Below are 144,179 nucleotides of genomic sequence, written 5' to 3'. Positions count from 1 at the left end.
AGATGCCCTTCAACTGAAGAATGGATAAACAAAATGTGGTACATATACACAATGGAATACTACTCAGCAGAGAAAAACAATGACATCATGAGGTTTGCAGACAAATGGATGGATCTAGAAAAAATCATCCTGAGTGAGGTAACCCAGACTCAGAAAGACAAACATGGTATGTATTCACTCATAGGAGGATACTAGAAGTGGAACAAGGATGACTGGACTTCTACTCACATCACCAGGGAGGCTACCTGGAAAACAGGACCCCAAGAAAGACACGGGGATCACCCAATGACAGAGAAATGGAAGAGATCTACATAAACAGCCTGGACATGAGTGGGGGTAATGAAGGGCGAGGGTCGAGGGAAAGAGAGCTTGGGGGGAGCGGGAGATCCCAGCTGGATCAACACCAGAGAGGGAGAACAAGGAATAGGAGACCAGGCTCCTTCTATAAGCATAATTCTCCATTTCAGACTTCTCTTTCTCGTCCCAGCTAAAACATGATTCGCATTCCAGGAACTGAATGGGGGTGGGGAGGAAATGCTGTAGAGGAGGAAAGTACCTTTGAAATCCTAGGAGTAACTCCAAGAAGATGCTTAAGCCCTCCCTGTGAATCAGGATCCTCTATCCCATCAGCCTGGCTAACAGAAAACTTAGCAAGAATCATCTAAGACTTCATTCCATTGCATCCCCTCGATGAATGCTTTTCTATCCACTTGCCCCTTGCCCCGCCTCCCGCCAGTGAGAACAGCCCCTGCTTTCACATTGTGCTCCCACAAAATGTATGCAGCCAACATTTTAGCCCATTTATTTCTTGATATTTCCTTCTTCTTCAACTAGACTTAAAGCTTTGAAGAGCAAGACATTTGTGGTACTTATCTTAAGAAGACTCAGATCAAGATTACTGATGTTTGTCCTACTATGGTTTCAAAGAAATTTCTATTAAAGTACTGATTTGTTAATTGAGTAGTTGATTGATTGATTGAACAAGTCCTGCAAATGAAAGTACCTTGTAAACCTCAGAACACTAGACAAATGTAAGGTATTATTAGATGTAATTCCATGAATTAGCTTGGAACATAAGATAATTAGGCAATTACTCAAAGTCAAAAGGTAATGGACCTTGTAAATGGTCTTATTTCATAGCATCCTTAGCTTTTGTTTATTTGTTTAAGCCAGACAGCTGCCACAATTCAAACACCCTAAAACAACCACAGTCAAACATAGACTATACAATAAATATAATGATAATATTTTGTTAGTTAATTTAGTGTTGCCTCTTAGAGGCACAATGATGGAATGATAGCCATACTTTAATTTCTTCCTCTGATACAAGGTAGTTGATGAGAACATCAATACTAAAGCCAAGAAAGAAAAAAAAAAAAAACGAACTGAAGTGATTCTTTTGTCCTTAGCAATTGCCATGTATATGAGGATACTTAAAAGTAGTAGATTGGGATTTTTTTTCCTATTAGTTAATGTAATAGCATAATATTAGAAACTACCTGCATGCTGGCTAAGTCTAACATGGGTGTAGGCTTATGAAATAGTCTTGACAAGACCACAAGGCAGAAAACAGATGTCATAAGACAAATACACACTTTCCCAGGGTCACAGGTCTAGAGAGAGAGAGAAATATCTGCAGCTGGAGAAGTTCAAAGCAGAGCTCTTAGAGGAGATGGACTCCATAATGAAGGGTAAGGTTTGGCAATACGTCAACCCAACAGTAAAAGCAGAAGAGAGTGAAGGCTTCCGAGAGGCAAGATATATACAAATTACCTAACAGGGAAGACAAGCTACCATGGCTAATACTGTTCTTCATTTGCATAGCTTAGACATCATTGTTCCTCATCTGACACCAGCCAAACCATTTTGAGATTGCCTGCATTTAACATAAAATTGCACTGATATTATCATTGTAAATATATCTCCTCCTTAATATCTATAACAAATGCCTTCAGGTAATGTGTCAAATGCTACATCTGAGTAATATCCTTGATAATTTATTTAAACATTGAAATATATTTTGAATGAACCATAACTATGTTCTCTTCAGCTTTCATTCGAACAAATTCCCAGTCGATTTTGAAAGTATTCTGTGCCTAACAAGGTGAAGGACTGTGGAGTACATACCCCAAAGTATGCCACTTTGGTATCAGGATTATTTGAGCCAAAAGGAACTCAAAAACAGAAGAGTTCTATGCCCCCCGCCCTAAACATTTTGCTAAAAGGACACAAATTTGCAAAATTTCATCACTGACATAGTTGCAGATCATTGCCAACCTGGAGATACTCCAAAAAAATGCTCACATTTACCAACTGCTCTACCCTACCACTAATTTCCCACATAATAATGTTCTCAAATTTTGCTGTCCCTAGAGACTAAACTCCTTCTTCTTTAGCTTGTGACATCCCTAAAAATATTGAGTAGTATGCTGGTATTTTATTTGTGCTGAAATGTGATTTTATTTGTATGTTAATAAATAAAGTTGCCTTTATTTATTAGGCAACTTAAAGGGTCAGAGCTAAGAGCAAGGCATTTAGCAGAAGTCTGGCAGGGGTAGCACATGCCCTTAATCCAATCACATGGCAGGCAGGGTCTGTGTGTTCAAGGACATAGCCAGCTTGGAGACACACACCTTTAATCTCAATACCAACCATAGAGACCTGGAGGTCTGTATTAACAGACAGTGACGAGGAGGTCATGTGGTTGGGTTTACAACTAATGAGAAGGCAGAACAGAAAGTCAATAAAAATACAGACATACAGGAAGTAGGTCTCTTTCTGAGGGGAAGGACAACAAAGACGGTCTTGGTCTTAGCTCTTAGCTCTTGGCTGCTGCTCTGACCTCTTGGCTTTTAACTCTGCATTTGGCTCTGTGTTTCTTATTTAATAACACCATTCAAAATTACATCTACAGAATAGGCTAGATGAACTTGTGAGTGTTTTTCAATTCCCATGTTTCTCCACATATATTTGAAACATACATGTTCAACTTCATTGTTTTTACTTATGAATATGTTTTTGTTTTGAAGGTTCCAGTCAATAACTTAGGAGAATAGAAGGAAATTTGTTTATCCTCCCCTTTTAAAGAAAAAAATAAACTTAAACTTTTATAGCATCACATCTTACTGACAGCTATATCATTCCATCCTTGCTAAACTCTGCTACCTATAATTAGCTCCTTTATGGTATTTTTAAGACCTGGAAAAAATGGACACATATAAGTGTGTAGTATTTCTAATTTGTAAGCCCTTCTAATTATAGAGTTATTCTTTGATCTGTAGTCGAAATAAAGAATTGTCTTGCTAGAATACCTCCAAAATTGGCATTCTACAAGATGTTTATAGCTATTTCTTTTAAAAATATCAAAAGATAAAATACCAAAGTAAATAAACAAGTTTTTGTTTTGTTTTATCAACAGAGATTTTGGTCTTGAGTATGTTCTTGCAAGTGGTAAAAATCCAAAGAAAAATATGTACATTTCTATAATTATTTTACAATGAAATATTTTATCCACACCTATAAATTCTAAGAATTTGTTTCAAGATCGATCTTTCTACAAAGAAGTATCTAAATACCTGTGAAAATAAAGGGTCATACTTTGGTGGGGAGATGGCTCCAGAGTAAAGTCCACACTGTGTGAGTATAAGGACCTGAGTTTGAACTTCCAGAACCTATGTAAAAGTGAGTGTGCATGGCGCACATGTAATCCCAGTGCTCCCACACAGGATGGGCGGGGAGAATTCTCAGAAACTCATGTGTCCTGCTGTAGAGTTGGTGGGGTCTGGGAGAATGGAGCCAATAAATGAGGGTAAACTAAAGTCTCATAAAGGAGCCAACTTTATTCAGAGAAATATACAATTTCTACTCTGAGAGTTAAGAGTCACATGAGTAAAGTGCACTGTCACAAGGGCACACACATGGCTGACAAGCTGCATGTGGCAAAAACATGGTTTTCCATAGAGGCATATAAACAAATAGCCATAGACAATTGTAGTGAATAATCTGACGCAAACTCACTCCTGTCTGCTACACCTGGGTGGAGTATGAAAGCATAATCCAAGAACAATTCCCTGTTTTTGAAGAAACTGAGGTCACAAGACTCTAGTCTTGGTTTCTAGGAGTTTTCTCACAAGCGCTCAGGAGTCTCATATGACTCCATTCTTGGACTGTATTCCAACACTCCCAGGCCAGATAGCCAGATGAATGCATTGATGAACACTGTCTCCAACAGGGAGGTAAGGATGGACATATGAGCTTATATCTTGACCTCTACCTGTGTACCGTGGGCACTTGTGCACTTGCATTTAGACACACACACACACACACACACACACACACACACACACACATACACACACACACATACACATACACACACACACACACACACATACACACACACACACACACATACACACACACACACATACACACACATACACACACACACATACACACACACATACACACACACACACTGTACACACACACATATATATAAGTAAAATTAAATATAATTAACAAAAACATGCTTAAATTTCCAACAGGGTATATGTGAGGGAAGTTGGGTCTGTGGCATTGTTCCAACAATCCTGATAATAAAATATACCAACCTAGAGACAGTAAACTAGCTCGAAGTAAGTTGAGTAGAAAAACTTCCAAAGTATGTTAATTAACAGCATCTTTAGAAAAGATCTATCTTCATCTGAAATGACTGTAAAAAAAAAAGTGTAAAACTTTTGTTATGCAGATTTAGATATGACAGTCAAAACTGTTCACGGGGGAGGGGCACGGGATTTGCCTGTGGTTTAGGGCCTAGAGATTGGGGTGGTTTAGCTGGAAGACCAGTCACTCACTTGTTCTTCCAATTGGTGTGGGTGGCACTTGTGCCTATAGGGTCTGCTGATATCGCCAGAGAGCACTGTCCTTGGGGAGGATACTGGGGTAAGTGGGTTTGGGCGGCAGAGTGGGTCTTGTGGGAACAGAGTCCAGTGGGTGGGCAGCATTGGTTGTACAGCCTGCCTGCAGGTCTCTCACCTGCTGGCCAGCTGCTGGGGTCTGCTGAAAATAGATTTTTTTTTCATACAATATATTCTGATTGCCTTTTCCCCTCCCCTAACCCCTCCCATTTCCTCCTTCTCTCCCTTCCCCTCCCATTCTGGATCTACACCTTTTCTGTCTTTCCTTAGGGGGGAAAAAAAAAAACAGGCATCTAAGGAATAATAATTTTTAATAGATAAAACAAAAAACAAGTTGGAATAGGACAAAACAGAGAAAAAGAATAAAAGAAAAATCATGAGAAACACACACAGTACAGACACACACAGATTTACACACACACACATTCATACACAGGAATCCCATAAAAACACAAAAACTGGAAGCCATTATATATATATATATATATATAATATATATATATATATATATATATATATATAAAGGACATGTAAAGTTAAACAAAAATACTTAAGACACAACATTATGAGACAAAGAACCCCCAAAAAATGCCAAATATGCAAAGACGACATTTAGTTCGTTTTGTGTTGGCCATCTCCTGCTGGGCATGGGGCCCACCCTTAAGAGGTGGTTGTTTCCCTAGTGACACTCACGTGGAGAAAACTGATTTTTCATTTGCAAGTGGTTACCAATTGGAGACAGCTTCTGGGTTAGGTATGGGAGCATGTATCTACCTCTCATCTCCAGGACCCCACCTGATGCAGACCCATGCATGTCCTGTGCATGCTGCCACATACTCTGTGAGTTCATATGTGCGTCGGTCAGGCAGTGTTCTCCATCCCCTCTGGCCTCCTCTTTCACAGGGTTCCCTGAGCCTTGAGGGGAATGATTTAATGGAGACATCCTGTTAAGGGCTAAGTGTCCCAATGTCTCTCACTCTTGACATGATGTTTGGCTGTGGATCTTTATATTTGTTCCCATCTACTGCAGGAGGAAGCTTTTCTGGTTATGACTGAGCAAAACACTGATCTATGAGTATAGAAGAATGTCCTTTAGGAGTCAGTTTATTGCTATGTTCCTTTAGCAAGATGGTCGTCGTATTTGGTTTTCCTCTAGGTCCCTGACCTATCTAGTCTCAGGTTCTTGGCTACCTGAACAGTGTTAAGCATGGATTCCATCTCATGGAGTGGGCATTAAATCCAGTCAGATATTGGTTGGTTGTTCCCACAGGGTCTGTGCCACTACTGCATCAGTGTATCTTGCAGGCAGAATATCACTGAAGATCACAGGGTTTGTGGCTGGGTTGGTAACACACAGAGCACCTTCCTGTACCAAAGATACTAACACATAGAGGTGAAGGCTCTACCTGGGCACCAGTTCAACTTCTTCATGTTCAATGAGTTGTGTGGATGTTGTCTTTAGCAATAGGGCCTTACCATCAGTTTGTGGAGTGTAACTAATAGCCTTGGTAATACCCTGGGTTGTTTGGGGATTCCCATGGGACCCTTTTGACCAACAGCTCAACGAGATGTAACACATTTCTGGTACTGGAAGCTTTGTTTGGTGATGAGAGATGCCCACCTGGGGCTCTGACCTCTCTGTTATTTGGCAATTTCATTTAAATTGACATCATATGTGTATCATTTAGGAAGCTTCTGCTGTATTAGGTTTCCACACAAGCCCTCAAATGGCCCTTAGTTTTGGATATTTAGCTGCCCCTCCCTGTAGTCCCCCCTCACTGTCCTCCTCTCTACCCCTCCCCATTTGATCCTCCTGTTCCAGCCCCTCCCCCAGCCATCCATAACTATCTATGCTATTTCCCCTTTCCATCACTGTGACAAAACACAATGACCGAGGAAACTCATAGAAGAAAATGTTTAATTTGGGCCTCATAATTCCAGAGGGTTAGAGTCCATGGCCATCATGGCGGGGAGCATGGCAGCAGTCAAGCAGGCATGGTGCTGGAGCAGTAGCCGGGAGCTTACATCAAAATGCATGAGCACAAGGTAGAGAGAGCTAACTGGGAATGGTGTGGGCTTTTGAAAGCTCAAAGGCTGAGTGATACGCCTCCTTCAACAAACCATACCTCTGATACTTTCCCAAACAGTTCCATCAGCTGGAAACTATTCAAACATGTGAGCTTTGGGGCCACTGTCATTCAGACCACCACAATGCCTGGGAAAGAAAAAATGCAAAAAGGCAACATTTGACAGGAGGTGTGTTAAGCTGAAATGTGGCCAATCTACCATATTTCACCAAACCCAGAGAAAACTTCCTGAGCAAAGATTGCCTGTTAGCCTACATTGAACAGATATGGCCTAGCCAAGTGTCTCCTGCCATATTCCGCTACTACCTGGAATATTCCTAAAGAAATTGTAGCCTTTGTTCCAAAGTTGAGGAATATGCAAAAGACAATGAATTTGGTGGTTCTCAGGATGACAAATTCTTCATTGAAAGGAGACTGGAGCCCTGTACCTCCATGATCATGGCTTCTACTGCAGTGAAGGTGTCAGCTCTGATATCTTAGCGCTAGAATTACTGCCAGCAACTATTGGTGGAAGTATTAAGGCAACTCCACATAGTTAAAGGGGAGGTTTATTTTGTGGGGTAACTTACAGGAAAGGATAGGTTACAGGGTCCGGGAGAGGTGAAGTGCAGTCCAGTGGTGTTCTCTGGAGAACTCTGCTCGGTCTACCTCCAGCGTCCAAGATCCAGGAACCAAGAGAGCATGCTCATCTGGATCTCAGGTCTTAAGGGCTCCTGTCTTGGCTCCGCCTCATAGGCGTGACAGTTACTGGAAGCCTCAGTGTGGGTAGTACTTCCAGGTCAAAGCTGGAGCAGCTACCCACTACAAGCAGCCTTCCAAGCCCTGCTTCAAACACACCACCTCTAGATTCTCATTGCATGAGAAAAATTAAACCCCTAATGTATTTAGTTCTCTGTATTGAGGTTTCAGTTCACTGTGCTTCTGTGAATTGTTGACCCAGATTCCTTCCACTTGCTGATTCCCTAGTTAATAGTAAATTGGATGTCTGGAGAGATGAATTCATTGTTCTGGGCTGAGAGAGTTCTGTTGAATGAAATAACACCAGAGGAGTAATGTGGTCACCAGTCAAATTCAAGCATCAGTTTCTTTGGATAACTTAATAGTGAAAGCAACTTGAATAATTGCCTAACAAAACAGAAATAGCAGACTGAACCATGGTCTGTTCAAAAGGGCTGGTACGTGGGTACTGGTACAAAGCCCTTTTCTACAGCTACTTATGTTAACAACATAGTTTTAGTGTCAATTCAAACTGCATTGTCAGTGATTGAAATGTAAGAAACATGTCTTCTAGATAACCTTAGGGAGCATACAGACTTCAAATTCCTGCCATATAAAATGAGCAGGGTAAGTATGTACCACTGCAAATATTTGTAACAGAAGGAACCTAGTGTACAGAATGATTTACACAGGTCATAGAGAAGTTGACAGCCAGGGTGATGTGATGTAGTAACTCAGATATTAGCAACAACAGGAAGCCAATACCACATTAGACAGAAGCACTGGTACTCCAGAACATAGGCAGGTCAATAATCTTACAGAGGCTGAAGCAGTGATGGGCTGACCCTGTGAGAACTGGAGCATGGAATAAATTCAGCTGCTGTGCAAGAATCACTCAAGGCAGAACAGAAGAAGGGGAGAATACCCCAGCTTCTCTCTTTCTCCTCACTCCACCCCTCTCCCATCATTAATGTCTTCCACTAGTTGAACTCATCCCACTGGTTCATTTCATCTCCCAGTTCTCAGGTCACAGTCTATCCCGGAGGGAATTCTGGGCAGGAACACAAGGCAGGAATCTGTAGGAAGGAACTGAAGCAGGGGCCAAGGGGGAATGCTGCTTACTGACTTGATCTTCAGGAATTGCTTTCTTAAACAATCCAGGACCACCTGCCCAGGGGCTGCACTGCTCACAGTGATCCAGGCCCTCTTACATCAATCATTAATCAAGAAAATGTCCAACAAACTCACCTCCGATAGGCCAATCTTATGGAAGCATTTTCTCAATTGAGATTCCCTCTTCCCTGATATGCCTAGGTTTGCGTCAAATTGACAAAAAAAAAAAAAAAAAAAAAAGTACACAGAGGGGACCTCTCACAGAAATGTGGTGCATAACAACCCTCATAAGTCAGTTCTACAATGAAAGAATACCACAGGCAAAAGCAAAAAAAAAAAAATTAGAAGCCAGGCAGTTCTAAATCAGGGGCATCCATGTTTTGGTTTCCATAGCAGGTTGTATGGAAGTAAAAACATATAAGAAAAGTGCTTGAACTTACAATGACTATGGCTACAGAAGGCCCATGATTGGTATATAGAAATGAAATTTTATTCAACTGTAAGACAAATACATACCAACATGTACTGTGTTCATAATCTATTTGTCAAGTGGGGTATGATATGATTTGGGCTGAACTATACAGTTCAAAAGTATATAGTTAATAAAACTCATTCCCTTCACGTCTACTCTGTGATTCCCGAGGGCACTGACATATACAATAGGAGCTGACTTACATATATGTTTTGTTTAATGGTTGTTAATCAAAAGTTTCAAGCAAACTCAAAATCTAAGAGTTAGGGAACTATATTGAAGTTACTGACCACCAGCCAATACACAAAGAAGTCTTTTTGGTTGCAGTAGTTTTCTTTCTGTGGCTATGGTGCCTGGGCCTATGTAGAAAGGCTCCCAGAAGGCTCAAGGAAGGTTGTAAATCTGCCACACTGGTCATGCCAACGTTGTCAGCCTTCACCAGGCTACAGGGTACTGGTCCTTGGTTAAGAAGTTGCTACAGACTGGATGCCAAAAGTCATCCAAAGGTCCAGATGTTAAAACTTTGGTCCATAGCTTGTGGCACTATTTGGAAGTTGTAGACCTTTAAAAAGTGCGGCCTACAGGGAAATATTTAGGTTTGGGGTGGGCTTTCAAAAGAAATTGCAGAACCCTGGTCTCTTTCTCTCTTTCATTTCTGGCCATACAGAAAAAGCACTTCTTCTGTGGCACACTCCCACATGATATACTCCATTCCTACAGGCCCCAAGCAACAGTCCAATGCACAGTGGACTGAAACTGTCAGAGAGACAAAATAAACCTTTCCTCTCTTTAAGTTCATTGTCTTAAGTATTTATAACCATACCGGGACACTGTGTAACACAGAAATTCTTTAGGTCATGATCCCCATGTCATACAGATGATCCCCAAAAGCACTTAGAACTGATGAAGTTAACTAACTCCCAGAATTAAAAGGATATATTTCCCTTCAGTTATAGGAGGAACTGGGTTTTCTGAATTGAAGTACCTGGTTGTCATTAAGAGCAAGGCCAAAGGGAAAACTTTCCAATCCTGCCACTTGGTGAGTTTCTTGAGGAGCCATGTTGATGCTGCACAACAAACAGGTCACTGGGAAAGGAACACGCTGGTTGTGTCTTGTATGAGTATCGGCCTCTTCATCCACACTTTCTGTCAGGAGCTGGCATGGTCACTGCAACTGCAGGAAACCATGAGCATTCAAAAGTAAGGAAAAAAAGTAAGGCAGCCAGAACACAGAACTTCCTTCATGCCTTAAAAAAAAAATTCTCCCATGCCCACAGTATGAAAATTCAGGAAGGAGTCAACATGGACAACCACTGGATTGCCAGAAGTTATGAAACTCGCTGGAAAATTCTATCTGAGAGAGAACTTTCACTCAAAAGAAGGCATTTATCTGAGGCAACCTATGGGTCTAACTTGTTTACACTTAACATTTTAATACCTAGAAGGTTAAGGTTTGGGAGCAAGAATTGCTGTTATTCATCTAGAAGCAACTGATTATGTTTTTGTGATCTTTCTTCTCCCGTGAGTATTTAAAGGGGGTCTGTTATAATGTCAAGCCCTGATCTTTTTCTTCAAAGGAGGCAGGAGACATAAGAATTAACTCAATAAAATGGCACTGTAGCACAGGGAAGCCAGCCTACCCATCTGCCCTTGGGGGAGATAAGTACAGACAAGGCTGAAAAGGACACAAGGCATTTGGGGACTCGGATTTGATGAAAAGTTCATTCTGCAGAAAAATAAAGGCAGATTCTGAAGGGCCTTCAGGTGGTGACTTCTCACTGCAGGCAGAAGCGCGGCAACAGCTTTCTCTCAGCCATTATTCACCACCCATCCTCGCCCCCTTCTCTGCAGGATGCAGATAATTAACCAGCACGTGTGGCCAAGGCTCTTGAAATTGTCCTTTAGTGTTTCTTCCAACTGACAAGTTAACAAGATTCTGGGGTTTTCTAAACCAACTCAACATAAGGACCAGAAAACCCATACACTGTGGATAATCTTTTCGTAGTTAAATGTGCTGTCTTCAATCTTGTGCTCCCATTTAAATAGCCAATTCTATACACATTATGGCTTTGGAGAAAGTGCTGTGATTTCCAATTTGAGGGGTAACAGGGTACTTTAAGGCAATTGATCTCAGAGGGAGCAAAATAACTCAGGGCCCAGGAGTTTTTAAAAGCAATTGCAACTGCTGAGGCCACTTTGCGCATTCAGCTCCAGTGTGAACACAGGATGAATGCCTCCATAGCAGAAAACATGGGGAGAAAAATGGAGGTAAAGCATCCAAAAGTACCTAAATGCCCATCCTTATTCAGAACTTGAAATTAAAATAACAGAATTTCAGAAATCAAAGGGGGAAAGTGGGGCCATCAGATCCAACTTTTCCAGCCTAGGCTTTATAGTTTTTCTTACAATTAGATGTTCTTAGCTCTGTGGGCCACATTGGATTCACCCTGGGAGCTTCTAAAAGAGAAACTGGATGTATGTTCCCATGCCACATCAATTAAATAAAAAAATACCTTAGGGGAGGGGACAAGCTCTGAGCAGTTTAAAAACCTTTGTTCCAGCATGGTAGGAACTGAGAGCCACGGGACTGTGGCAGCCCAGCTTGATCAGGGGCCACATTTGGAATCTCCAGTGACAAGCATCTTTGTGGAAAACCATTTTCAGAACAGTCTGTGTTTTGTTTGTTTGTTTGTTTGTTTTTGTTTTTATTAAGCTTTCCTTTGTTTTGGAGTATAGTCAAGTCTTTTCATTTGGGTTAGTTGTAGCAGAAGCCAAATTCTTCTCTCCACAGTTCCAGTCCTACACCTACACAGGGGCTTAAGCTGGTGTCTAGACAAAACTCAGAGGCATCATTCCCACCTAGCACAACGGGCTCCCCAGCTTTTCAGATGTTTCCTTTGGGCAAGGCGGACTTGAGAAAGGGTTTTGCTGTATCCTCGACAGACCTTGAACTCATTTTATAGCCCAACTTTAAATTCCCATCAGTCCTCCTTCTGACTCAGTCTCCCACGTGTTGGGGATTACAGGCTTGCTCAACCCAATCAGCTGTTTCCTTTAAAGGGCTCCTTGAGGCAGTTGTTATGAACTTAAGCTGATCCGGCCCCTTTTCCTTTATATATCATTAGTGGGCACACATACTCCGCCCATTCTCCCTGCCTTGGGTAACTCAGCAATGGAGGGCTGTCATCTTTGCCTGCCATCTACTCTAATTCCATGGGACATTTTCCTTAGGAAAGGCTCAGAAAGCGAAGGCTGTAGCAGCGTGAGTGCCAGGACAGATTTCTGGCTGAATGATGGCAAATGGTGGGCAGTCACTATACCGTCATCTGGTGGTGTGGCTACAGAAATTACCTGTGTTTCCTAGACTGCATTCAACCCCCGCCATCTCCATAAGGAGGTAGGCAGGGGAGTTACCTGGAGGAGGCCGGAGTGACTGCTCTTCAACATAGAAAAACAGAGGAAAATGAACTCAACAGGTAAGGATTGCTTTTAAGTTTTCAGAGAGTTGTGGGAAACAAAGTAATGATAGACACCTGTAATCTCCAGTCTCAGGAATGGGGAGAGCAGAGAGATCTCAAATTTGAGGCCAGTCTGGTCTACAGGGAAAGACCATGTCTCAAAACAAAAACATCCTTCCAAAAACTCAATTTGTTAAATTTAAAAATCAAGGACTAATAGGGAGGAAGCAACTGAAATGGAAAAACATTGAAAAAAGAGACTCTAGCATTTGAGTACACGTCTGGGCCAGGTGTCCTGTATATACGAGTTTTAGGCAGTCATCAGCAAGGCCCGTGGGTTACCTAATTAAAAGGGAAGATGGTCACATGGCTTCAAAGCTTGGAAAGGGGGAGGAGTTGCCTTCAAGCTTAAAAAAGAATAATATCATTTTTATTTTCTCTTTGGGTGTCTGTTGGCAAAGGTAAAGTACTCAGGTTATTGGTCTACACCGGCCCCATCTCTTACTTATTCCTTAATCCTTTTGCTTTTCCCCATGTGTATGTTTTATTGTGTTTATTTATTTGTGGGGGGGCCCATGGGCCCATGGGTACCACCACACACATGTGGAGCCCAGAGGACAATTTGCAAGGAGTCTGTTCCCTCTTTGTACCATGTGAGACCTAGAATCAAACTCGGGTCATCAAGCTAGGCAGCAAGCACCTTCATCTGCTGGGCCATCTCACTGGGCCCCACGTATGTTTTAAATCCCCACATCATACTAGAATTTCCCTCCATCTTCATAGATAAATATAAAAGTTCTATTATTTGTATATATTCTTACAAATTTTGTGCATATTTTATGCATTTTGGTTTCCTAGAGTTTGCTCTTTCCACTGAGATTAGTTTCTTTTTCTTATTAATTTAGTTCTCCTAGGTGTCCTGGATACTAGTCCCTTGCTGGCATTAGAAACTTGATTTATAGTCTATTAACATTCAAATCTTTCTAACAATGTTGCTTAGCTGTAATCGAAATCAACTTCTTCCTATAGATGTCACATTTGAATTTTTATTTAATAAATCCTTCCTACCTAAAGGTCAGAAAGCTAATTCTTCACTTTATTTCCAATTCACTTCCTGGTTTTGACATTCATATTTGTAACTTTAAGCCATCTGAGCCCTACCTTTATACAAGGTGTAAAGCTCGATCTTCTGCCTGTAATGATCCTGTTCGTCTAACCACATCTACTGCTGCTGTCCTCCTTCCCCGTGGACCAGGGTCCCACCTCACTATATTTTCTTCCAATCTGTTTTGTTTTGTTTTTTCTTGAGACAAGGTTTTTCTGTGTAGCTTTGGCTATCCTGGCACTCACTCTGTAGACAAGGCTGACCTCGAACTCATGGAGATCTGCCTATCTCTGCCTCCCGAGTGCTGGGATGAAAGGTGTGCACCACTACCACCTGGCTTTGTTTTCTTCCAGTCTGCTTATGAGGTTTTTGTTGACTCTTCTGTGCCTTGCTGATCTGTTTGGCTTCTTTGTACCAGGGTAACACTATGTTTTTCACCAGTTTTATGGGCTGTCTTAACATTTGCCGGGACATGATACCCTGTTTCTCTTTTCCAAAATTGATTTGCTGCATTATAGGCAAAAAAAAAAAAAAAAAAAAAAAAAAAAGACTTGATGGGGCTGGATCACACCTCCACCAGGAGATTGATCTCATATGTTTATCACTTGAAATAGCTGGCTTGCTGCACACAAAAGAGCACACTTGTAAGTAGAACACACTTGGAGACTGAGGCTGAAGGATCACTTGAGTTCAAGTTCAAGACCAGCCTAAACTTTTAATAAGACCTTTCCCCATAGATTAATGAAAGTTAGATTGATGGATGGATGGATGGATGGATGGATGGATGGATGGATGGATAGATAGGTGTTTTTAAATTACTTTTAAAATAGCTAACTTAGTATTTGTGAACTTCCATTTTCCTAAGTAAATTTTAAAGCAAAGAAATCAAGTTCACCAAAAACAACTTTAACTACAAAATATTTAAAGTTATTATAATAACTTAGAAACACACACACACACCTACCTACCCTGTTATCTTGTCTTGCCCAAGGAGCATCTCTCCATTTATTATTTATTCCTTCTGTCAGTTACAGATTGAGCTTGTATTTTATAGGGTTCCTATGCATTCTTGAATGAATTAAATTCGGTCTGTGTTCAAGTGTTTCCTGGATAGGGACACAGAAATAATGCCAGTTTCACAAAAGGCTCTGATTAGCATGACTTTCCTCAGCACATTAACACCCTAACACCATGTACCACCCAACAACATCAGCTAGAAACAAAACAGCTACTCCAACTGCCCACTCACCTGTCTCCTCAGGGCTCTATTCTACCCATATCTGGCCTCCATCTGCCTTAAGTCCTAGCTCTGTGGCAACTTGACCCTTCCCAGAATGTGGTCACCCAGTACTGGAGCACCTAAGATCCAACGAGTCCTTTTTTTTTTTTTTCCTGGCCAGTTGATGCTCAGTTTCCACATCTGGCAGTCTTGGCTTATCCTTTCCCAGGTGGTACCTGCCTGCAAGCAGCAGATTTCAGGGGAATGTAAGGAGAGAAGTTTGAGGCCGATGTTAGGAGGGCATGGCTACCAAATAACCTGTGACCTCACTCCAGTGAAGAGAGCATTCACTCAGCCTGATCAGAGAGAAATGATGCCCTTGCTGTCTGGAAACCAATACGAAGATCTCTGTAGGCACTTCAAATCTGTCATTTGGTGATTGCCAGTTTCTTGAGTGCCTGCTTAATCACACAGTCTCACCCTCGAAACCACACCTGTGCATGACCCAGATTCCTGTCAAGGGAAGTGCTAGGATGATATTCAGTGCCCTGGGCCTGATATATATCTATCTATATATATATATATATATATAGATATAGATATAGATAGATAGATAGATAGATAGATAGATAGATAGATATAGAGAGAGATAGAGATAGAGACAGAGACAGAGACAGAGACAGAGACAGAGCAGTATAGGTCCTTGGGCAGGAACACACTGCATGTTCATCCTCTGGGCCACATGGGGTGAAGCAAGGAGCCTGGGACCCTGTGGCACACTTTTATGCACAGTGAGCGTTGTCCAGGTTTCCAAGAGCAGCCAGTACTAAAGACACCTCACACCCTAGTAGAGGACGTCCCCTGCCTGTGCTCTGAGGATCATGCTCATCACTCTAGACCCATAAATGATTTTCATTATTTTCTGTTTCCCAGCTTATCTGAGTGAGAAATCAACTGTTTCTTAAAAGATCAGCAGAACTTTCCAGTGAAACCATTTGAGTCTGGAGTTCAAAGGAGGGGCGGGGGGGGGGGGGAGTTATTAAACATCATTTCAATTTATTTAACATTTATGGTTCTGGTCAATGTTTGCTTATTTGTTGCTAGAAAAATATTGAACCTATAAATGAGGGAATGTTTGATTATGAAATTGATGAAATGCCCAGAAGTTTCAGGAGTTACTTAGCACAGATTTAGACTGCAGAGCTGCAGTGTGTTGCCCTGTGCTGCCACCTAGTGGTAGCTTTTCTCTCTGGTTTGGATATTGACGGGACAGCTAACTCAGATCCGCCACAATTCCCAGAGTTCAGTGTGGTGAGCACACACTCAATTGTCTGCTGCTGCAGGGTTAGGCCAAAGGAATGCCTACTGCCTTTAAGACTTCCACGGAAGTGACTTCATGTTGTTTCCCAAAAAGATCAACATGAGCCCACCACCATTTGAGGACAGGGAGACGATAAGGGCACCAATCCCAGGCCATTAAATTCACGTTGTCAGTGTCGTTCCTCTTAATTATTCTTACTGTATTGGTATGTATTTGGCCATCATCTTTCTGTGTTGTATCTAATTTTATTCACTTTCCTCTCTGTTGCCATAAGTTAGTCAATCTTATCAAACTGCTTTCAGTTTTGTCAATCAGCTTTTTATTTCCTTTTTTTTTTTTTTAACTATGTGGAATTTGTATACCATAAAGCCATTTGAACCAGTGGTTTGTGTATTAGTTTTATTAGGTAAGTCTTAGCACTATCTAATTTCAGAACATTTTTACCCCCAAAGAACCTCTGTCCATCAGCCCTCACTTGCTGTTTCCTTCTTTCTCACAGCCTCTGTCTACCACTAAGCTTCCTCCTGTCTGCAGAGATACTTCTACCACAGCCTAGATAGTTCATAGAAATGAGATATCGCACAGTATGTGGCCTTTCAAGCTGAACACCTTCCATTTCTACGAGGATGGTGGCCAACGTTTCAGTAGATAGTCCAGGGACTGTGTATGTCATTTGGGAGAAGAGTTCCACCTTAACATATCTTCCATCTACAAACAAGAAATGTCTTTTCACCACCATGGTGGCATGGGGCTTTTAATCCCAGCACTTGGGAGGAAGAAGCAGGCAGATCTCTGTGAGTTCGAGGTCTGTCTGGTCTACATAGTGGGTTTCAGGACAGCCAAGACTATCTAGAGAGACCCTGTCTCAGAAAAAAAAAAATGTCTTTTCATTGACTTAGGATTTTGATGGTGTTTTATAGTTTTGCTATACAGGACTTGCTGTTTGGTTAAATTTATTCCTGAGTGCTTGGTTCTTGTGATGCTATTCAAGATGGAATTGTTTTCTTAATCTTTAGTTTTCTCGTTGCAAATACACAGGTGTAGTTGGCTTTTGTAGACTGACGGTGTCCTGCAACCTTGAGGAACTCTTTCGCTAGAATCAATAGACTTGAGTTTCAAGTTAAACTATAATTACCTCGTTTCTCTTCTTCAATTTTGTCACTCCAACTCCTCCTATGTGCCTCTTGGGCCCTCAGAAATCCATGGACTCTCTTTCTTTGTTTGATAGACAGATAGACAGACAGACAGGTGGTAGGTAGGTAGGTAGATAGATAGATAAATAGATAGATAGATAGATAGATAGATAGATAGATAGATAGATAGACAGATATCTTATATGTATAATATAATACATATACCGTATATGCATAAATATATAAATATAACCTGCTGGTTCTCCCCCTCCTGGAAGTTATTAGTTTCCTGTAGTGTTTAGTCTAGGAGTGGGACCCTGTGAAATTTCCCCCTTCCACATTAACATCCCACTGAGAATGTGTTGTTCCCGACTTGTTTATGCAGCCATCTCTAGGAGACAATGTATCACAAAAGACTTTCTGATATCCTAGGTCTTAGGATCTTTCTGCCTGCTCTTCCATGATGTTCCCTGAGCCATAGATACAGGGGCTGTGATGTAGATCTATCCATTGGTGCTGGGCTCCCCACAATCCACTGATCTTAATTATTTCATAGTTTTTATGGAACTTTTATGCTTTTCTTTCAAAGGTTATTTAATATGCAACTAAGTCCCTCTACATGTGATTTTTTTTTCTGTGCTTTGGCTCAATTTCTCATTTCATGGCACTATTTTATTGATCCTCTGACTTTTATCAAGGCCTAATAAATACCTCATGTTTTATAAATGTGCTTAAATTCTTGAAAGGAATGAGTATTTATTATGATTAAGTGTAGACTTTAAGTATCTAACTCTAAGCAGATTAATTATCGTTATGATTTGATGGTAAAGTGTCACCCACAGGTTCATGTATTTGAATACTTAGTCCCCAATTGGTGGTTCTATCTGGTGAGGTTGTGTAAGCTCTGGGACATAGACCCGAACTGAAAGACACAAGGCCATATCGACAGGGGTAGGGGTTTATGTCTTCAGCCCAAGGCCTATGGTTTCTGATCTGGGAAATAAGGTCATGTCACCTGCTCCCATTACCACAGACAGAATCTCATCCGCCACACCTACCCACATGAAACTGTGAACCAAAATTAATGGTTCTTCCCCTAAACTACTTCTTTTCCTGACTTTGATCACTGACAGGAAAGGTAACTAATGCAGTTATGTATTTCAGAACATCACTGTTCATAGTTAGTCTTTGTCCTTTGGATCACACTTGCTTTTTTTCTTTTAAACTCTATTTCTATTTTTATTGATGTTTTATAGTAATTATACATATTTTATTGTAGCATTTCAATGTGTGCATATAGTGTGTAAAAATTTAATCAGTGGTTGACATGTCTGTCACCTCAGATGGTTATAATTTCTCTGAGGTAGGAACATTCAAAATCCTTCCTACATCCGTTTGAACTATTCAGCTAATTATCATCAACCACAGTTGTCCTGTGTGTTACTCTTTCTATGTAACTTCATCCTGTACCCACTCACCATCCTCTCTTCCTCTCTCTTTCCTGCCTATTTCCCTTCTCTGGTTCCCACCACTCTACTCATTTCTATGAGATGAAGTTTTTATCTTCCACATGTAGGTATTAATGTGTGGCATTTCTCTTTGTGTGTCTGACTTATTTCACTAAATACATTTCCAGTTTCATCCATGCTTCTGAAATGGATAGATTTTTCATCCTTTTACGGATGAATATTATCCTTCTGTATATTACTATATTCATTAAATGATGGACAAAGTGGCTTCCATAACTTGGCTATTGTAAATAATACTGTTATAAGTGAGCTTGTTGGTTTTTATTGTTAACTTGACATAACCTAGGGTCATCTAGGAAGAGGGAATGTAGTCAGAAGATATTCCTGTGTCTTGCCTGGTCCGCAGTCACTCAGACCCAAGTAAACACACAGAGGCTTATATTAATTAAAACTGCTTAGCCATTAGCTCAGGCTTACTACTGACTAGCTCTTGCATTTAAACTCAGCCCATTTTTGTTAATCTATATGTTACCACGTGTCCCATGGCTTTTCCTGTGTGCCATTACATGCTGCTCCCTGGACAGCAGGCTGGCGTCTCCTCACTCAGCCTTCCTCTTCCCAGGATTCTCCTTGTCTGCTTGCCCTGCCTACACTTTCTGCCTGGCTACTGGCCAATCAGGGTTTTTTTAAACCAGTGTACAAAAGCATTATCCCACAGCAAGGGAACCTCTGTTGAAGAATTGCTTCAATCAAAATCCCATTATCATTGTCTTTGAGGAATTGTCTTGATTGGTGATTGATGTGAGCAGACCCAAGCACACTGTGGGCAGCACCATCTCTAAGCAGATAGTCCTGGACTGTATAAGAAAGCCAGCAGAGAGCAAGCTGAGAAGTGAGTCAATACGCAGAATTTCCTCTGAGGTTTCTGCTTCAGTTCCTGCTTGACTTTATACCCTCAATGATGGACTGCAACCTGAAAATATAAAACAAAATAAACTCTTTCTTGCTCAAGTTGCTTTCCATCACAGTGTTTTATCACAGCAACTGAAAACAAACTTGAGTAGTCAGCAAGTCAGTGGTAATATTTCTCCAAGACACTGATTTCATTTCCTTTGAATATGTATTTGTGGTTATAGGAGTTCTGGATCATAAAATTGTTTTGTTCTTAAAGAACTTGCATGGTGCTTTTTGTAGTAACTGGAATAATTTATAGTTGTAACAACAATACAACCATAGCTGCATTAAGTTGTTATAGAGTTGTCCCTTCTGGTGACTCCTCACCAGAATTTGCTGTGTTCCTCTTTGTAATACTAGCTATTCTGACTGGGTAATATGATACTGCGATAAATTTTTACTTACTTTTCACTGGTCATTTTAGTGATGGAAAGCGTTTTTGTAAGCTTTTTGTCCATATTACACCCTCTTATCCTCTTGAGCAATGTCTATTCATGTCATTTATCATCTTAAAATTAGTGTGTGTGTGTGTGTGTGAGAGAGAGAGAGAGAGAGAGAGAGAGTTGTAGTGAGCTATTTGAATATCTTATATTCTGGGCAATAACCCCTTGTTTCCTACATCATACCTTCCAATGTCTAAAGTATAAGTACAATGTTCTTCCTTCACTGTGAATGATAAATTGTTTGGTTAGCCTACAATAGGGAGTAGCTTACATAACCACATAAGTGTGTAAATATAGTGATAGTTTTCCTTATCTGTTGTTATAGTTACCTGATATTTCTGCCTACATATAGTTAACCATATATAATACATAACTATGTAAATATTATATAACTACATATTTAAAACACTATTATAATATTATGTTTTTACATGTGAGTTTACATCCCATGGGGTTGAAAAAAAACCCTATGCTTGTTAAGAGCTAGTCATGTCTTCTGAATGTATTTCTGATTCCAATTTGTTGCTTCACATTTATTTCCCAATGATATTGCTAAATGGACTTTTATCCTGAAGTCATGAAGCTTCATTTGTTTAAAAATGCATTAACATAAAAGACTCCTGACTAGAACTCAAAAGAAGATATATTACTTCATTTTTTCTGGATATCTAAGAGCAGAAAGCACATATTTTATTTAAAAGACTAGAGTTTATCAAAACAGCATATGGAAATCAGATTCATTATTTCTAAAATATGTAATGGAAATAAGAAGTCATGGAGTAAATAAATGAGGAACTGAGGAGTCTTTTTCTAGTCTGTGTCCAACTTTTCTTTCATTTTTTGTTTTATTTTGTTTTGCTTTTGTTGTTTCATTTTGGGTTTTTTTTTAATTTTGTTTTGTTTTGTTTTGTTTTGTTTTGCAACAAGGTCTTACTATACAGCCCCGCCTGGCCTGGAACTTACTGCATCGACCAGGCTAACCTCGAATTCACAGAGATCCTCCTGCCTCTGCCTCCTGAGTGCTAGGATTCCAACTTCCCTTTCTAAACAGATGTTCTGTATGGCAAATGCGTTGCTGATTGGTCAATAAATAAAACACTGATTGGCCATTGGCTAGGCAGGAAGTATAGGCAGGACAAGGAGGACACTGCCAGCCGCCATGATGACGAACAACATGTAAAGATGCCGGTAAGCCATGAGCCATGTGGCAAGATACAGATTAATGGAAATGGATTAATTTAAGCTGTAAGAACAGTTAGCAAGAAGCCTGCCAGGCAATACAGTTTGTAACCAACATAAGTCTCTGCGTTTACTTGGTCGGGTCTGAGCGTCTGTGGGACTGGCAGGTGAGGGACTGGCAGGTGATAGAGATTTGTCCTGACTGTGGGCCAGGCAGGAAAACTTTAGCTACAACCATTTCAAACCATTCATGATAGAGAATCTGGTCAAAATGATACTCAACAGAGGGTCATTAGTTCAGCACATTATATACAAGAGGGAAGGGGAACAAGAGTCCAAGATCCCAAAGTTAATGGCACCTCCCTTATCTATATAAAGTATTTCATTTTCAAAAGCCTTGGGCTTTGCTTGAGGTCAGAGTTGCCTGTTGTATTTTTTTAAGTTGTCTGTAATCACATAGTTTACTTACTCTTCTTGTGGTATGGCTTTCTTTCTATTATTGCTTGGAGAAAGGGAGAGAATATTGCTATGCGACCACCCACAAAGAACTGTGCTGCTGGTCACATTGATGAAGGAAAGATGCGTAAGGTTCTGTACTCCACATAAGGTTCTGTATTCCATTGGCTGTTTGCACCTTAGTAAATGAATCAAACTTACTTCAGGATAACTTTGCCCACTGGGTTATTTTAAGAAAGACTTCATATTTCTACATGAACCATTGAATTCCTGAACATGGACGCCCAAGTGTAACTTCTCCAAGTCACACTAGGCTATAGTAATCCTGTGACAGTTACAGGTGACTTTCATCCTCTCATTTGTGCAGAGTTAACAGTGAAATCTTTGCAGAGGACAGCAGCCTATATAGAAATTTTAACAGTTTTATTGATTACCCACCCAAGTTTAATTTTCTATGACACATTTAATTAATATGTCCATCTTATGCATTTAATCTAGGATAGCATGTATCCAATATCATCAAATAAGTTCCGCTTGGAGTGTAAGGATTGCCATATTGTCAAGTTGGTAATCCTAAATCAAGTCTGTGAGTTAATGTTTCTTGGAATCATCCTTTTTGTTTTTTCTCCCTTCTTAGGTCCAGAAGTATTTTTCCAATTTTTTTATTTGGGTGTGTGTGTGTGTGTGTGTGTGTGTGTGTGTGTGTGTGTGTGTGTGTGTGTGTGTGTGTGTGTGTGTGTGTGTGTGTGTGAGAGGGAGAGGGAGAAGGAGAGGGAGAGGGAGAGGGAGAGAGAGAGAGAGAGAGAGATGGTCAGAGGGAGCGCATGCCACAGCACAAATGTGAGTCTAACTTGTAAAACTGGCTCTCTTATCAACTCTGCCTGCGTTCCTTGGATCAAACTCCGGTTTCCAGGCTTGTGTGGCTAGCACTGTTGCCCATTGAGCCTTCTCACCAGCTGCCAGAAGTATTTCATATGGCAAAGGAAAGGTATCTCCCAGATTTTTACAAAAAGAAATTTTGTAGAATTTGTACTCGGTGCTAGCCACTGAAACACCACCTCCTGTTCCCTCATTCACGACCACAGGACTCAGAACCCCAGTTCCCATCTTTACCACGTCACCCAGAGTCACTTTGGAAATCCCACAGTGTCCCTGATTTGAGAGTCCATTAAGGCTCTTATCCTGAGCACGCATCAGAATCACCAGACTTTTGTTCGACAGATCCAATTCAGTGTGTATGACATTGACCTAAGAATGTGCCTTCGAACTAGTAGGATGTGGCTAGTGCCTGGGTTCAAGCACAATTTGGAACTGCTGCATATATTCTTGAAAATTCACTCTGAGAAGAAACTATCTTTCCTAAGTCCGTGTCAACTTCAAAGGTTAAGAAGACCTTCTACAGGGCTAAAATCCTCAGGATCCAGTTTCCAGGCTGTTGTTTATCTTCTGATTCAGACACAAGCCCAATGAAGAGAAAAATTAGCCATTTTGTGAAGGCAGATATAACTTGTTCATCCAATCACCCTTAATCTAAAAAGTGCTTTAAAGGGGTAATTATTATTAGCAATTTAATAAGTCCCCATACATTGTAAAATTTATTATTAGTCTCTCCCCCCGCTCTCTGCAGTGTGTGTGTGTGTGTGTGTGTGTGTGTGTGTGTGCGCGCGCGCGCGCATGCATGCATGAACGTATGTGTGTGTGTATAAATATGAGCATGTACATGCTTATGTGCACATGTGTATGGAGTTCAGAAGAAAACTTTTAAAAGTCAGTTCTTTCCTCCCATCTTGTTTTTGACATAGACTCTCTCTTGTTTCTGCTGGATGGTGTACTGTAGCCTAGCTGGCCTGTGAGTTCCTGTGAGTTCTACCCCTGTGATTGCTTTAAAGCTTATGGTCAATAATGAGAAAGTCAGTGGGTTTTCCATTGTCCTCAATGAGTTAAATGGCTACAATGGAGACGGATAGGCTGGAAGAGGAGCCATTGCATTGGAACACACGCACTCATCATCAGCGTCTTATTTCTTATTCTAATCCATTTTCAAATGTGCTTAATATGAAACTTATGCTCTGCCAGGATCCCTAGCACAGATAAGCCCCAAACACAGCCCCTATTATTTTCATCATGGAGTAAAATAAAGTGTTGATTACCTTGTGTCTGATACTACATGTGAGATAGCTTAAGGAACAGTCATGAAATATTTTAAAAATATTTTAATAACCCTCCCAGCCACCTAACTATTGCACATAATCTCAAAGCATGCTAATAACCACAAGAAATTTATGGAAGAGACTTAAAAGCGCAAGCAAAAACAAAAAAACAAAAAACAAACAAAAAAAAAAAACTTGTGCTGGGAATTGTAGCTCTCCTGTTTTCACTTCTGCAACCCCAATCTCTATGCAAAGACTCAGAGAAAGAAACTCGTTTGTTAAAAGCTAAATAAACACAAAATGAAGTGACCCTCTTAGCACCCAACGGCAGAGAAAACCTGTCAGCCATTCTTGCCTTTCTCCCGGGTTCTAATCTACACTCTGCTTTTCTGTGGGTCTTGGGCCTCTTTCTCCATTGCATTTAGAGAAAGAAAATCTCATACTGGTGAGACTGGTTTCCTAGAGCCACATATAATAGGGATGCTTCAGGCTTCAAAAATACACATCAGGTTTCCCCTCAGGTCTTCCATGCCTGAAGCATGCAGGACCACAGAAGAGAGAAAAGCATTGTTGGTCCACATAATGAGTGAGGAGCAACTGAAGCCGCTCTCCAGATAATCCACACACCATGCACACCAGGACTTTCCCCTTCATTAGGAAAGGCTCTGATACCATGGCTTAGGACTTACCTGTCCTTTAGGACAAGTGAATCCCAATGCTTCGTGTTAATAAGTTGTTTACCACCAGGTGTTTTATCACAGTTAAGACATTTCTTTATAAGCATGCTGGTCATTAGCAAGTAAATGGAGGGAAATATTGTGGAGAGCAGTTAAGATGTTTTATAAATGTAAGTAATTGGGTGAAAGGCTTAAGGCAAAGCAAAGTGGCATGCCATAGGCACAGCCTTGAAGACTCCATCCCTGCCTTCCTCATGAATGAGTACTCCAGCCTTCAGACTGTTTCAGCCTGAATGAGGACAGCAAGCCTCTCCTTTCTCACCCGTCCACTTTGGATCTAGTGATACAAATGCCAAGGTCCTGAACCAGTTTAGACATGGTAGGGGGAGGGTTGTCCAGTTGTCAAAAGAGCTTGGTAGTAACATTTCCCAGGCTTCCTTCTTCATCCTTTACGGACATATCAAGGGTGGCAGGCTATTCTACCAATTGCCTTTGTTGGGTAACATTGATGTACAGTGATTTCCCTAAATGAGGGATTTCAGGTAAATAGAACTGGAAATGCAGTTTAGATCTGCTACAACCTATCAACGAAATTTTTTACCTAAGTTTTGCAACTGTGTCCTATGAGGCCAGGAATTATCAGAGGGAATATGACTTTGCATTAAGAATATCAAGGGCTACAGGCAAAACATCCCCAAAAAGCAGTTGAGTGTCCCAGCAAAGACAGCCATCTTTATTTCAGGCTGTATTTGGATCCTATTCTCGGTGCAGATCAGACCCAGTCTCTGTTTTAAAGTGCATTTACTAGAGGGCTATCTTGCTTTCATGACCTGTTCAAATATACAAAGAAAGCAGAGAGAACAAAATAATCAACCATCATTATTACACAAGTCAGCACGCACTCTGTAACGTGGAAACATTTTATGTGTCCTTTTTTATTATTAATTAAGTTTACTTATTTGGTTTACATCTTGACCACAGTTTTCCCTCCCTTCTCTCTTCCCATAGCCTTCCCCCTCCCCGCTGCCCACCCCCAGCCCGCTCCTCCTCTGTCTGTTCAAGGCAATACAGTATGAGGAATAGATTCCTGGAAGCCAGCCAAAGCATGAGGGACAGGCCTTGCTTCTGGTACTAGGAGTCTTACAAGAAGATCAAGCTATGCAACTGTTAGACATATGTAGAGGCCCAGGTTGGTCCCATACAGGCTCCCTAGCTATGAGTCCAGAGTCTGTGAGCTCCTACGAGCCCAGGTTAGTTGTTTCTGTGGGTTCTCTTGTGATGACCTTGACCGAACCCCCCCACCCCCCCCCACCCCCCCACTCCCACCACCGGCTCATACAATCCTTCCTCCCTCTCTTCAACAGGATTCCCCGGGCTCAGTCCAGTGCTTGGCTGTAAATCTCTGTGTCTGCTTCCATCAGTCACTGGAGGAAGGTTCTCTGATGACAACTGGGGTAGTTAACAATCCGATTACAGGAGTAGGCCAGTTCAGGCTACCTATCCACCAATGCTAGGAGTCTTAGCTGGGTCATCCTTTAGATTCATGGGAATTTCCCTTGCACCAGGTTTCTACCTGACTCCAAAATGTCCCCCATCAATATGTCTCTTTCATTACTTTCCCCTTCCATTCACCCCTCAACAAAACAATCCCTCGTGTTCCTATCCCTGCTGGCCCCCAGTCTACCCAGGAGATCTCTTCTATTTCCCCTTCCCAGGGAAATCCATGTATCCCTATCCCCCTTTGGGCCTTCCTTGACACCTATCCTCTCTGGGGCCATGGATTGTACCATGGTCATCCTTTACTTTAAAGCTAATAATGGAAACATTTTAACATCTACAGAAGCATTAGTACATATAATAAAATCATTTAATTCAAGTAAAACCCAGTCTGTATTCAGTCCTGAATTGAAATGTTTTACTTTTCAATAATGTCATGGGGTTTGATTTTAAAATTGATTATAGTAACACCAATTATAGATACTAAAGAACTATCAAGGAAAATCCAAAAACCCACATTTTGTTTGTTTAAAAAAAAACACTAAAACAATCTTTTCCAACTTTCTGACACTTGTCCCTAACAACCAGAGATCATAATAACAATTTTTCATGTCATTAAATATGTGCCAGATTAGGTTTAGTATCAAGTAAAGTGTGTATGAGTAATACTGCCTGCAGCTTTAAAGGGAAATGTCTGTTTCAAAAGAAACCAAATTGACCTAGATAATCTGCTTCCAGGCTGAGGGAGGTGTAGTCGAATCTAAGAGTACATCAAACTGACAGCCTGCTTTCATTACAGTGGCAATGGTTGATTATGCTCTTAGGTCTAAAAAAAAACTGCTGATATAAGACTTGAGTGGTTGCAGAAAATACAGTTCTGGAATCTCTAAGGGGAATTCTTTTCATGTGGAAATGTTGGGTCCCTGAGGCCTATTTTGCACATCATAGCTATTTACTAACACCATTCCCTTCTCTTCCTATTCCCTAAACCATCTCAATTTAGAAGACTGCACATAGCCTAGGTTTGAAAAAACAGAGATTCTATTCTGTGTGACCTTGAGTAAATTACTTCCATGACTCAGATTGTCATTTAGGAAACATTGCTGGTTACATAAGAAGGCTTTCTGCAGTACTCCTGCACTGAACACAAGAACTACTTACCAATTCCTTTCTAAAATGGAACCAGAACAATGAACTTGGTTTGGAGGACAAAGGACTAAACACAAGGCAAGGGGGCACTCGGTGTATTCAGGGTCCCATCCACACTCTGGATTTGCTTTTGCCCCATATTTTTGTTCTTGCCTGTTCCCAGGTCTTGTGGCTTTCTTGAACAAAATAAAATTTGAAATCGAATACTTAACACCAGCCCAGTGATCAACCAAACCTAGACTCCCTCGGAGAACCTCTGAAATGCTAGCAACTAATTAGCAAAGTGGTAAGCGTGGCTGAACAGCTCTTGTTAAGTTCACATTCGCTTTGGGCATCTGCCAAAGGGGACAAAGGAAGAAGAGTAGAAAGAGAGGCCGAGGGAAGGAAAGACATGCTGAGGAATGGACGCACCTACCAGAGATCTGGCACTCATTATAGAGTCAATGCCTGATGCCCCAGCTTTCCCAAACTGTGGCTATAAAGGGAACATAATTATACTTAACAGAAGCCACCTGCATTTTGAAGTCATCTTAAAGCTTGTGGAGAGACTTAATTAAATTTAATGAAAACCATGGCTTCCAAACAAAGATGTATTGTAGTTCCCCCATAGTTATTTCTGAGGAAATTGAGTAGCGACCCTGAAGAGTCCCCTTAGTTCTCACATTTAACACCCCGATCTATAAATAAGACACTGTTCTCTTCTATTCATTAGCTAATAACGTTGTCAAAGTGCTCACCTGTTCCTTTAGGAAGAAACCATGCCATAGCTAGAAGGAAAAAGAAGAAAGGGGGGAAATAAAGAGAAGTTATTCCGTGTGAAATGGGGGATCATCTTGACCTCCTTCCCTTACCTGGGGTCTTCAACCCACCACTCTCATCTTTTCTGAAAGAGTTGTATATTACTTGCCATGATGTGCACATGTCTATTTTAGTGTCAATAAGAAGTGATGCCTGAATCACAGCATCAGATATGTGGCTCGTGGTGGTCTCATGGTAACTGTGACTTGCTATTCATCAGTCCGTAAATACAATGGTGGTCCTCCTGCTGCATTTCAGGAGACTGTGGAGATGCAATGCAGAGTGACAAACACTGACTAGGACAGAGAGGAAGAGGAAATAAAGTGGCCTCACCTGTGTCCACAAAGGACCGTGCAAAAGTCAAAGACAGAATTCTCAAACATTACTGTGCCTCACAGTCCCCTAGAGAGCTTGTTAAAGCATATTTCTGGACCTCACCCCAGAGTTTCTGATTCAATAGGTCTGGAGTGAAGCCTGAAACCTTTCCTTTCTAACAAGTTCCCAGGAGATGTTGGTCCGACTAGCTCAGGAACTCTATTTTAGAACCCCTGGTCTAAGATACAGTGTCTCAGAAGTTTAGGAAAATGATGTATTATTTAGAAAGTTGTTGGATATTGGACAAATCCATCCTTAAAAGACATCCAAAAAAAACTAAGCTACCAATGGAAAAAAAAAATGAGTGAGTAAAGGTTGAATCCTAGAAATCTGTTCTAGAGGGGAGGCCCTTCACCACCAGGATAGGGTTCAAGTCTCTCCTGGGAACATTGGACAGAGCTAAGAAGCATCCCACTGACCTGATTTGCCTGTTGGAGTCAGGTCAGGGCCAGGCCTCTTGGGCAAGGCAGGCAAAAGGTTGCAGAAGGGTCCTAGGTTAAGAAATTCTCTGGGGTAGAGGGTCTCAAGGTGGAAAAATGTCACCAGCCTAGAAGAAGCAGAGCCATTTACACGCATGCCGTGATGTATGTTTCCTCCCCTGGCATCAGATCTTTGGCAGGCAGAACACAGCGTCATCCCACAGAGACCAACTCACATCTTCAGGGCTCGAGGACTTGACAGTTCATATAGGATGAAACAGTATCTTTATAATGGAAGACTATTTTCATTCACCTACACTCAGATCACTGTCCAACACCATCTTCATGAAACATGAAGCACAGGACAATAAGGCAGAGTTATCAGATTTTCATACTCATTCTCATCTAACTCTTCACTTCATGGAAATGAGACAAAAGAACATCCATGTATCAAACCGTGTGGTCCAGAAAGCCACGTCTTAGCCATCCTTGATAGAATGTATTCTTTTGTGGAATGGATTTCAGCCAACTCTCTAAGACAGGAGAGCTTTATCCTCTCCTGTTTCATTAATTAAACACCGGAGTCAACAGATTCTAGCAGGTAACATGTTAATACAGCAGCCTGGGTGAAGGGAGGAGGGGACTGGACCTGCCTCGACTGAATCTACCAGGCTGAGCTGAATCCCCAGGGGAGTCCTTGCCCTGGAGGAGATGAGGGGTGGGCTGGGGGGGGGAGGGTTGGGGGGGAGGGAGGACAGGGGAATCCATGGCTGAAATGTAAAATTAAATTAAATTATAAAATAAAATAAAAAAATACAGCACTGAATTTCCTAACACAACACTACACTTTCCTAGTTCAGTCCCCTGCAGCCTTAGGACCAATGAAGTTCTCCAGCACTGGAGGCAAGGAAAGGTTTCACAATTCATTGGGTAGACCTCATGCATTTGATTCTATTGATTCATGGCTTTAGTGTCCTTAAACTAGAACAATACTAATCCCAGGTATATTTCTTGCCCAAAGACATCTTTACAAAAAAATTGTCTTTAACCTTTTTTAAACTTTTCTTTTTCTGTTTAACTAAACTCTTAAAAACAAATGTCCTTTAAGTATCAGCTCTGTATTCCTTATTATAAAATCTTACTTTTTTTTATAGAATCAGTAAAAATTGTGCTTGTGAAATTCCTTGGATTTTGAAGAGCATTTATACTGTTCTGAAAAATGGATAGATTAGTTTACATCCCCATCTATCAGTGTACCAGAGCACCTCATGTTCCACACTCTCACAAGCATTTATTCTTTACAACAGAATATCATTCTAACTGAGGACAATGGTATCTGTAGTTTTAATCTGTATTTCCGTGATAGCTAATGGTATTAAGCACTTGTTTATGTGTTTATTGGTCATTTGTATTTTCCCTAATCACATCATCTCCCCATTTTATGAATTACTTGTGTTTTATTAAGTTTTTGTGTTTATTTATATATTCTAGAAACTAGACATCTGCCAGACGTACAGTTGCATATTATTGGTCATCTCTTCACCGTTTTAATTGCTGTGGGAAAACTTTTTATTTTGACATAATGCTACTTGTCAACTTTTCTGTTTATTTTCTGTGTGTATTTTGGGAGATCTTACTTTAAAAATCTCTGTATATCCCACTGTCTTCAAATTTTTCCCCTAATTTTTTCTCTATTAGTTTCATGTTTCAGGTTTTAGTCCATTTTGAGTTGATTTATGGGTAGAGCTAGAGAGGGAGTTAAGTTTCAATGTTTTTACGGATACCCATTTTTCACAGCTCCATTTATTAAAGAAGCTGTCCCATCTCCAATGGATGTTTCCAGCATCATTAATGAGAATTTGTTGGCTGTAAATACATATCTCTATTTCTGGGATCCTTGTTCTGTTGGTTTATGTATCTGTTTTTATGCCAATATCATGGTGTTTTGATTGCTATGGCTCTATAGCTCCAATGATGTCTCCAATTTTGTTCTTTTTGCTAAGTATTGCTTTGTCTATCCGTGGTCCATTTTACTTCCTTGTCAATTCTGGGACCAATTTTTCTAGCTCTGTGAAGATGTCATTGTGACTGGAATGGGTAATACATTGAGTCTTTGTATTGCTTTCAGTGTATCGACATTAATCTTCCAATCCATGAACTTGGAAGATCATTCCATCCCTTTGTGTTTTCCTCACTTTCTTTCTTCCATGTGTTGTCATTTGCATGATGTTCATCTTCTATTTAGTAGGTTAAAGTTATTTTTTTGGATCTTTCTGTAGTTATTTGAACAGGAATGCTTTTATGATTTCTTTTTCAGCAAATTCCTGATTGTGTATGGAAAAGCTAATAATTTATATACTGGTTTTGTTCATGCAGCTTTAATGAATTTACTCATTCCTGTAGGGTTTTTTTGTTTGTTTGCTTGCTTTTTGTTGGTTTGGTTTGGTTTGGTTTGATTGAAGCTTTTACTAAGTACAGAACCATCTGCAGACAGATGATAATTTGAGTTCTTTCCATCTTATTTGCATGTCTTTCATTTCTTTCTCTTGGGAAATTGCTCTGGCTTAAACCTCTACTAGTATATTGATAAGAATAATGAGAGTAAACTCCACTCTTGTTCTGGCTCTTATAGGAAATCTTTCAGCTTTTTCTCAGTCAGCATAGTACTTTGGCTGGGGCCTTCATATATAGCCTTGTTACTTTGAAGTATGAGCCTTCTGTACTTAAAATGTTCAGGGATTTTACCAGGAAGGAATGCTGAAATTTAACAAATGATTTTCTGCATCCATTCAGATGGTGATACAACTTTTTATATTTCATTTTATAGATTAAAAAGTACCACACTCACACTGGTTTCCATATACTGAAGCATCCTTGTATCCCTGGGATGAAAATAACTTGGCCGCATGGTATAGCCAATTTGGTGTGCTATTGAATATGACATGCTAATATCTTGTTAAGAATGTTTATACCTATTGCTATCATAGTCCATAGTCTCCTTTTCTTATGTTCTCCCGTTTGGGTAACAGAATAGTTGCCTCATACAATGAGTTTGGAAGGGTTCCCTCACTTGTAATCCTGTGGAATAGTTTGAGAAAAATCAGCATTAATTCTTAAAGCATGGTAAGAGGCAGCAATGAACCCAGCTGATCCTGAACTTTTCCTCATTGGGAGACTTTTTACTACTGACTCAATTTCATTACTTGTTATTGGTATATTTAGGATTTTTTTTATATCTTCATGATTCAAGTTTAATTCATAATCAATGTCTAGAAAATGCTTTCATGTCTTCTAGATTTTACAAAATGTTATCACATAGTTTTCCATATTAATTTCTAATTGTTTTTTCATTTTTATATATTGATTATAATATCTCATTTTTAATCTTAATATTATTTATTTGGGACATGGTTTTCTTTTTTCTTTTGATTGTTGTTGTTGTTGTTTTTGAGACAGGGTTTCTCTGTGTAGCTTTGGTGCCTGTCCTGAATCTCACTCTGTAGACCAGGCTGGTCTTGAACTCACAGAGATCCGCCTGGCTCTGCCTCCGGAGTGCTGGGATTAAAGGCATGCGCCACCACTGCCCGGCTTGGTCTTCTTGTTTTATCAAGTTTAATATATCAATGTCTAGAAAATGCTTCCAAGTCAGTTAGTCAGTTAGTCTAGCTAATTTGCCAATTTTATTTATCTTTTCCTATAACCAATTGATTTTGTCTTTTGGTCTTTTCAGTCTCTTTCATCTATTTCTTCTCTGATTTTTCTATTCCTTCAACTAATTTCATGTTTCATTTATCCATGAGGGAAGTTATGCTGTTTATTTGAATTCTTCAATTTTTATGTGTAATCACTCATGCTATAATTTCTTTTTTTGTATCTTATATTTTTGATATATTTCCATTTCATATTCCAAAATCTTTCATTTCCATTCTGATTTCCTTGATTACCTATTGTACATCCAAAAATGTGCTGTCAGGCACCAAGTATTTGTATACATTCTGAAATTTCTTTTGTTTTTGTCTTTTCATTTTAGTCCATTGTAATCAGAACAATATATAAAATATTATTTCAATCACAATTAATAGACCTATTGGTATTTATTTGTTTTCTAAGATTGGATACTCCAACATTAAGTAGATAAAGGTTTCTGATCATTATGACTCTTGTTGAATTATGGCCCTTGATCATATGTAATGACCTTTTCTGTCTTTTCTTCCAACCTCACCTCAAACCCTATCTTGTGAGATGTAAGTATAGCAATACCTCTACACTTTATGTTCACATCTGTTCAGAATACTGTTTTCCATTCTTCTGCTATCAGTCACATCTCTTTACTGCTGAAGTGAATTTCTCTGAGTCTTATTTTTTATTCCATTCTTCTAGTTTGTATCTTTTAATAACATAAACTGTTCCATTTGCATCTCAGGTTATTATTAATAGTTAAGACTTCTTTCCATCTTTGTTTTACTTTACTTCCAATAATTTCAAACATTTTTTCTCTTACTCCTTATTCACTTTTGTAGTTTAATCGTTTACTGTGTAGATAATAATTGATTCTTATTCTTTTCTCTTTTGCTTCTCTTCTAATGGAATTTATAGTTTATGCTAGTAATGGTTTTTCGCTTTGGATGTAGAACACCCTTAAGCATCTTTACTATTGTTGTGTTATATGTGTGCACATGCATATGGCACATGCATGTGTGTCCATGTTAGTGGGGATATGGACACTTGTGCATGCATATGGTACATGCATGTGTGTACATGTTAGTGGGGAGATGGACACTTGTGCATGCATATGGTACATGCATGTGTATACATGTTAGTGGGGATATGGACACTTGTGCATGCATATGGTACATGTATGTGTATACATGTTAGTGAGGATATGGACATTTGTGCATGCATGTATAAAGTCTATAGGTTACTGTAGGTTGTCATCTTCTATCACTCCCCACCATTTTTTTATTTTTCATGTATTATTTATTTGTGTGTGTTGCCTGTGTAAGTTTATCTCGCTCATTTTATTACATTGTAGCCTCTTTCATCATTAATTTTTTTTACTATTTAAAAGTTTTTAAATTTAAATATATTTTGATCATGTTCTTCCCCTCCCCTAAGTCCTTCCAGATCCTTGCCTCCCCACCCAACCTTAAGTTCTTTCACAAAAAATAAATCAAAAACCCAATACAATAAAACCCCCCAAAATCAAGAAAACAAAACTACACCCAAAAGGAAAAACAAAAGAACACCAAAATGTAACCAAATAAAAGCGCGCGCGCGCGCTCGCGCACACACACACACACACACACACAGTGGCATTCCTTATATGTTGCTCAACTACTTCTGAAGATGAGCAGCCTGTTCTGTGGAGGTTGATATACCCATGTCACTATTTATTTTTAGACAGAATCTCTCACTGAAAATGGAATTTACCAATTCTGATTCATCCAGACTGGCTGGCCAGGCAAACCCCTAATACATACATATTTTCCTCTCTCCATGCTCCCATCACTTCCAGTATGGGGTTACAGGTTCATGTCACCAAACCCAGCTCTTTATACAGGTACTGGGAACCGAAACTCAGGTTCTCATGCTTGCCCTGGTAACAATCTACCCACCAAGTCATCTCCCTAGTCCTCTCTTAAGCATCTTTTATAAGGCTGATCTGGATCTCAAAACTTCATTCAGTTTTTGTCTTCAAAGGTTTACGATTTCTTATTCATCACGAAGGGTAGTTTTGTTAGGTATAATAATCTCGAGTGGCAGTTATTAGGCTTCAGCACTGAGAATGTATAATTCCATTCCCTCCAAGGCTTCTAAGAAATCTACTAGTAGTCTGATGAAGATATTCTTAAATGTGCCTTTGCACTTTCTAGCATAGAAGTTGTACTTTTTTTCTTTGTCTTGTACTTTTGAAAGTTGGACTATAAAATTTTATCACTAGGGTCTTATCTGGTCATATTTATTCAGGTTATGAAATGTTCCTGTACCAGAATGTTTTCTCTGCTACTAGCTTTGTTTTCCTTACCATCTTGACCTTTGAGTATCTCAAAGATTCGTATTTTTGTTCCATTTATGATGTCCTGAACAGTTTGAATGTTCTCTTCTTGCTTGTTTGCTTACTTGCTCTTCAGTGTGTGTTTGGGCTCACTGTGCAGCTACTCATAAACTGTGTATGGTGGCCCCATAAGGCAATGGAACTTTTCTTCAGAACTGTCCCCACAAGTGCTACTGCTAACAAGGGCCCCTGGCCTTGGCAACACCAGAAGTGGCAGGGGACCTGACACATGTGCCTCATGACCAGTCAGTAGTACAAGCTCAGGTGTTATACGGACAGAGGCAGTGATGGAGACCAAAGTATCCCCTCTATAGTATTCACACCCCATTATGATGTTGGTGCATACTGAGACAGCTTGGGAACAGGGCAACGGAGGCAACTGTACAATACAGGAAATACAGTATTTCTCTCTGTTGCTGCAGTAGTAGAGCTTGCCCAGGAATGGGATGTTAGCTGGAACTAATCATTGCTGTCAAGAATCATTCCTGAGCTGGGCGGTGGTGGTGCACTCCTTTAATCCCAGCACTCGGGAGGCAGAGGCAGGCAGATCTCTGTGAGTTCCAGTCCAGCCTGGTCTCCAAAGCGAGTTCCAGGAAAGGCGCAAAGCTACACAGAGAAACCCTGTCTGAAAAAAAAAATCATTCCTGATTGTTCCTGCACCTTAATTAATGAGGCAAGAGTCTCAGTCAAACCCAGAATGTAGCTTGAGTTTTCCTGCCTGGCCCACAGTCAGGACAAATCTCTCTCACCTGCCAGTCCCACAGCCTCTCAGACCCAACCAAGTAAACACAGAGACTTATATTGGTTTCAAACTGTATGGCCGTGGCAGGCTTCTTGCTAACTGTTCTTACAGCTTAAATTAATCCATTTCTATTAATCTATACCTTGCCACATGGCTCGTGGCTTACCGGCATCTTCACATGCTGTTTCTCATCGTGGCGGCTGGCAGTGTCTCTCTGACTCAGCCTTCTACTTTCCAGCTTTATTCTCCTCTTTGCCCCGCCTACACTTCCTGCCTAGCCAATGGCCAATCAGTGTTTTATTTATTGACTAATTAGCAACACATTTGCCATGCAGAACATCCCACAGCACCAGAGTTTGCCTATATGGCTCCTCTCACTAGTCAGCTTGCTCTGGGAATGAAGGCCCCACCCTCTAGAATGGGATTGCAGAAAACTGCCACATCCACCCAGTGTTTACATAGGCTCTGGGGACCAGAATCTTATCCATGTGCTTAAGAAGCAATTTAAAGATGACTTTGCCATCTCCTTTGCTCGTGTGTGTGTGTGTGTGTGTGTGTGTGTGTGTGTGTGTGTGTGTGAGAGAGAGAGAGAGAATGAGAGAGAGAGAGAGAGACAGAGACAGAGACAGAGACAGAGACAGACAGAGACATAGACACCTAGAGACAGAAATTTGGGACCTGCCCGGTAAGTTTGAATCGTTCCCTATTCTGGTACAAAAGCAGAGCAGGTCCTCTTCTCATTTTTGGTGCCCTTATTTAGGAACTTTGTGTCCTCTTTCCTCTGCCCTTTCCACTCTCTAATGACCAACATTCTATTCTGTTCTGTGAGATCAGCTTACTCATTTCTACAAACAAGTGAAAAGACATGGTATGTACCATTTGTCTATTTGTGCCTGGCTAATTCCACTTAACATAATGATATCCTGCTGTACCAGTTTGTTGCTTAGAATGACAGACTGTCCTTTTTATAACAGAATATTCATATATATATAATTATATATAATTATATATATATATATATGATCATAGTTTCTTCATTCATCCACTGATGGCATCTAGTTGACTTCATATCTTAGCTACTATGGGCAATACTGCCATAAACACAAGAGTGAAGCTATCATTTTGATACAACAATTTCATTTCATTTGGATGCCCACTAATAAAAATGGTGTCTCACATGTGTAGACCAATTTCTAAACAGTCTTATTAAATAAGAAACACAGAGCCAAATCCAGGGGTGCAAGCCGTAGAGATCAGAGAAATAGTGAGAGCCACCAGCTAACCTTACTCACCACGCCACCGCCGTAGCTTCCCAAGAGAACCAGCTTCTTCCTGTCTAACCTTAGCCTTTATTGCCTTGCTGTTCTACCTTCTCTTTGGTTCTTAGCCAAGCTACCTCACTTCCTTGTCATTGTCTGTCTATACAGGCCTCTAGGTCTCTACGGTTGTACTGGGATTAAAGGCGTGTGTCACCTTGCTTGGCTATGTCCTTGAACACACGAGACTCTGCCTGTCATGTGATCAGATTAAGGGTGTGTGCTACCATCACCTGACTTTTGCTTATGGCTGGCTATGACCTCTAATCTCCAGGCAAACTTTATTATTAACATACAAATAAAATATCACCACATTTTCAGCACAAATAAAATATCACCATACACATGGCAGGTCTACATTTTAGCTTTTAAATGATTCTCCACTGTTTTCCATAGTGACTGTACTTATGTCTGCTCCCAAGTGTATTGAGTTCTCCTTTTCTACATCCTCACCAAAATTTGTTGGAGTTTATTTGGCGGTAGTCATTCTCACTGAGGTAAGATGGTATCTTACTGTGGTTTTAATTTGCAATTCCCTAATAGTTGGTGATATGGAATGTTTTCTCATTATTTGTTATCCATTTGCTTGTCATTTTTTTATGTTCAGATCATCAGCATATTTTAACTCAGTTTTTTCTATTGCTCAGTTTTTCTGTTCTTTTTATTTCTGGATAAATCTTTTGTCAGATGACAAGTGTAAAAAGATTTTCGTTCTATAGGTTACCTTTTAGTGTTTATTTGCTGTGCAAATGTTTCTGAGTTTGATATAATCCCATTTGTCTATTTTTGTTTGATGGACATGCTTTTTGAGGCCCATCTAAAAAGATTATTACATACATTGTCTGGTTTCCCCCATGTTTCTTCTAGCAATTTCTTCATTTCCAATTGAACATTTGGAACTTTGTTCCATGGAGTTGATTTTTGTATAATGTAAGGGAAGCCATCCTATTCCACTTCTCTGTAAATACATATCCGTATGCCCCCCAAAACTGCCCACTTTCCATTGGATGTTCATGGAGATCTTGTTAAAGGTCAGCTGGCCCAATTATGTGGATTAATGTCTGGGTTCTCTATTTGGCTTCATTTGTCCGTGTGTGATGATGTTCTGTTACTTTGTAGACAGGCATTGCCATGGGCATTCTCACACCTCCAGCTTCATTACCATGCTGAGTGTCTCTTTGGCTATTATGATGGTTAATCTTAATTGTCAATTTAATAAGAGTGAGAGAAATTAGTAAAAAACACTTCTATATGTGCCTGCAAAGTTGCTTCCAGAATTTAGTTTTGATCACAATGTCCCTGAACTCATCCTCACTGAGAAATGTTAAACAGCCTCTGGAGTGGGCAATGGTGATTGGTTTTAGGGTATGTTGCTTGAGTGGGACCAATCTTAACACTGTAGATGAGTGAACACAACTGCCCTTGAGAAGGTCTTTATGAGACGATGTTCCTGCACGCCCCACCTCATCTGCTCTCTAGGAGCATCAAGGGAAATAGTTCTGACCACTCTCTTACTGACGCTGTACCCCTCAGTGTGTACCAGTAATAAAGCTTACACTACATATCTGCTTTCCTTCCATTTAGTTTTGATATGCTGAGGAAGGAATATATGCACATTTCCCAGTAAAAACACTGAATGCCAAATGTCTAATAAACTTTGATTGTAGACAAAAATAAGAGACAAATAGAAGTCATAGAGGTTCATTGAAATTTTATATATTGCTTATTGGAGAATATAATCATTGGTGGTTCATTCAACAATATTAAATAATCCCAAACTGCTAAAGAATGTAAGACTAAGCCGGGCGGTGGTGGCGCACGCCTTTAATCCCAGCACTCGGGAGGCAGAGCCAGGCGGATCTCTGTGAGTTCCAGGCCAGCCTGGGCTACCAAGTGAGTCCCAGGAAAGGCGCAAAGCTACACAGAGAAACCCTGTCTCGAAAAACCAAAAAAAAAAAAAATTTTATTCATTTTACATACTAACCACAGATCCCCCTCATCCCTCCTCCCACTCCCCCCACCCCCTCTTATTCCCCCCATCCCACCCCTCATCCCCCCTATCCCACCCCTCATCCCCTCCTCCAAAAGGGTAAGTTCTCCCATGGGGGGACAGCGAAGCCTGGTACATTCAGTTGAGGCGGGACCAAGCCCCTCCACCCTGCCTCAAGGGTGAGTAAGGTGTCCCTCCATAGGTAATAGGATCCAGAAAGCCAGCTCATGCACCAGGAATAGATCCTGATCTCATTGCCAGGGACCCCCCAAACAGACCCAGATACACAACTGTCTCCTGTATGCAGAAACTCTAGTCTGGTCCCATGCAGGTTCCACAGCTGTCTGTCTAAAGTTCATGGGTTCCTTTGAGCTTGGTTCAGTTGTCTCTGTAGATTTCCCCGTCATGATCTTGACCCACCCTTGCTCATCTAATCCTTCTTCCCTGTCTTCAACTGGACTCCCAGAGCTTGGCCTGGTGCTTGGTTGTGGATCTCTGCATCTGCTTCCATCAGTTACTGGATAAACCAAGCCACATCAACTTTCTACCCATGAAATCTCCATTGCAAAGTCTGATTCTCAAAGAATCAGCTAAGAATGGGAACTCTGAATGCAGCAAAACTGAAGCTTACTCCATCCCAGCCTTACCATCCACACTTCCCTTGTTCCTTTGCAGACAAGCCACCAACAGCACATTCCCACACACTGCATCTGAGGGGAATGCAGGGGGGAAGAGCTATCTTTATGAATTCAGGCTACCAATGAAGCAAAAATGTCCTATCTTTGGTGGATTTAAAAACATGGTGAAAAAATAAAGTTTCAAGCAGAGGGGATCAAAGGATGATTTGAGAGCACAAAGACTTTGTTCTGAAGCACAGCACTATTCTAACAGTGGAAAATGAGTACATACTGGGAAATTCATGAAATACGGGATATCAATGAAGAGAAAAGAAAGGGAGATGAGCATTGAAGTGGCTTTTATTCATTCAATTTTCCTTTCAACATACTAACGCTATTACAAATTCTAAAGGAACAGACTTAGTTGAAAAATTTTTATTAAGATACAGATCTATGAACAGAACAATTCCTTGCTAGCTAGATTACAGTTCCTTGTAAAAATAATGTGTGAAAAATTAGTAGAAAACGAAAATCTGAGTTATCTGAAATCTGAAAATGTTAAGTGATTTCTGCTGCATGTTACTGTTGATCACGTCACAGAATATTGGAGCACAATTGGACGGAGAGTAGTTAGTGATTCACGGTAACAGAACAGCAGGCCCTTCAGAGCTTGGCGTAGTCTTTAAGAATCATCTGAAGCTTCTGGCTCAGCATGATGTTCCCTCTGGCCTTCAGTCTGCCGCTGAAGAAGGCCTGCAAAGGGACAGGGGAGAGAACAGCCGTTACCCTGGCACTGGACCTTTTTCCAGAAGGACACTTGTTCAGACGGACAGCAGGTAAGTTAGGGACTGGACAACAAAGGTGGCTCCAGGCTAGCTGTAGAATTTAATAGGTATGGAGAGCATACATAATTTTAGCTAAGAAAAAGGACTCCTATGTGTTTATGTCATAAAACTTGACAGGCCTAGCAGTTCTGTCTGAATCTGCACTCTGGCTTTACTCTGTTATTACACGTGGGGTTGGGAATACCTGGATAAAAGACTATTCTACTCAGAACTTGGGAAGCAGACTGAAGATGTTAATTACAACCCTATCACACAGAGGCCATATAATGTCAAAATAAGAGAGTAGCACACTGTGGTGACTAGATAACAGCACAGGACCCTGGGGTTAAGTCCAGGCTCTGTCACTCATCAGCAGTGTTAACTTGGGCAAACCACTTAATCTCTACATCTATGAAAACTGGAGACAGCAGCACTGAAGTAACACACCTTTGTCATGTGAGTTAAATAATGTGCAGGGTATATGGTAAGATTGTAAGAAGCCAGGCAGAAGGCTGACATGTTAAATAAATTCTGTAAACTCTGGACATTTTAACATTTCTAAGTCTTGATAGAATCTAGATTTTTCTACATATAAAAACATTATCTGCCAAAAAGAATGTTTTAGCTTTCTCCTGTCCTCTATGTATGTTTCTTTTTAAAGGTAGGTCTTAAAATTAAAATACCTCATTTCTTCTCTTCTTTGTCCTCCCTCTACCCTTTCCATTCACACACTTTGCTCTTTCTCTCTCTCAAATTTATGGCCTCTATTTCTTTAATTGTTGTTACACACATGCATACACACATACACACAAAGTCTATTCCTAAATATATAAAAACAACCTGCTCAGCCCATATGTTACTTGTATGTATGTTTTCAGGGCTAACTACTTGGTACCGGATAACCACTTTGAGGGCTCTTCCCTGAGTAAGACCATTTCTCCCGCTCTCAGTATCCCCTATTTGACTGTAGTTCTTTGTGTAGGGTTGAGGCCCCTATGAGATTTTCCCTTCCATGTTAGCATGTCTCTTAGTATTTTCCTTCAGGTCTTGTTTAGGAGCTGTATTGATGAGACTTCGTAGATGTAGTCTATGTACATCTTTTATGTCTTCCTGGTGCCCTCGTGTTCTGGCTAACACCCATGTACTGCTCATGCTCGTAAATGCTTTCAGCCTTTCCCCATTCCGTGTGACAATGCCTGTGGGTTTGTCATATGACCCTTTACTATGCTGGAATGTGATCCTTCTATATAGAATTTGATTGGGGCTTGTATTATCATGAAAGGTGTGCTGCATTTTATCAAATGCTTTTAATGCATTTATAGATGGTCATATTCATATGATTTTTCTCTTCCTTCTGTTGATATGACATAATCATCTTGCATGCCTGGAATAAAGTACATCTTTCCCCCCCCTTTGGCTGTGTGCTCACTTAGATACATACACAGGCTGTTGAGTTTGCTTTGCTAGTGTTTTTGTTGAGAACTATTCTGATTACCTGGGACAATGATGTATGCATGTATGTCCTTGTCAGGACTGAGTCACAGAGTGATGCTGTCCTCAATGAGTTTGAGGGACTCCAGCAAACACTGACGTTAGTTCTTGTTTAAAAGTGGGATGCAATTCAGTAGGGAAGCTATCTGGTCCTAGGTTTTTCAATCTTAGGAGAAATGTTATTGATGGTTAACATTTATTTTACAGCTTAATATTTTGTCTATTCTAGAGAAAGTTCCATATGCTAATAATAATGTGTAGTCTATACCTACCTGTTGGGTGCTCTATAAATGTTAAGTCATTTGATCTATGATACAGTTGATCTATAGTAGAGTTTAACTCTGTTTTTTTAATGAGTAATCTAGCTAAAACTCAGTGCTCCAATAATAGATACACATTCATTCATAATCATCCCACTCTTTGATGAATTGGCCTTGGGTCACTGTACAGTGAGCTTCATCTGCTTTTGTTTTTGTCTCCTTTGTCAGATGTAAATATAGCTACACACATTCCCACTCAGCATTTCTATTTACTTCAGAATGTCATCTTCCAATTTTTCTTTCAGTTCATTTTGGGATTTTACTTAGTAAGATGAGTTTCTTGTAGGCAGAACATTGTTGGACCTTATTTCCATACCTCTTAGATGATGAATTACAATCATTTACATTTGGTCACTACTAAATGGTATAGATTTATGCTATATGTTGATTTTCTTCTAGTTTTGAATTTTTGACTCATTTTTTCTTATAATGATTTATAGTTATGGTTGACTGTACTGACAATGTTTTTATTCTTTTGTAAGTCTGCTTGTCTAATAGGATTTATACTTTCCTAACTCCTCGTGTTATCTCCTTCCCACTTGTAGGTACGATGGGTAGTCCATCTCCTTCACTGCTGCTTACCTCCAAAGGGCTGTACTTCTCCCATTCTGAAGGAGAGCTTTACTGATATTGTAACTTTAATTGACAGTTACTTCTTTTCAGGCCTTGAAATGCATCCTTCCAGTTCTCCTGCCCTGTGGTGTTTCTGCTCAGAAGTCTGCTGTCAGTCTAATGGGGCTGGCTGTTTAGCACTCACATGTGATTTGGCACTTTCTCAGGTTTAAAGAATCCTCCTTTGTCCTGTGGTTTGACAGTCTGACGATGTCACAGTGAGTGGGAATGAATCCTGTATCTGGATGTTCATGTCTTTCCCAACATTCGGGAAGTTTTCAACCACAATTGCACTGAGTAGTTTCTATGTCTGTAATCTGAACTTCTAAGTAAGTATACTGATGCAAAAGTTCAGTATTTTCATGGTGTCTCACACATACTGAGTCTCTTAATTCTTTATTTTGTTTCTTTCTGTCTGAATGTGACATTTTGAAAGACCTATCTTCAAGCTAATATTCTTTTTTATACTTGATCTAATTGGAGACTTTGACTAAAGTTTTTATCTGTGTTACTGGGCTCTTTGTTTTCCAAGATTTCTTCCTATTTGCAGAATTATCTCATTTATATCCTGCACGTATTCCTAATTTCATTCAACTATGGTCTTATGAGCTCTTTTATTAAAAAGATTATTGGTTGATTTATTATGTTTATGTGTACCACATGTGTACAGTGTTTGAAGAGGCCAGAGGGCACCAGATACCTTGGAACTGGAGTTACAGGTAGCTCATAGCCACCTGATATGGGTGCTGGAAACTGAATCTAGGTCCTCTCCAGCAGCGGAGAGTGTTCTTAACCACTCATCTCTCTAACCTCCATCTACTTTAGCATCTTTAGGACCCATTACTAAAGAGCTGCCACAGTCAGGAGGTATCACAGTATAGTGTTTGTTTCTCATATGTGTTATGTTGAGATTTATGTTGTGTGGTAGAATGGATATCCCTACTACTTTCATGGGATGGTCTTCATAGGAAGCAAATTTCTCCTGAAAATGTGTCTTGGGATTCTGGTTTGTTATGCAATTTTGAGTTTGGCACCACGGGTTCTTGTAGGTTCTTTTGACCATCATTAGTGTTTGGACAGTACAACATGCTTGAGTCAGAGAACTACTGTCGCTGCAGATTGTGGAAAAGTTGGGGGACTCGAGCTGTCCGGATGGGTGTGGTCTAGACAGCAGAGTGGGTGCACACTGTGTATAATGATGGAGCAGTGACTTCTAGCAGGGGTATGCACTGACTGTTAATACTGGCTTTGGTACTTGAAAGGGTCTCTGGGACTGGTTGCTCCCAGTGATGAGGACCTGAAGCAGAAACGCTGGCACAAGCCCAGGGGTTTCACAGGAGACATTGGTTGTATTCACATGCAGCTTTGTCAGCAGCCCCTGATCAGTAAGGGAGAGGAGCAGCGGAGGCAGGAGGCCCACAAGGTGGGGCAACAACAAGTTACAATTCCCCTCGTCCACTGTTGGGGGTACAGACACCCCTAAACCCCTAGCTGTGAACCCTGGGAAAGGAAACAACAGCCAGGGTTGGTTTTGTTGTTTGTTCCCAATTCTCACCAGGGACTGAGTGGAAGTTGCATTTCTCAGAAAGTTTTCAAATTTCAAAAATAACTTATAAACAGGTTTTTATATAGCATATAAGTATGTAACTTTTAAACAGGCTTTCTTCAGTTCTTTCATCTCATGAGTTTTGCTACTGTGTGGAAGTTGTGTTTTAATACTAGTCCATTCAAACAGTCTGAGACCATTCGATGTAAGGACCATCACAAACTGAAAATAACTAATTTTTCTCCTTTATGCAAATTACTACATTGGCTACTTCAATTTTGTGTGTGAAAATATTAACAATTAATGTCAACAGTAGTCACAGAAGGCACTCCTGTCTTACTGATGATTTTCACTGAAATGTCTTGGAATGCTTCAACTTCCATGACACAGTGACTATTAGTTAAATAGCCTATTTCTAGGTTTTCAATGAGTTATTAATATTTATATTGGCTGGATGTCACTAATACAAAACTATGACTTCCTAAATGCTTCAAAAATTGAAACTTCCCGAAAAAAGCAAATCAAGGTTTTGTTTTAATTTTTTTAATTTTGGAGCATTTCAGATTTCAAATTTTTGGACTAGAGATTCTAACCCAGTAAAATCTGTGCAAATATCCCAAAATCCACTAGCTACAAGTTGAAACACAACAGAAATTACAAGTAAGAAATATTCAACTTGTATCACATACAAGTTTTATACCTCAAACTATATATTCAAAATGCCTAGTGTGGGTTTTAAATTATTTTAGTAAATGGTAAGCAGGACTTATAGTTTTGAAAAAAAATTTTTGGGGGGTATAACTGAAATAGTAATTTTTAAAATATGACTTGCTAATGAGAATATAAGTATAAACTTAATAAATGAAACTCTTGAGAACATTACCTTCTGAGGGTCAAGCTTGCCCATGACCACTTCCATGAAATCTTCATCGGAAATTATGATGGTCGTATCAGCGGAACCTTTTGCAGGGCCTTGGTACACGTCTCCAGAGCCGCTCTTCAGGTCGATGGCTGGGAAAACAATGTGTGTCACTTTTTTCTCAAAAATATCATAGTACGAACGAAAAGTGAACTAAAACAGACACTGTTGCGGTTTCCACGTGAGGCAACGTTCCTGTATTCTACTTGTGCTCTACTTCTAGAACACGTACTCCCTGGCACTTAGAAAAGCTTTGTTGTTGTTGAGACAGGGTCTCATCCAGTAACCAAGACTGGCCTTGAACTCACAGCAATCCTCCTGCAGTGGGCACCATCCGGTGTAAATCTGTTTTAGATGCTACCTTTTATAAAGTTCTTTGAAACAGTCAAGTCAATAATAGTTTTTTATTAATGAAGAATTTCATGATAGAAATACTCATATAAATGTTAATTAAATGTCGAATAAGTTACTAACAAGAAGTGAAGTTGCTGGACTATATATAACTAAGGCCTTTAAAGTGCAGTCAACAAAGACTTTTAGTTAATTGCTTAATGTACCTGACACTATCGGAGAAAACTGACTTTCCCTTTTCCAGCAGGAATCAAATGCAATTGCAAATGGCTTCTTAGGCTGGGCATGGTGGCACATACTTTTAATCCTAGCATTCAGAAGGCAGGTGTATCTCTGTGAGTTTGAGGCCAGCATGGTCTACATAGTGAGTTTTAGGACAGCCAGGGCTATGTAGAAAGACCCTGTCTAAAAAAATAAAAATTTTAAAAAAGGGTCAGGGTGGAACTTTGCATCCACTTCCCCTCTCAGTGCTGGGACAGCATCTGGTTTGAACCTGTGCAGGCCAGGCAGTGTGTGTGCTGGCAGTCTCTGAGTTCAGATGCTCAGCAGTCCTGTTGTGTCTGAAAGACACAGTTTCCTTGAAGTCATCCATCACCTCTAGCTCTTAGAATCTTCCCACCTCCACACCCCTCCTGAGCCTTGAGGGGAGGGGTTTGATGAAGTCCTCTCATAGTTGTAGGTCTCTGTGTTAACTACCATCTACTGCAAGAAGATCCTAGGATGTTCATTATTTTAACTAACTTTTCTTCCATTAACAAACTTTTTGTAGAAAGGTTAACTATCTCAGAAACAGGCTTAGTAGTTGAGAAAACTCTTCACCAGTTTAACTTGACTGTTTCTGTAACACTTACAGAACTTCACCGAAGTTACAGTACAAAGTCTGAGTTGTCTCCCCTATGATTGCTATCATGCTTACAGGAAAAGCCAATCAGCATCTTCAGGGTCAGCCTCATGACACTGGGGTCAGGTTGTTGCAGCTATATCAACCCTCCTACAGGATGTAAAGAACTCCCAACTTTCATAAGGCAAGCTGAAGGTCCATAAGAACATCCAGAATGCTTAATTAGCTTTCTGTTACCAAGTGCTAAAAAAGGAAAAGTGAACCACTCAGGTCTCTACAGAAGAGAATTCTACCAAGCAAGCAAACAAAAAGTTTAAAGAAAAAAATAAAAACTTAACGCTTAATCTAGGAAGGTAAAGAGCAAGGAAGGACCATTTTGCTTTGGAGACTTCACGCAGTTCCTTATTGGACATTTCCAGTGTGACTATTAGAAAAGGTATCAGAGGTACTAGGAGTATAACATGAAGAACAAAGGCCCTATTCTCACTGGGACGTCCATGAGTACACTTTCATCGTGTGTATTATTTCTATGGTCAAAAAGAAAGGTAACAGAAGGGGACAGGAAGGAAGGGGATATGGTAAAGTTTAAAGGAAAGCAAACCTCTGCCAACCAGTAGACTTACCACCTATGGTTTTAATTCTGCACAACTCTGCCCGGGCCCTACTCACTGGGCCGGGGTGTACATGAAAATTCTGCTCAGTAATAAAACTGTAATTTGCACACATTAACACTTGAGTAAAGGGGTAAGTCTCCACTCAACAGTAACCCATGGTTGTTCAGTCACACTTTCCCTCACACTTATCGACTCACAGATACTCATCGCAAACGTGAGACTTGAGGGTGTGAGAAGCTAACGGCTACACTGATACAAGAAAGATGGTGCTTAGCAAGAATGTAGACATTAAAGGAGCAAAATACTCAAATGCACAGGGGCTTTGGTGGGGGTATGTGGGAGAAGCATCCACTGGAATCATTAGAATCCAGATACCTAGATGCCTATAGGTCACTACTAGTCTTCTGTAAGAATAAAGAAATTGCACCTCCACCCAGTGGCAGAGGTGACTATGTTTGAATGATTATAATTCAAATTTATGATCATCAAGTCTCTAAAAGAGTTGAGGAAAATTTCCACTAGAATTTACAGCCTTTCCAGAGAAGGGGTGAGGTAAAATCACAAAAGGGGCTACAGAAAAAAAAATGCGCTGCTTCTGCCTCCAATGCCTAAGACAGCAAGGTCTTTGTGGGCACAGACCCACTTGTCACCTAATCCCATATACTTCTTTGAAGAGAGTGCTTCGGAAGTGTTAAGTAAGTGATAGGGCATAAGAAGGCTCTCTATGCCCCCAAAGAGTAGCAGCAAATGAAAACCTTTCACACAGGAGCCTAGGCTGTCCTCAAACTCATGGGTTATCCTCCTACCTCTGCCTTCTAAATGCTAGGAGACGACGGAGCAAGGCCACCCTTTTGAAAAATGGGGTGGGGTGGGGAGGAGCTGTCTGGAGAGACGGCTCAGTAGTTGAGAGCTCTTGCTGTTTAAGTCTATGTTGGTGGGTTCAAGTCCCCACACATGTGTGAAAATGATGGAACAGGCACTTGTGTAAGCCCAGAGCTAGAAGGGAGCCACCACTCCCTACTAAAATATAAGTTTTTTGGAAGAAGAAAAAAAAGAGATAGTAAGGACGTAATACTTTGCTACTATTCTGTCCAAAAATTCATAAACCTAATCATAAAGAATATTTTTCAAAATACCTTTTCCCACACATCAAGATGATAAATAAGACAGACAATGTATCTGGGCTCCAGCAGCTAGGGACTTAAATGCAGAGTGTGAGCAGGCCAGACAGGGAGTATTCATCCCCTCTCTCTTCACTTCTACTGTTGTTATTATTACTGTTATTACCCCTTTGCTTTAAATGACACTATTGGGACAAATGGTGAACCATTAATGAGGTGGTAGAGGAGATAAGAACAGTATATAAATGTTAACTTCCTGACATTGATAACTACTCTGTGGTCAGAGAATGTCTTTGTTCTTGGAATAATAGAGTAGCCTTCACCCTTACAATACCAAGTCTTCAAGTTACTCTTAAGTACATACACTTTTACAAAATGGGGTAAAAATGTTAACAATTTGAAGTACTAGATGAAAGATAACGGTTACTTCTCTTTATAATTTTTGCAGTTTTATCTCTATGTCAGAATTTACTGTTAAAAAAAATTGCAAATGATGTTAGGACATGTTGCATACAGAGAGGACTGACGGCCTGTGAAGCAGTGCTGTTCTGTGGGCACGGAGTCAGGAACTGCTCTGGAGTGGAACAGGCTGTTCATGGTTGGGGAAATCCTTAACTGATGAATAGATAGCAGAGTCTTTCCAAAGACAAACTGTTTTCTTGAAATTCATGAGACATTTATGAATCTCAATCCCAAATCTGGCATCTTTAAATTTTAGTGTATAGGGCCTATACTCCAACCACTTATGAAGCTTAAGGCAGGAGAGTTTCAGGTTTAAGGCCAGCCTGGGCTATAAAGGCTATAAAGCAAGATCTGGCCTTAAAAGATAAAGGATAATCCAATTTGACTTCAGAAGATGAATTCCAACCCAGAACTTATAGGTTCTGATCAGATGGCTTCCTCAAGAAGGTTGGATTCTCATTTGCAAGGAATGCCAGTTCTCAAATCTCTACACTTTCTTCCACATGGTGACAAGTTTCCAAAATGTATGAACACTAACATTCAAAGAGCATCGTCATTCAGTCACTGTGATACAGTGCACAAGAGACGCCTGGATTCGGTCCAGATACACAGTTAGTTCTGGACACTTAATTAAAATATATATCATTAAAATTCAACCAATTCAAACAATACTCAAACAAAAATGCATAGTATCTGTATGATCGTGATATCTAGATTAAATTTTTATGTATGTTCATATAATGTAAAAGATTACAGATACGAGATTGGAGAGAAACCAACCTGTTTCAAGCCATTTGCTTAAACCTATCACTCTGAGAAATATGGAACACATTATGTTCAGCAACATGGTGTCTTAGTCTATAATAAGTACTTGTTAACAGTTTCAATAGTTTGAATGTATCCTATAACTATAAATATTCAAGCAACAAACAAATTAATTGGAAACATGTATTAAGTACTTAGCATTACAATAAATTATACAATGGAAATTTGTAAGCCAAATTCTATGTGACAGGAATGGCAGACAATCCTCCACAGCCAAAGTCCCATTCCATTTTCCTCGTGGCAAAGCCAATAGACTCTCTGCTTACAGTGGTCACTCAGTCATGAGCTGCAGGAGGCACACAGCCCATACAATCTAGCCCAAGTTCTGGCACCACAGTTCATTTTCTCTCTACAAACTCCTTCCTCTTCCCCATTTTGCTCTTCACTAATGAGTCACCATTCTCAAGGGTACAGGTTCAAAACCTCAGTTTACCCAGATGTCTTCATTTCTTCTGATATTCAGACCTAAATAGTGCTAACGGAGGTTGGTTCTACCCTAGCAATGGTTTCCCATCAGTCCTCTCCTCTCTCTCCATTATCATCATGACTAATTCGGGTCTGCCTTCCTTCTAGTCTTTTCATACCCAGAGGGGGCATGGCACATAAATGCTGAACTTGTCCCTGAGTGAGCCAGTTTTCCAATCCTCTGAAGCCAAGCTCATCTTTTCCAGGCCTCTATCTATCACCTGTGGTCCCCATGCACATGTGCAGGTCTGTAACTCTGAATCTCAATTTCCAGCCTGGATGTGTTTAGAATTGTTTTGATTTTAGTTATTTTGAATTAAAAAAGACCCCTCAGGGGTGCAACATTATATAAACAAGTATATTATTTCTGCACTCTAATTGACACTAGGTGAAGTAAAGAAAGGCAGTAATACCACCTAAGCTGGGGTCAAGTTTTGTTAGCAGTGAGTTCTAAGAGGAAAGTTTTCTACTTCCAAATTTCAGATCAGAATAACTGCTTTAATTTTCAGCCACAAATGATTCTGTAGAACCTAAAGCCTCCTACTCTTCCTTTCTTTGTTGTGGGTACTGAAAATGGAACCCAGGGCCTCCTGCACAGCAGGCATCCCCAGACCTAAGCTGCTTATTCTTCCAACTTTCATTCCTCTAAACTTTACTGTTAACAGAACACCAGAATAGGACCAAATAGCTTCCTAGACAATTTCTGGATGGTTTTAGAAATAAATAAGATCATTGCTGGTAAAATGTTTCAATGGTACATTTCCCCACTGAACAGAAAACAAGCATCCATTTTTGTTCTTCCAAAAGGACAATGATCTCATCCCTATATGGCTTTCAGCACTTACCAGCCTGAGCCGGTACATACTGGACATGTACTACAGACCTGACTAGGAGCTGCCAACAGACCAAGTGCAGTCCTTTCTCAGAGTTAAGCCCAAGGTCAGACGAAAAGGGACATGTAACTAGAAATGACCAAAGTACAACAGGGTATCAGGACAAGCAAGAGTCTCTTCCAAGGGGACTCAGAGACTTCTTTACCCACATTTTCAGCCCCATCAAAGATCCCTAGAAAAATAAAGGATGGCCTTTATTCAAAGGTGAAACAACCAATGACCTAGAACCTTGGAAATGACTGTTTATGTCCAGACATTCAGCTCCAATTATTTATTCCAATATACGTAATAAAATGACACTAACAACAGTCACTGTTCTTGAAGAAAGACAAGTGTGAACTTGGCCCCTAGCTTAAGGATGTCCTATCTATGAATATTGCTGTGACTAAACACTGCCCCTGAGGTATAAAGATGAAGGCATGACACAGGTAACTTTCCAATGTAAGCACATTCTCTTCCAAATGAAATCTTAGTCAGTTATTAACCACTTACATCATACTGCAGGAAACCGACCTGCTTGCCTAGGTCAATCACTTGTCTTCAATACAAAGCCCTATAGTATACTGCCAGCTTTGAGACTCATACTTGTCGCCCTTGTCTCGTTCCTGTGGCACTCACTCTTCACTAAGCCTATGCTCTGCAACTCAGCTGCTAGTGTACTTTTTCCATAGAGGAAAGTTGACTTCCACCACGGGAAAAATGGAAGAAAGAAAAAAAGAGCATGCAATAGCAGTTATGCACACTGTTAACCTACATGCTAGCTCGGAAACCATGAGGCAAGCTGAAATCTGGGGAAAGCAGACTCTTCCTCAACTAACCCACTGCAAGCACAAATGTTTCCCTCAAGGAAAAACCAACAGACTACCTTGGCGTCCAACGTGGTGGCAAGAGTTTCCACCTAAAAACTGAGAGAAAAGATTCTAAAACGGAGCTAAAACAGCTTCCTAATTGTCTCTCTCAAATGAGCAGCAGCTGCGGGTTTGAGCTACTGGTGGGTTCCTGGCATGCGAGCTCGACCTGCCGTATGGCGCGAACGAGGCCTTTGCAAGTGGCACTTTGAGCTGCATGGTGGATTTAGCCTTTGCTGGTGCAGAGCAAAAGGGGAAGTTTCTGGGCTGCACGCTGCTTGGATAAAGGCATGGACCCACGATGGCTCCCAGAGCTGGCGGTAAGCATATTGCCGCCATGTTGGGAAGCTGAGGTGGGCAGAGCCAGCAGCCACAGCTGCTACAGTTTAAAGCAATAGATTCACAATAAGACAGATTCAGATGTAATAGTTTAAAATGTGTGTAAAATATACGTAGGCTTGAAAGAGACAAAAAAGGTGATATATAAAGTTATATAAACAAATACATAGTTTTAAAAAATAGTCTTTAAAGAGACAGTAAAATTAATATAAAAAATAAGCCACGTAAAGATGAATATTACCCAGAGAATCTGGATTGTGTTGTTTTGGGGATTCTTAACTGCAGAGAGATATTTGATTGTAAAGGAAGCGGAGTTAAACCAATATGCATATTTTAAAGGTACCTTGACTTCAAAATTTGGATATAAGGATATGTTGCTTTGGAAAGGAGACTCTGCTTTTGTTCCCACAGAAAGCCAAAGGCTATGGATTTGTTCCAGATTAAGATACATCAGGCCGGGCGGCGGTGGCTCACGCCTTTAATCCCAGCACTCGGGAGGCAGAGGCAGGCGGATCTCTGTGAGTTCGAGGCCAGCCCGGTCTCCAAAGCAAGTTCCAGGAAAGGCGCAAAACTACACAGAGAAACCCTGTCTCAAAAAAACCAAAAAAAAAAAAAAAAGATACATCAGGTTTGACCAGCCAAGACCCCCTGAAAGGTCTCCCATGACACCATGACCTAGATGATCCAACATCCAGAATGGTCTAAAGGCAACTGGCTCAGACAATACAGCCTCATGGACTATTCCATAATCCTAAAATTTTCTTTGTGTCCCCATAAGATACAGCGCCCCCCTCCAGCAGGAAGTAGTAAGAGAAGCTACGCCCAAATTCCCAAATTATATGTAATTTTACTTTGTTAAGGTTAAAACCTTCCTTTTTGGGAAAAAAAGGGGGGGGGATGCTGTGGGATGTTCTGTATGGCAAATGTGTTGCTGATTGGCCAGTGGCCAGGCAGGAAGTATAGGTGGGACAAGGAGAAGAATAAAGCTGGGAAGTGGAAGGCTGAGTCAGAGACACTGCCAGCCGCCACGATGAGAAACAGCATGTGAAGATGCCGGTAAGCCACGAGCCATGTGGCAAGGTATAGATTAATGGAAATGGATTAATTTAAGCTGTAAGAACAGTTAGCAAGAAGCCTGCCATGGCCATACAGTTTGTAACCAATATAAGTCTCTGTGTTTACTTGGTCGGGTTTGAGCAGCTGTGGGACTGGCAGGTGAGAGAGATTTGTCCTGACTGTGGGCCAGGCAGGAAAACTCTAGCTACACTACCTGTGGTTTTTCTTTTTAGCAGACACACTGTTGCTTTTTCCTCTTTTATTAATACAGACTATGTTTTATACAGTGGACATGTGCTGCCTAAAAGAAACAGCAAATATTAAAAAGAACAAGAAATAGAAAATCATTTCCAAAGTTCTAAATGATTTAGACAGGCTTTAGGTGTATGAGTTGTAATGAATAATGAACTGTTGTGATTTTAAAGGACCCAAGTGGGAACTATTTTTTTCCTCCAGTGCTGGAGATCAAACCCAAGGCCTCTGTGTGGTAGCTAAGCATCTTCATACAGTACATCTTGAGCCCTAAACATGTTCTCTCAATAGCTACCAAGTAAAAAACCAAATATACACATTTTCATTAAGGAATATGCACAAGCACATTGCCCACATGGTATGCAATACAAAAATCCTAGTTTAAAGAAGGTCCCATCCATCAGCTGTGGGCTATCCAAAGCACAGTCTTCTTGCTCTCAGTCATAAACACAGTATCTTACATGCAACACTTAACTCATCAACTGTTTCTGGAGGATTACTACCAAAACCAAGCTGAACCTAAAAGTCTGCACAGGTCTACAGTCTAAGCAAATCCCAGGCCGCCTCCAGACTCTCACGGGCTTTTTTTCTTTTTTAAGCCTTACTTATTTGCACTTTTAATGTGTATTTGAGTTTTGCCTGAGTGTGGCTATGCACCACAGGCAAGCAGTGCACGCAGACACCAGAAAAGGGCATCAGATTCTCTGGAATTGGAGTTACACACAGTTGTGAGCTGCCATGTGGTTTCTGGGAATTGAACCTGGGTCCTCTGGAAGAGCAACAACTGCTCTTAACTGCTAGGCCATCTCTCCAGCCCCTTTCAGGGGCTCATAGCAACCTAAACTACATGGGAATCTCATTTTCTCAGTTAAAAATAAAACTTAAAAATCCTTTATAAATTTATGGATGGGGGGCATGCATGCCACAGCACCTATGTGGGAAAAGTCCTTTTCTAAAAATACCCTGTAGGCCACTTTTCCTGTGTTACTATGGAGATTTAGGAGAAAAAGGCTGCTAGACTTCCAGTGAAAATATTGTGTCCTTGGGCTTCCAGGACAAAAGCTAGGAGTAAGCAAAATGTCCCGGGAGTATTCACTGATCAGCCTGATTTCTCCCACATTCCTACAGGATAGAATAAAGATAAGACCGCACAGCACATGCTAAAGATCTAGAAACATGTTTCACTATTTTTAAATTTTCCAATTTTTCTTTCTTCAGAAAACAGTACCAGGGACAATCATCACATGGCCTCATGCATTGTCAATCACTGGCTGACTGAAACCAGGGATATGGAATGCCAAGTGTACTGATTTTAGGTATTATAATAGAATCATGAGCTCACAGCAGCTGTGTCTATATGCACTGGACCTACACAAGACAGGGCTAGTCAACAGCCAGTAGTGGATGGGGGCATTCTTTTGGGGTCCTAGTCCTCCCTGGGAAACTATTGGCTACTCATGGATGCTGGGAGGTGGGGGAATCATAATCATGTCTTCAGTTATCAGCCACTAGTGAATGCACCACCGGAGTGGATAGTTCCACACCTATGTTCACATTGACAGTGTTGCTTAAAGTCAGTGGGTCACAAAACAAAAAGATACGAATGTGGGTGAGGAATTGGCAGGGAGAAGGAGAGGTTCAAAAGGTTAGGATGGGTGAGCGTAATTAGAATGCATTATATATGTGCATGAAATTGCCAAATGACGTATGCAATTTAAGGGAAAAAAATGCATGCCTTTAAATGTCCTGAGACCTATTAGTTCTCATGGAAAACAAAAAACTATGTAGGTCAGATTTACCTGCTTTCAAAGAGACTATTATCAATTACAAAATATACTCTATCTCCACTAAAAGTTACCCTAGACTAATATAAGGTCAGAAATATTACTTACTCCACTTGGCTGCAATATTTCCGCCTTTTGTGATATGCCATTCAAACACAGCATTTACTTTCTTTACCACCTCATGTCCAACGTCCTTAAGTCGGCGACCTATTTCCCCAAACACGAGAGCACTCTGAAGCTCCCCACCCTGACAAAAAGAAGAAAGTTTATTGGAAAATTTCACAAAGAAATTATTACAAACACCAGCAATCGAAGTGATTTTTATCCGGCTCATAAATAACACAGCTAAACTATTTTCTTCACACTAGGCTTATTGCACATTTTCCTTGTATTATACAACCCAGAACTGGTTTACCTTCTCAGAAAATTCTATTTTTAACCATAAGCTGAAAATAATATTAGAAATATGGGGTAAAGTGCCTCCTGTAAAACCATGAGGTCCTGATTGAATCCCAAGCACCCATGTCAAAAGCTGGTCATGGTAATGCACGTTCTATCCCCAGCACTGGTCGAGGGGCTCGCTGGGAAGCCAGTCTAGCTAAAATGGTATGGTCCAGGTTCAGTGAGGCACCTTGTCTAAAAAATAAGAGGGAGAAGCAATTGAGGAAGACATCTGATGACAACCTCTACATGTGTGCCTGCTCACTCCCCATACAAGTCAATTAATTGAAAAAAGTAAACTGTCCTCCGAGGTCTAATTAAGTTCTCAAAAACCCTGAGCAAATAATCAGGAGAAAATTCCATGAAGCCTTTAATTTCTTCTGGCTGGAAGATATCATAGGCTTGGACCTTAGATTATTCTTACAAGGATGTTAATTCTTGTTAGTTATCTAATAACATAGTTTATGAAGGTAAAAGATCATGAATGTGAATGTCTCAACATTATTAAGTTAATATTTTGGACATAAAAATATCTGTATCCTATCAAAAGCCTTAACCTTATAAAATATTAATTTAATAAATAAGACATGCTATTGTCTTCACATCTGCATACAAACCTTTAAATCAAGAAAAAAGAATAGGTTACTTAGCTTTTCACCTTTTTTTCTCCAAATACTTTTCAAGATTTCTCACTAAAACAGAGAACTATTTCCTCTTAAAATTATCCCAATAGTCTGAAAAGGTTTTTAAAACTCTAAGTTGTCAAAATATTTATTTCATTCCAATCATTTTAAATTATGTCATTTCTTCAAGAGGCTTTTCATAGCTACAGGAAGTAGCCTGAAAATCCTGAAGTGACATTAACTAAGACTTGCACACCAGAAGTGACTGGGTGCCAGCCTTTGCAGCCTACCTTAGAAGGTGTCTGAGCTGAAACTCCAGATGTAGGCACAAGATCCACATATGCATTGGAAATGACAATGTCTCCAGTCTCTTGGACCTGAAGAATAGAAGCAGGGTAGGAAGAAAGACAGTTCACTCTGACTGTTTACAGCTCCATCCTGAAATGCTACCGTCATTTTAAGGAAACCTCATACTTATCTTTGAAACCAAAAAAACTAGTGAGCCAAATAAAATAGAAGGTCAATATTGTAAATAACAAAATAATAAACATGAAGATTTTTCTGAATTAATGCAATTGTTACTAAGCCTGGATATAGAATCAATTGGTAACCTTTAAAGAAGGGGAAAAGAGAGAGAAAAACTATGATCAGGTTTCATCTTCCAAAACACCAATTAATGGAGCTGGAGAGATGGCTCGGTGACTAAGAGCATTTTCTGCTTACTCTTGCTGAAGACCCCAGTTTAGTTCCCAACACCCACATCAGGCAGCTCACAATCATCTGCAACTTGAGCACCAGGCGATCTGACCCCTCAGGCCTCTGTGAGCACCTGCACTCACATGCACATACCCATATACAGAAACACACACCTACACATAATTTAAAAGTAATAAAAACAAATCTTTTTAAAGCCTAAATACTAATTTAAATAATCTAGGAGAGCGCCTGGGCTCTGGTATTTTGGAGATTTTCTTTTCCCAAGCCCAATGTATTTTGAGGGGAGTCAGAGTGAGCTGTCAAGTGTTGAAATAGTAGAGGGTGTGTCATGATACCCCCATATGGAGCAAATTTGTTCTGTTGACATAGGTTAAAACTGGCTAGGAATAGATGACAGTGTTTGTAAAGTCATAATTCTGGATCTTATTTCAAGTCACCAGTGTATACGCATGAAGTAAATATCCAAATAACCTTTTATACCTGCCATTAGAGAAACTCTCATTCCTAATCCTGTATTTCAAATTATTTCAGTAACTATTCTTCCATAAGAACAATACTGTCAGCCAGGCTTGTAATGTTAGCACCCAAAAGGCTGAAGCAAGTAAAAAACAATGACATAATGAAATTTGCAGGCAAATGGATGGAACTAGAAAATACCATACTGAGTGAGGTAACCCAGACTCAGAAAGACAAACATGGTATGTACTCACTCATAAGTGGGTACTAGATGTAAAGCAAAGGATAACTAGACTGCAGCCCACAGCTCCAGGGAAGCTAGGAAACAAGGAGGACCCTAAGAGGGATGCATGGATCACTTTGGGAAGGGGTAACAGAGGAAATCTCCATGAGTAAACTGGGGATGAGGAAGGGGCCAATAGAGGGGAAGGGATGGGGCATGAGAACATGAGGGGGCGGGATGGTCAAGCTTAGGGAGGGACAGAGTGGGAGAGCAATGAAAGAGATCCCTTGATAGAGGGAGACAGTATGTGGTTAGGGAGAAACCTGGTGCTAGGGAAATTCCCAGGAATCCACAAGGATGACCCCAGACTAAACTACTATAATAGTGGAGAGGGTGCCTGAACTAGCCTATCCTGGTAATCAGATTGGTAAATACCCTGTCATCACAGAGCCTTCATCGAGCAGATGCAGAGATCCACAACTAAGTACCAGGAGGCACTCCAGGAGTCCTCCTGGTCGAAGAGAGGGAAGAGGGATTATATGAGCAAGGAGGAGGTCAAGATCATGATGGGGAATTCTACAGACATAACTGAACCAAGCTCATGGGAACTCACGAATTTAAGACCAACAGCTGTGGAACCTGCATGAGACTGGACTAGGCCCTCTGCATATGTGAGACAGTTGCACAGCTTGATCTGTTTGAGGGGCCCCTGGCAGTAGGATCAGGATCTGTCCCTGTTGCATGAGCTGGCTTTCTGGAGCCCAGTGACTATGGTGGGACATCTTCCACAGCACTGATGCAGGGAGAGGGGCTTGGACCTGCCTCAACTGAATGTACCAGGCTTCGCTGTCCCCTCATGGGAGAATTTATCCTTTTAGAGGAGGGGGTGAGGGGTGGGGTGAGCAGGAGGAGGGATGAGAGGGGAAACTGTGGTTGGTACGTAAAATGAATAAAAAAATTCTTAAATAAAAGAAAAAAAAAAGGCTAAAGCAAGAGAACTTCAAGTTCCAGGCCAGCCAGGACTAAGAAAGCATGTTTCTGTACATACTGTGCTATAGCAAAACACCATCTCATAAGAAAACAAAGGATTTACAATATAGAGAACACGTTTCCAAAAGTGAAGGCAGCAATTGTTACAACTTCAACTAATCCCCCTTGACTACCTCCCTTCATTCTTTTTTTTTTTTTTAAGATTTATTTATTTATTATGCATACAGTGTTCTGTCTGCAGGCCAGAAGAGGGCACTGGATCTCATTACAGATGGTTGTGAGTCATCATGTGGGTGCTGGGAATTGAACTCAGGACCTCTGGAAAAACAACCAGTGCTCTTAACCTCTGAGCCATCTCTCCAGCCCCCTCCCTTCATTCTTGAAAGGAGGGAAAATACCTTCCCAGCAATGTGTTCTTTTATTTATATATATATATATATATATATATATATATATATATATATATATATATATATATATATATATATGCAGTAAAAAGCACAGACACAATTAAGGAAAAAACAAAATACACTTTAGCAAATTGCTTTTTTGTAAGCACATGAGCAGAGAGTTCTAAATACTTGTTTTAAATGTTTCTTAAAATACACTAGAAAGGAGGGAATTGAGGTGGGAGTCTTCTATGTCCCTATAATTACTAGAGAAGGAGAAAATACTCTGCAAAGAGATAGCATGTTTAGAGCCATTTAAAATGGGAAGAATGAATGACATTTAGGTTATTTCTCAGCTTTTTAAGCTCACGGAAAGTGCCCATGCACTGTTCACGCTGGGGTTGTGTGAAAACAAAAACCTATAATGTTTCATGTGGTGTAGTGGTCCACACACTTTGGAGTTCATGTTCTTCTGGGTCTGTGTCTTTCTTGCTTTCTTCACAGTGCCAGGGACTGAACCCAGGGCCTAGTGCACAAACAGATAAGTGCTCTGTCACTGAGCTACATTCTCGGCCCATTGGCACATGTTAATTTTCGAGAAAGACTCTGAACTCTGGGGCTGGGGTTATACAGTATTTGCCTAACAGGGGTAACACCCTGGGTTCAATCCCCAGTACCAGTCCAAGTACCCTGACTCCACCACAAACATTTTAGGTAAGACGATTAGAAAATGAGAGAGTTGAAGAACAGGAGGCAAAGATTTGAGTGGAATGAGGTTTCAGAGAAAGCAGGGCATGTGCACATAAAAGTGGGAATGAAGGATAGTGTGTAAGGTACGACATGAGCTGGGCTTGGTAGTGCGTGTGTGCATTGCCAGCACTTTGAAGGCAGAGACAGGACTGGGAGGATTGAAAGTTCTAATGGGGTAGCCTGGTTTACAGAATATGATTCTGTTCAAATTTAAAAAAAAAAAAATCAGAGAGACTGTCCTAGGGTAAGGCAAAACTCACACTGAGTTCTTTAATATAGAAGAAGTTTGCAAAATAAAACAAATGATATCCCTAAAACATGAACATGCTGTCAGCAGCAGGAAGGCATTGATACTAAAGCAGAATTCTGCTAACTTACCAGTTCCTGGAGGAATAAACTACAGCAAAAAGTTTTGGGGCCAGGTGGAGCTGGGTGTGTGCACCTGCATTGGGGCCAGGTGGAGCTGGGTGTATGCACCTGCTCAAACGCCCTCTGTGTGGCCATCAGCAAGTCATTAGCAACATCAAGACTTTCTTATGCTTCAATGCAGAGTTGTTACTGAAAGTTGCTATTGAAGACAACAGTGTTTACAGCGTCTCCATCAAGAGAAGCATTACTGCCATTATTCGAGTACTTAAGCCTGCTCTATGTAACACAGAGGAACGACAGAAAGCTATTAGCTGCTTAACTGTGGCAACAAAAGTTGCTTTGTAAACTGTTAATAATGAAACAAAGTTGAATGTCCTTTTAGTTGCTTTTCTGGAGAACCACTAAGTCTCCCTCAAAATTACTTAGATCAACAGAGATACACCTTGATTGGCTTGGCGATTATTAATTAAGCCCAGGCTCTATGATACAAATATTAATTTATAGATTGTGTGTGTGTGTGTGTGTGTGTGTGTGTGTGTGTGTGTGTGTGTGATCAAAAACACATGGTTTCTGTCCAGGGAAAAACTAAAGGCTCCAACCTCACAGTTCTCTAGAACACAGTAGCAGTACCTCTAACACAGTAAAAATGTGTTTCAAATGCCCTTCCTGTTAAACTAGATAAACTCTGTTCCGATTCTTTTGAGCTAAGCTGCAAGAGCTTTCATTAGGGGGAGAAAAAAGAATTTAAAAGGTACATGAGGAATCTTAAGTTTCAACTAAAAGTCAGCATTAACTTTAAAAGTACTCCCAAGTTTCTCTCTCAGAGATTCCTATTACAAACCACAAAAATACTAGCAGGAAACAAAATGACAGTGTGAGGTGAAGGGTCACTCGGCACATACTTCCAACTCTGTGACAGTGTGAGGTGAAGGGTCACACGGCACATACTTCCAACTCCGTGATTCATACCTTGGTTTGAAAATGAATTCTGTTTCCTTCCTTCCACATCTCAGTTTGTAGAGTTTGTCCGGGATACACTGGTTTGGCAAAACGAACCTATTAAAATAAGAGTTTTAGCATTAAAAATATTTTTAAATGAAACTCTTCTCCTTGGAAGCGAAATGTCAGGGAAGGCCAGCATAAAAGGAAAACAGTAGAGATTTAAATACATTAAGCTTCATAGAAGATATCAAAAATGTAGAAATTAATAAAGGACACTGACAGTCATGCACACACAACAAGCTAGTTGTTTTCTCTCAGAACAAGAGAACCAGGGCTGGGGATGCAGCTCACTGGTGGAGCAAGTGCTTGCCCAGGTTATGGTAAATTCAATTCCCAACACTGGAAAAAAATAAAAGAAGAAAAGGCAGCATCAGTGAGCAGCATTTTCCCATGACAAACCAAAACCATAACCATATTAGGTAGTGATACCGGCAACCACCAGAACAATTTGGAGTTCAAAGTAGTACTAATTAATCTGGGAGCTGAAGGCGTCAGTGAGTACACAGAACAAAATATTTCCACATTTTAGAGCAGGATCATGTATACTACTGTGTGAATCTATACTCACATTACTGAACTAAAAAAACTAATTGTGATTACATAAAAAGCATGAAAATAATGAGTGTTATTAAGGTCCAGGCATCAGAAAATGTATCATCGCTCTTGCATGGAGAATAAACTAATAAATACTTTGAAAGCCATTTGACACTGCCATAGGGCCTTTCAAGCACACAATTTATGACTCAGACAGAAATACTGTAGGCAGAAACATTTTCCTTTGTTATTAACCAAGTGAGTAAACAGTAAAATCTTGAAATCAACCGGTAAGCACAAAACTAAAATGGTTAAATCCCATCAGTGCTGCAGGTGGTGTTACAGAGTTCAAACTCAGCCCCCAACATCTTCTGTTAGGGCCAATACAGAGTTTAAAAGTACATACGTGAGGCTGGGCAGGGGTGGTCTACACCTTTAATCACAGCACTCCAGAGGCAGAAGCAGATGAATCTCTGTGAGTTCAAGGCCAGCCTGGTCTACAGAGTGAGATCCAGGACATTCAAGACCACACAGAGAAACCCTGTCTCAATCTGCCCCACCCCCACAAAAAAAAAAAAATTATGCAAGAGACATATACCTTAATTGCCTTGAATCTTGACACATCATTATCTGCAAACTGCTGCAAAACATGCCTTGCAGAAAATCCAAAGGTACATAATCCATGTAATATGGGCTTCTCAAAACCTAAAAAAAAGGGATAATTTTTAAACATGAAAAGTGCTATGTCTAAGTATATATTTAATTGAACACATTAGTGTCTTTTAAATTGCAATTTTACCATGAATTATACCATGTATTAACAAAAAGAACATGCCAGGAGAGATGGCACCACCTTTCATCACAGCACTGGGGAGACAGAGGTAGGCAGAGCTCTCTAAGTTCAAGGCCAGCCTGGCCTACACAGTAAGTTCTAACCTAGCCAGGCTACAGATTGAGGACTGTTCTTTAAAATAAAATAAAAAAAGTTCTGTAAACAGTACTTACTCCTCCCTAGGGAAAAATTAAGATATAAATGACAAAAAACTATTTGTGAAAAATCTTGGGAACACAAAGAACTTTTTCATTTCATTTTGTGTGAAACAAATCACAGTGAGTGATTTCATATACCTTTTCTAACCTTTCAAGCTCATGCTCCCCCTAATGACCTTGCCCCCCACCACTGTGATAGCTCACATCCTTCCCCAAAGCTTCATCCTAGGCCTACAAAAGCAGCAGCTTCAATCCACCATCTGAATTTCAAGCAAACCACACACCATTTTCTGAATACTTCATACCTTTTTACAGCCTTTGAATAAACACGAGAACTATCTTCTAAATGTTATTCGAATTACCAGTCATAAGCAGCACTTTCTTTAAGTGTATAGGTAGTTAACTGAGCTAATACTGTTCAGTGACTCACAGAATTTACAACTCACCAGCAATGCTAGCAAAGTTAGGGTCAATGTGTAAAGGATTCCAGTCTCCACTGAGGCGGTACAAAGCAGCCTGCAGAGAAAAAACTATCACTGTAATTCAGTGTTTCCTGAGAAAGCATTCAGTGTAGGACAGGAAGCATGGCCAACTATTGATTAAAATATATAATGTACATAAATCTAGAATGTGATCTAAAAGATAACTAATTTTTACAAAACAAGATTACCTGTAACTTTAAGTTTTAATAAGGTCTTTTGCTGTAATCAGTAGTGAGGGATTAAAGCAATAAGAAAGGAAGACAAGAATTATACCCCACTGCCTAAGAGGAAATTCCCAGAAAGCGAAAATCCAATGTAGACAGGTAAAGGTTTAAAGTCTCTTTTAGCCAATCAGAATCTGCCAATTTTCTTAATGGTTTTTTTAATTTTCAGTCTATAACATAAAAATGGACAGACAGATAAATGTCAAAGACTTCTCACAAACTTCCATCTTTCTGGCACTTTAAATCCTGAATATCAACTCGTGCATAAAAACAAACCCATAGCTTGCCAGTCTGACTCTGAATATATAGCTCAGACTTCACACTACTAATTTACATAGGTAAGACAAGAATAGCAGGAAAACATAGGCAACAACAGGGAAAGCCGTCATTTTCTGGTATTTAAACTGTGAGGTTTTAAACTAGAGTGCTCTCCAGAATTGAAGGGAAGAAATTCACCGGCAGCTGGGTGTTTATGCATCTTTATAATAGCTTGTTACAGTTCGTCGGACCTGCCTCAACATCTTTTCCTTCACAAGTCTCCTTTTGAGAAAATTTCACTTGTCAGTGGCTCAATATTCTTTCCTGCAGTTGTGGTCTTTTAAATATAAGATTCTGTGTGTTAGAAAATTAAATGGCTGGTTTTTTCAAAAGCTATATACAAACAGTAAACACTAGGAAACTATGCACTACTCACTAGTGTGTATACTATGAAAATCAACACATCTCAGGGCCACAAAGGGAAGATGTCAGACATGAGCGACATAATGAGCTTTGATTCCAGAGGGAGCTGGGTTCACATCCATCCCTATCACAGCTAAGCAAGTTTCTCTACCAAGATAAGCCTCAAGCTAAGAAGACTCAATTTCAAAGAACAACTGGAGAAATTAAATGAGATCAAAACTCATGGGTATTGCCTCCGTGAACATTAGCAATTTCGAAATCTTTTTATAAGGCTTTAGCAACAGTGTAAGTCAACAAAGTCTCTGATTAGCACTTGATTAGAGCCCTGTCTACACAGAGGACAAAGTACGCATGCCTGTGGATGCAAGCCCCAGAAAGCGTCTCTTTTGGAGAAGAGGATAAGACAAAAATATTCCCTAAGAGCTGCCTGATGAATGAAAAGCACCAAGGGGAATTTGGGGCCCTGTGAGACATAGAGAGCTTAAAAAAAAAAAAAAAACACCTTTCCAAAGCAAAACACCTCCCTACAGTAATCCCCTACAGCTATCCATTAAGGAAGTAGCAAATGGCCCTTTGCTATGGGGAAAGGATGCCACAGTTCCAAACTAGCAATCTTGGAAGCCAAGCCGTCGCCGTTATGAATGGCGTATACAGAGGTAAACAGATGTGTAGTTTTACAGGACTGCACCTCAGTGTTGTGGTCACGGCTGCTGACAGTTTTCTCTCTATCTAGGACGCTGGAGCCTTTTGAGTCTTTCTCCCAACTATTCTCTACCTATCCTCTCAGCTCCTGTCCTGATTTTCATTTTCTTTTCTCTTAGACTGACTTAGTTTTATGTGTATGGACGCTTGGCCTGCACGTATGTCTGTGTACTACATGCATGCCTAGTGCCCACAGAGGCCAAAAGAAAGTGCTGGGTCCCCTGGAACTGGAGTTACAGAAGGTTGTGAGCTACCACCACCACAAAGGAGCTGGGAATTGACCCTGGGTCCTCTGGAAGAGCAGCCAGTGCTCTTAACCCCTGAGCCATCTCTCCAATCCCCTTCATTTTCTATTTCATTGTTCTTTTTCTTCCTCAGTTTCTCAACTTATTACTCAGTTGTGTTTGTTTTGAATTGCTGCCGTTCACCTCCCATGTGTCCTTAAGAGCAGTGCGTCTCTGGATTCCTTTTATGGTTCCCATAGGGATGTATCACTTGTACTTTCTCGAGCATCTACCACTGAGCGTCACTTCTGCCCTTGCAGTCTCTAGCCTAGTCCTGGGTTTGCACTTGGCCATTCATCCTTCTGTCAGTGTTCCTCAGTTAGTACTTGGTTAGATGAAGTCCCTCCTTTGTGTGGCATGTTCCTGAAGGACAGCTGGTTGACACAAACTTTTCTTTCTCAAGAATGGTGCCCCACTTCTGCCCTGCTCTGAAGGAATCTGATGCCCATCTATCTTCTTCTGCAAGTTCCTTCACCATTGTCTTTCAATCATCTTTAATGTCTAAAGATTTCACCAGGATCCCTTTCAGTACCACTTACTGAAAATTCACATTTCCTGGTCCATGCAAGTGACCCTATGATGCATTTGTGATAGCTTTAATTTTCAGCCCTGTAAAGGGATGGCCTAAATCTGAAAGGATCCCCCAAAAGAAAAACTGGTTTTGAGGTCATATCTGCTTTCAATTTAGCACAGTGGCGATTTTAATAAAGAACTGTATTTTAATGGAAAGTACAACCTACTCAACAACAACTGAAATCCTAACAGTATAATTAGCATTAGACACGAATCTGTGAGACTACAGTTTGTTTCTCATTCTCCTCAAATGCAATGCCTGGTATTGAGAGCTGTTGACGGTTTGACCTTTTTACATCACTGCACAGAAATCTAGTCTTCATGAAACACTTGTTTTACTTATACGGTCAAGCCAACTACCAGTGAAGAAACTCTCCTATAGACATTTAAACAGTATATCCAAGAAGTAACATTTGTAGAGCTAAAACTATACAGTTGAGTTTGCTTGCTGACTAAAATGTTACTAATGTATAGAACCCAGCACAAAGTTTATTCTCTAATGGCACAATTTTTCCATTTTTTTTTAAAGATCTGCCCTTACACCTTGTCCTCCATTACCCGCCAATGTAAATGTGACTTCACCCTTCACACACCCTGACATGCATCACGCTTCCTCCTCTGCTATACTTCTCAACCTCTTCCCTGACAAACTGAAAGCCCTCCATCTCTGAGGAGGAAACATTCATACACCATCTTTCTGCAAAGCCAATCATCACGGGCAAACCTTTCTGCCTATCACTCAATGGAGTGTCCTTCTCCAAGAACTTACTCTACAGAGCAAAGGCTGGTGTTTCATTTTTCCTTGCTTGAAATAAGATGCCTTAGTTACTCCACTAGAGACACACAGAAGTAGAGTGTCCACACTTTCAACAAAGCAGTATCATAGCCAAGTGGATCAGCACTTCTCACCTGATTCAATGAGGTGGTATCTCTCAGGACAGCATCAGGAGGTCGTTTCGGTACAGCGACAGCTGCCTGAAATCAAAAAACCTTGTGTATCAACTTAAATATATGTGATTCTCTAACAAAACTGACATCCAATACACAACCATGTGTCATTATAATAAAGTCTGCAAACTGGATAAACGGTTTTTTAATATTTTATACACAGAGAAAAATGACATTTAAAATTTCATAACTCCTGGCTTTTTATAAATTACAATTTTCCTAAAATGACTCTTTTCAATATAAGAAATATTATCAGAACTATTCTCCAGGTCACAAAGGACAAAAGACAGTTTTTCCTGTGTAAAAAGATGATAACAACTCTAAGAATTAAACAATTTACATATTTTAATTTGCCATATTAACAAAATAATACATTTTTGTCAGCTTTTTAAAATTTGATTTTTATTATTAATTATATGGAGTGTACATAGGAATGAAAGTGCACAGGGAGGCCAGAGACATCAGGTTCCCCTGGATTTGGAATTACATTATAGGCCACGAGGAAAGAGGCTACCTCTACAGTAAGAGGCTGCTGCTTTTCAAAAAAGACTTTTCACCTACTTTTAAGTGTGTGGGGGGGAGGGGGGAGGGAAAGGGAGAAGGTAAGGGGGAGAGGAAAGTTACCACAGACAGACTCATTGGGAGACTACTAAGTCAGCCTTATAGAGGAGTGAAGAAAGCTGGGTACAGTGGCTCACTCCTACAACCCTAGCACCCTGGGAAGCTGAGGCACGAGGACCACTACAAATTGAAGTCAACCTGCTCTATAGAATTAGATTTCCTTTCCTCTACAAAAAAACAAAAATGGGGTGGGGCTAGAGAGGCAGCCCAGCAGATGGAGTATATAAGGCTCTTGCAGGGGACTCCAGTTTGGTTCCCAGCACCCTCCGGAGGATGCTGCCTCTGCTTCCCCAGACACCCGCACATATCCACACATAGACACATAATGAAAAGTAGGTTTCCAAAGGGAAAGTAGACAGTGGTCACTAGACAGGAAAGAGTGGTGGGAAGGAATGCAATGGCATGACCAGCCGCCAGTGGGGACCAGGACAGTAGGGAGGTCGAGCAACACACATCCAGAGTATGAAATTCCCAAGACACACAAAGATCGATGTTCCAGGACATGCAAATGCTTTTTCCTGACATACACTGAACACATACACTGAGTTGCTATAATATGCCCCATAAAAATGTATAAATATTATATCTCAAAAGAATCTTACTTTGAGTTTTTCTGATGTCCGTTTTCCACCAAAGCCCCCAGAGCCAACAACAAAGACAGAGAACTGATTGTAGCATATAAGCTCCTTCCCAGAATAAGAATGGACTATAAAAGAAGCAAAAGAGAAGAGTTATTACACAAAATATGTCTAGTTAATGAAGATGGGCTTAACACTTCCTTTACTATTTAAAAAAATAACATACAGCCAGGGCCAAGGTCAGCATTTCCAGCAAGCATGGGCGTTTGCAAAGCTCTAGTGCAGTGTGTTCACCTCCAGTCTCTGAAGGCAGGAAGAGTTCCCCAGCCCTTCACCATGAACGGTGGGGAATTTGACCTCTTAAATCCCCCAACTACCACCTATATCTCAAGTTTTATCTGCCACTAACATTTCAAACAATTCCTCAAGACAATTCAATCTACCACACTCAAACTCTGAAATACTGTCAAAGCACTAAGAGCATGGGACTTCAGGAGACAGTGACCAGGAACGGAGACAGAGGAGTGGCCCCAGGGATGCCATCCTGCCTGTTTTGTTCACTACTCTATCCCTAAGAAAAAGAGCCCCGATACAAAAAAGGTTCCTCCTGCCTCAGCCAACTGAATGCTGAGATCATTATCATGCAACCATTCATGGTTTTTAATGCAGTTTTACCAATGATATTTCAACTTCAATGTATTTACAGGATGCAGCCCCATGGTAAGTCAAAGACCATGGGCATGGTCTCCAGTATTTCCCTCAGAAACGACATGTCAGGCAGAGCTGACATTTCTACTATTCTTAGGAGCAAACTTTTACACCTCTATTTCTTTTCCTCTTCTTAAACTTAATTAAGTTTTTGCACTGTCTTTAGCTTATGTTTAATTACTTACACTTTATTAACCCAATACTTATAAACTACCATAAGCTTTTTTCCTACCCCAGATAAAATGTGGCTATGGTGTTTAAACCATATTATGAGTTCAACAGTCTTAAATGCAGTTGAGAAACCCAACTGCAATCTAAAATAATCAAGCTCTGAATAGCTAACACATAAAAGAGCATCAATGGGCTGGAGAGATGGCTTAGCAGTTAAGAGCACTGGCTGTTCTTCCAGAGGTCCTGAGTTCAATTCCCAGCAACCACAAGGTGGCTCACAACCATCTGTAGTGAGATTTGGTGCCCTCATGTGGCGTGCAGGCATACATGCAGGCAGACCACTGTATACATGGTAAATTAGTAAATCTTAAAAGAGCATCAGTGACACAGCCCAGCTGCATCAACCCTACTGCAGTAGGCACAACTCTTCCTGAGATTGGTACAGGGACATGCATCTCACTTCTGTGCTTTGGTTATGTTGTTTCAACCCACTGGCATGCCCCACCTGCCCCAGCCTTAGCCCCAGGCCCCCCTCCTCCCTCACTTTTTCTTAAACACCCTATGAAATTTTAAAATGCTTACTTTGCTCTCTTACAAATTACAAAATGACTACAAACTGGATCATTCTCTGTGATGAAGTACGTTACATACAAAGCCTATCAATCTAACAATGTTATTATAAGAATTATAAACGTGTTACCGTCCATAACAATCACTATGCCAGATCCTTTATCCAAGATGTCAGCAATAACTGTTTCACTTTTCAATTCTCCTAAAATCAAAGTAAGATAAATAATTACATTAAGCCATCAAGGAATTTCCCATGGTTTCCACTTACTTCAGCAAAGCTAAAAAGTTATGGTTTTAAATATTTTCCAGTGACTCCTCTTGCAATGTCCAGCTGGCATCTAAATATTGGGTGAGCACCAATCCCATTTAGCCCATTCCTTCTGAAATCTCTACGGCTTCTGGGAAACACTTTTGAAGCATTCTTTTCTGAACATTTATTCCTCACTAACTGGTTAAACTCCGTGGGCGACAAAACAAAATCAATCACAAAAATATAAATAACAATGAGGGGGGGGGAGGCCTGTGGGAAGGAGGAAGTGGGGAAGGGTGGGAGAATGGAAGAAGGGAGTGAGGATTACCAGACAGTACTATAAACAAGTACGCAACTGTCGAAGAAAAAAATTCATTTCCTTGAGACCTGTTTTTCTCTTTTGTCTACACAACTGGGACTAACACCCAGCCCCCGACCACCCAACTTGAATGTCAGCTTTGACTCACAGAAAGCAAATCCGTGTTAATACTTGAATATACAGAGAATGGCATACTTTTAACTTAATCCCAAAGTCTGTGGGTAGCTATCTGAGGATTTAATAGGAAAACAGCAAACACGTTTGCATCTGAGATTCAGCACTATGGCTGCAGTGAGGTGAAAGTCCCTTGCGGAACAGGAATGGAGGCAGAGGACACTGGGAAGGTGAGGGGGGACAAAGTCAGCAAGGAGTGGGCATGCAGATGAACAGAAAGCAAAGATTCCAGATGCACAGAGAATCAAATAACTTCCCAAGTATCTACCGGTGGGAGATGGTGAAAGAGAAAAAAGCATCACAAAGGTCGTCGGTGTGATGCTTCCCAAAACGATCTGTTTATGACTCTTCAGTAAAGTCCTCAGTGCCTTCTGAAAGGAGCCTAAACTTCTTAATCTGAGTTTCAAGGCCTGTGACAACCCTTCTTGCCTCTTTCTCTATTCTCAAATCTTGCTACACTCGCAATTCATCCTCAAGTTAGGGAAAACTGTCTTCAGATCCCCCAACAGCCTCTACCTCCAGAGTGCTAGGATTAAAATGGTACTCCCATGTCTGGCTTGCATCTTAAATCAGTATTCTTACTTCCTAAAGAAAAAATTTTAAAACTATATAACAAACACACAAAGACACCAATGAAGACAAAGAACTACCAAGAAATACAACTTGAGGATAAAAATGTATAAGAAATCAAGAAAAGTATTATCCATATGTTCCTATTATATCAGTATATAATTATAATCATTTGGAGTATATATCTACTCCCTTTTCATATTATAAAATCCCAAAGAGCAATATTTAATACACATCTACTTACTTTAACAATGGTTCCCCAAAGGAACCCACTAGGCTGGCTACACATGAAACATGCAGGGACCTTTATGAAATGACCTCTCTCTCTCTCTCTCTCTCTCTCTCTCTCTCTCTCTCTCACACACACACACACACACACACACACACACACACACACACACACACACACAGAGAGATATACATACAAGCATGTACACACACACAAGACCTGAGGTGCAGATTTTATATTTCACTAAAATAGCCGACATAGCCAGGTTTTTTTTTTTTTTTTTTTAAAAAAAAAAGCATCTAATACCTGATGCTATACCTTGAAAATGGTGAGCATCCCACAGTCACCACCAACTGTGTATTGGCTCAGACTACATAAACAGACTAGAAATGCATTCTGCAATATAATGAAACAAAGCCATTACACTTTAAAAGAAGTTACAAAGCTCAAAGCTTTTGTAAAATAGAAAGGCTTGGGGGCAGGGGGTCTACTTGCTGACTTCTACATTATATGATGTGAAAAGATACCAAATCTTCCTTTGTTTTTAACAATCTTATTTGGTAATATATATTATATAATATATATACATTATATAATATACATATATAATATGCAAACATTCTGACATCAAAAAATACATAAAATTATTGTGAAAGAATAAAAATATGGGTTGGGTACATGTTCTCTCTCATCTGTGGTTCCCAGCTCCAAATCCTCAGATACAAGCCTACAACAACATGGAGTAATGACCACAAAAGTTGGGAAGTATAAAGGAATAACTGGCGAGTAGGGGGATGGGAGTGGAACAGCAGAATACAGGTGATATGAGGTGGAAAATGGAATAATGAAGAAGGGGTTCCAACTGCAGAGGAGGGAGAGATCAGATAGAAGGAAGAGGGGCAGGAAGAGGGGCAAACAGTACTAAGGCTGTATGATAAAGCCTCAAGGCATCACACTATTTTCTATTTACCTAAAGTTATATACAATACATATGAATGTATATGCATACACATATAAATACCTGCAAAAAGTAGTAAAAGAAATTAGTTACTTGGGCTGACAATGCTCCCCACAAGAACCATAAACTAACAAAACCCTCAGTACTGGGCACAAGAAACCTCCTTCTGAATGGCTGGTCAGGGTAATTCAAGTAACTCGAAAAACAATATGTATTATTGATGTAGGCCTTGGTTGTATCTTAGGGGTTGAAGGTGGGCCCCTATTGCTGAAGACACCACACACTTAGAGCACAGGATTCGAATGATTTGACCTGGACCTAACCTGAACACCTTTTCTTGCATTCTAGCTCCCATGATTCCAGAAAATGCAAACGACCAAGGGAGGGAAGCATTTAAACAGTTCCACACAGATGCAACACCTATAAACCATGGCAATTGCCAGCATGGCAAGACATGCATAAAGGTGTAATAAGGGTGCTTAGAGGTTTGTGGTAACCAACAGCTGTCTAATTAGACTAAGGATCACTCAACACAAGGGAAATTGTGCCTGGTACTAGAAATCTAGCCAGCTTCCTTGGGCTATCGAGGTCATAGACATTAGAAAAGAATCTACTTACTACCCAGATTTTTCTAGACCAGCATAATTCCTTACTACATTCTAAATCTTATCCTTAAACCCCCAGGGAGTGTAGCTACCACCCTTCCTCAAAGAAGCCTCTCTTTATAGCAAATGAAGGTGATCACAAAAAACCACAACTGGACACAATGCACAAATCAATGGATTGTGGAGATCCAGCCCCAATAATTACATCTATATCACATGATCAAGAGATCATGGAAAGCCCAGCCCCAATGCAAACATCTACATCACAACTCCTCCATCTCTAGCTCAAGGAACATCATGAAGAAGGGGGCACAAAGATTGAAAGATCCAGAATAGAATTTCAGGAAATCTCCTATGAAAGTCTCTCCTAGATATGACTGAATACAGAGAACTAGAGCAATGACACTCTCAATGGACACGTTAACACAGGAGGGAAATTCCAGAGTCCCACTCCCAGACAAAGAACTATAGGCAACTAGTGACTGTTAAGGAGGAAAGTCATACTTTCCCAGGGGTGAGTCCCTTTTTGGATGTCCACTAGGAGTGGTCAGTCCTGAATCCATATATACACAAACAACAAAAACTAACTCAGTGGGTTATATTCCTATGTATTTGTATATATACATATGTAACAATACTCAAAGGTAAAGGCTATCAACTTGAGAGTCGGGAAACATGGCAGAAGTTCAAAGGAAGGTAGCTGGGAGGTACTAAAGGGCTGGGGGTGATATAATTCTGTTTCAATTAAATACATATTTTAAATGAAAAAATGGAGCTGGGGATATAGTACAATCAGCAGGGGGCTGCCTATCATGCAAAACCCCTTGGTTCTATTCCAAGCACTACACAAACCTTGTGTAGTGGCTCAAGCCTTAATCCCAGTAATCAGAAAGTAGGAGGAGGGTCAGAAGTTCAAGGTCATCCTCTACTAGTGGAAAAAAAACCCCTGGGCCACAAGAGGCCTTATCTTAAAAAAGTATAGATAGAGAGATGGATAGTTAGATAAATGGGTGGGTGGATGGATGGATGGATAGACAGACAGACAGACAGATAGATAAGTTTTTGTGACCATCCAAAATATTACTAAGAAAAGGAAAAAAATGATTAGGTAGGTTTGGTTTTCTTCTCTTCCAAGGGAATAGGAAAAAATTACAAATGCTATATCTTTCAGCATTGTTTGCTTTATGCAAATCAGTATCAAGATAAACAACCACAGGAACCATAACTGACACACAATCATAATGGTGCATATGTCAATACAGATAAACTGGCAGTATTACATCAATAATTTTACTGTTAGTGGAAGACAGTCAGGGACTGGTTAACATCATCTACTCTAAGGTCACACATGGAAGCTGCTGAAATCTTGATGGGGTGGACTATGTCAGTTTAACACAATGGGATAGCTTCGGGGGTTAATCAGAAAATTAAAGCATAATATTAGGCAATTAGTTCACATAAACTCACCTGATCGAGGAAGTGGTTTATACAACTCCAAGTATTGCTCCCCATGAAGAACCTATGTTACAACAAATGCAATTTTATTAGCAAACTTTCTTATACCAGTGTCTACCTTTGGGTACTGCTAAGCACAGGTAACATTTTACTATCCACATACCACATCAGTATTCTTCCTGTGTCATCTATCTCAGTATAGTTTCACTTCTTAATCATGCAATGTAGAAATAATTAGTACACCAACATACAGACAAACAGATCTTTTGGATGAGATAAGATATATTTGTGTTCTTAGGATCCAGGGATCCTTATTGACTATATATGATTTATCAATGGAGCCAATCAATCAGGCTCTGTTCCAAGTGCTTATCATAATGCCTAGAATATAATAGGCATTCAGCAAGTATCCACTCGGTAAAAATGAACCAATGGGCCAGGGCTGGTAACTTCAAGTAACACAAGCTAAATAGAGATGACTCAACTAAAACACAAAGACAAACTTTATAAACCTATCCAAAGGCAAAAACATCATTAATGTCAACATTCCCTTTGTGTTATCTGAGTAGAAACCAAACACACTGCAAGGAACCAGCAACCTGCGCTCAGTACAGCAAAGCCCCACACATGCACGTAAACCTGAGCGGAGTCTCCACGTGCCAGTAAACCTGAGCGGAGTCTCCACGTGCCAGTGTCCGGACCCTACTACAGTAGGACAGCTTTCCACCCTGCCCCCAATCCAGAAGGAAGGGAGAGAGAGCAGCGAGGGTGATGGGAAATAGGAAGGAGTGCCTTCCTCACTGTGCCAGGCTGCCTTGAATCCCAAAGCTAGGAAAACTGACAAGCTGGTTTCCAGATGGCTGTCACTCCTGGTCACAGAAAGTGAGCATCTTACCTGATTCACGGATCACACTGGAGAGAGATTAAAAAGGCAAACTGAGCCGGGCAGTGGCGGCCCACGCCTTTAATCTCAGCACTCGGGAGACAGAGCCAGGCAGATCTCTGTGAGTTCGAGGCCAACCTGGGCAACCAAGTGAGTTCCAGGAAAGGCGTGAAGCTACACAGAGAAACCCTGTCTCGAAAAAACCAAAAAAAAAAAAAAAGAGGGCAAAGTGCCCAACACAGGCTTCCGCCCTTTCCTTCCAACGTTATCAAATATTCTAAGAAAATGAGATCCCATGACTCCGACAGGAAAGCCATCAGCAACTCGCTGATCAGTTCAACTAGACAGAAACCTGCTCATAGCTCTGATTCAGTGACCACTGCTGGAGGCAGCTCACACCTACATAAGGAACTAAAACAGACCGTGCAGATTTCAAGTTTTCTTCAGTTACTTCTTCCTTCTTGAAATACTTTCTGCTGGCTTCTTTAGCGTCCTGCTGCTGATGTCATGGGCCATCCTACCCAATTAGTTTTCCTAATTTTTCCGTGTCTCTTCAACCTCCAAACACTTCCGAGGCCCTAAACTCAGGTGTCTTCTCGACTTAAATTCACAGAGTAGGTGATTTCAGCTGGTCTCACACTTTTAAACATTACCTGAATGCGGAAGATCCTGGTTAGATTTTTCCTTACCACTTTAGACACAATCAACTACGCCTTCTTCATCTCCATTTAAGTAAGTACCAGGCAGCTCAAGCTTGTCCAAAACAATCTCCTGACCATCCTCCCTTAAAACAAGTACATGAAGGCAAAGTCCTTGCTATAAAAGCATGTAGGTCTGAGTATGCCCAGAGCCTATGTAAAAAATCCAGATATGGCAGTGAATGCTTGGAATCATGGTGCTGAGAGGGTGAACACAGGCAGATCCCTGGGGCTTGCTGCCAACCAGCCTCGTCTATCAGCAAACTCCAGACCAATGAGACCCTGTCTCAAAAAACAAGGTAGATAGCACCTGAGAAATGGCACCTTAGGTTGACCTCTGGCCTCTGTGTGAACCCATACATGTATGTACCCACATGCACATGTACACACTACAAAAAAGGTTTGGGAAATTATGAGTGACAGAACGTGCCTATAATTCTAGCACTCAGACAGCTGAGACAAGAGGATTCCAAGTTTAAAGACAGAATGGAGCTATATAGCAAAACTCTGTCTCAAACCATGCAAGCGGAAGGTATGTAACTATATGACTGTATATAATAATATATCATATGCAAATACTATATATACTAGGCATATATACATACATCTATACATAATTATATCTACATGATTTCTGTTGTTTGAAACAAACACCTTCCTCCTTACCTTCTTTGTCCTTTTATTTAGAGCTTTGCTTGGATTACTACAATAGACTCCTTAATGGTTTCTCAGCTTCTGCACTTGCCTCTCATACCCTTCTCCACACAGGAAGATTGAGTCAGAAAGTGAACATATCTGGTTCACATCATTCCTCAGTTTAAAGGGCCACAAACTGCTTCCCATGCTCAGGAACAGCATCAGCTGAAGGGAAGCTAGACATACATTCCCACCGCTAGCCAGGGAGCTGTTGGCAACTGTTAGCTGCTGGGAGGAAAGAGTTTTCCCCAAGAGCACAGCCCTGGTACATTAGCCAGGCTTCAGCTGAAGACCACACATCCAATAATATGTGGGCAGCACAAATTTGTCTTGTTGGGCTTAAAAAAGAGAGAGACCCAGAATTGGGTGGGTAGAGAATGGGAGGTGAATCTGGGAAGAGTTGGGGGTGCAGGAATGAATACGATCAAAACACATTGTATGAAACTGTCAAAGAACTAAAGAAAAAAGTTTTGAAAAGAGAAATCTTACGGGGCAAAAAAAGTGTAAACCAACACCCTTTAATCGCCACAGGCTTCCTTCTCCTACAGCCATGAACAGAGCCTCTTCTGCACCCAGTTAAGACTCATGCCTTGCTGTTCCAAAACAAGTCAAGTATGTGCTCCCTCCGGGCCTGTTCACGCTTGTTTTCTCTGTCCTAGAGATCCTTCCCCCAGATAATTAGTGGGTGTTCTCCTTCATCAGTGTCATGAGGTAAAGAGAGCCTATCCACTCTCTGGGTAAAGAAGCCAAAGCCTGGGGCAGTTACTTACAATTACAGTAACGAGTGAATGGTGGAGAGAGAATTAACAACATTATTCCAGGATTACGAGACTATACAGAAGTATTTTCTTCCTGGAATTTTAAAATAACTCTCCCCTCTTTTAGTCATGAAAAGAAAAATCAAAAGATATACTAAATCATTATTCCTAAGCCAACCACCTTAGTCGATTTTACTTTAATAGAAATTTATATAATCTTTTTATATATGTATGTGTATTCATGTATTCATATAATGTATTAATTATATATATATGTAGTGTGTAACACAGTGTGGGAGCCCACAAAGGTTTTCTACTGAGATCTGAGCTTGCTTTACACAGTAGGGCAGTGCTGTGGGATGTCCTGTATGCTGTGAATATATGTTGCTATGATTGATTGATAAATAAAATGCTGATTAGCCAGTAGCCAGGCAGGAAGTATAGGTGGGACAAAGAGGGAGGAGAATTCTGGGAAGTGAAAGGCTGAGGTAGAGAGACGCTGCCAGCCACCACGATGAGAAGCAATATGTAAAGATACTGGTAAGCCACGAGCCACGTGGCAACTTATAGATTAATAGAAATGGGTTCATTTAAGATATAAGAACAGATAGCAAGAAGCCTGCCACGGCCATACAGTTTATAAGTAATATAAGTCTCTGTGTGTTTAATTGGGCCTGAGTAGCTACAGGAGCCGAGTGGACATAGGAATACTCCAGTTACAGGGCTGCACTAGGGGATGGCTTGACCACGTGCATGGTCACCAAGTGTCTGGAATGGTCTACATTTGGCTGTGCTGCAGGGAGGTCTTTTGTGTCACCCCTTGGCATTCTTTTAAATAGTCCTTCAGTAGAGACAGAAGGAGCTGGTGGGTTGGGACCCAGGCCCTCCTGAGGCTACCCTGTGTTTCTGTCTGTCTCTCTCTATATGTATCCTTATATCTACAAATTCTTCATTTCTCCCTGCTCAAGAGTACCCTGGGGGAATAAGAGAGAACAGATCTCCCTCAATACAGTATGAGACATTTATCAAAAACATTAAATAAATAAATAAATAAATAAACAAACAAACAAGAAAAAAAGCCAATTAAAGTTTCTTAGCAGGCATACCTTTGCAAAGTTGATTGACAGCCCAGGAACCTCTGCTAGCCCTCCATTCATCATGGACTTCTGAGCAATAACAACACCAAAGGTGGGCAAACAGGAGAAGTCGTCACTTCCTTCATACACAAACTTCAAATCCTTTGGATTCTTGATCGAGGCTCCTACTCCAAGGGCATACATGATACTCTCCAGTTCCGTGTATGAAGAGGAAAATGAAGGAAGCCTATAGCCAACACTACTAGCCTGGGAGAAAAACAGGAAGACTCTTACCCTCCACAGCAGCATCTGATGGCCGGACTTCAAATCTTACCTATAGGTAGCAATATTCTCAGGCTTAAAACCAGATTTCTAACATAACTACATTTTCCTGTGTCACAGAATACCAGGGCACTAAATACAAAACTGATTTCTTTCTTGTCTACTACACTTTTTTCCTTTGATTGAAAATAGATTTTTTTTCCTCACATAATATCCCCTCGTTACAGTTTCCCCTCCCTCTGCTCCTCCCAGTTCCTCCCTGCCTCCCCTCCCATCCAGAGCCACCCCTTTTGTCTCTCATTAGAAAACAAACGGGGCTTCTAAGGGATGATAAGCAAATAAACAATATGATAAATAATGTAAGATGATAGAACAAAGCAAAAACTAACACATCCGACTAGGGCCAAAGAAACCGAAGGAAAGGAGCCCAAGAAGCAGACATAGACACAGAGACCCACTCAGTCACACACTCAGTATCCCCATAAAAACACTCAACTGGAAACCATAATATATACATTGAGGACATGGAGGCTAAAAAGAGAGAAATACATATACATATTTATATGATAAAAATAATTAGATATGTCTTAAATTAGTTTTATATATATAATAAACTATGTATGTACATAAATTATACACATCTATATAGTTGTATCTCCTGACCCGACGTTATAGCCAGTGAACAGTAAACTGACAAATGTCACAGAACAAGAGCTAGAACCTTCCTCATAGTCCTGTTCCTCACACAGTGAGGGGCCTCTGGCTGACAACCATGTCAACATTTTGTAATACAGTTTATCAATGCCGTCCCTGAAAAGATCTGGCCTAGGGCCTAGATAGCCAAAAAAAGGGGGGGGGGGGAAGAACCATTAAAATGAATATCCTTTCCCAAAATTTTAGAAAAATTGTTGACTGAAGGAGGGTTACTAATGGCCAAAAAACAACAACAAAAAAGCTATATTTTAATGTTCAGCTTCTGTGTGTTCATTCTATCTACATTTAGGGCATAGTTCACAAAAAGTCACTTATTTATTTTTCAATAATGGCTTAAGGAATCATTTTGTTAAAATGTTTTAGAGTTATTTAAATTTCTAAGTGTTATTGATTCAGCCATTTTCAGCACAGAGGCGATGCTTCTGGTTGGCAGGAGAAGGGAGAACATGATCAAGAACCTGTAGCACAGACACCCCATAAGCTATGGATGCCATCTCCCCTAAAATATGTCAAAATATTCAAATCTATTTCAAAAGCATTTAAAGTTAGCCATGAAGAGATAGGGAGGGTGAGTGGTCAGAAGGAGGACTGCACATGGAGGCAGATTAACAGACAGGAACACCACACATCACCACTAGATCCCACGTCATGACAGACTCACAGGAGCACCACACATCACCACTAGATCCCACGTCATGGCAGACTCACAGGAGAACCACACATCACCACTAGATCCCACGTCATGGCAGACTCACAGGAGCACCACACATCAATACTAGATCCCGCGTCATGGCAGACTCACAGGAGAACCACACATCAATACTAGATTCCACATCATCTCAGGTCCTTTTCCTCAGCAGTAGAGGTAACAGCTTTCTCTCTCTTCCATCTAGTATTTCCCTGGGTTACTTTTCAAATAGCAAGGAAGGTGTGGTTAGTCAACACATCAACTGGGCAACTAACTTGATTCATCACAACTCCAAAGAAAGACGATCAAAACTTACACACAAAACGATCCCCCTGAAAACAGAGAAAAGCTTTCAGCTCCTATACTTTTATCACATAGAAACGCCAAGGGCAGAAGCTGAGCTGGTACCTTCCACTCTCCTACCCCAAAACTCACACACTAAGAAGAGCTGTGGAAAGCAATACCCAAATCCCCTCCTCTCCTCTCGAGACAGATCTCCATCAAAGCAAAAAGTATGGTACATCCCAGAAAAATCTCTGAGTACAAGATAAAAGAAAAGTGGAAAAGAAGAACAGAGTTATCGGGACAGCTTCAGATTTGACTTCAAGCCACATGCTCATGTGGTCATCATGAATTCCTTATATTTCAAACTCAGTCTTATTCCAAAGACAATCATAAACGGTTTCTGAAGACACACCACTGATTATCTCCATGATCAACGACAGAGTGACTGTTTCCAGGGGAAAGGCTAAGCGGGAAAAGGTGGGAGGATGGGTCTGTAGGCGAGCTTCAGGCACTTCCCCTACTTACAAATTTCGATGTGGCTGTAGATGCCGCGTGACTGGTGTGATTTTGTGAGACTCCTTCAGAATCTACCTTATGTAAAACTTCTATTATACCACTCGTTGATTCTACAATTAAAAAGACAAAAAGAGATAGAGCTTTGCTGTAAAATCTGAGTAAAGAAAACTACAATACACTAGAGAACATCTACCACACACTTCCACTGGCCCTCCCATTCCAGTGGGTGGCCCCACAACCATGGTACCGAACTAGATGGGTTAGGAAAACAACAAAAAAGTGGACATGAAGTTGAGACTAGGGTAAAAGTGAGAGGTTAGAAGGTGGATATGGGAGCTGTTAAAGGATGGAGTGGGTAAATATGACCAAAAAACATGGTACACATACATGGAACTTTCAAAGAATTAATTTAAAATATTTTTTAAGGTATTCCACATAGCCAGGTGGTGGTGGCGCACACCTTTAATCCCAGCACTTGGGAGGCAGAGGCAGGCGGATCTCTGTGAGTTCGAGGCCAGCCTGGTCTACAGAGTAAGATCCAGGAAAAGTACCAAAGCTACACAGAGAAACACTGTCTCAAAAAAACAAAACCAAAAAAAAAAAAGTTATTCCACATAAACTGGATTCTACTTGGTGGTACAATGCTTGCCCAGCATGCCCAAGTTCCTGGGTTCTACCCTCAGCACCACATAAAATAAATACATGTAAAATGGTCTCTGCCTCAAAGGAACTTAGCATGCAGTTAATAAGGCAGACCTCAGAAACAAAGGCAGTGAGAACAGTTACATTAGCTGTTCACATGGCAGGAGTCCAGCTAACAGAAGAACAACACGGCCCAGAATATCTGGGAAAATCTTGCCGAACATTCGGGGTCTGACCTTTTCTGAAGTCCTAAAACTATGTCCAGGTGAGAAAAGGAGGAGCAGCCGGGACGGAAGGGAGAAGAGCAAACCAACGTGCTGACTCAATGCCACCTCACTAACTAAACAAGAGAGCTAAGCGGGAGCAAAAACCAGGTGAGTGCACATTTAGGGCAATGGAGAGAGCATGTGGCTAGGAGAGATGGCTCCAAGGTTAAGAGTACATTCTGCTCTTATGGAGGACCTGAGTTCAGTCCCCAACACCCACACTGGCGAGTTCACAACCTTTAACTCCAGCTGCAGGACATCTGATGTCCTCTTCTGAACTCCAAAGGCACCTGCACAGATGTGTGTGTGGTGTGGTGTGTGTGTGTGACACACACACACACCACACCACACACACACTTAAAAAGAAATATAAAAATAAAAAGAGCATATGGCTAGAAAATGAAGGACTCCAAAACTAAGCACCATTTGGGGAGAAAGTGCATATAGCACAAATGAATACACGCCCCACTACTGTCCATCCACCAGAAACCCACCAACCAAACACACAGGACCGAGAAACACTGAGGAAACTGCCTATGAGAGCATCAACACTCTCCTAAGGATGAAGAGTCCTAACACCCAGTGGAGCAGAAACTACATATGTGCCCAAGACCCAAGTGTCTGCATCAGCACAGCTGGAACAGATGAAACTGCTTATCGAGAAGACAGCTTGTCGCCTCTGCTCCCTGACCAGGACCAAATGGCTGGGACTGTACCTTGAATGGTCTGTGGCTTGCTGGCATTGTTGAAGTCACAGATCTTCTCCCAGTTGGCCCTCACTGCCTCGGGAGTCATGGGCTGGTTCCTCTGTCTGACGATGGCTCCGAGGGTCCGCTCCCAGCGCACTGGTTAGGGAGACAAGACTAAGACACGGAGCACATAGCTCAAAGGACAGAACATAAGATGCTGGAGAGCCATCTTCACGAGAAAGGAAAATCCTAGAGGAAAGACATTCCGGCTTCTGAAGAGCTCTACCAAAAACCTGAGAATACATTTCTCTTTAAAAGCCCATCAGCAGAAATGTCAGGTTTTTAAAGAAAGATCTGCAGCTGAAGGGCAGGGGGAAATGAATAGACATGAAGCCTAAGAACATAAATGGAGGATAATGCTGTAGTAAAACCTACCACTTCATATGCCAAGTTAAATAACACAAAATTAAATTAAATTTCAATTGAAAAAAGAAATATCTGAAGCCGAAGAGAAGACTTCTCTAACTGTCAGGAACTGCTAAATGCACCGTCTCCTGTTGAACCTGGAGACTCAGTCACATGTAGTCACACCCACCACAGATCCCTTAGCAAAAGACACTCCACTTTCCTTGTTTATAGGTGACGACTGGCAGGACAGTGTCTGCTGCTGCCCACCGAGAACGAGACGTGGCAGCAAGCAGAGGTTCCAGTTACAAATCCTGGACTACACAGCCACCAACAACTCTCCTTCAACCTTCCTTTGCTGGCCCTGCATCTCCACAGTCCCACAGAACCTTGCAGGGTCACAGGAAGTACCGGTGCTCTTAAGTTCTCTTGAGAAATGTAACATTGTTTTCTTTTTTCAACATTCCGTAGGAATAACTAACTACTACTAACACTGAAACATGACGGCGAGCGGGCACTGGTGGCCACTCAATTTCAGACATCCTAAAGGAGTGAAAAAGACGCCAATTTCTAGATTTTTCTCTTCCTGTAAAAGTGCCCATATGCGGCTGTTACTGCAACATTAACCTTGCTATTTTAAATGCTATTTAAATGCCATTAAGATAATAAAATGCTTGAGAACTGTAAGTCCCTTTATGTTTAACTCAACTGAAGACATTGATGTATGCATATAAATATATATATATATATATATATATGTATGTATGTATTCTACAATATGTGTACCAATGTCCTCCAATGATAACAGTCTCCTAAATAACTCAATTAATTCTGTGATTAATTGTGATACCAGCAGACAACTAAAAGCAAGCTGAGATTCTGAATTTTCTACTTTTTTGTTTTGTTTTACTTTGTTTTTCAAGACAAGGTTTCTCCATGCAGCCCTGGCTGTCCTAGATCCACCTGCCTGTGCTCTGAGTACTGGGACTAAAGGAGTACACCATCACACCCGGCAATTTTTCCACATTTTTTAACTCTATACAGCAACTACAATATTTGAAGCTCGGAAGGTTTAAGAAAGAAAACATCAAGAGTGAAGCAAATGACTTTCCTGTGGGGGAAACAATTCCCACAGACCAGCTGCAGCTTCTGCCCCTGAAAGCTGTCCTCCATACTCTCTCATTCACTCCTGACATCTAAAATGAAGAGAATTACATGAGAGAATTGGAGAATCTGCCTGTCCATCTAGAATGGGCTCCTCCCACCTTTCAGACAGCTCTCTCTTCGACTCACTGTTCTGACGGAACAGCAAGAAGCATGCGGGATGCCAGAGTCACTGGAGGGAGTATAAACGTCCACACAAAAGAAACCACAGTATCTGAAGAGAGTAAGACAAGCCAGCTGCTATCTATGGGATAGCAGACAAGTCCTTAAGAGTACAAGAGGTTGCAGAATAACACCCATGCTTTAGTACGTTTTGCTGGAACAGTATTCAAGTTTGAGTATGTGAACACTAGTGATTAAGCAAAATCCTTATCCAGCTCTAACGGCTAGACAGATTATAAAATTAAAAAAAAAAAATCTATCACAAGCCAAAACCCAACAGAGACTTACATTTTCCAATCCAGCCTGCTCCAACCTAACAAAAAGAAGGGAAAAAAATCACCTGATGTAAATCATTAAGAGAACGTTTTAGTTATGCGGAGGTCTAGGACGCTAGAGGACAGTGAATGAGGCATTAAGCTCTGCACAACCCCCCTGGTCTAAGCCTTCGCAATGTTGACAGTATCAAAGCAGAAGCCTGCCACAGGCAAGGCTGTGGGGACACATGAGGTAAGATAAGGCAAAAGATCACATTCTATTTCCACAGGAAGAGATACTACGTTTTCTTTCTGCAATATTTTAGAGGTCATTCAGGTAAACCTTGGGGGGGGGGGGACAAGTATCTGATTAAGGAAACGTATACTTTCACACACTACTATTGGCCAGAACTTACCGGAATTCCTCATGCATAACAGAAGAAACACATGAGTAGCAGACAACGTAGTGGACCTAGGTCCAACATTCCAACATTAAGACGTTTCATAACCTTTTGCCTTTACTGTGTGGGCTGGTTTAAATAGGTATGGCCCCCATAGACTCATGTGTTTAAATTCTTGGCCCATAGGGAGGGGCACTATTAGGAGGTGTGGCCTTGTTGGTAGAAGTATGTCATTATAGGTGTGGGCTTTGAGGTCTTACATCCTCAAGCTATATATGCCCAGTGTGGTACACAGTCTCCTTCCGCTGCCTGTGAATCAAGATGTAGAACTCTCAGCTACCTCTCCACACCATGTCTGCCTGCATGCCACCATGTTTCCTGCCATGATGATTATGGACACCTCTGAACTGTAAGCCAGTACCAATTCAATGCTTTCCTTTGTAAGAGTTGCCATGGTCATGGTGTCTCTTCATAGCAACAGAAACCCAAACTAAGACAATGTGCTCACACCTTTTATAATATATCCAACTAATAGTGGATTAATCAGCTTCACTTTTGACCACAGGCAAGGGTGATGGGGAATCAGGGAAAGAGACAGATTCTTAAGAAGGCAACTTCAAACTTTCAAACATCAGCCTTTCAATGAACAATCCTTAAACTGTTTGGACTGGTTACTTAAAAGCAAGCCTGCACTGGGCACCTTTCTGACTGGCCAAAGCTTTAAGGTAAACAATAGGGCTAGATATTTCCTCCTAAACATTCATTCTAAATTTGGGACCACATGGAATCACCTTAGCTGACCACAAAGTGAAAGTCGACATAGCAAAACGTGGTTATTCTCCTCTGCTAGGTGGAAGACACGGGGCACTTTTCCTGCTCAAGGCTCAAGTCATCCTGGGCAAAACCGTTGCCACTGCCCACCTCTGGAAACACTATGAGCAGTCCTTCTCACAGCAGCTGGTTCTTCATTCTTCCTCAGCTGGCCCGACTTCTGTTCTTGCCAAGTAGACTTCATTTCCTGCCTTCCATCTCATTAGAATCTTACTAAGCCTTTCCTCTGGTTGCCTGTTAGTTCTTCGGAAGGTGGCCAAGGGTCAGCATCTCTAACTTTGGACCACCTCACCTGACTGAGGTGTTTCTCCAGCAATCTGGTAATAACATCACCTTTAACCATATTGTGAGTGAGGTAACAAACTACAAACTCTTACCAGAGGCCAAAGTAACTGCAGCAGCTGGACAATCTGCATCTACCACTAACAACGCCAGGAATCCATCAGAACTAAGCAAAGCATACTTTCAAGTTTAAACTCAGGTCATTACATATATTTCTTACTACATTTTTCAATTATATACATCAAATATTACTCATTTTAAAAAAAGTCCACTCTGAAAATAACATAAGAATTTATATGTATGCATGATCTCAGTTGTATGGTTACAGAGATGAGGATGTATATAAAGTATCCGCCTAAAAGAACAGTCTATGTAAAATGTACACCTAATAGAAGACTGGAAGGAGATATTAAAAAAATTAATAGTAGTTCTCTGGATAGTAATTGTTGTATGGTTTTATTTTTCTTCTATTTACATTCCTATGTATTTAAGATTTCCACAAAGATGATATACTATTTTGTGCAGTTAATAATAACATAATTATAAAGAAATAAGTAATATTTTGATTCCTAGCTAGGTAAAAAGAGGTCAGACCAAATTTCAAGTTCTAAGTGGCTCAAAATCATTAAATTTTTCTATCCTGTAAAATTAAGAGAGCAAAGTTCTTCCTATGTTTAATTTCCATAATTTACATTCAGTTGGTATGATTAGAAAGGTGGAGGCATATAGCTGTGATCAAATATATAGAGACCTTTTCTCCTTCATTCATCATCAGCTTTTAATTCAAATGAAATTGGCTAATAATATATTACTTCAAACTGAGGCAGGTTCTTTTGCTATTAAGAAGTATTTTGAAGCCAGGCGGTGGTGGCGCACTCCTTTAATCCCAGCACTCAGGAGGCAAGAGGCAAGTAGATCTCTGTGAGTTCAAGGCCAGCCTGGTCTACAAAGCGAGATCCAGGAAAGGCACAAAGCTACACAGAGAAACCCTGTCTCGAAAAACCAAAAAAAAAAAGTATTTTTTGAATGCTATAGTCTATACACTGTAGGTTCATTATTGCCAGAGTACCAAAAATGGAGTAAGGAGAGATCTAATATACAACACTTTAGGCTAAAATAAGGAGATCAGACACAAATGGACATTTAAAATATGTAAATTAGCTAGGTCTAGCGATGTGCATCTGTTAATCCCGCCTTCCTGAGCAGCTGAGACAGGAAGAGCTCAAGTTCAAGGCCTACCTGGGGCTACGAACTGAGTTAAAGGCTGGCCTAGGGGAGACCCTGCCTAAAAATAAAAATATACACATAATAGAGCTGAGATGGCGAAAGAGCCCTTGCCTTGCATAAGGCCTTCAATTCAATCTCTAGCAGTACAAACGATTCCAACAAATGATGGGACTGTGTGTAGCTTTTGTTTTTATAATAAACATGGAAAGCTTCAAAATAAGGAAAAATAGAAAAGCTTACTGCTGAATTTAAAATAAACAAGCTGTATTTGTTGATCTGTCACACTCAAACATGATTTATAACTAAAAGTGGAGGAAGGAAATACTAGGCTCCCATGCCAAGGGTCTTTAATGATTCATAATTGTCACAAAGACCCCATGAAAACAACAGCTCTGCAGGGTTAATTTACACCGTGACCCTGAGAGCTGGCAAGTGCTGGTCAAACGTTCACAGCCGGCCTAGCTGACTCGAACTGTCTGCGTTATCATTCAGCTTCTTAAATCAAGAGACTTTATATTTTACTAAACACATCAAATAAGCCACAGTGCAATTAGGAAAAAAAAATATTAAAAACAAACAGCTTCGAAAAAAGAATTTATAATGATAATGTCACGTTTTAAAAAAAATTTTTAAAGGGGGCATGGATCCACACTTGTCTGTTTAAAACAGGGTCTTGCCATGTAGCCCAGCAGAACACAAACTCATGTCCCCCTGCCTCGGCCTCCAGAGTGCTGGCTACATGCAACAGTGTAGACAGCATATGCCGCCTTTTCTGGTTTAACCCTTGTTCCCTAACAACATACACCTAATATCTGACAAATCAAGTCCGACAACGAGCACAGAGTTTTCTAAATGCAAGCATCTGGGAAATACTAATATGCAATCTTTTTAAAACTTAATTAGGTAAACAAGGCTTTAGAAGAAAAACAAAGTCTCAAAATACCTCGAACACACCGCCATTTTCCTCACAGCTCTCATGGCAAAGCCAAAGTACCAGAGGGGCCACGTAATCGGGCTTCAGGGCTTCCACAATATCTGAAATAGATACAAGGACATCTATAAGCAGGAGCACATTCAGGTTTCGTAAATCATTTTACTTTCTGGAAATATTTTACATAAATAATCAGAGATGTTTTTAAATAAATGTGAACAAAATTATATCTAGATAATTAATCTAAGCTTAAAAGATTTTAGAGCTGTTTCATCCCAACTGAGAAAAACCTAACATACTCTTGAGTTTCTCCAGTCATAGGTATCATGTGTGCCTTTCAATGATGGGTTGCATAGATTCACTGCAAAAAATTACCAGAGCTGCCTAGGCAAGAACTGTTGAGAAACATAAAACAAAAAGTGACAATCGTAGGTACCACTCCCTCTCAAAGTCATTTTACTCAGCTTGCTGTTTAACAAGAATCTCGGAAACTACAAGCACCCTTGGCCAGTGTACAATGACGATGAGACGGAGTGTGCAGCTGTGCAGGAGAGGAAAGCCTCTAAGAATGAGCTCCACTGCACTTCTGCGAGCAGCATGTTAGTGCAGACAGAGCTGCACAAGGAAAGCCAAGACCTGGACTCCAGTGTTGGCTCTGCAAGCACAAGACTCAACTCCCCGCTCCCAGGTCTTCCTCAGTAAGCTGGTAATTGAAAGTACTTTCCTTGCCTATGGTCCTAAGATGTTCCAAGCTCAAATAAGATTTGACTATATCCTATAATACCTTATTTGTTTATAATACCTTATAGTTGTACCTAAAGGACTGTGCAAATTTTAATTGATATAACCAAATACAATTATACTTACATGAAAAACAAAATTTTGTTTGGTTTTACAAGACAGGATTTCTCTGTGTGGCCCTGGCTTCCTGGAACTCACTCTGTAGACTAAGCTGTCCTCAAGCTCACAGAGATCTGCCTGCCTCTGCCTTCCGAGTGCTGGGATAAAAGGTGTGCGCCACCACAGTCCAAAGAAAATTGATATAAAATCTAATTGCATGCAGTTTTGCTCACCAATCTTTGCCAAGGCAACTCTACTTTTCTCCGAAAAACTGTTACTTTGTTGCTCAGGCATCAAGGACGCAGTTATTACAAAAGACACTTAAAGGAATCCTAAACACAGTAAAGGAAGAAAGGCTGAACCAAGAGAACCCAGGAAAGAAACCGCATGGCAGGAACAACAGAAGAACCAAGAACTAACAAGAGTCCACCCAGCTCTCCAGACCAACAAACCCCTGATGGTGATGCCAATGATGCTGAGGAGGGGGAGGACCGTAATAGTAAGTCGGGAAGAAACGAACAGGAAAGCAAACGGAAAAACAATGAAATTAGAGGAATTAGAAAACCTCTCTCAATGATCCAAAATGTAAATATTCTTAATTTTCCAATCAAAATATGCAGATTCACTGACTGGGTTTTAAAACAAGATGCTTCTTTTGTTTTCTCTATGGAATAGACTTCACTGGCAAAGACACACACTGAGGAAAAAACCATCTATGTCAACTTACCAAGCAAGCAGAAGCTGGACAAACACCAGTGCATATAGGATGATAACAGAAAAAGCAAACTTCAATCCAAGAGTAGTCAGAAGAGACAAAGACCAGTGGAACATATTAATAATACAGACAACCCATAAAGAACATGGGACTGGAGAAACAGCCCAGAGGCTTAACGTGCTTGTGCTCAACTGTGAGGATGGGAGTTTGGATCCCCAGAAACCCACATAAATGCCAGATGGGTATGGCACCCTGCCTGTAATTCTAGCCTCAGAAGGCAGTGACAGGAGATGCCAGAACAATCTGGCTAGCAAGACTAGCTATACTGGCAAGCTCCTGATTTGATTGAGAGATGCTGCTTCAATGTATAAGATAAAAAGAGATGATTCCCAACATCAACCTGGAGTCTTCACATGCACATAAAATACAAAACGCATGCATGCACATGCACACCAACATCCACACATGTAAAAGCATACATACACAAACAAATGTATAACACACACACACACACACACACACACACACACACACACACACACACACACACAATGGGAAAAGGAAGAAAAGAATACATAGCAATCATAACTATACATGTACAGACAAAACAAACACTAATGGACTTAAAAGAACAGATAGGTATCAATAAAATAAGAGTGGGTGACTTCAACACCCTCTCTCATCAGCAGATACCTTACATGGACTGGTAACCAATTTAAAAAAAAAAAAAACCAACTTCAGAGTTAATCTATACTAGGGACCCAATGCACTTAATAATTACTTACAAAACGCCCATCTAACAGATGCAGAATATACATTCTTCACAGCAACCCAGAGAACTTCCTCTAAAATACATCACATTTTAGGACAGGAAGCAAGTCTCAGCAAATACAAAAGAACTAATTCCTCCTGTCTTCTCAGATCATAGTGAGATAATATGAGAAGTCAGTAGCAAGAGAAACCACAGAAATACACAAAACTTATAGACTGAACCATACACTTTTGAGTGACCAGTGTGGGTCACACTGAATAAATCAGAAACATTAATATCTTATAATCAAATATAAACAAAGTCATAACTTATCAGAACTTGAGACCTCTGATGGTTCCAAACTAGGACTCCAGCCCATTTAAACAAATAGAAAGTGAATCATAAAAGTATAGAACGCACAGCCATATGAACAATGCTCTAATGTAGCAACAACAGACTACAGATCAGAGTGTTCCATGACACAAACTCTATCTTAACAGAGTCCCTAAGGAAACCCAAACTAAACAGTAGGGCAAGCACAAGGGCTTGGAGAGATGAGGGATACAAGGACCATACCTAAACATGATCAAAGCAATAGACAGCAAGCCGACAGCCAACATCAAACTAAATGGAGAGAAACTCAAAGCAATTCCACTAAAATCAGAAACAAGACAATGCTGTCACTTTCTCCATTATCTATTCAATGTAGTACTTGAAGTTCTAGTTAGAGCAATAAGACAACAAAAGGAGATCTAAGGGATACAAATTGGAAAGGAAGAAGTTAAAGTATCATTACTTGCAGATGATATGACAGTACACATAAGTGACCCCAAAAATTCTACCAGGGAACTCCTACAGCTGATAAACATCTTTAGTGAAGTGGCTGGATACAAGATTAACATAAAAAAAAAGTAGCCCTCCTATATACAAATGATAAACAGATCAGGGAAACAACACCCTTCACAATAACTACAAATAATATGAAATATCTTGGTGTAACTCTAACCATGTAAGTAAAAGACCTATGTGCCAAGAACTTCAGGTCTTTGGAGAAGAAATCAGAAGATGGAAAGACCTCCCATGCTCATGGATCGGTAGGATTAACAGAGTAAAAATGGCCATTTTATCAAAAGCAATCTACAGATTCAACACAATCCCCATAAAAATCCCAACACAATTCTTTACAGACCTTGAAACAACAATACTCAACTTCATATGATAAAACAAAAAACCCATGATAGCTAAAACAATCCTGTACAATAAAGGAACTCCTCAAGGTATTGCCATCGCAGATTTCAAACTCTACCACAAGGCTGTAGTAATAAAAACTGCATGGTATTGGCATAAAAACAGACACATGGATCAATGGAATTGAACTGAAGAATCAGACATAAATCCACACACCTATGGACACCTGATTTTCAACAAAGAAGCCAAAAGTATACTATGGAAAAAAGAAAGCATCTTCAACAAATGCTGCTGGTATAACTGGATGTCAGCATGTGGAAGATACAAATATATCCATATCTATCACCCTGCAAAAAACTCAAGTTCAAGTGGATCACAGACCTCAACATAAATCCAGATACACTGAACCTCATAGAAGAGAAAGTGGGAAATAGCCTTGAATGCATTGGAATAGGAGGCAACTTCCTGAATAGAACACCAATAGCACAGGCACTAAGATCAACAATCAATAACTGGGACCTCAGGAAACTGAAAACTTCTGTAAGGCAAAGGACACTGTCAATAGGACAAAACAGCAGCCTACAGATGGGAAAAGCTCTTCACCAACTCCACATCTGAGAGAGGACTGATCTCCAAAATACATAAAGAACTCGAGAAATTAAACATCAACAAACCAAATAATCCAATTTAAAAAATGGGGTACAGATCTAAACGGAGAATTCTCAACAGAAGAACCTCCAATGACTGAGAAATATTTAAAGAAATGTTTTAACATTTAAAGAAATGTTCAGCATCCTTAGCCATCAGGGAAACGCAAATCAAAATAACTCTGAGACTCACCTTATACCTGTCAGAATGGCTAAGATCAAAAAACACAAGTGACAGACAGCTCATGCTGGAGATGATGTGGAGCAAAGGGAACACTCCTCCATTGCTGGTAGAAATGCAAATTTGTACAGCCACTTTGGGAATCAACAGGGTGGTTTCTCAGAAATTTGGGAATCCATCTATCTCAAGACCCAGCTATACTATTCTTGGGCATATACCCAAATGATGCTGAATCATATCACAAGGACACTTCCTCACCCATGTTCACAGCAGCTTTATTCATAATAGCCAGAACCAGGAAACAACCTAGATGTTCCTCAACCAAGGAATGGATAAAGAAAATGTGATACATATACATAATGGAGTATTACTCGGCTGTTAAAAATGACATCATGAAATTTGAAAGCAAATGGATGGAACTAGAAAAAAATCATCCTGAGTGAGGGAACCCAGACCCAAAAAGACAAACAAGGTATGGACTCTCTTACATGTGGATATTAACTGTAAAGTAAAGGATAACTGTGTTACAATCCACAGACCAAGAGAAGCTAAGTAACAAGGAGAGCTCAAGGGGGACACTCAGATCTCCTTGGGAAGGGGAAATAGAAGAGATTTCATGGGTGGACTGGGGGCTGGTGGGGATGGGAACATGGGGGATCAGGTGGGTGGGGGCAGGGGAAGAGTATGGAAAAAGCCAACTGGAAGAGGGGTCATTTAGAAACCTGGGTCAAGTAGAAACCTGGTGTAAGGGAAACTCCCAGGAATCTACAAGGATGACCCAGCTAAGACTCCTAGCAAAAGGGAATACATAGCCTGCACTGGCCACCTCCTGTGACCAGGCAAGACTACCAGTCCAACCCAGCCACATAACCTTCAACCCACAGTCTGTCCTGCCTATAGGATTTGGTGCAATAAGGGTGACACAGAGATTGTGGGAGTGGCCAACCAATGACTGGTCCAGTCTGAGACCCATGCTATGAGAGTGAGCCCATTCCTGATACTGCCTGGAGTGCCAGGACCCAGAGGCTGGATGACCCAGAGACCTGAGATAAAACAAAACTTGACTGAAGAAATAAAAAATGTCAATGTAATGATGCCTAACAATATCTGCTATACTCATAGACTGGTACCTAGCCCAATAGTCATCAGAGAGGCTTCATTAAGCAACTGGTGGAAACAGATGCAGAGATCCATAGCCAAACATTAGGCCAAGTTCAGGGAATGCTAAAGAGATGGAGGAGGGATTATAGGAGCCAGAGGCATCAAGGACATTACAGGGAAACCCACAGAATCAACTAACTTGAGCTCATAAGAGCTCACAGAGACTGAACTACAAAAGGGAGCCTGCATGGGACTGACCTAGGCCCTCTTCATATATGTGACAGTTATGTAGCTTGGTCTTCTTGTGGAACTCCTACAGTGAGAGCAAGGCCTGTCTGTGACTCTTTTATTGGCATTTGAGACTTTATTCCTCATACTAGGTCACCTTGTCCAGCCTTAATACATGGGAAGGTGCTTAGTCTTACTGCAACTTGATATGCCATGTTTTGTCGATATCAATGGGAGGTCTGCCCTTTTCTGAATAGAAGTGGAGGAGGAGATGGTGGAGGAAGGCAAAAGGGAGATGGGGGGTGCTGGGAGGAGAGGAGGGAGGGGAAACTGCAGTCAACATGTAAAATAGACAGACAGACAGACAGAACATAACTCATACAGCAGAAGTGGAGAGATGATCTGTAAGTAACAAGAAACTGATGTTGGGAACTAAAAAAATGGCACAAAAAATGAAAAAAAAATTGGATTTGATACCTACACCTAAAGCAAAGAATAAGCACAGCCTAACTCCTAACAGTACAAATAATCTGCCTGAGTTCGTGTCACCTGAAGCATCATGTTCAGAATTAAACAAAAACTGAGTCATGCTGAAGGCAACAAGAATGCAGGTTGAGGAACAGGTACCAGAGCCAGGTTCAAACACAGCAGAGACTTGGGAATTATCAAGCTGGGAGGAAATATGCTAAGGGCTCTAATAAAAAAAAAAAAAAGAAAGAAAGAAAATACAAGGCAGATGGATACCAAAAGCACATGAGTGACAAAGAAAGGCAAGAATCACACGTTACCTTTCATATGACGAATCCAGACTGAAGAAAACACACACATGAAACAAGAAGGGGAGAGATTTACAACTATTTGGGGAGAAAGGGCATTATTTCATCCTCCAGGGAATTCAGGGCAGGAACCCTGAGGCAGGAACTGATGCAGAGGCTACAAAGCAGTACTCCTTACTAGCTTGTTCTTCATGGTTTGCTCAACCTGCTTTGTTATACCAGCCAAGACAACCTGCCCAGGGGTGGCCCCACCCACTACAGGATGTACCCAACAACATCAATCATTAGTCAAGAAGTTCCCTACAAACCAGTATGGTAGGGTCATTTTCACAATTGGGTTTCTGTCTTTCCAAATGATTCTAGCCTGTGTCAAGTTACCATAAAAACTACCCAGCACAGTAGCTTTATTCACAATTAACAAAACCCAAGTAACCAACCAAGACGCCCTCATATGTAAGTAATCACAAACTGTGGTACTCCCATACCATGGAACACGTCCAGACAATACATGCGTTTCAATGCCCCTCCCCCAGAGGCATCCAGAAGGAAAAGGGAAGGAAAAGTGAGGCACAGGTGAGCTCTGCAAGATGCTGTAAACGCGGACACATAAGGGTATGTATTACAGCTGTGGAAGACAAAGGAATTCCTAATGCAACTATAAACCTGGGTTAACAACGACAAATCAGTATTGAATTCATCAATTATAACTACATACCCCAGGCATTAACAGAAACCATGAAGGGAGACATACGTGAGAACTCTGAACATACTGCCCGATTTCCCTATAGAGCAAAACTGCTCTAAAAATAAAGTATGTTACATTTCATATTTATGTTATGCATTTCACATTATAGTTTATATATTATATGTTAGTAAGCTATTATTATAAATAATTGTGTTATAATTATTATAAAATAGTAAGAGTGTTGTTATCCTGTCTACAGAGATACACGTGTACATCTAACTATGCAGAGATAAAGGATGAACGTTTACTTCTGTGAGGAGATCAACGGTCACTTTCCATCCTCTCCACTGTACTCTAACCTTTTCAACAACGGCCACAAATTACACGGAATGCTTTTGAGATGGGAAAGAACTTTTCAGGACTCAGAAGAGCAAGTCCCTCTGCAAGGCTTTCTGCACACACACGGTGTGAGAGATGTGCACGCTCTAGGCACACTCACCTTCCGGCATCACGGTCTGTGTCATCCGGGACCCAGCGTTGGGGGCAATGGTGTTACAGTGAATGTTGCTCTTCCTGCCTTCAATGGCCAGAGTATTGCAGAGGCCCAGAATGCCCATCTTTGCAGCGCTATAATTTGCCTGGCCAAAGTTGCCATATATTCCAGAAGCTGAGGAAGTCATAAGGATCCTAAAAGAAAACAGCCCCTCAGCATCATCCCTCCCATGTTCTGCTAACACTGAAATCCTGACTCTAGCCTGATGCTGTGGTGCCTGTTAAAAGCAACTCTACACACCATCCTTCACTTCTCACAGCCGTGACTCATTAGTTAGAATAACGTTGATATAAATGTGACGTTTCAAAATTCAACTGTAGGATTTAAGTGCATAGAAAGAACACCTGGTCAGAGCCAATTGAATTTAAATATAATAATGTTTATATATTATCTATCAAAAACAATGATATTTATAAATATAAACTAGCAATATGTAAATTAAAATTTTAGCAGGAAATATGGTCATGGCTTGACTGCTCAGTTTCTGGATCATACTAAATGCCATCTTATAACCTAACCCAACCTCACTTTACATAGAACAAATAAAATAAGTCACATCATTTACTTTCAGAACTGTCAAGACAAGAGAAAATAGAAGTCAAAAAAAAAAAAAAAAAAAACAGCATCAGTAAAAATTTGCTTCTACAACTGTCTGAAGCCTGAATGGCAGGGCTGAGCCTGACACCGGCGTGCATGGTATAAATGGACCCATGTCAAGTTACACTCGCGCAGGAATAAACAGGGGTCCTGTTGCCAAGCATTTCACAAAGTCTAGCTCATGGTGGGCTAGCATCAGAAGAAATGATTGACAACTCATCTCTGTCCAGCCGTTACTGGGTACACCAAACAAGATTCTGATTGAAGAGCAAATCTTCTGTACCTGCACTGCTTCCTAACGTTGTTGTGTGCAGTTTCCTACAAAACTGAAAATCTTCCATCTTGGGAGGAAGCTCATCAAGCCACATGATGATTACAGAGGGAAACAACAGGATGTTCTAAGGGGAGGTAAAATATGCCACACTGCTGGGTAGCTCAGAAAGTTCAGTAAGTAAACTACTCAAAGACTTCAGGAAGTCCCTGAAACCAACAGGATTCACTAGACTCTTTTCTCCCTCCCCAAGGGTATGTAAGAGCAAAGACAGCTGCTGAAAGACACTCGGCCAAGCTAAGCTGTCCGGAAGAGGCCCCACTCCACTGAGGCCCCTGGAAAGTCACTCCAACCTGCTGAGCTTCCTGCAGGCTGTTCAGTTAGCTCCAGGTGTCCAGTTTTTGTGAGCTGTCAGCCATGCTGAGGTGCAATTTGGGGGATGCAGCTGTCTTTGAGTCATTTCTCCTGTTAGTGGCCCCTCACCCACATTCCTGTAATGAACTCCAGTAAAACTCATTGTTTTCTTTTGCCAAGCTGAACTCTGGCGGTTTCTGTACTTCTGTCTACTATTGGTTCCCTATCTGAGATAAATAGACGTTGCTTCACACCTTGTCTCCCCAAGAATAGTGTCACCCACCAAAAGTGACAACAGTTCATGGGAAGTGTATTAATAATGAAAAGCATGTGGGGAAAGAAAAACCCACACGTAGAGTGTGCAGTAAACGGCACTTTAAAGCCTGCACACGAGTGAGAGTTCTTGCCCCGGCCCCAAACAACCGTTCAGGAGCACTTGGTGTGAACATCTCCAGGCCTCTCTGGTGACTTCAGGCAACTTTACCTTCCATACTTCTGCTTCTTCATGTGCTCCCACGCTGCCCGGGTCACCAGGAAGGAACCTCGCAGATGAACTCTCTGAATTATATCTAAAAAAGACATTATTTGTATTATATAGTTTGTCAAAAGTTAGCTATGTCTTAGAGTAAAGTTATCCAAACATATTACACAAACTTACACAAACATACTCACGTTATACCCAGCATTCATAACCACCTATTGCCATACCCAAGTAAGCACTTTTGCTCTGTTACAACTACACTACCAATCAACAATTCATACCCATACCTATGAGCTTTTCCTATCATTTATAAAATTATTGTAATCCTTGCATATATCTCAATATAATGCTGTATTTAATTAATGCCCCCTCAAAATAAAAACTTGTTAATATAAACTGAGAGTGTAGAGAGATGGCTCAGACATCTCTGCTTGAATGTGTACCAGGCAACACAAACTACCACAGCAAATTCTGACCAGCACCACCCTTAAATAAGTATGTGCAGGGATTGAGCTCAGCTGGCAAAGTGCTTGTCACATAAGCGTGAGAATCTGAGTTTGAGTCCCAGGAGCCATGTGGAAAAGTTAGGCATGGTGGTAAATGTGTGTAATCCTAGTGCTGGTGAGGTAAAGATGGTCCCTGGAACTGCCTAACCAGCAAGTCTAGCCTAATTAATGAACTCCAGACCAGAAAAAAGCCCTATCTCCAAGAAGGTAGGTGGCATTTCTGAGGATAATAACCCAGCGTTGTCTCTGGCATATAAATGTATATGCATACCCACACACACATACATACACATGAACTAATACACATGCATTAAAAGCAAAAATCTAAATAAATAATACTCATGAATTTTACATATATAACTTGTACTCAAGATAACAAAACATAGTTAGACCTCACTGCTCATCATCAGGGAATATTTATAAAATACTATTTTTGCCAAGATTTTCAAATGAGTTAGAGGGGGTCTACTTCAAAGACATCAATCCAGTGAGTGGACCACTTGGGAACACTTAAGAGAAACAACTCTAGATTGAGTGTTCTCAACTCTAGAATGAATGTTGACCATTATTAACTATTTGGTTTCACTGTGGAACCCCAAAAAAGGTTTTAATACAAATATTAGATGAAAGGGAAGATAAATGCAAAAACAAGGCTAGAAAAAGGGATGATGGGAAGTGGACCGGGTAGGATGGGATCTCTCCGGTTAGATGGAAAAGACCCACTTGCCAGCCAGCCAATCCTCTCTTTCTCAGCTTCCTTCCCCAACTGTTCCAAGGGAAGGGAACTAAAAGCTTTCCTCTGCTTAATTCTGGGTCACAAGGATACTGCACTTCTTCCAAGTTCTAGGGCCAGAAGCTGAACTCTTAGCAATGATGTGATCATCCCAGCTCAGCTGCTACGCATGCCACTGTCTCAGCCACCGGTTTGTTTACTTGTGATGGCTGATGAGAACCACCACGAACAGGAACAGAAGAAAAATTAACTACACATGGGATTTCATCATTGTATAACCTCAACCTGTGCCACACAGGAAAGGGAAATGAAAAAGATTTCCTATTTATTAGAAATGTCAGATGTACATGCAGGTTTTGTCCTGCCCTCTTCTGAAAAGCTTTGTTTTTAATTTGTAGTGCCCTGGGCTCTTCTAAATCCTGCTCTACTCATGGGAGGGTGTGGGGGACACAGCTAGATAAAACACGGTAAAAGCTATTAAAAAGAGCTAATACTGCTAAAAAAAAAAAAAAAAAAAATTAAAAAAAAAAAAAGCTGACAGCCACCTTGGGAGAGAAAAGGAGAAACATTGCAGGCAACAAAACTGTTTTCAGTAACTTCTGCAAATGATTTCACTATTTTTTAACAAATGTTTAAAAATATGATACTTCTACCTATATAAGTCATCATCAATAGACTAAATTCATTTATGTCAACGGCAGCAAACAAGGTATTTCCTTAACTGTATAAACTCGTTAAATATTAAAAGGACAAAATGGATCATGGATCGTTCCATTCCACAGAAGCATGAAAAACAGCTTACCCCAGTCTTCATCACTGATCCTAGAGAAGGAGCGGTCCCTCAGGATTCTAGAATATTGATAACATGTATGGTCAGAGTGAAAGGGAAAATATGTAGTGCTAGACACAATGGTGTGTACTTTACTGAAAATGAAAATAAAAACTCACCCAGCATTGTTGACCACAACATCTACAATATAAAAAAAGAGCCAAGTTACATAAGTGAAAGCAAGCATATTAATTGCACTTGCTTACACTCACATTTATTTTAAAAACTGTTTTTTAAAAGCCCCCCAAGAAAAACTAAATAGAATAAAAATGCTGTCAAAACAAAATTTTATATCTATAGCAAAAAATGACTAACTTACAAAAACGCAATCATCACGCCATATCTTCCTGTCAGACATAAATATTTAAATCTCCTTTCTTCTACCAAAACCCTTTTAGCTCACAGAGCTAGCTACGCCCTCTTGAGTTCTGAGGACTCCGAATTAGCTGTATACCATCTTGTACTTAACTTCAAAATCCAATCAGAAAGTTAACAGTTCTCTCCTCGCTCCTCAACAGTCACAGGTCAAAACTTCAGCAAGCCGCTGAAGTAAGCACCAGGATTCAGGCCTGTAATCCAGTCACTTGGGAGGTGAGGCCAGGAGGCTCATCAGAGGAAAGCCAGCCTCGGCTACACAGCAAGTTTGAGGATAGCCCATACTACCTGAGACCTTGTCTCAAAAAAAAAAAGGAATCCAAAAAAAAAGAAAGAAAACCACTGAAGTCAGAAACTAATGCTCTATTTGATATGTCTTCATAATCTCACTATGAAAAGAAGTAAAGCTTTTAAAGATTCAACGACTGGAACCCTGAACCCTGTGGCTCTCCCCATCCTGCCTTCACACTCTGTGGTTTCTGTCCCTGTCAGGTGGCACATGGCCAACCTAACCAAACTAGAACAAAAAGTGTGTCAGACCTAACAAGGAAGGGATACATTCAACTGACAAAAAGCGGGGCGTCCAGACTGAAAACACAATTTTGTTTCCCTCTAGCAATCCATTAATTTTAGTAAGAATGTGTGAGACTAAGCCAGGCGGAGTATCTAGATAGGAAGAACCAAGAAAGCATTCCTAAACTGAAGAGCCTTATTGTGCTGGGTAGTTCTATGTCAACTTGATACAAGCTAAAGTCATCTGAGAGAAGGGAGCCTCAATTAAGAAAATGCCTCCTAAGATCTGGCTATAGGGGGCTAGAGAGGTGGCTCAGGGGTTAAGAGCACTGGCTGCTCTTCCAGAGGTCAATTCCCAGCCACCACATGGTGGCTCACAACCATCTGTAATGAGATCTGGTGCCCTCTTCTGGAGTGCAGGCAGAAGACTGTATATGTGATAAATAAGTCTTTATTAAAAAATAAAATTAAATTAAAAAAAAAAAAGATCTGGCTGGAAGCCTGTGAGGCATTTTCTTAATTAATGATTGATGGGGCAGGGCCCAGCCTATTGTGGATAGTGCCACCCTGGGCTGGTGGCCTTGGGTTCTATAAAAAAGTAGGCTAAGCAAGCCATGAGGAGCAAGCCAGTAAGCAGCACCCCTCCATGGCCTCTGCATCAGCTCCTGCCTCAAGGTTCCTATCATGTTTGAGTTCCTGTCCTGACTTCCTTTGATGATGAACAGTGATATGGAAGTGTAAACCAAATAAACCCTTCCTCCCCCAACTTACATTTTGCTCATGGTGTTTCATCACAGCAACAGAAACCCTAACTAAGACACTTACACAAATTTCTTCTAAATTTATAAGACATCAAATCATTTAAACCTTTAAAATGTTCATTAAACACTTAAATGAACATAATTATTAAAAATAATGTGCCAGGTCCATTATTGCCAAAATACTGATTTATCTCAGAAATGTATTTAAGACTTAATTGAATTATGATTAAAAGGGGCAAAGAGCTTATGCTCACAAAACTTTTTAAGCATTTAAGGCGCAAAAAATTTAAAAAGCTAAATATATACATGTTATTAAGATTATCACCTCAAATCTATTATGAAATAAAATAGGTTAAATAAAATATTTGACTTATAAAACAAACCCAAAAATCTCATTAGCAAGAGAAATTTGTTTACTAAGCAAATGCCAATTGAAAAATATTATCTTAGGAAGCTAGAAAGTGTTTCATCAGGGCCATGTAATAGTTAGCTTTCATTGTCAAGTTAACCCAACCTACCATCACCCAGAAGAAAGTCCCACTGAGGGATTGTCTACATTGAGTTCACCTATGGGCATGTCTGTGGAGGACTATCTTAATTAAGCTAACTGATATGTGAAGACCTGGGCCACTCTAGGTGGCACCATTGCTTAGGCAGGGTTTTCTAAACTTTGTAAGTCGGGGAAATCGAACTGAGCACAAGCAAGCAAGGAGCACGCACATTCACTTCCCGCTGCTGACTGCGGAGGTGGCCGGTATTTGAACTCCTGTCATGACTTCCCCACAATGATGGACTGTATCCTAGACTTCCAAGTCAAAATGAATCCCTTCTTCCCCCAAGTTGCTTTTCCCGGCGGTTTTTTACCACCGCAACAGACATGGAAAGTAAAGAAAGCATAAATGCCAGAAAACATCACCTATTCTGCCGAAAGCATCCAGTGCCGTCTTCACGAGCTTCTCTCCAGCTTCAACCGAGTCTGAGAAGAGCAATGAGGACGAAACGTCAATCATTTCCTCACAAGTCACCTTCTGTGGCTCAGAGCATGAGTGACACTCTCACCAAACAGAATAAACTCAAGGAAGGCACATAGCAATCAACACAGTCTACTATTACCAAGGAAGTGTTTATGCCAGACCGCTCATTAACCAGCAAAATAAGGGCGGACTGGGGTGGACAAGAGATGCTGACGAGAACTAACCACAGCAACACTCTCCAATAAAACTGCTTATGGAAAAGGGCAGGGGTATGAAGTAATTACATGTTAATTAAATTTGTAAACTTCCTGTGAAGTCAAAAACGCCCTATTTCCACCCTTGTACAATATAGTAGTCAATAGTCATATACGGCTACTGAATCTTCCAAAGTGTGGCCAGCACAGCAGGCAAATGCTTAGTTTAACTTAATTTATATTTAATTTTACATAACTACTCAGGTATTTCATCTTAATGGCAAATGAAAACTTGGGGGAGATGGGGGTACACATTTAATTTGTAAAAGCATATACATCATTATATAACTGCATGAATTGTCAATAAAAACCCAGTTTTGAAACAGTAACCACAAAAGGTGAAGCAGACATTGTGGGTTTGCATGTTGAGCTGGTAAGCTCGAAGGCAGGGCACTGCCTACTGTCACTTTCCTGTAGCTGGAGAATTTCTATCCAGCTCCCGCCAAGTCCCGCCAGTCCCAGAGCCCACTTATAAAATAAACACACAGACTCTTACCTTATTTAAACTGCTCGGCCATTAGCTCAGGCCTATCATTGTCTAGCTCTTACTCTTATATTTAGCCCATTTCTATTAATCTATACTTTGCCACGTGGCTCGTGGCTTACTGGTACCTTACATCTTCCTTGTCCTGGCAGAGGCTCCAGGCAGGCAGTCCCTCATTCTCCCTTCCTGTTCCCTCAATTCTCCTCTCTCTTAGTCCCGCCTATACTTCCTGTCTGGCTACTGGCCAATCAGTGTTTTATTTATATAGAGCAATATCCACAGCACTTTCCATCACCACTGACGGCAGAAAGAGCACCAGTGCCCTCCCTCCTCAGAACCCAGGAAATGTCAGCTCTTCTATCAGACCCAGGAAGTAGTGGCATGCCTTTCCATGGGACCTACACAGTGTTTGGTACGAGATACAGGTTGAGGCCAGGTGCCATAGCACACCCCTGTAATCACAGAATTTGGTAGGCTTGGGGGAAGAGTGTCTCAAGTCTCAGGCCAACCTGAACTATACAACAAAATACTGGTGTGTGTGTGTAGCTATGTACAGGTGTAAAATGGCTATATATATGTAGTCATTTTCCAAAATGCTGGGAACCAGAAGTATTTTTTTTTCTCAGATTTTAGAGGATTTGCCTACACATAATGATCTATCTTGGGGCTATAACCCAACTCTACACAGAACATTTTTTCAGATGTCCTGTGAATTCACCTTACACTCACACCTGAAGGTAAGTTCATATATAATTTCGACTGTGCCTGTTCAAAACTGACTACACTCTGTCAGGTGAGGTCAGCTGTGAAATGTTCCACACCTGACAGCATGTTAGCATTCAAGACATTTTAGGCTGCGGAGCTTGGGGTTCAGAAGTTCTGGTCACCAATGCTCACTGTCTGGACAGCTGCAAATGCAGATTTCCCAGGTAAGACTGAGGACTCATCCAGGGGAGCCTATGAGGCCTGCACTGGCTCCGTGGTCACTGGCAGCTTCCTGAGCCTCGCCTACCTAGCCCTCCCAAGGGCTGCTGAGCTTCTAATTCCCTGCAAAGCCTTAGCACTTGGAAAACCTGGAGGGGCTGCAGTCTTGATCGACAGACACAGACCACACCAATGAGAGCTGCAAAAGGGAGGAGCCTGAGTTCTTATCCTTGCAAGTTTTTAAGGTTCTAAAGTTTAAAGAAAAAGTTGAAACATGTTTTTCTAAGTCACCAATGTGGGGGAAAAAAGATAGTAAGCATCTCATTACTCCCTCAAATAATACGGATCAAATTCTGCTTCCTTCCCTGTAAGCTGTCAAAATGAAGTCAAGCTACCGCAAGCTGGCTGCAGAGAAGTCAGTAGCCACAAGCTTGAAAAGTCAATCTATTCAACGAAGTCCTCTCCAATACCACTAGACTAGCAAATCAAACTGTGAAAGCTGTATCGGCAGGTTTTTCCATGTCCTACTCACATCTAATTTGACACTTGAGTTTTTGCAAGGCTAAAGCTACATTCAGTAGCAACTGCTTGAGCAGAACAGAACATGGCAGCTGATACAGCCAAGGGCCGTTCGCCACTTAGCACGGTATACTGTGAGACTCTCTTAAGAGGGCTAGGAAGAATTAAAGATGTGAAGAGCTGTAAGATCTTTAGTTTAAACAACCCTGTTAAGAACACAACAATTTAAGTATCAGAATAGTTTGTGACATTACCTACATCAAAAGTTTAGAAATTTCTCATATGATATCAAGTCTGTTCTCACAAGGCTTGGTAGATACAGGTAAGATCTAGTTCCACAGTTCCAGTGTAGTGCTGAGTTATGTCTCAGTGATGACTAGGAGTAGTTTTCATCAGTGGAAGGAAAGTCAACGGTCTATACCTGTCACATACCATAATTGGCCACCGCTTTCCCGCCTTTCCTTCTTATCTCTTCCACAACTTTGTCAGCAGCTGAGGAGCCTTTACCAACTCCCTTGAAGTCTCCTCCTAAGTCATTCACTGCAAGGCAAAACCAAGCAAACAGTTCATTTTTCACATCTTCCAAATACGTTGGATATAAAGTCCAGATTACTGGTGTAACTCTTCGATCATCTGCCCACTTCCCAGCTACATTATCGTAAGTCTTACTAAATATACATAAATGTGTGTTATCCAAACAGGCCCGATGTCCTGCTCGGCGAAGTACGACAACCAGAAAAGGGCAAACGCTGAAGAGTTCCCCTTATATGTGGCTTTTGGAATAGCCAGATTGCTAGATTCATAGACTAGACAGATGGTTCCAGAATCGGGAGAAGTTGGACCTAGGGGATTTTAGTAGGCCTAAAGTTTTAATTATGCAAGATAAACAGTTACACAGACTTGTTAATGACAACAAAGTGCCTATAATAATAGTGTACTGTAAACTTAAAACTGAGGTTAGCAATCACATTGTCTTCTTACTACAATAAAGTTTTTAAAGATAATAAACACACTCTATAAAGTATCTTCCCCATGTCAAAAAAAACATTATTTAATGTATATGTGCACATACATATGATTTTTAAACCACTAAGCAGAGAACACTTGTAAATTTTCCTAAAACACAATGTTATTATCTAGAATTCAGGAAAATATCTATTAAAAGAGATTACACATTATATACCAAACTAATATGTTTTCTTTCAGACATTAGTCTCAAGAAAACACACAAAATCTCCATACACTCAATTATACAATTACTGTTATCAATTATCGACTGACTATACTCAGAGAACATCTACAGTGGGACACATAAGGCATGAGAACAGTGCTCGCCCTCAGAGTCTCTGACTCACTGAACGTGAATAACAGAAGATTTTAGTATAGAGTACTTATCAAAGCCAAGTAGCCGAGTACTAGGGACAGATGACAAATTCAACTGCACAGAAATTCAAAAAAATAACATGCCAACACTAATGAAACATGCAGACCAATGCCAAGTAACTTAGGAAAACAGGATTGAAGAAAAATATTGGGTGTTGATGGCTCCTGGCAGGGGTGGGGTGGGAAAAACTCGGTTTTCTTTAAGGGGCTGGCCACTGGGAGTCTGACCATGCTCCGGTGAGTATATGGGCAACAAATTGAACTTCTTCCCCCTCCTCCCTCCTCCCTCCTCCTCTTAGGAAGGGAGGTCACAAGGGGAGGGGGGCAGACCTGGGAGGACTGGGAAATGAGCGTGATCAGAGTGCATGATGTGAAATTCCCAAATAATCAGTAACAATGTTATGTTGGCAAAGGGGAGAAAAGTATTTGGGGTGAAGACTGTATTGTGAATGGATCATTTTTGCAGGGATACCACATGATTTTGACTATACACCTAATAAATTACTAATTACCAATGGTGAGAAGCTACATACTACAATTAAGTTTTTCAATATTGATGAGTGGTGGTTTGTTTGTTTTTTCTGAAGAAAAGCATCCCTTTTAATTGAAGTGGGGTGACTTAGGAGATTGAGGGAAGACAAAGAGAAAAGCCAACACCTAGCCACACTAAAAACAGCCACAGGATATGAGTATTCAGTCCTTTTCTTTTTTAAAGAAATGAGTTTTCCTAAATTTAGACAGGGATGTTTTCCTAATCTAGTAATATTACCAGCCTTGATAAAAATGAAAACTCTCTGTAAAGACACAAATAATAAACACGTTTACATTACCTTCAAGACATGGAAAGGGAGATTATTCTTCAAAATCCGAACTCTATTAATTGCTCATTTCCATGCAATTATTCAAATGCCAGAAAACAACTAGTTAAAAATAATCAAAATTTTGAGACAAGCAAGAGTTTTGATGACTCTTTTTAATTAACTTTACATTTTTAATTAAAATATAATTACATTACTTCCCCCTTCCCTTTCCTCCTTTAAAAAAATAAAATAAAATAGCACAAGAACTTCCAAGACAAAACTGACAAATATAGCATTTAAGTAGAGAATTTTTCCACTGTGTAGTGAAACATTGTCCCCAAGTGGAGAAGTCAGAAAATGCAACCAGACACACAAACAGGGAAGGTTGGCTAATGCAGAGTTAAAAGTACTGGAACAGATATTCAAAAGGTCTCTATATTAGAGGACTAACCTAACAAATTCACTCAATCACCAGGTCTCAATCACAGAACTAGAAACACGCTGTTCAAGCGCTGAATGACCGAGGAAGCAATGATTTACAAGTTTATTTGTAATCAAATCTGAAAAGAAGTGACGGTACCCATGCTATGCAGCAAGCCACTCCAATGCATGCTCAAAGTTCCACATGCAATAGTAACAAGCCAAGTAGTTTCTATTTATGTATGCATCCCATCTTTTAACAATTATACACTGAGGCATCTATTGTCCATGGCTCTTCAAGAGTTCACAATAATAACTGCTCCTGTGTTCCATGGTTCTTCAAGAGATCGCAATAATATCTGCTCCTGTGTTCAATGATGAAAACATGGTTTACACTTTAACTCAGACTCACATGTGCAAAATTTAGTCTAGAGCCAGGACTTCCTACTGCAACGGCACTGTGCTCCTCTAACTATCACCCCCAAGCTACTTGGCCTTAAAAGGAATAATCCTTTTCTACTAAGAAAATCAAGCATGTTCGCTTGAGGAAGATACAGAGAAAAGGAGAAAGCAGCCACTCCCCTCGGGCTAATGGCGTATGTGGGAAGATCATGACAGCTGGATCCATCACAAGTTTCTAAAGTAGGCTATATTTGTAAACTCTCCCTTTAAAAATCCCTTTCAAAGGCCAGGTGTCCCAGCATGTGCGGGAGACAGAGGAAAGCGGATCGAGAGTCTCGAAGTCATCCTTCCCTACACAGTGATTTCTAGGCCAGCCTGGGCTACATCAGATCCTGTCTCAAAAGAAAAAAAAAAGAATCAGCTCACACCCTGGAAGGTTTTTGGTTTTGTTTCTTAAGCAAATTCTTTTCCCTTTTCTTGTCATTTTAGAGACATCGGTGAGCTAGCTGGGCAGCCTGTTAAGGACTGTTTTGTTCTGTTTGTTTGGGTTGGGTTGGGGGCAGGTTCTCCTAAAAATCTACTCTCAGAGTTGCAGTAAATAACAGCTATATTGGAAGTTCATGGATCAGCAGAATCTAAAATGCCCCTGGACCACACACAAAGATGCCATATAATCTAGGCTCACTCAGTGCTTTCATTAATCACGGGCTACTCTTTCCACTATAGTTTATATATAGTTTATACAGCAATTTCTTCTAACTCTCCACCCACCCACCAAGAGTAATACTGGTTTAATTTAAAGAGTGCTGCATAATGTACACATTTTCAGTCATGTAACATTCAAAGGATTTGTCACCAAGTCATATCCAGTTCCACTGACCATGGAGATGAAAGCCAGCCAGATGACCCAATGGGTAAAGGAGATTATACCAAGCCTGATGACCTGGGTTCAACCCCCAGGACTCCCATGGGGGAAGGGGAGAACTGACAAGCTGTCCTCTGAATGTTATACGTATATTATGGTGTGCACACCCCCACCCTCCATACACACATACACACACACCAATAATAATAATAATATAATTTGAAAAAATGTTTTTAAAAAGAATTACTTTGGGGCTGGGGATATAGCTCAATGGAAAAGCACTTCCCCAACATGTATAAAATTCTAAGTTCAATTCCCAGCACAAGAAGAAAAGTCATTTCATTCAGCTGGGGCTGGAGAGCAGTAGAAACAGAACATATGCATGTGTGTGGCAGGCACAAAGCCTTGTATTTAATCCCTAGCACCTCCCACATCCCAAAAAAAGCATTTCATTAAGTTTACAATAGCTTGGTCCCAATGAATTTTTTTTCTTAACCAGTTTATATTTATGTCCTGATTACTACCAAAAAGATTTTTTTTCTTTTTTTTTTTTTTTGGTTTTTCGAGACAGGGTTTCTCTGTGTAGCTTTGCGCCTTTCCTGGGACTCACTTGGTAGCCCAGGCTGGCCTTGAACTCACAGAGATCCGCCTGCTCTGCCTCCCGAGTGCTGGGATTAAAGGCGTGCGCCACCACCGCCCGGCCCAAAAAGAATTTTTAAGTGTATGCATCTGGGGGCCACACAGGTGCCATGGGACTCATAAGGAAGTTGAAAGCAGAGTCAGTTCTCTCCTTCCACAGCATAGGTCCTGGGGAAGGAACTCAGTCATAAGGCTTCTCTGCAAGGGCCTTAACCTGCTGAGCAATCTCACTGGCCTCCAAAAGTATTTTTAAAAATATAAATATAAAGTATCTGCAACCCCAGCATTTAGCAGTGGCGGCGGGATGATCAGGGGTTCAAGGGCAAACTAAGTTATCTGACAATACCACCTGTTTCAAGAGAGACAGAAAAGAAAAATTAACGACGTGTTATATATGTGTGTGTTTGTTTGTGTGTGTGTGTGTGTGTGTGTGTGTGTGTGACTTACCAATACTTATGTTGGAGAAAAACAGCTTCTACAAGGCATAGCCAGTGTTTGCTGAGGACCTTGTCCAGCTTCATCTTAAGCTACCTGACTGCCAGGGAACAGAGGGAAAAACCGGGCTGGCTATCATATTGGTCCTACTGTCTGAAAAAAAGACCTATCCAGTCTTTACTCAGGAGGAATCTTTTCTTGAATGGCTACAATGTATCTAAATGTATGAAGGGCTCAGAAGTGAAGAGCCACTCAGAAAGCAAAATCCTGGACTAGCTTCCTGACTTCACCCACTTGTGCAGCTCAGACCAAACACTACAGACTGGGTAGCTACTGAATAGAATTTATTTTTTGACAGGTCTAGTGATTAGAATGCCCAAGCCCCAAAATTACCTGAGGACTGTCCTCTGTGGGGGGTTCCCCTGCAGGCTTTACAGCAGACAGGGAAAAACCATCAGAGTGAGGTAAGAATGAACTCAACCCGATTTTACTCTAAGTGGTGCTGGACCAAGACTTCTAGAGTCTGGTCCAGATCATTTTACCTTGGCCATACTTAAGCACAGCATAATTTGGGGACGGTGGCGGGGAGTAGTATTCAGATAACAATTAACTCAGTCCTGTAAGTAGAGCAAAGCTTAAGACATGTTTACACTGGAGCTCTTTACAAAGTACATATGGCTTCATCTGTAAGATGGTTTCTCGTTGACTTATGGGACAATGCTCAAGACAAGGGTCTAGGGAGAATGACTGAGGCCAACAGAATGCTGGTGCGAGTCAGGCTGAGTCTGGCCCTAAGATAACACAGAAGTCACTTAGTAGTGAAGTACAAATGACATCTCTCATAAGGATGGGTTTTATGGCCTAAAAGCAATGCTCAAGATTTAGGGGGAAGGGTCTGGGATTCAGTAAAAACGTAGATTGTGGGAGATACAGGTGGACCCTGACCCATCCATCAGACAGCAGGGTCACCAGACTGTAAACCGCATCACTCCTGGCATCCCAGGAAAGCAGCTGGCTCCTCCGCGCTTATCTGTGTGTCAAGGTCTTTTTCCCTCTACAGTTCTGTTTCCTCAATGGTGCCTTGTGGCTGCATCATCCAGAGGGGAAGAAGGCTGAGGCCTATGTGACAAAAGGGCCTGGAGTCCAAGGGAGAGCTCCTTCAGCCCTTTTTCCTTGAGAAGGGTGCTTAATCCTCTTCAAAACAGCTCAGCACAGTTGGGATCAGTTTCAACACCAGCAGCCAAGCCTTAGCCATCCCTCAAATTGATTTTCTTTGCCTCACCAAGGAGGCCAACATCTCCTTAAAGGAGAAGAAAACTGGAAATGAAAGATGAAGACTGACTGATCCTTGGCGCTCTTTTCCTGCTCTTCTGTACTCAGTTAGTAATCAGAGCTCTGGCTTTAAACACTCCCTGTACAGGAGAATGCTCCGGTTACATGTCAGAGGAGGAACACAGGGTAGCACCAGCCGATTTAAGCACTAAATCTAATATTCTGTTTTCTGTCTGGGACCTGCTATGTCAGAGACCAAGAGTGGGTATGTAACGGAGACTGGCCACTCAAGAGGCAGAGGCAGGAGGATCAAGAGTTGAAGGCTATCCTTGACCACAGATTGAATTCTAGGCTAGCCTGGGCTACATGTGGCAGTGACAGAGAGAGAAGAGGAGGAAAATAAAGAAGGGAAATATGTTTTCAACCTACCCCTCACCTCCATCTCAGAATGCTGCCCCCACTGCCTACAGCAAATCGAACAGAAATGTCTCCTGTCTGTTCCTCTTCATTCCTCCCAGACTTAGGAAATGGACATACTTAATTCTTCAGACGCTCAACTCAAAAACTTTGAGATCATCCTTAACTTTGATTTCCCTTACAATTCACATATAAACTTTCAATAAACCCCACCCCACCTACCTTCAAAACATACCCAGAGTTTAACCTCCGTTCCTACCATCCTTTCGAAGGCACTACCACTTCTTGCATGGCTTTATGGTGTGCTTTTCCTTACCATAGCAAACTACCTAAAGCGGGCTGTTTTATACAGAAACAAGAGGTTGAGGGGCCGGGGCTATAGCTGCATTAGTACAACATTTGCTAGCAGGCCCAAAGCCCTGGGTTAGAGTACCTGTACCACAAAAACTAAGCAAGGAGCCACACGCTTGCAATTGCAGCACTTGGGAGGTGGAGGCAGGAAGTCCAAAAGTGCAAGGTCATCTCTGTTAACATATGGAGTTCAAGGTCAACCTGGGCTACATGAGCTCTTGTGTCCAAGAGGGGAGAGGGACATGGAGCTTGAGATATAGATCAGTCAGTAAATGACTTGCCTTGCAAGCATGAAGCCCTGAGTTCAACCCCCAGAACCCACATGAAAGAACTGTGTATGGTGGTGCATGTTGGACCCCAAAGTTTAGGGTCTCAAGTGGGCACCCCAAGAACCCAGACTCCAGTCCAGTTGATGCAACAGCACCAGGAATTTATTAAGGCTTCTGTACAGAAGGGCTTCTCTGCTCCCAAGAGCAAGAGTCGCATCTTACTGTAGCCCCATAAGGGCTTTTAAAGGAAAAAAACCCACAAAACCCACAAGATTACAATTCCCATACTATTTCATGGCCTGATCACAGGGTGATCACAGAGTGGGTACAGTCGAATCCGCATGCACATTCTTCCTGAAACCTCAAGGGGGGTATCAGGGCAGGAGTGGAGTTTACACAAAGGTCACAGTGGTCCTTCCTGGAACACCTGCAACTATCCCAGTCACAGTTGAGCACATCTCTTAACAGAAATCTTTTTATATTGTTACATTGTGGCAAGGGTGATTGAGTAGTGGCTGAGTCAGGTTGCCCTTGGAACTAGATTTTTACTTTCCTGGTGCTTGAAGTTTCTCTCTTCCTGAGGCTTGTGGGTGTAAGCCTGAAAGGTTAGGGTCTTTCAGTGCACTCAATCCCAGGGCTGGGAAAGCAGAGACAGAGCATACCTGGAGCTTGCTAGTCTAACTAAATGAGTGAGCTCCAAGCCAGTAAGAGCCAGCTCCTGATGAATGGTACCTGAGGGTGACCTTTATGTACACATGGGGGCCAGGACATGACAGGATTAACGCCACATGACCACATGACAAGAGGTGGAACCGGCATTTCTCTATCCCTGGCTCTTCTTTCCTCAGAAAGCCACCAGATTTCATGGGTAGTGCACAGAAGGTCCACTGAAACCTAATCTCCTCCAAAGGTCCCACCTCAAAACATCGTTATCAGACTAGACTTCACCCTCTTCACTCACTCACACACACACACACACACACACACACACACACACACACACACGACTAAATTTCCCCACATGAAGCCTTGGAGGACACCAAATCCTATGCGGTGGATTACTACAATAGGTTCTGGCTCGCCTCTTTGCTTATACTTGTTTATCTTCATTTTAAAAAATTACAAAGCCGGGCAGTGGTGGCGCACGCCTTTAATCCCAGCACTCGGGAGGCAGAGCCAGGCGGATCTCTGTGAGTTTGAGGCCAGCCTGGGCTACCAAGTGAGTTCCAGGAAAGGTGCAAAGCTACACAGAGAAACCCTGTCTCGAAAAAAATAAAAATAAAAAATTACAAAGCCTATGTAAAAACAACCAACCCATGTACCCAACCATCATGACCCTCCATTTCCCTTCCACTCTCAGTCTGGGTCATGTAGTCCTCAATCAGCAACCAAATAAAACATTAACCCCCTACACCAGGTCACGCTGCTCCTCCACTCACACTCTGTACTATTTCACCATCGGAATCGGGTCAAAAGCCACCCGGTCCAGCCTCCTGCTGACTCGATGCTCTCATCTCTAACTTTCACTCCCTTCAGTGGCCCCACCAAGTCCAGCCACACTGACCCCCTTGCTAACTTTAAAACACATCAAAGCCTGTCTCCATCTCAGGGCCTCAGCACCAGCTGGCATCTCTGGCAGAAACTCTTGAACCTCAGATCTCCAGGTCAGTCCTTCACAATCCACTTCTGGAGGTCTCTCCTCAAAGTCCTCTTGCAGCATTTTCTATCCCAATCAGTCTTCATTTTTTCCCCTCCCAGCATCTATCATTATTTATTTTCTTTTCACATAGAATATTATTGTGTATCTTTCTAGTGCCTTCTTACTGCAACCTAAGCTTCCTAAAAGTAGGGGCCACCAGGCATAGGTGCACATGCCTACACTCCCAGCAGGAATGAGGCTAAGGCAGGACATTCACAAGTTCAAAGCCAACCTAAGCTATACAACAAGATCTCATTTCAATTTTTTTTTAAAAAAAGAAAAAACAAAGTAGGGACCCTAAAATCCTACACAGCTCCCACTACAATGCTCTGTCTAGCAGATGATGTTCTCTTCATAACACTCAAAAATTAACTGTAGGGTAAACAAACAGCTCCAACTGATGCTAAGTCTATTACGTTTATTAAGATTTCCTCTAACCGGTAAGAAAGAGGCACTGTGGGCTGGAGAGATGGCTCAGAGGTTAAGAGCACTGACTGCTCTTCCAGAGGTCCTGAGTTCAATTCCCAGCAACCACATGGTGGCTTACAACCATCTGTAATGAGAGCTGGCACCTTCTTCTGTATACATAATAAATAAATAAATCTTTAAAAAAAAAAAAAAAGAAAGAAAGAGGCACTGTAACGTGACTCGGAGGTTTTCTCACATAACTGGGTTGGTAGTGCTCATAGAATCATCGAGGGAGAAGCCAGCAAATGCAGTCTGTTCATTATACACTGGCATCTGCATATGCTTCTTCAGTCTGTCTCCTCGTGGTCTATGTTTCACTTGCTCACTCAGTCAGTGCGCACTCTGGATTTACCAAATGAAGCACTGTTTATACTTGCAGAGAATACAGATGCCTAAAGCCGGCATTTTTCTTTAAGTATCTCGAGGAGACATGTTTTAAACAAGGGCACTGGGCTGCCTCCTCATGTTAGGGTACACATGTGGAATCTGTGGGCTAATGGGTATGGAACAAAGAGAAATAGACTTTCCACCGGGCCTCCAACTGCCAAGGTTACCCACCAGCTCTGAGTAAACAAGGACAATAGTCTCAACTAGTTCCCACCAGTGCCCACAAGGCATGTGTTGTACGCCTTTGCCATTTTGAGATAAACTTTAGTTAAGCCCTCATACATACCCTTACACCTCAAAAACCTAATAACAGAATAAATTGTGAGTAAATGGGTCTTCCAAAAATCCTGCCCAATTCCAGGAAAGGGACCAACCCCTTTAGGCTGCCCCTGCTGGGCCAAGGGAGAGAAACAGAAGACCCCACAAAGAGAGAGAAGCATTGCCACACTCAGTCCACTCTAGCCTCAAGAGTGTAATTTCAGGGCAGATGAGACAGCTGAATGGTTAGACCTCTCCCTGTTCTTCCAGAGAACCCAAGTTCGATTCCCAGCACCCACATACATATCAGTTCTAGAACCCTCTGTAACTGCAGTTCCTGAGCACCAGGCATACACAGTGAATGACATAAGCAGACAAAACACCCATAACATGTATGATAAATGATTTTTTAAAGAGTGCAATTTTACTTTATTACTATTAGAAACACTCTGGGTTACTTACCTTACCTACCGCTCTCTGAATTCTTTCTCATCAACACAAGAACCAAGACTGCTGCTGTGCCGGTTGGTGGAGGCTGGAGGAAGACAAGACCTCCCAATAACACTAAGGGAACAAGATCTCAGCTTCAAGCTAGTGAGATAGCTCCTGTGCTGCCATGCCTGATGACCTGAGTTTAATCTCCAAGACCTACCAACATGGTGGAAGGAGAGAACCAAGTCCTGAAAGGTGTCCTCTGACCTCCACACAAACACCATCGAATACACATACACACACACACACACACACACACACACACACACACAAAAAAAAAAAAAAAAAAAAAAAAAAAAACCTTTTTAAAATCCATTCTTTTGCAAGATTTCATGTGGACTTATGGATTCAGTCCAGTTCTGGCACACAATGTATACTTGGTACTCTGGTGAATTGCTGGTTCCTTTATCTTCTATGAAGGTCTTCAATTTTTCATACAATTTAATCTCACTGTAATCCTACAAATTAGGGAAAGTAGCTACAAAGAGCTCATGTAATTAGGCAATAGAGGCAAGACGTGAACTTTCACCTGGTTTCAAGGTCAATCAATGGATTTTCCTCATTGACTTATCTCCCAGCTGTCGGGATCACACAAGGGTGGAAACACTGACTGTAGCCCACAGGAATTAAGATCTGGTTCACCCATTATTGTGTAAGTACACAGCACAGAAAGGAAGTCATGTCCATCTCAGTTCATAAGAGTGTAACTTAACTTGTCCAAGATGCTACTCCCTCAGTTCCAGAGGACAAAACTTTCTGACTTTTCAACTGAAGTTCCTGCTAGAAGACCTGCATCTGTCTTGTGTTCATGCTGTCAAGATAAAGCATTACTGAGAGAGCTGGGTACAGCTCATCTCCTGCTCAGTTCCCAGCACCTACCTCAGACATGTGCAAACCTTTACTGAAATCTGTAATTTATACAAAACCAAATTCGGACTGTTAGAGTATAAATCCCATGCACTGGATTACAGGTGTGTGATACTAGTAACATGGGGCTTGAAAGGAGGTTTAAAATGAAGCTTGTATCTTAGTTAAAACAAAAGAAAATCTTATGCCCAAATTTAAATATTCCATAATACTTTATATTAAAGTGGGATATAAAGTACAGCATTTGTATTATCACGAACTTAGAGCATTTCTTAAATGATGCCCTTAGCTTCAGGCTTGGCTAAAGGATTTGGTCACAGAAACGGGAGGGGAAGACACCAAGCCACTTCTGAAGAGGAGTTTCTAGAGCCAACCACCACACAGATCCAACATGTCTTCGGGTTTCCACTGCTGTGATGAAAACCATGACCAAGAGCAAGGCGGGCAGGGTAAGGGGTTATTCGGTTTTCACTTACACATCATAGTCCATCATCAAAGGAAGTCAGCACAAGAACTCAAACAAGGCAGGAAGCAGGAGCTGATGCAGAGGCCACGGAGAAGTGCTGCTTACTGCTTTGACCCTCACTGGCTAGTTCAGTCTGCTTTCTTATGGAACCCAGGACCACCAGCCCAGGGACAGCACCACCCACAATGGGCTGGGCCCCTCTGAATCAATCACTGATTAAGAAAATGCCTTACAGGCTTGCCTACAGCTGGCTCCTATGGAGGCTTAGTTGAGGTTCCCTCCTCTCAGATGACTTTAGCTTTGTCAAGTTGACATAAACTGTCTGGCACACAGCATTATGTCCCCTCTGACCCAATAGCAATGCTCCAGGTAAGAGTTGATCTGTCATCTGAGATCACAGTACAAGAACAGCTGAATGGTCATATAAAGAAGGAGCATCTGTCTATCACGACAAGCCATTACAATGTGAAACGGTAAACTCATTATAATCTAGCATAAGATGATTTAGATGGGAGACAAGCTACTTTACTTCTCGAGGTCTTACACTTCTTACTGTCCTCTGAGCCAATTACAGGATCTATGGTAGGTCAATCTTCCGGAAACAAGATAAGCTGAATCACCGCAATGAACAAAAACAATTAACAAAAAGGTTAGCACTCCACACTGCAACCTTGAGGCCTTGAATCAAGACATCAATGCTTTTTGTTTCTAATGCTGAAGAAGAGCACAGTACTGATTAGATGGGAACAAACTGCCTTGGTGGCCCCCACAACGTTCTCAGGAAAGTCACGGATGAAGAAAAAGGTAAGCAACCATCAAAAAGGTCCGCTGTATCAAGCCTGGTGTGGTGGTGCACACCTGTAACCCGGCATTTGGGAAGCTGAGGCAGAAAGATTGAATGATGAATGCCAGCCAGGGTTAATAACAAATTCCAGGACAGGCTGGGCTACAAAGAACTGTCTCAAAACTTAAAAGAGTGTGTGTGTGTGTGTGTGTGTGTGTGTGTGTGTGTGTGTGTGTGTGTGTGTGTATCTGTCTGTCTATAGCTTCACAAAGACTGAATCCTGCCCTTGAACAACTAACTAAAACAGTTTCTGCCATGTTCAGCAAATACTTGAATTCTGCCTTCTAGGACTTTCACCTAGGACTTTTCACAATACCACAACAACCATCCCAAGGCAATGAGGGAATGAATAGACATACTGTCTTTGTATATTTGATCTCTTCTTTGAACTCAAACACTCACCATCTGAATTTGACATATTCAAAGGCTGTAGGAAAACAAGAACTGATGTGCGCTCTTACAACACTGTAGTTTATTTCCTTTAAGACTCTAAGAAAGAGCTTGACTGTAGAGCCCAAGCTTGCCTGCTGTGAAATTATTTAAGAAAAAAGACTGGTGATGTGGGGGTGGAAGGTGTCTATGCAATTGTATGTGTTTGGTTTGCTGTTCTGGGGTTTGGGGTTTGGTTTGGGGGGGAAGTGTTTGCTTGTTTGTTTTGGGTTGTTTTTGTTTCTGAGAGAGTCTCTCATGTAACTTAGGCTGGCCTTGAATTTCTTTCTGATCCTCCTGTCTCCACGTCCTAAGTACTAGGATTACAAGGATCCCCATGACCCCTGGCTTAAAACAAGTTTACATACCATGTTCATTTCTTAGTTAAAACAAAAGTAGGGGGAGGGATTCATGCAGCCTCTCCTCCAGAAAAGAACTTGTCAACAATAAAAGCACCAATGACCAAAAGGCTCTCTTTGCAAACGGAAATGTTCTTGGGTCCATTGGGAGATAGGAAAGATTGAACAAGATCTGTGAGTAGAATTTACATGATAAATAAACAGGTTAAACGGGGTAGAAATACTAAGAACTTCATAGCACGCGAAGAAAGAAAAAATAGTAACAGCACGTGTCTTCAGGCCTGGCCATGAAACATCCTCAAGAAGACCTGTCAAAGAGAGACTGAAATATACATCCTTGCCAAATATTACAGTGTCCACGTTTAGGAGACCACTGCCAGCCAACAGTTTCATTCTAGGAAATATGTTTCAACAAGTCATCAGGGTGGATCATCTGCCCTGCATATACCCCTGCTCTAGCACTCATTCTTTCCCAACTGTGGACAAACACACGAGGCCAATCCTAACTATGCAGGTTACTAAATCCTTCAGTAGTCTACAAGAGCTCACCTTTCGTCAGTCTCCACCCCATCACCGAACTAACACTCACATAGTTGACATCAGGATTCAATTTTTTTTAAGTTTTAAAAAAGTTTCCATTGAAATTGTTTTTAAGAGATAGATAACTCATCATTATGGCCTCCTGACTCCAAACTTCCAACTTCAATTATTTACTTTTTACCAAGGTATTACCGAGGACTTCTCCCTTCATCTCTCGTCAGAGGATGAGCTCCTACCTCAAAAACTAACAGCCCACAAGACTAAAGCCAAGAATCAATGTTTATACCTCTTTATCAATTCTTGTAAATGAGAAAGTCTACAAAAATAGTTCACTTTAGAAAGTGAGTAAAGCCGGGCATGGTGATGGATACCTGTAATCTCAGCAAGCCAGGTTTTTAAAATAAATAAATAAATAAATAAGGCAACTTTAAAAAAGGAAAAAAGTTAGCCTTAAACTCAAAAATTCTCTGACAGAAGTAAAAACTATGAAATTAAACCTTAATTAATTGTGTGCTAGGAGGACAAAGGGCACTTGTGAAAACTGTATTTTTGCTGACAGCTACTAATTTAAAAGAAAACCACAACTTACCAACAACTAATGCTCCTCTTTCTGCAAAAGCCAGGGCATAAGCTCGGCCCAATCCTAGTCAAACAAAATAAAGAGAAAGTTGGGAAATGTCAGTATGACTATTTTAGTTCATGAAACTTGATCTCCCATTTTAAAATAACAAGTCAACAATTAAGTTACAATAGCAGGCAGCATCTTCCCTGGTACTCTCAACATCCTCCTTCTGGCTGTGAAAGTTAGAAAAGTTAGAACCATATTTTCCCATCTATTTTCCCCACCATTCCCTAGCATCCTCTCTGGCTGCTAGACGCCAAGTGTGAACTAGAGTCCATCACTAGGTGAATTTTTGTGAAATTTTAAAAGTAGAAATGACAAAGATACCACGTTACCAGGGCTCTGGCATTTGCTGCTTAAGAAGCTACTTTTCTTGAAATATCCCTCATATTTAAAAAACCGGGCCTGGAGAGGTAACTACTTGATCTGGTCTCCTAATCCTTGAATGGCAGCTTCCCTACTTTCAGGTCCCTGATGTCCTAGGCCACTTAGACTATGGCAGAGATCCAATGACAGATCAAAGGGGTGACTTCCAAAACCCCAACACAAACCCAAATTCTTCTGCTGAATTCTTTCCTGTTCTAAACTATCTAGTGATTTCTAGAACCTGTGCTGAACCTTGAACATGCTGCTGTCAACTGCAAATCATTTTAACTCTGAATACCTGAGACTGGCAAGTAGAGGATGAGCTTTGAGGAATTGACCAGGGAGGCTAGCAACCAGGAATGGGAAATTTTTGTCTGGCTTAAACTTCTTTAACTTTTTTCTCAATTTTAGTTGATACATTTCATTGCTAAGTGGAGAAGCTTGATAGGAAATTTATATTTGGGGTAAATTGAAAAATACGTACACAAATAAACCAAAATGGATAAATTAATCAGACTTTTCCCAGTGTTGGTGGCAGACATGGGTAATGACAGCCCCTGGGAGATGGAGGGAGGAAGTTTAAAGCCGGCTTGGGATAGATGAGACCCTGTCTCGATAATAACGATTGGTGCATGAGAGCCCCTTTAAGAGCGAGAGATCAAAGTTCCATTAAGTTAATGCCTTACACTTGGAGGTTAGAGGCCACTCACTGGGGTGAAACTAATCGAGAAATTTCACTGCAAAGCATCTACCTAAGTGTGAGTTGTTTAATTTCCTGTCCTTTAAAATTAGCGTTGCTTCAATTGCAATTCTCTTATTTTGAAATAAAAGACTGGCAGCTTTCCCACTGGCTGGCTCACTTCAGAAATGCCTTTGCTCTCAAGTTCTCCTCTTACCTTATCCCCGTATCATCTCTCGCCCTTTCACACATCTGAGTGTGAGACCTTTGCCACAATTCCCGGTGAACTTTGGTGTGTGCGGCCCTCTCAAGAACTTGAATCATGAGACGGAGGAAAACAAACACTCAAAGACCGACCTTTCAAAGTCAAGGGGCTGACATCTCAGTCCCCTGGGTGGAACGCCAGGTCCAAGAAGTCTTTTTAAGCCCATTATGTGACTTGACAGAGGCCTAAGCGTCCAAAGGCAGCAAAACGCACACTCCATGCCCACGCACGAGAGAGGACGAACTTTTACCCAGTTGTGCACCAAGCAACCTTGCTGACATCTCCCTTGGGAAAGCCGTGGGTCCTGGAAGCTCCCTCCCGGCTGGGGACTCCGGAGCACCTGCCTGCATGCCCAGTGTCCCGGTGTGCCCAGTGACCCTGCGTGCCCGGCCCACCCGGGTCCCTCTCAATCCGGCACGAGCTCTCCGCAGCCCGCAGCTGCACCCCGGCAGCCCTGCCATCGGGACAGCGGGCCCGGCGCGAGGCTCACCTCCCCCGGCGCCGGTGACCAGGACCACACGCCCGTCGAACCTCAGCGGCGAAGCCATGAGTCTAGCCTGCACCACGCACACCCTGGCAGTGCCCCTGGGTACGCTCTGCCAGACCAGGACAGCGAGCCGGGAGAGAAGGGGCGGGACACCAACAAGCGACCTACGGGTTTCAGGAAATTGGCGTCTGTTTCCAAGTGCGCCTGCGTGGGGGGATGGGGGAGGCCTGGCTTGGCATCCTGGGAAATGTAGTCCAGGACGATTCCGCTGCGTGAGAAAAAATTTGTCCAAGAGAATTGGCTTGGAAATTCTTTTAGAAGAGAGGGCTGCCAAGATCTGTGTGGCGAAATGACTGGTCCCGCACTCTCCTTGCATATAGCTCCCTATAGCTTCGTCATTCACTCAACGACGTGATCTGAGTTCAGCCACTGACCTAGATAAATAGTACTTGGCTTCCATTCAGGAGAGGCTTTTTGACATAGCTTCTAAAAAAGAAAGTTATCCTTCGTAGCAGTGATCAAGACTTCTCAGAGTGTATCCCCTGGATCTACTATATGAAAATCATTCTGAAACTGTCAAAACTCAGAATGCTGGAGCCCCCCCCCCCGCCCCCCACTGCCTTTCCCAAACAGACACAGTGGATCCCAAAAAAAAAAAAAAGTGCGGCTAAATGAGTTTAGTATTTACATGTTGGGAACAGCCATACAGTGTCAGTCATTTATCCAACAAATATTGAGCAACCAGGTCTTAGAAACAAACTTACAGCTGAGCAAAAAGACTTTGGATGCTATTGGCAGTGTGCTGATTAACTTTCAATGGCACTGCAGCCTGATAGGACTTGTGAGAAAAGTGTGTAGGTGTGCTGACAGATGGTGGCAACATAAAGGAACACTATGCACCCATGGAGAGAAAAAGAAAAAAAGAAAGGCTGTTCCAAGGAAGTGAAGCAGAAGTGTTTAAATTGGGGTGGGGGGAGCATGATAGGGAGAGGAGGTACTAGCTAGGTTGGGGCAGGAAGAGAATGGAGCCACAAAACTAAACAGAGCTAGTTAGATCATGTTTCAATGTATGAATTTCATGCAGAAAAATGGTTCTGAGCAGGATTACTCCGGAGGGTGGTTAGAAGACATTTCCTTATGGAAAGGTCACTTTGTCCTTTTAAGGAGGGCTGAGGAGAAATGGGCAAGAATGTCTAAATGATCTGGGAAGAGATAAAAGAGGACAGAAGGGGAAATGTTGAAGAGGAAAATTTTGGGTGCATTTCGAATGGCGTGAATAGGTCTTTCTGGGTCGTTGGGTGTGAGGGGTAAGGAACTGAACGACATACTCTGCCTTAACAAGATATGCTATGGTGGGTCAGTCATCAAAGCAAACAACGGGAAGAGCCGCTCCTGAAAGAGAATATGGCCTCAGTTTTAGTCAGTTGTGTTTGAGGAAAGGGAGTGAAGACTCTGGGGTAGGTACCTAACCAACAACTTTAGTTCTGAGATCTGGAAATGTGGCTTCAGTGCTCCAGCAGAGCAAGAGGAGTAGCTGCCCAACCCACACCTTCAACTCCGAAGTTCACGGCCTTTCACTGACAGCCCAAAGCTCAGCCAGTACTTTGTTCTCACAGCCATCTGTTCAAATCTGCTTATCGCATTTGACCCTTGAATCCCCATGCTCACTGAAAGCCAAACAGACCAGCTCAGAGAGCATGCAGGACTCAAGGTAAAAGGCGGGTGGGGGGATGGAGCTCAGTGGTGGAAAGTTTGCCTGGCATGAGTGAGATCCTGGGTGCAACATAATTTTTTTTTTAAGATTTTTAGTCCTTGAAAAAAATTAGCCAGCTAACGGCCAAAATTTCCAAACAGGCAAGTTTCAGCTGCCAAGGTAATGAGGTTCTCTCCAGCTTAATCTACATAAAATAAACTAACACAATGCTAATTAAACCCTTATTGGCCCATTGTCCTGACTCCTACACTTTCCTCGCAAGGAAAATAATTTTGAAATTACTAACCCACTTTGCTTTCTTTTCTGCTTTTTTTTTTAAGTCTTTCTCCGTCGGTAAAGCCAACCTCCTTCACTCAGACTGTGAACACACAATTCTCGAATAGAAAAGCAGAGTCAATGGAGAAAGTTAGGTGGGAGGGGGGCAGAATAGGGAGCCAGTGACACTTGCCTACCCGGCTCCAGGCTCTGCTTTATGCCCAGCACCCACAGACAGTGGTTAAAGGGGGAAGCAGAGAGGAAGTACAGTATGCCATGGGCTCGTCCAGCTCGGGACCTTGGGACCTTTTCTCCGACCCAGTGGCTTCCAACCATGAGGGTAGAGGCCACCTCTGCCCGGAAGGCACGTCTGTCCCGCGCCTAGCTGGGTTTTCTGCTTTCCTTACTGACCACGCACAGCCCAGTGTGCGAGCATTTTAAAAGAGAAGCGTTAAGTTAAAATATAAAAATTAGTCTAGGGAATCGGGAACCTGACTCTGGCATGAGCTCAGCGACCACTCTGTAACAGTGTGGGTTTCGTGGCCCTGAGCCACTCTGGGGAAACCTCTACAGCTACGGTGACAATGAGGAGCCAAACTTCCTCAAGCTAGCTCAAAGAGGGGAATACTTGATTATGTGTATTGGTGTTTGCGAGGATCCCCCCCCAACCCCAGCCCCGGGCCTGTTGACCACCACCTCGACAGGGGAAAGAGGTGGACAGGGCGACAGAAAGCTTTGGCAGCCCGTGAGCACGAACAGACACAGCCCTCCTGGAGACAGATTTCCGTAAATCAGCTCAATTTTATTCCAGAGTATAAGGAATATACCGGATTGGGGAGCCTGGGGACAAACCCTAATTTGCATTAAGTGGCTCGCTCCTATCACAAGACATAGTATGTGGCAGTAGGGTCCTATAGCAGAGTTCCTAGCACCAGTCTCCTTAGCAGAGATCTGTGCCAAGAGTCAAGGTAAAGATGAACCGGGCATCTGGTTTTAGAAACAGCTTTTAGGTAAGACCCGGTGACATTCTCCCGATAAGGGCAGGTAGAGGCAGAAAGTTCTACTGGAGGGAGGGAGCTTATTGAGATAAGCTGCTAGGCCACGGGGAAGCTGCGACCTCTGACCAGCCAGCAATGTCTTCCAACGGGTGTTTGGGGTAGCTCGGGTCTCAAAGTAACCACTGCAGAATGTCCGCTGTGATCTCGTCTTACAGTCTTCCTTGGTATTCCACTAGCCAATCTCAATCTTAAAACCCAGTCCTGGCTATTTCTAGCTTGTCCTGGACCACAGCCAAAAGAAATAGGTAAAAGCAGGTGACAAGGTAAGTCTCCGAATAAATATGTTTAGAATATGAATGCTTACATATTTAGAAATTACAATCATCAAAGTAGAAGGAGGTGTCTGATTTAATATGCTACGAAGAGGTTTGCAACATAAGTATGGATTTATCTATACTTATGTGTATATAATTGTATATGTGTATATATATGTGTGTATATGTATATATATTGCATATAATTGTATAATGTGTATATGTGTATATAATTGTCTTGCCCTAGAGTCCTAGAAGAAAAAGAGATTTATATTTACTAATTAAAAGCACATTGGTCCAGTCATGGTGGCACATGCTTTTAATCCCAGCTCTTCAAAGACAGAGGCAGGTGGATCTTTATGTGTTCAAGGCCAGTCTGGTCTATACCACTGCCGTGAGAACCAGCCTCTAACAGCTCAGGATTTGAGGTGGACCCAACAGTCAGCTTGACTTTTCTATCTGAGGGAGTAGAACTTAATTCTCTGGGCCCAGTGAAAAAGGGAAACACACACACACACACACACACACACACACACACACACACACACACACATCTCCAACATGTCAGGATCTCCCCTAAAGTGCTGATGAATGGCAAGGCTTCCGCAGGTCGGAGAAACTGAAGAGGAGATGCAGAGCAGACGAACTGGACAGACCAATAGACACACGAGGACTTTTCTGAGGGCCACAGCTTAGTTCTTCATTTTATTATTTTTACTGTTGTTAGTTCCACTCTATTTCTTTTCTGTTCTGTTCTTCTACCCTGATGTTTCCCTTTTGTCTCTCTTGATGTCTTCCTTCTAGCTAACTTTATTTCTTTCCTTATAGCTTATATACCCCAGCAAACTCCTTCAAGCAATATAAAAATTACAGTGTAGTTTCAATCTATTTTTAAGTGAATGACTACAATGAATACAAGTAAAAAACAACATATTTTCCATATTCCTTACATGATTAAACATTTTACGTATTACAGGTGAAAAACAAGTTGTCCCAAGAACCTACATACATTCATACCCAAGCAACTGGTTATAGATTATCAGAGTATAAGTAAGCATGGTGTTTTTCTCAGCCAGTTCTTTTACTGACAGGCTGTATTTTGTGGTTACAAAAAAAAGGACTAATCACTTTGTTTATCTCAAAAGGTAATCTTATAAAAAAAAATCTTAAAGGAATCAGAAATCTAAAGTTTTACAGATGAAAAACAACCAGTCAGCTCTATTTTAAATCCTCGGGGTGCATACCCACTCATCAACAGTTTTTGTATCAGGAAGCTGAGGGGAGAAATTATTAATAGTTAATAACAAAATAATAAAATAATCCCTTACTATATTTAGTAAAGACCCAAGGAATTAATAATTACCCATGATCACCAACCCATCCTAGTAAGAAAGTTATGTCAGCCAGCAATAGCCAGGCTGTCACTGTCCTTGTTCCCTGTCCTTAACGAGTCCCTCACTGGGCTATTAAAAGTGTGCCTTTCTAAACTTTAAATTGTGTTCCAAGATTTTCTACCTAAAATCCATTAACAGAAACATCTTAATCTAACCGTAAGTCATATTTAAAGCTCTGTTTTAGCCCTGGTGCACCCTGAAACCCACGAACACATCTCTCAACATTAATATTAAAAGACCTTGAGCTATCTTAGCTTCTGAGACTCAGTTGTTTTTCTTAATCATTAACCTAAAACACAGTCTATGTGGCTCCTCAAGGGAAACCAGCTGTGTGACATTTCCTTGTTCTTATTTTCTATCCTCTGCAGCCCCTGCTTTAGCAGGGCCAGGGGCAACACCACATCTTGCCTTTACCTATATTAGTTTTTCCACTAAGCTAACCTCTATCATAATCTCTTACTATATTTATTAAAGACCCTCAATCATCAAAATCCTATTTAAACTAACGCTATTATTGCATAAAATCATTGCATCAGTTAAACAACAGTACAGCTTAGGAGGAAATCATCTTCATAATAATCCACAGGTAAAAATGCCCACTAGAACAGGATATTTCCATGAAATGATCACACCACATTAAGGGCAGTGGGGATCGCCCCAAGCCCATTCACACCATGCCAGATACCAGAGAAAAACGGCAGTGGCAAACATGTGAAGGCACAGCAGCAGCAAGAGCCATTCTGGGGCCAAGGCTCTCGGGGCTTTGCCTACTAGAGACTCACCCATCAGTGCCTTGCATGCTGCTAGGCCAACGCCCTGAAGTCAATTGCCACCTGCTGCTCCTCTGACATGGCCACTGGCAGGTCTACATAGAGAGTTCCAGGCCAGACAGGGACTGAATAGTCAGACTCTGCCAAAAACAAAACAAAACAGAAACAAAGATATCTTGGTACATTTAGGGTAAATCAATGACCTGTGGGATCTTTCCCTTTTCTGTCTTCTAGACTAAATGCATAGAGGAAAAACTTAGTAGACTAGCGATTTCCTTAAGGTCTGCGATACAGACCGTGACAAATAAAGATTCTAGTTCATTCCCTCAGTGGTCCTCAGCCCACCTGCACTTGGCTTCAGCTCAAATCTAGCTAGTCTCAAATCATCTTACATCAGTACGTGGACTTAAGAGTTCTTCAAGCCTGCTGTAATTTATCTACTCTCTGCACTAATTTAGCAACTTCTTTTTTTGTTTATTTGTTTTGTTTTTTTATTTTTTTTTGGTTTTTTGAGACAAGGTTTCTCTGTGTAGTTTTGGTGCCCGTCCTGGATCTTGCTCTGTAGACCACGCTGGCCTCAAACTCACAGAGATCCACCTGCCTCTACCTCCGGAGTGCTGGGATTAAAGGCGTGTGCCACCGTCACCCTGCTAATTTAGTAACTTCTATGTGAGTCAAATTATTATAATAAAAAATTATTTTTTAAAGCACTAAGGATTAAATCCAGAGTCTTGTACAAGCTAGATGTGCTCTACCACTGAGCTAAGCCCCCAGCCCCTTAAAACATAATTTTCTATTCAAAAATTGTCCATAAAATAGCATCCGTGCAAAGATGAGTAGACAAGGGAGAGGTCAGCAGCAGGTGCCACAGAGAATGTGTTTAAACAAGCTTATCCAGGGTCAATCATTAGTTGATTTAAATTTAAATGTTTCTAAACTTTAAACCATGTTTTAGATTTGGTCACAGTAAACAGAAGAGAAGACACTTCTCAACCCTCTGATAGACCACATACTTTATATTTCTCCTCAAAGAGGAATGATCAATGATTGGAGAATGTCAGAGATGTTCCCTGGGTGAACCATGTAGGAATGGATAAGAATAGGGCTGAGAGTTGACTCAGCAGTTTGAGCACCTACTGCTCTTCCAAAGATCCTGTGTTCAATTCCCAGCAACCTCATGGTGGCTCACAGCCATCTATGATGGGATCTGATGCCCTCTTCTGGCATGCAAGGTCTACATGTAGATAGAGCACCATATACATAAAATAAATAAATCTTTTAAGAGCCAGGCAGTGGTGGCACACACCTTTAATCTCAGCACTTGGGAGGCAGAGCTAGGCCGATTTCTGTGAGTTTGAGGCCAGTCTGGTCTACAGAGCAAGATCCAGGACAGGCACCAAAACTACACAGAGAAACCCTGTCTCAGAAAGAAAAAAAGGAAGGAAGGAAGGAAGAATACCATGGGTGAAATGCAATAATAACAAGGTCCTGCTGTAGCTAGAGTTTTCCTGCCTGGCCCACAGTCAGGACAAATCTCTCTCACCCGCCAGTCCCACAGCCGCTCAGACCCAACCAAGTAAACACAGAGACTTATATTGTTTACAAACTGTATGGCCATGGCAGGCTTCTTGCTAACTGTTCTTATATCTTAAACTAATCCATTTCTATAAATCTATATTTTGCCACGTGGCTCGTGGCTTACCGGCATCTTCACATGCTGCTAGTCATGGCGGCGACTGGCGGTGTCTCTGACTCAGCCTTCCACTTCCCAGCTTTATTCTCCTCCTTGTCCCACCTATACTTCCTCCTGCCTGACTACTGACCAATCAGTGTTTTATTTACTAACCAATCAGAGCAACACATTTGCCATACAGAACATCCCACAGCACCCCGCCATTTCTCTTTCCCTTCCTACATCTCTCCAGAGGCTTCTTCCTTCCATTTCCTTTCTTTTAACATGTGGACCAGCAAGCTGCCAAGACGGTTTCTCAGATGGTGAGTGACTCAACCATCCCCTTTCTTGTGTGACAGCTTGGTCCACATTATCACTTAAGACATGAAGGGGCAGCCTAGATATACTTGGGACTGAGCAGTAGGATGAAGTAAATCTTTCTTTTTCCATCTGTAAGACTTGATTCCTGTGGCCCTCACTTTCCCGTCTCCAGCTGAAGAGCTAGGTGTGTGAAATAGGGAGAGATCCGCACTGAACCTTTAAACATATTGGTGTCACCTGTGGTAACACGTGAGAACTACCTTCTTGGAACCAAAATCTGAAGTATTGAGATGAAAATTTCATTTCCCAACTAATCGAAACACCGTCATTGAGTAAACAGCTGGGTTTCGGCTGCAGCTTTTACAGGCTGAGTTCACACTTAGACCTCAGTAGCAGAGGTAAATAAGAAAATCAATTGATTTGGGCATAATACAAGCTGTCCAAAAATTACACTGCCTAAATCAGGGTCAAGTCATGGATGGAAATGGAAATGTCTTTCTTCGAGGGTCACAAGGAATCCTCTAGGGGATACAGTAACCAAGACAGCTGCATCTTGCCAAAGTTTAGACTTGGTTTCGTCTCAAACTCAGCTGGTAAAATGAATATAACACAGGTTGTTTGTTTTGGTTTGGTTGGGTTTGGTTTTGTAGTGATGCTGTTTGGTTGGATTCTTTGTTTTGTTTTGTTAGTTAGTCTCACTGTGTGGTTCTTGCTGGTCTAGAACTTGCTATGTAGACCAGGCTGACTTCAAACTCTTAGAAATCCTCTTGCCTCTGCTTCCTGAGTGCTGGGGTTAAAGGCATGAGCCACTAAACCCAGACAAATTTTGTGGGTTTTGTTTTGTTTTTTATTTAGTTTGTCCTCCATTTGTTTTTTGAGATAGGGTCTCTTGTAGGCCAGGCTGGCTTCCAATTTGCTAATGTAGCTGAGAATGACCTTGAACTCCTGCATCTACCTCCCAAGTGCTGAGATTAGGTTTCTTCCTCCTTTATCTTATTTCCCATCCACAAACAGATAATATGCACTGACTCTGCTATAGGAAGAAAATTTTTGTAGGAAGTCATGTGTGGTGGCACAAGTCCATTACCCCAGCACTGGAGATGCTGAGGCAGGAGGATCATAAGTTGGGACTACATAGGAGTTTGGGGGCCAGTTGAACTACATAGTGACGTCCTGTAGAAGAGGAGAAGGAGCAAGAGGAGAAAGGAAGTTGTTTGTAGGAAAGAAACTTACACATCCTTTGGCGTAGCAAAGTTTATGTCCTATGTCCTTACTGGGCCTTGAAGTCCAGTCCCAGTAGAAACAGTAGCTGTAACAGAGATGGGAGAAAGCCTTGGGTTCATGCAGGGTATCAGAAGGAGCACACAGAAGCATAACTAATCTGTTCATGAAAATATTTCCCAATGGAGTTTAGGTTCATCAACTCTGGTCAGCTAGCAACAGTAGACTGGAAATCCACCAAAGGCATTACAGGAAGCTTCTTTCTTTGCTCCATCCCTAGATAGCCTTAAATCACTTTGCTGGCGACGGCTACACAGGTCCGGATTGTGCCGAATCTGGCAATGTCATTTGTGCTTTCGATAACGTCTGCTGGTGTTTTCTAAATGTCGTGAGCAGGCGATGGTTGCCGCAGTCCTGTGAGTTATGTACGTTGGGCAAAAGTAAGATTCAGGAGAGAATTACAGCTGGGTTAATCTTAGTTTAGAAGTGCGAGGGGATTACGTCAATTCTTGTTTCAAAGCGCAAGATATAGGGATGGCACTCGGTGTTGACCAGTGTATAAAAGTAAAAACCATCCTGCCTGAGCCTCCAAAGCAATGGGCTTGTAGTCCCACACCACCACCGTACCCACCTCTCTCAGAGCTTTTTTTTTTTTTTTTCATGTGTTGCTTCTTTACAGATTTATTTGCTACCGAACAGGAGGATTTTCTAATAATCTTTCCTACTGATGATTTTGAACTTAATGCATTCGTATCAAAGAAGACAAACTGGTTTCAATCTTTTGGAATATATCAGACTGGCCTTCTGAGCCATCGTTTTAGCAGTGTTAATAAGGATTCCACATGTATTTGACAAGAATGCCTGCTTTGTTGTCTGGAGCTTAGGCTCTGCATGTGGCCGTTAGATCAAGTCTGTAGCTCACATTATCCCCATCATGCAGGTTCTCACTGGTATCGTTACTACTTGTACCCTAGTTACTGAGATATCTAGAATATGCTCCTGTTCGTGTATTTCTCTAAATATCCTACTCTTTCCATTTTTGTCTTATATATTGTTTTTGCCTTACTCAGCCTTCCTCTGATCCTCTGTTCTGCAGAACGCCAGGACCCAGAAGATGCTCAAACCATCTTGAAAACCATAAGAAGCTTAGCAAGATTTCAAAACTCTGGCAGGTTTTCTAGATTTTGCTATTTCACTAGAAAATAATAGTAGTGGGGAGGGGGTGCCTTGTGAGGCAAGACTTGACATGGGCAGCCCTAAAACATGATGAGTTCACCAACAATACAACTGGGATTTTTATAGATAGAGAACATGAGAACCTTGAAATCACTCCAACAACTCAGACTCGAGGGCATGGCCCACCAAATCGTGAAGATGGTCACCAATTATGTTCTGCTGGTGAAGAACTGAGGTGATTCAGCCAAACAAACAGGTTTGTGTGTTATAGATGACAATGGCAACACACCACCACAAGAGGGAGTAAAGAGCCACAGTAACAGCTCATTCAGTGTGTGGATTGGTTTATTTATTCATCTATATATTTAATGACGTATTTGAAGAGGATCTCACTCTGTAGCTCAAAGTGGCCTTGGACTCACGACAGTTCTCCTTTCTCAGTATTGGGATTACAGGCATGAGCCATCACACCAGGTCAGAAAGTATGTTCACACTAGACTCCCCTGTGCTGGGAAACACCAACAACATCTGTTCCATCGACTCTAGCCCTCTTTCTCCTAACAATCCATAAGCTGACAAAAGATAGAGCCAATATCTGTGCATCCTGCTGCAAAGAGATGTAGAGGAAACTGGGAGCAGCCTCTTCCGCTGTGTTCCCAGACTGACTCTGTGAAGGAATGCAGCTAACACTAATCCACACCAGGGGGGTCCTGTCTCTGGGCTGAAGGTGCCTTTCGGTGTTTGTCTCTGTCCCCTGCTTTGCAACCAGAGTCTAGATCACTGGTTTAACCATTCAATTACCTTTTGAGTCCTCCATCAAGCAATTATATGACATTAGGGACCAGGAGTAACCTTTGAGCTCTTGAATGACATAAGGACATATCTCTGACTACAATGCCCATCATTGTTGGGTCCTTTGCTCCACAGAAAAAATCCTAATAATAGCTACAATAAATGGTAACACATTGCACCCAAGCACCACACAGGGGCTTGGGTGTAGTAGAACAGGCCCATAGGGTCAAGGATATTGACTCAAACCAGTTGCCAAGGCATGCATATAATGTACTTCTTTTTTTTTTTCAAAGTAAATATTTATTTTGTTTTATTAAAACAAAAAGGAAATTTGGATGTGGCTGCAACTGGGGAACACATTTGGTTTCAGTCAGGGAAAAGGAGCCTCTTGTCTGCATTGTCCAGTCCAAGGTTACATTTGGTTTCCTCAGTTTTGCTTAGGGGAAATAGAAGGAAGACATTGCTGAAGGTGGACACAGGAGCCTCTCTGAAGGTGCAGTGCCAGTGCCAGCAACGTGCTTCTGGTGTCCACGTTCAGAGACAGCTCTCTTTCGCCCACTCAGCACGGCAGAACCAGCATTTCAGGCCGATCTGAGACATAATGTACTTCTTTATGAGCCAAACTGGAGTCTGAGGGCCTAGCAACAGGTGATGCCAGAGTTCCTTATCACTGTCATCCTGATCATGCCCAGCCAATAAAGGATGACCATGCCACGTCATTGGGACACAGCTTGGGTGCTGGGAGCAGGGTATATAAAGCCTTCCCCATTATTGAATAAATGAGTCTGATGTTTGCCTTTACCTGACTCCCGGTGTCTGTGCCGTTGACATCATGCCTTCTTACTCCCTCCCTTGAGGGAGCCATTAGGATTCAGCAACATCTGGTGCCCAACATGGGGCTCAAACCCATGACCCTGGGATTAAGAGTCCCATGCTCTACCAACTGAGTAGCTGGGCCATTAGGATCCAGTAACACATGGGGATTTGGTTTTTCATTACAATGTAGCCTGGTAAAGGGATGGTTAATAGAGCCAATCAGGATGATTCTCCTTAGCACAATTAGTCAGAGGCTGCCAGCAGAAACAGTAGTCAAAGTATATTAGAAGAGTAGTAGAATGATATGTCAATGATGACTGTGACCCTTTGATGGTTGTGATTCCTCAGGCCCTGGCTGATACAGCCCAATAAAAAACACCAAATATCTGGTACTTCATCTTCTGTGTTTGTTTTGTTTTGTGAGACAGTGTCTTACCTGCCTGGCTTCAAAGATAACATCCTCCTGCCTCAGCATCCTAAATGCTGGAATTACAGGCCTGTCATGGAGCTCCCTTTTTGTCCCTTATTAGATTCCATCTAGAACATGTCTTCAAAGAGTTCAAGCACATTTGCTGAATGAAAATGTGACTTTCATTTGAACACTGCCAGAAAGTAGTCTAGGCATCGTGCAGAAGAAAGGCAGGGGCAGAAGCAAACTGAGATCCAGAGTTCTTAGAGGGAAAAAGAGTGAGAAAAGAAAAGCTAAATCTTTTTGGTGTGAAACTATCCAGAGGGCTAAAGGAAGGAGTGTGTCCCTGGAGTCCTATACTGCACCGATGGCAGAAGCTCTGGAGGAGTTTAACACACCCACACCCAAATCCTGGACTCCTCCCATGGGCTTCAGATGGGAAAAGTCTCCTGGTGCAATGCCACAAACTCCTCTTCCTCAGGCCTTTTACTGTTCATGCTGCCCCTCTTTTGCGACACTCGTTCGTTATGGAGAAACATAGGACTCCAAAACTCACCATTAGCTTACATCCCTGCCATTTTATCTGTTCTGTTTCCTAGCTCTGGACCTGCTAGAGCCAATGCGATTTACAACTGGGCTCCAAAGTCCCAGGATTCCAGAGAGACACACAGGCTAACCTTGTACTTGGGCTGAGGCGTGATTAAGTCAAGATCTATCTTAAAGGCTTCAGCAAAGAGGATAGCACCCTAGTGCCTGCCATTCCCCATCTCTGAATCAAGCCAGAACAATGGGGATTTGGTCAGACTTGTTCTTAAGCTGCGTCAAGACTGGAACGATCTCTACAAGCACAGATTGTCTGGAATGTTGTGGGCTACACAAATACAGTCAATGAATGTTCAGGAGGCGAGAACCAAGGCGAGTTCCCTCAATCTCTTTCCAGCCCATCCCTCTGTATCACTGAGCCTCGTATAATGATACTTGATAAGCTACTTGTGAAGCTGAGGCTTATTTGGGCTTTTGTTTCTGAAGGTTAAAGTCCAAGACTAGGCCAATTTGTCCTAAGCCTTTGATGAGGGTCTCATTTCATTGTAGATATACAAGGTTGAACAAGTGCAAGTGTTCACATCTCAAGCTAAAAAGAAAGCAGGAGGAGTACAGGCCTCACAATAATTCTGGGCGTGTTTCCAATGGCCTAAGAGCACTCTAGGTCCTTCCTCCTATGGATCCACAGCACCCCTATGATGCCACTCTGGATAACAAATCTTTAACATATGGAACTTTTTGAAATGCTCATCCAGACCATAGAAGTCACCTAATACAGCCTATCTAGAGCTTTAAATACAATGCAAACAAACCCTTTGGTGTCATACAATGTGACAGCCTTGACTTTCAGCACCTGTCATGTGTAAATTGCTTTCATGAGAATCACTCGTATCCAATGGCTCGGCGCTGTGTTTCAGTTTCTGCCCACATCTTTCATTGATTTCTCTTGTCACCAAGTCACCTACATATGCAGCGTCTCCAGGAGACAAGCCGAGACAATGATCATGGTTGACAAACAGCACAGGTGGCATAGTATAATCACCCACGTGACATGGGAAACTTGAAGATGCTATAGCACAATGGAAAGTGTTCTGTTTTTAATTAATTGTGAAGCAAAATGTGTTAATATGAAATTCACATAGAATAAATATTGTTTGTTTCAAATCATATCCACCTCCCAATTAGAGCATTATCAATAAAAATAAAATAAATCAAAGTAATTACCTCTCCTTCCCATCTGGATCATTGCAATACAACTATGTAGAATGAAATTGACTGCACGTGATTCATTAGGAAAGGATGGTTGTCCTCCCACAACGGGACATCTTCAAATGTATAAAGAAACAGGCAGACAGAATATAACAATTCTTCTCATAAAAGACATCCTAGTTCCTCAAAATGATTCAGTTCTGCCCCCACTGCCACTGGAAAATCCCACGCTGAGCCTTGCGGATGACCCAGGGAATCCTGAGTCTGGAATCTAGGCCTCCTGTTGAGTTGAGACCTGATATAGCACACACAGGAGCCAGAGGGCAGAGGCAAATCCTGCTAGACTGGATGTACAGGGGGTAGGGGAGGGTCGTGGACAGTTTGCATAAGAGTGTGAGGGAGGAGGTCTGAACCCACACAGCCTGGGCTAGAACTGCTTCCACAGCTTAGCAGCTGGGAATCCTTCAACAATTCCTTCCCTCTAAAGCCTCAGTTTTCCCATCTGTACAATGATGTTTCTACCTCCTGGAGTTATGACAGAAACAAGATAGACCACAGGGAGTTCACATCCTGCCAGGCACAGAATTGGGTTCTTTTGATTAGTGCTGGGTTGGCTCTTTTTGTTTGTTTGTTTGTTTGTTTGTTTATTTTCCACCAGTCCAGTGGAAAAAGTTTAGCCTGAACCCATCCATTAGGAGGACTGCCATCGACAAGGTATTCTAGCCTTAACCAGAGCAAGAATACAAATACTCAACTCTTCATTGACACTTAGTGTCCAAGTTTGCTCCCTATGCTGTGATAAGCACCATGAGCAAAAAGTGACTTGGAGAAGAGAGGGTTTATTCCATCTCACAGCTTACCACTGAGAGAAGGCAAGGCAGGGACTCACAAGGGGGCAGGGACCCAGAGGCAGGAACTGAAACAGAGGCCATGGAGAAATGCTGCTGATAGGCTTGTTCTCATGGCTTGCTCAGCTTGCTTTCTTATACAGCTGTCCATGGATGGCACTGCACACAGTGGGCTGGGCCTTCCCACATTAACCATCAATCAAGACATTGCCCCACAGACTTGCTACAGGCCAATCTGATGAAGATATTTTCTCAGTTGAAATTTCCTTTCCCAGATGGCTCCAGCTTTTGTCAGGCTGACAAACAAACAAAACACCTAGCCAACACATTCAGCAAATAAACTGTATTTAGCTGTCCCTTTGTCTATCAGCTTGGAAGAGTTGGTGACTAAATCTGAGCAGCACAATGAATGTTTAATAAATCTAATGGCTTCTTTCTAAAGAGTTTGTGCTTCTGACTTATGTGATGTTGACTCTATTTCTGCCTCAAGGTTGCAATAAAATCCATTATCACATATTCCAAAATAGGAAAAATTCAAAGCACTAATAATAGTGATATCTTCTACTTGTGAATGATATACTAGATATTTTGGTCTGGGTTCTTTATGTAAATCATTGCTTATAATAACTCCTTGAAATAACTATTCTGAATATAATATGCCCACTTTACAGAAGAGGACATTGGGACTCAAGGAAAAATAAGTCAGTTCCCCACATTTCCACTATAAACTTTGTTTTCTTTGTTTTATAGACTTTCAAAATACTTTAAATGAAAATTTTAAAATGCATAAAGGGATTAGAGAGATGGCTAAGTGGTTAAAGAACTTGTTGCTGTTCCAGAGGACCCTGGTTCAATTCCCAGTACCCACATAATGACTCATAACAGTCTTTACCTCTGAGGGTACCAGGCATGCATGTGGTATACAGACATCCATACAGGCAAAATATTCATATACATAACATAATAAAATAAACAAATATAAAAAATTTGATTAAAAATGAATAAAATAATAGTGTAGATTTGAATCCATACATCCTCATGATACTTCAGGACTTCAGGTCTGAGGCTCTGACTGACATGTCTTCCCTGACCATGTCTGTATTCTATTACAAGGCTCCCTAGGCTGTTTCTCCTCCCTAACCCAGTTAGAACTCTCCACAGAGAGTGAAAAACCTGTCTCACAAAAGCATCTTGTATCAACCAGAACTCTCTCAGTCATGAGTAATGAAATGTTATTCAAAAATGGCTTAAGCAGCCGGGTGGCGGTGGTACACACTTTTAGTCCCAGCACACAGGAGGCAGAAGCAGACGGATCTCTGAGTCCAAGTTCAACCTGGTCTACAGAGCGAGTTCCAGGACAGCCAGAGCTACACAGAGAAACCCTGTCTCAAACAAAAGAAAACAAACAGAAATGGCTTAAGCATTGTAGTGGCTCCCATAAGCTCATATATTTGAATACTTAGTAACCAAGGAGTAGAACTCTGATAGGATTAGAAGGATTAGGAGGTGGGGCCTTGCTGGAGGAAGTGTGTCACTGGGGTTGGGCTTTGAGGTTTCAAAAGCCCAAGCCAGGCCCAGTGTCTCTCACTCTCTCTTCCTATGGATAGGAATGTAGTTCTTAGCTACTGCTTCAGTAACTGCCCGAGGTTTGCCTTGCTCCCCGCCATGATGATAATGGACTAAACCTCTGGAACTGTAAGCAAGCCCTCAATTAAATCATTTCTTTATAAGGGTTGCCTTGATCATGGTGTCTGTCTTAGTCAGGGTTACTGTTGCTGTGATGAAACACCATGACCAAAGCAACTTGGAGAGGAAAGGCTTTATTTGGCTCACACTTCCATATCATTGCTGCTTACTGGCTTGTTCCCCATGACTTGCCTGCTCAGCCAGCTTTCTTATAGAACCCAGGACCGTCAGCCCAGAGGTGGCCCCACCTACAACGGGCTAAGTCCATCCACATCAATCACTACTTAAGAAAATGCCCCCACAGGCTTTCCTATAGCCTGATCTTATGGAGACATTTTCTCAATCGAGGCTCCCTCCTCTCTGATGACTCTAGCTTGTGTCAAGTTGGCATCAAACTAGTCAGGACAGTGTCTCTTCATAGCAATAAAACAGTGACTAAGATAAGCATGATGATGAGGGTAGTAGTGGTGGTAGTATATTGGCTTTGAACTTGAAGAACTCCCCAGGATGATGTGAACTGGGCCTTAGGCCATGGCATGAGTATTTGCTTTTCCTTCTTTTATTGACTTTGCATTACAGATTTGGTTTCTCCTCATGGAAGCTCCAGACTCAGCCTCATTGTCTCTTGTCCAGTGGGAAGAGACAATGGCGAATGAGCTGAGCCTACTAGTGCAGACCTGTGATTGCAGCTACTCAGGAGGCGGAGGCCGAAGGATTGGATGTTCAAGGCCAGCCTGGTTAATTTAGTGAGACCCTGTTTCAAAAAGTAAAAAGAGGGAAGGAGACACAGCTCAGGCATAGAGTGATTGCCTAGCATACACAAGACATTGGATTCAATTCCCAATTTCCATAGAAAGTAAATAAATAGAAACTATCAGAAAGATCTACAGTCTATTGTAGAGATTGAACCCAGGACCCTGTGCACTAGGGAAGTATTCTGAATGCAGGGACTTGTGCATTCTAGTTGTGTCCACCCAGGGTACTACAGCCCCACTCTCTACCGTCAAGTCAGTCTTGAGTGCATCATTGTATTATGTATTTAGTCTTGAACCAATCATTCTTTGGGAAGGAATGAAATGTTCTGATGGGTCAGAAGAAGATCATACGTCCAACTGATTTCTGTTTGTTTAGCTTTATTACTATTGTGTGAGCATGTGTGGGTATGTGTATTCGTATGTATGTGGGTGTGAGTCTGGATGTGCTTCCACGGAGGACATTGCCAGTCAGAAGACAACTTTGTGGAGGTGGCTCTGGTCTTCTCGTTTTCCTCTAATGTGGGCTCCAGGGGTGGAACCCAGGTTGTCAGGCTTTTGAAGCAAGTGAGTTTACCCGCTGAGCCATCTTTCTGGCCTGGTCTAGCTGTTACCGCAAGGGGCAATGGTACTAGCTACAGAACTGGTGTATGTCTGTATATATACAGGTGATAGGACTAAGGAAAAAAGTAGGGCATTGCTACAGTATAACAAAAAATGGGTTTTAGCAATGGATGTCAACTACCACAAACATATATGGGATCTGATCATGAATATTCTTAATTAATCTCCAACATATTGAATGACAATAAGATACAATACTAGATATCAAGACAATCCATAAACTCCAGGCCAGATCACCTCTGTTGTAGTATGGGCAAGAGGCCTATGTTCTAGGAAAGGGTAGATTTAGTCAGTTAATTGAAAGCACCTCTCACCCAATAGCTGTAAGCCAGGGTCAATACCTATGAATGCAGAGTAATATAACAAGTGTCAATCACCCTTCCCCTACACTGGCGTGGCCATGACCTTGAAATTTCCAGGATTTTAAATAGTAGAGCCATCATAGAAACCAAAGGAAGCCAAGGGGAGCAAACTAAGAATTTGTGTGTGTGTGTCTTAAAGAGCAAGTAGCAAAGACAGGCTCTTCTCAGATGAGGCTCATATGGATTACATTTTGTACATATGGAATTCATGTCAAAGCCACAGCCAGGGGCAAGAGTGACAGAGAGAACTGACCTTTCTTAGAGTGAGAAAGTTCTAAGAACATGATCTCAGCCAAGCCCTGGGGACAGATGGGTCATTATTGGAAGGGACCAGCAGACTGGTAAGTTGAAATTTGGTTTTGATTGGATGGGACTGAGCACAGCCCTGGCACTTATGGTTAAATATGTTATTATATTATAAAAGTAAAAAAAAAAACATGATGTAAAGTGATGGGTAGCAGATATTTCCCAAAATGAAGGTTATCATTTTATTGTAAACCTGAATCTTCCTTAAATATAAACTGCTCCATGTAAAAAGTTTTTGGATTTTGGAACATTTAGGGTGTTTTTGTTTGGTTTGTGTTTAAATTATTACTTATTTTTATTTTACATGCATTGGTGTACTGCATGCATGCATGTCTGTGTGAGGGTGTCGGATCCCCTGGAACTGGAGTTACAGACAGTTGTGAGCTGCCATGTGGGTGCTAGGAACTGATCCCAGGTCCTCCTCATTTAGTTTTTTTTTATTGTTATTTAAAACAAAAACAAACAACACAAAGAAAAAAATAAAAAATCTGAAGTACTTCTGGTGCCAAAAATTTTGGATGAGGGCCACTTAACCTGTAATCTAAAAATGCTTCAAGAATGAAACGAGCCTCCTAAATACTCTTGGTACCAGAGCCCCTCTTCATAAAATAGCCTGGATGGCAGGCGACATGTACGGCAAATCTAAAATTTAGCAGCTAGCATTTTCCTAGGAGAGAAAACTGTTAACTCCAGAGGAACCTTGACCCACAGACTGGCTGCCGTCTACACTCAGCAAGCCCTCGTCCCCTCTCCTTCACATCCCCGCCTCCCTCTCATAGGGGACAGGTGATGCCTGCAGTAGTGGTAGCTGCAGTCATGGTGGTGGCAGTGGTGGTAGCCACGGTCGTGGTGGTGGCAGTGGTGCTGAGGGCCAGCAGCAGTGGAACACTTTCCATATGTGTGGCGCTACTTTTTGGTTTGTTTATTTTGCTGGTTGCTGTTGTTTTACTTAAATGCCTTATGTGCATGATGTGTAACAGCTACTCTGTACTTCTGTACTCAGATCAAAGTAAGCATATGTGTAATAGCCATCAGAGCTGCAGACACAATAGCAAGAGATCCCAGTTATCATACTTTCAGCAGCAAGCTAGTTGTTACATCTAAGGACAGTGAGCAAGCATCACAGAGGTAAACACAGAGCGAAGGTAATGGAAGTAAGTTTTGACAGCAACTTCTTTCAAGCCACAGAGCATTGTGCAAAGGCATAGTGGGAACAGAAACACATACTAGCCACCCACCCATTCTGGAGCACTAGAGTGAGTGGCAGAGGATGGGGTTCTCTATTGGTTGTGGATTCAAGCCCTAGTCAGCTCAGCCACTTATCAGCTGTATTAGCTAGAACATCGTTTCTCAACCTGTGGGTCTTGACCTCTTTGGGAGGGTCTTGACCCTCAGAAAACACAGATATTTACATTACGATTCCTATCATCAAAATTACAGTTATGAAGTAGCAAGGAAAATAATTTTATGGTTGGGGAGTCACTACCACATGAGGAACTATATTAGAGAAGGAAGGTTGAGAACCACTGAGTTAGAAGACTGTTACCTTCTAGGTGCCTGCTTCTCTTCTATGAAAAAGCATGATGCTACATAACTCTCGGTGGGAGAGGATGACATAAAAGGTCCAGCAGCTCCATGTTGGCACACAGAGAACACTTAGTTATGATAGCATCATGCTCAGAGTAGAAAAGTCTAGATTCCAAGATAACCAATGTCTGCAAAGGGGACGGAACATATAAAAAACAGGAAAGGATCAAACCCATTTTATCTCTACAAGAACTAATCTTTACCACCCAAGATGTCCTACTTCCTCTTCTCTGGAACAAACACTGTTAACATCTATGAGAAGTTGGATCAAATTTCCCCTTGATTCACTCTCACTTATACACAGGAGAGCTTAGCCTTGCAGCAGCCCAGCTCCTGGTTAGGAACGATGGAGCAGGCCAACCCAGGCATTCACCTCTGTCCTTACCCAGATGTTTTCAGAAATGCCATTTGGTGAGGTGACAAAAAGCTGATGTCATGGGTTTCCAGATCCCAGGAAACATGATGAAACCATCCCCATCTCTCCAGTCACCTTTATAATGATGCTTTGGTGTTAGGAAAACCTAATGCCAAACGCTCCCTAAAACCAGCTGTTACTCCCTTGAAAACAGAAGCATAAAAGGTAAGCGGAGCGCCGGGCGGTGGTGGCGCATGCCTTTAATCCCAGCACTCGGGAGGCAGAGGCAGGAGGATCTCTGTGAGTTCGAGGCCAGCCTGGTCTACAAAGTGAGTTCCAGGAAAGGCGCAAAACTACAGAGAAACCTTGTCTCGAAAAACCAAAAAAAAAAAAAAAAAAAAAAAAAAAAAAGGTAAGCGGAAAGTGATTGGTAATTCCTTCTCCACAGTGCAGTCCAGTTTTGTATTGTCAATATGTTGTCACCCCAAAATACCGTTTGGCTAACGAAGCATCTCAGACCTCAGAACGAACCATGGCTCCTTTGATTGCGGACATGTCCATGATTGTTGATATCCTTGTGGAATTTGCTGCGGGAAGTTGGCAGTCATCACTCCTGAAGATACTTCAGCAATGTCGGATGAATCTCATGATTAAAAGAAACCCATTGTAATAGAAGAGTACGTGCTGAATGATTATTTTTATAGCAATTTGAAAAACTAATCCCTAGTCCTGTAAGAAACAAAATGGTTGCCCCAAGTGTGTGCGGTATAGAAGGGTTTAGCTGTTTGGTGGTGGTTAACGAATATGTGTTTCAGGTTTGTAGCGATGTACTTCTCAGTATGGGTGTTAAACTTTACTATGCTTATGAGAAGAGGAGAGATGATAAAGAGAGAGAAGGAGGGGGAAAGAAGGAAGGGAATGAAAAAGGAGAATAAGAGAGGAATGCGGAGGCCTGGAAAAATGGCTCAGCAGTTAAGAGCACCGGCTGCTTTTTTCATAGGACCCACATTCCAATCCCACAAGGCGGTTGACAACTGTCTGTAATTCCAGTTCCAGGGCATCCAACACCCTCTTCTGGTCTCTCCAGGTACCCAGGCATGCAGGTAGTGCACAGACATACATGCACGCGAAACATCCACACACATATGATAAAATAATACCTTTTGAATTATAAAGAAAGGAAATCGAATGGTGGTTTTTTTTTTTAAGGAAACACAAGAAAGTTGAAAGCAACAACTGTAAAGAAAGCAAACAAGCAAATAAAATAATAGCGCCTGAAAAGATGTTAAATACCGTAACTTGAAGTCACAGTGGAGGGGCTGGGAAGGTGGTTCAGTCAGGAAAGCTTTTGCTGTGCAAGCATAGGGACCTGAGTTCTGACCCTCAGGACTAGGGTGATAGAGCCTGGTACAGGGGCCTGCTCCGCTAATGCCAGCACTGGGGAGGGAGGAATCTTTAACTCTATCTAGGTTCAATAAGCTCTGCCTATGTTTGCAAATGTTGTTCCCTCAAACAGGGCTGGAAGGCCAGAACTCGAGTCAAATGCTGTCGGCTGAAAGCAACCTTTTTACTATGGAAGAACAGCAGCAGAAAACCTTTGCATGTGGTAAGGCGCAGAACAACTGCACTGTGCTTCCTAGACTCCCAGCCTCCTGGGTCCTGCTTCTCTAAGGGTTTGCATAAGGAGTATCGCGTCAACTTAGAGCTGGGTTGCTAGAACAGGAATCTATTTGTATGCAGCGAGATTTCCTTGGCTAACATGAAAAGGAAGCAGAGGACTTGTAGGTAAACTGTTTAGGGAGCATCTCTTGGTTGAAATTAACATTACTGAAAGACTGATAAGCTCAGTTGGTTTTATATCCCAAGTTCAGTTCTTACTGACAACATCCAGGAAGTCAAAGCCTCTTTTCAAGATGGCGGCTCTTATAGAGCTGGAGTGATGTCTCAGCACTGAGAGTACTCGCTGCTCTTGAGAGGACCTAGATTTGGTTCCCAGAACCCACATGATGGCTTATAACCATCTCTAGAACCTCCAGTTCTAGAGTATCTGATGCTATCTTTCTCCATTGTGGGCACTGCATGCACATGGTACACACACATACACACATATACACTCACATGCACATGCATACGCACGCGCATACACACGCACGCACACATAGCAAAACACCCAAACACATACCTTTTAAAAAATGGTGGGTTTCCATTTCCTTAAGCTGAAGGAGCAGGGAGACGTTTTTGTCTATGGAAAGATTCCTTTAAAAGCCTGGGGGTGAGGAGAGAAGTATGACAAAGGCCACCTATAAGACATTAGAGAGATGTCTCTCTTGGCCTGCTATGGAATCCAACTAATTCAGAACACAAAAGTGGAGTTTATAAGCGAGGTTCATATTTGAATTATCATTCTAATGATTATTCAGAGATAGATTAAAATGTGTATGTGTCTCTGTGTGTAGCCATGTCCATGTGTCTGAGTCTGTGTCCTTGTGTGTGTGTGTGTGTGTGTGTGTGTGTGTGTGTGCGCGCGCGCACGTGCACACGCGCGCATATGTGTTGGCCAAAGGTTGATGGTGAATGTCTTCTTCAATGCTTTCCACCTTAATTTTTGAGTCAGGGTTTCTCAATAATTTTGGGGCTTACTGATCTGTTTAGGCAGGCTGGCCAGCAAGTCCCAGGAATCCTCCTGTCTGTATGCCTATACTTAGGGGTTTGCTGTTGTTGTTGTTGTTTGTTTGTTTGTTTATTTGAGCATGCCAGAGATCTGGAATCAGGTTCTCATGCATGCATGTCAAGTACTTTATCAACTAAGCCATCTTCTCTGTTCCATATTTTAAAACTAAGTTAAACTAAATGGTACATTTCAAAATCCCATCTTTCCATAATCATGAAAAATAAAAATTACTTTCATGAGTCAGCCAGTGGCAGGAAGTATTGTGATTTGTCTAGAAGGGATCTCATTGTGATGAAACTCTCTGGATGGAACTCATTGTGAAGGAGAAGAGCCTTGTCTAGAGACAGAGATAGCCTCTGGGGCTGAGTCTCAGTGAGGGTCTGAACCCCACCTTGAGCTCCATGCTCAGGGGTCTGTCCTCTGCAGACAAGAGGACAGGATATTTTGTTGCTGCTCTCCCTCCAATACTCAGTAAGCTCAGAATAGTGATAGTGACATGTGGCCAAATGCTGGGAAGAATTCACTGGCTCCTGGGCCAAGGGCAAGGTAGTCTACAAACATAGCTGCAAGAGACGCCACTCTTCAGACTGGCTCTAATATGTACTCCTGGGTCTCCACCTGAGAGCTCAGGAGGCACACGTATACTTCATGAGCACAGGGTATGAACTCAGAATTTGTCTAGCTTCATGAGGTGTGGAGACATTTCAAGATAAATGATTCTTAAAAAGTTTTAAAGTAGGTATCATTTCATACCAGTACTCAGGGGGGTGGATGATAGAAGATTATGAGTACTATGTCACCCTGGGCCACAACTGAGTCCATTTCTCAAAAAGC

The 144,179-nt window shown here is 41.4% G+C and overlaps 1 protein-coding gene across 1 annotated transcript; it reads right to left on the bottom strand.

Moving 5' to 3' along the window:
• Nucleotides 1-40,172: 40,172 nt before the first annotated feature.
• On the bottom strand, nucleotides 40,173-120,736 carry Hsd17b4 (hydroxysteroid 17-beta dehydrogenase 4). Its single transcript, XM_052742175.1, has 24 exons — nucleotides 120,554-120,736; nucleotides 118,721-118,774; nucleotides 104,502-104,609; nucleotides 101,831-101,890; nucleotides 99,385-99,406; nucleotides 99,239-99,285; nucleotides 97,201-97,285; nucleotides 95,441-95,628; nucleotides 87,842-87,933; nucleotides 84,192-84,216; nucleotides 82,200-82,328; nucleotides 80,585-80,685; nucleotides 78,121-78,357; nucleotides 73,992-74,043; nucleotides 69,550-69,621; nucleotides 67,995-68,098; nucleotides 66,733-66,798; nucleotides 63,324-63,393; nucleotides 62,486-62,592; nucleotides 61,321-61,407; nucleotides 56,748-56,834; nucleotides 55,502-55,640; nucleotides 45,507-45,634; nucleotides 40,173-40,583 (listed from the first exon to the last, which is right to left on the bottom strand). Exons 1-24 carry the CDS (start codon nucleotides 120,609-120,611, stop codon nucleotides 40,494-40,496), a joined length of 2,208 nt encoding a protein of 735 aa, XP_052598135.1. The 5' UTR covers nucleotides 120,612-120,736; the 3' UTR covers nucleotides 40,173-40,493.
• Nucleotides 120,737-144,179: the final 23,443 nt, after the last annotated feature.

The sequence above is a fragment of the Peromyscus californicus genome, unplaced genomic scaffold (assembly GCF_007827085.1).
Source record: "Peromyscus californicus insignis strain IS unplaced genomic scaffold, ASM782708v3 Scaffold_17__1_contigs__length_78620276, whole genome shotgun sequence".
In the NCBI taxonomy this organism is placed as follows: domain Eukaryota; kingdom Metazoa; phylum Chordata; class Mammalia; order Rodentia; family Cricetidae; genus Peromyscus; species Peromyscus californicus.
This window is presented reverse-complemented; position numbering and strand designations above follow the sequence as displayed.

Bases quoted from the DNA above. Each gene is read 5' to 3' on its own strand.
- Hsd17b4 (XM_052742175.1), bottom strand. From the start codon at position 120,611: ATGGCTTCGCCGCTGAGGTTCGACGGGCGTGTGGTCCTGGTCACCGGC. The intron at 95,629-97,200 runs GTAAAGTTGCCT...GTTTTCTTTTAG, and splicing joins AAGAAGCAGAAGTATGGAAG to GATCCTTATGACTTCCTCAG. The intron at 45,635-55,501 runs GTAAGTAATATT...TTGTTTTCCCAG, and splicing joins AAATATTGCAGCCAAGTGGA to CCATCGACCTGAAGAGCGGC.